General features: G+C 33.8%; 1 protein-coding gene across 6 annotated transcripts; it reads right to left on the bottom strand.

Annotated features, from left to right (window-relative positions):
* Positions 1-10,276: 10,276 nt before the first annotated feature.
* LOC143233556 (electroneutral sodium bicarbonate exchanger 1-like) lies at positions 10,277-117,544 on the bottom strand. 6 transcript variants are annotated; one of them, XM_076469895.1, is made up of 22 exons: positions 117,388-117,544; positions 103,566-103,694; positions 96,575-96,701; positions 87,303-87,463; positions 77,370-77,570; positions 73,589-73,728; positions 70,681-70,926; positions 68,530-68,676; positions 63,533-63,639; positions 62,870-63,044; positions 58,970-59,103; positions 58,273-58,450; positions 50,173-50,466; positions 48,732-48,845; positions 48,167-48,328; positions 46,493-46,671; positions 37,110-37,182; positions 33,940-34,008; positions 32,643-32,819; positions 25,811-25,942; positions 17,590-17,816; positions 10,279-10,733 (listed from the first exon to the last, which is right to left on the bottom strand). In XM_076469895.1, the coding sequence occupies exons 1-22, from the start codon at positions 117,407-117,409 to the stop codon at positions 10,637-10,639; spliced, it is 3,291 nt and encodes a 1,096-aa protein (XP_076326010.1). In that variant the 5' UTR covers positions 117,410-117,544; the 3' UTR covers positions 10,279-10,636. The 6 variants fall into 6 exon arrangements, with proteins under 6 accessions (XP_076326014.1, XP_076326010.1, XP_076326011.1 ...); XM_076469896.1 differs by having other exon boundaries at positions 17,590-17,813; XM_076469899.1 differs by lacking the exon at positions 117,388-117,544 and having other exon boundaries at positions 10,277-10,733; positions 96,570-96,701.
* Positions 117,545-123,994: the final 6,450 nt, after the last annotated feature.

Genomic DNA, 123,994 nt, shown 5'->3' with positions numbered 1-123,994 from the left:
GACAAAATTTTCGTTGAATGGAAAAAATGATTGTTTGGAATTAAGCTCAAAACTATACAATGGGTTATTTGTGCTCTGCTTATCAAGGGTATCGAAACCATGTCACTAGTGGTATGAGTCCTCAGACATATTCCTGTGCTACTGAGGGGCATGGAAGAATGACATACGTGTTGAGCTGCAAGAACAATATTCTTTAATACTACATAAAATACAAAAAAATAAGAAATTTTATAAACCGATCCAGTGTTTTGAAAATTAGACCTTTCTAACCCATGAACGAATAAATAAAGATTTACTTTAGGTTGTATATGTTTATCATTTTTGTCTTAAATCGTTCTTTTGGAGCTAAATGTTTTTCTAACATTTTGAATGTTATAATACCAAAGTGCAGCTAAGTTATTAGTATTACTGACAGCAAAAACCTGTAAAGTAGGGTGTTACATGGACAGCTGCTCTATTTCCAATAGTGAGTCACTGCATCTTCCAGTTAACTATTTATATTATTCAATTGTACCTTACAGTTCAACATACGTGCATGAATGAACACATGAAGCTTTCGTGAAATAACAGATCGTATTAAATGCATTTAACAGAGCATATTGCTGAACTTAACATCAGCCACTGTTATGTGATTGACTGCGTGTTTACTTATGACGCCATACTTTGATTTTTTGCTAGTGGCTAAGGCGTTTAAAAATAAGATTTATTTTAAGGAGTATTCAGTGGTGATGTGATTTACTTAAACTAGTGATACTTAGTGATGTGCATGGATAATTATTTGCCCGCATCTGAAATAATAAATAATACAGTCAACTAGAAGATTCAGATAATTTAAGATTAGACGCATAAAAGTGTGGTATGTGAAGAGTTACAGGTGTTTTTTTTTTCCACTATTCGTTGGTAAAAGAGTAGCCCAAGAGTTGGCGGTGGGTGGTGATGACTAGCTGCCTTCCCTCTAGTCTTATACTGCTAAATTAGGGACGGATAGCACAGATAGCCCTCGAGTAGCTTTGTGCAAAATTCCAAAACAAAACAAAACAAATTTTTCCAGCTAGTTTAACATTCATCAGTACACGTTAACATATTCACTTTTCAGTACACATGAATATTTAATGATCATAATGTTGAATCTGTGGTTTAGATGTTGAGAAGTTAGCATGCTAGCTTCTCATAGTATTGTGCAGATAAACTGTAAGAAAGACTGAGTACCATAAGTATATAATATGTGATTTATTATCACAAAATATGAAATTTACTTATATCCATTTTCTCATATTTAGACAAAAAAAATTCATCACTGACATATATTTTGATAATATAGGACCACTTCTTTTCTAATTGACATCTTACAATTAAAACTAATAAAATACTGAATGAAGAAACAGATTTCTCGAATTTGTAAGAAAAAACATCAGGTTAACGAAAATATGCTTGGGGTCCGAAAGGACCCAAGCGAGTCGAACTACATCAAACTTTGTTTCAGAGATAAATTAGTGCCAAATTTTGGACAACATGTAAGTAAAACTTATTATGAGTGAACATAAAGTGTTTTTCATATCTTTTCCCAGTCATTTTACAAACACTTATCACACCGTACACTACGTATAGAGTAATCAGCGCAGACATGGTTTCCACATGCTCACAGATTTGACGGATTTTCTTGTCCGCGATTCTTTGGCTAAGATAACATTGTTTTTTTTTTCTGCTGCTAGAACACCTTGACAAGTATACTGTCTTGTGTCAAGCAATCCTAGATCTACAAAAGGCACATTTGATGCATTTCTACACTGCACGGGGATTCTGGAAACGTTTCTGAAGTAGGTTGTGTGCATTACTCCACTTCAGGAGAGATCTAAATACGTAATCACTGTTTATCACATCGTGGCACTACAGTTTCTTATCTGGTCTTTCATCTTGCTAATTTGTTAGTGACCATTTTATCGGGTTTGTTTGTTTGTTTGATTTTGAATTTCGCGCAAAGCTACGCGAGGGTTATCTGCGCTAGCCATCCTTAATCTAGTAGTGTAAGACTAGAGAGAAGGAAGCTAGTCATCACCATCCACCGCCAACTCTTGGGCTATTCTTTTACCAACGAATAATAAGATTAACCGTAACATTATAATGCCCCCACGACTGAAAGGGAGAGTATGTTTGGTGTGACGGGGATTCGAACCCACGACCCTCAAATAACGAGTCGAGTGTCTTAACCACCTGACCATTCCGGGACATCTTGTGAGTCAAAACTATGAAATGTCTCAATAATGTAACTACATGGTAGCCATTGCACAACAGTAACTTTTTGAAGTTTGATCCTGGCTTGCGTCTTTCCGTCCATGGTGTTGCATATTTTCTCAATTCTATTAAGTCGGCCAATAGTGACACTTTGTTTAGTAGCTGATAAATGGTGTGAGTTATAATTAAGAATAATAGGTTTAGTATGTGGTTTAGAATTTAGGGAAGAAATAAGTTTGCTGCTTACTATAGTGACTATGGTATCAAGGAAAAGTACTTATATATATATATATACATATGGACGTAATGCGTATAAGTAACTACGAGTGCTATGTCACAGTGTTGATTATAAGGTTTGTTTGTTTGTTTTGGAATTTCGCACAAAGCTACTCGAGGGCTATCTGTGCTAGCCATCCCTAAGTTAGCACTGTAAGACTAGAGGGAAGGCAGCTAGTCATCACCACCCACCGCCGACTATTGGGCTACTCTTTTACCAACGAATAGTGGGATTGACCGCACATTATAACGCCCCCACAGCTGGGAGGGCGAGCATGTTTGGCGCGACGCGGATGCGAACCCGCGACCCTCAGATTACGAGTCGCACGCCTTAACGCGCTTGGCCATGCCGGGCCTGATTATAAAGGAATTCAACTTTTTCCAAAAGAGAAGGAAGCTAATGATTTCATTTATCAAAAATGTCGTTGATACATTACTGGCCAAAATCTTAAGGCCAATGAAAATAAAGAAAAAAATATGCATTTTGCGTTGTTAGACTCAACCACTTATTTGAGTAGAGCTTCGAAAGATGACAATACGAAAAGAGAAAATAAAAAAAACAACAAACTGTTTTAGTATTTAATAGGAAAAATGTGAACTCTATGAAATTAGCCAAAATACTAGGTGGTAAAAAGTTTAAGATCACACTGAAACGAAGCGTTAATCGGTAAACATGTAACGAAATTTAGTCATTTGTGTTGGAGCATTGGCGTTGTCAATATCTCTCACTGACACTTCCTGTGTTACATTGGGTAAAAACATGGCAAAGGCTAAAATGTTGAGAGAGTTTCAACGTGGCAAAATTTTCGAGCTGCAAAAGCAAGGTCTCTCTCAATGTGCTATCGCTGGTGAGTTTGGGCGTAATAAAACTACTGTTGCAAATTTCTTAAAAGACCCTGAGGGGTACGAAACGAGAATTTCAAGTTGTCGGTCCTAGAATATTTCGCCGGCGTTGAGCAGGAGGATTCGATGGATTGTCTGGCAAAACACCAGCCGATCGTCGAATTAAGGCCCTTACTGACGCAGAATGCAGCTCAAGAACAATAAGACGGCATCTACGAGAGAAAGACTTTAAAAACCGTAAACGTTTTCAAAGGCCACGCCTCCTTCCACACCACGAAACAGCTTGGTTAAACTTTGCTGAGAAGCACCAAACATGGGACGTAGAAAAGTGTGCGAAGGTTTTGTTTTCTGATGAGAAAAAATTTAACCTGGATGATCCAGACAGCTTCCAACTTTACTAGCACGATAAGGATATCCCACCGGAAACAATTTCTACACGACACAGTGGAGGAGGTTCCATCATCATCTGGGGTGCTTTTTTCTTCCATGGGAAATGGAGCTTCAAGTTATACAGGGGCGTCAAACAGCAGGTGGCTATATTGGCTTATTGGAGAGATCATCCTTATTGACTGAAGGCCCTCGCTTGTGTCGAAATGACTGAATATTTCAGCAGGACAACGCTGCAATTCACAATGCCCGTAGGACAAAGGACTTTTTCATGGCGAATAACGTGATTCTTTTGGACCATCCAGCGTGTTCGTGCGAATTGAACCCCATTAAAAATGCTTCGGGGTGGATGTCAAGGGTAGTTCATTGAAATGGACGGCAATTCCAAACAGTGCATGAGCTTTGTGAAGCCATCTTCACCACTTGGAATAACATTCCAGTCAGCCTTCTGGAAATGCTTATATCGACCGTGTCAAAGCGAATGTTTGAAGTTATTCGCAATCACGACCGTGCAGCTTACTACTGAGACCTCTTGTTTGGCATTTCCTACCCTCTTTAGGACTTCTTTTTTGTATTGCCATAAACTTCTGACCAGCTAGTATTTAGGCTAGTTTCATAGTGTTCACATTTTTCCTATTAAATGCTAAAAAAGTTTTAATTTTTATTTTCTCTTTTCTTGTTTTCATCTTTCGGAGTTCTACTCAAATAAGTGGTTGAGTCTAACAACGCAAAATGCATATTTTTTCTTTATGTTCATTGGCCTTAAGATTTTGGCCAGCTGTGTATATCTGTACTATTTGGTTGGTTCAAAATTAGTTTCAAAATTCCATTGAGTAAAAACTGACGATTCAAAGAAATGCATAAAAACAGCAATGTTGTTGCTCATAGCGATGCCTTTGTTTTGTTTGTCGAGAGTTGAATCAAATTTGAAGAAGCTGTTGCTGAGAATAAATCTGAGAGAATTTTCAGTGACTTCTGTGGGAATATTAATGGAGTATAACAGTTGGCCGATTTAAGATGTTTCATAACCAAGCTTATACTTAATTCTATAGGGATGGAAATATACATAGAAACGACATCAAGAGTATGGTTTGTTTGTAATTAAGCACAAAGCTACACAATAGTCTATCTGTGCTCTACCCACCATGGGTATTGAAACCTGGATTTCAGCATTTTAAGTCCGTTGACATACCGCTGTGCTCCCAGGAAGGGGCACACCAAGAGTAAAAAAGATAGTGTTCGTCGAATTTATCTATAAATAATCTCTGTATAACCTGTTGCGAAAGTCATTGGTGCTATTAAGGTGTGAAGCAACCAGTCAAGTAACCACCGTACAGACACTAAAGGGGAGTTGTTTATGGAGACTGTTGGTTTTAGGGGTGTATCAGGTTTATGTTTTTCAGGGAATCCATACAGTTCAGGAAGTTTTTAATGAGATGGCCTGAGATTATCAAAAGATCGCATAGGTATAGCGGTATTGCTTTTAAATTGCTTCAGAATATCTTTAGCATTATTTTCCAGTTCTTTCGTAGAGTCTTTCTTAATAGATTCGTAGCTAGACGTATTATTACACGGTAATCATTTTTGTCTATTTTGAGTTTTAATGGCTTGTTTTAATAATTCAAGTGACTTATGTGTATTTTTTAACAATAAGAGGCTGGAAACAAATAATTTGCTTTTTTTTCCTCCCAGTAATTCTTTGTTTCATTGTGGTATTGTTTACTAACCGTAATTGCAAGAAATTTCAAATGCAAGACTTTAGGGTCAAGCTCAAAATTATTGCATTCTTTTATAAACTCAATGTGTAATAAGTTATTTTGAAATTTTACATATGCGTTTTCAGCATTTCTACATAATTATATTGTGTGGATACAATAATGGTTTACTGTGCTTTTGATAGATTGATTGGCAAAGCCAGAGTAATGTAGGGATTTTATTCTCCACGTGAAGTCGAGACAGCTTAGTCTGCTATAGGATCATTAACGGTTGGTTTTGAATTTCGCGCAAAGCTACTCGAGGGCTATCTGCGCTAGTCGTCCCTAATTGAGCAGTGTAAGACTAGAGGGAAGACAGCTAGTCATCACCACCCACCGCCAACTCTTGTGCTACTCTTTTACCAACGAATAGAGGGATTGATCGTAACATTATAACGCCCGCACGGATGAAAGAGAGAGCATGTTTGGTGCGACGAGGATTCGAACCCGCGACCCTCAGATTACGAGTCAAACGCCTTAACACGCTTGGCCATGCCGAGCCCATCATTAACGATATCAAGTGATTTGTTCACTTCTATCACTATCCTGTTTGGTTGTTTTTCCATGTACAGTAGCCAGCCTCAAATAGCTTCTTCTTTTTTCTTTGGCGATATATTTGCCAAATGGACGAGCTAACAATTTTATATTTAAGATTTTTAATAAAAGAAAATTCATATCTTGAAATTTCAATGTCACACTTGCATATGCCTAGCTACATCCTTGATTATCTGACAAAATGATGTGAGCTCATTCACTTGCTTAATGTTAAGATTCTGAACACCATGCGGCTGTAAAAGCCATTTTTGAAATGAATATTAGTGATGATGATTTCACTGATGGCTCTTTGTCTGACGTATCAGAAGCACCAGTAAGATCAACTGCATAAATCAAATGTAGTTTGGTTGACAGTTGTAATAATGGTTATTACTGCACGTATTTATACTTTACCCTTGCTACGAGCCATGCAAAAGTTGCTCCCAACTTTACTGATGAAATTACTGGGTAATAACAAATAGGTGTATTTTTATATTTGAAACGGAAAAAAATACTACACAATGGGTAAAACTAAAGAAGACAGTATGTTCGATATTAAATAATCATCACATTTAATACCAATCTGTATTAATAAATATTTACTTTCTTCGTAACCTTTGTTCGCTTGTCTGTAAACGTCCTGGTGCTTAGTTGTTGGGCCTGGCATGGCCAAGCGCGTATGACGTGCGACTCGTAATCCGAGGGTCGCGGGTTCGCGCCCGCGTCGCGCTAAACATGCTCGCCCTCCCAGCCGTGGGGGGCGTATAATGTGTAGGTAAATCCCACTATTCGTTGGTAAAAGAGTAGCCCAAGAGTTGGCGGTGGGTGGTGATGACTAGCTGCCTTCCCTCTAGTCTTACACTGCTAAATTAGGGACGGCTAGCACAGATAGCCTTCGGGTAGCTTTGTGCGAAATTCCAAAAAACAAACAAACAAGCTTAGTTGTCGCAGAGACTAAAAGTTAACTTTATAAAACAGTAGATTATGATAAAATATACTACCCTAGTAACCTGTTTTTATTACTCATTTTCTTAATAAGAAAACTTATTTTTGGGTCCCAATTTAAGTTTTTAATTGTTAGTTAATTTACATAATCTGTGGGGATGGTCGTGTCTGTCAGGGTTCAAAAGTTCAAGATGTTGTTTCTCACTGAACACACCATATAGGAAATGATAACCCATTCATATTATTGTTGGAAAGAATCTTCTGATTTTATAATGGGGTACATACTAAACTTTTGTTATACACTTTGAACTTTCAATATGAGTGTATATATATTAATTATTATAAGCTGACTCATTCTAGTTTCACAATATTTTAATCACACAAGAATCTGTCAAAGCAAGTTCTTACATATTTCTCTTACTCTTGTTGTATTTGTCGAGTTTTCAAGTGTACAAAGGTTAGTGATTCTAAGATTTGTGACCTGACTATTTTAACAACGTAGATAAATATAACGTTTTAATCTCTTTTATTTTCTTTAGCTTAATTCTTGAACTCAAACAAGATAAATTTCTTCAGGTCATGGAAGGTTTTCATATTTTTGGAAATTAAAGTTGCATAATTTCATTAATTAGGAAGCACTGTCGTGATTCTTATTATGTACTAATTTTTTTGTATATTACTTTTAGCTTGTGACAAATAAACTTACTATGTGAGTTTTCAATATTTTGAGCCTTTTATGTTTAATATAGAAAGTAAATCGAAGGAACCACAAATTGTCTCTCGCCCTTGGTATTCATGATACTTGGTCAATCATCAAGGGTATAATACGTCCTCTCTATAGGAAATTATTACTATAACATAACACATGTTATAGAAAGTAACTGTGATGGTGCAGGGGTACTACATCCTTTGTTGTTGGTGACAGTGACCCTCATTTATGTAAGTGATACCTGCACTGTTTTCTCAGTCTGGGAAAAAATATATATAGAGTTTGTTTGTTTTGAATTTCATACAAATCTAGGCGAGGGCTATTTGCGCTAGCCATCCCTAATTTAGCACTGTAAAACCAAGAGTAAAGGCAGCTAGTCGTCTCAACCTACCACCATCTCTTGGGCTACTCTTTTACCAACGAATAGTGTGATTTAACTTGACATTATAACGCCCCAACTGCTGAAAGGGCGAGCATATTTGGTGTGACAGGAATTCGAATTCGTGACCCTCAGATTACGAGTCAAGCGCCTTAACCACCTGGTCATGCCGGGATGGTAAAGTATTGTAAAAATAGACTGTTTCACAGTGTACCACATTGTGTTCAGTATTTTCGTTGTTTCAGACTCAGTTGAGGTCAAGGTAAATCAGATTTTGCTTCAAAATACACTATCTACAACCACTGTGTTGTTATACAGCTTCTACTCAATACTTGAAGGAAAATGAGAGAAACTGAGGATACCGTAAATGAGGTTCCTAATCACGATTTGTAGGTTATTTATATAACAAGAATTAAAATTATTTAAACTAAGACTCGGGTCTTAAAGCAACTGTTTCTAAAAATGAAAGTTACTAATTAATAAATTGCACACTATTTAGGTAGAATAATGAAAGGCAGTAGTACAACTTATTTTAATCGAACTTATTCTTGCTTGACCATGAAGTTCCATCATTTCTTCTCTATGAGGTGGGTTAATACCATATGGATGAACAATATAAACGTTTTTGCAAATGTAATATTATTAACGTTCCATATTCTTGCTTTGTCTTGAGGGTAAATATAGAATATCTGTTGATACCCATTCACGAATATTTTACATGTTTGGTTATTATTCTCTTTTTTGGCTACATTGCATAAATGTCAGAGCTAGTTCCAGCGCTTTAAAATTATGTTACAGTGAGAAATGAAAGCACTATTCTACACTATTCTTCAGTGGCGATTTGTGCTTTTTTTTGCTTATCGTCAACGTGAATGCATGATAGATATAACAAATGTGATCACACTTAATAAAGTTTCTGTAACACTTTAAACTTTCTTGAAATAATATAGCATTAAAATCAATACATGGAAGTCCGTATCGGATGATCAAAAATTAATTTTTATGAGAGTCAGGTATTTTCATAGCTTGGAAATAACACATTTCCTTTATTTTTAGCACATTTATTTCTGATTGTTCTGTGTGGTCAGATAATTTTTCCTTTGATATGTGCATAACTTAATTTTCTTCATTACATACTGTTGTCATACAGCAAACTGAAGTTTCATATTCTCCAAATAATATCCTTTAGTAGATTCGTAGATGCAGCCCCCAGTGGCACAGCGGTACGTCTGCTGAATTAAAACCGGTTTTCATGGCCTAACGCGTTAAGGCGTGCGCTTCGTAATCTGAGGGTCGCGGAGTCGCGCCAAACATGCTCGCCCTCCCAGCCGTGGGGGGCGTTATAATGTGACGGTCAATCCCACTATTCGTTGGTAAAAGAGTAGCCCAAGAGTTGGCGGTGGGTGGTGATGACTAGCTGCTTTCCCTCTAGTCTTACACTACTAAATTAGGGACGGCTAGCACAGATAGCCCTTGAGTAGCTTTGTGCGAAATTCCAAAACAAACAAACAAACTATCTGTCTGTTTTCCTAGTATGTTCATTAAAATTCAGTACACAATAAGAAGTTTGTTTGTTTGTAGCCGTCCCTAATTTAGCAGTGTAAGACTAGACGGAAGGCAGCTAGTCATCACCACCCACCGCCAACTCTTGGGCTACTTTTTTGCTAACGAATAGTGGGATTGACCGTCACAATATAACGCCTCCACGGCTGAAAGGGCAGTATGTTTGGCGCGAGGGGGATGCAAACCCGCGACCTTCAGATTACGAGTCGCACGCCTTAACACGCTTGGCCATGCCGGGCCATCAATAAGAAGTATATTCTTCGAACATTAAAAGTTTCAGATTATATATAAGACAATAACGGAAAAATTATGATCTGAAAAACAACCAGGTATCACCGGTTTTGACAAAGTACCTGCATACTTAACACTGTAGGGTAAATGGTATACGTAGCAGTGTAGAATAAATACTAAACGTAACAGTGTAGGGTAATTGCTAAAGTAGCAGTGTTGGATAAATACAATACGTAACAGTGTAAGATAAATTATATACGTGACAGTGCAGCATAATTACAATACGTAACACTGTACCTGCAACACAGTAGGGTAAATACTATGTGTAAAAGTGAAGGAAAAATACCATATATAACACTGTAGGGTAAATACTTATAACAGCACAAATGATGAGAGCCATAGACGTCTGTAAAACAAAATATATAATTCTCGAAATTACATCTTGATTACAAAAATATTTCGTTAGTTTATATAAGCAACAAGCATGGAATGCCATGATATATGCAGAATAACGTGTTATTTTCTATCGTGCATAACATAGGTACTCTGAAACTCCATGCCGAAGTCAAACACTAAATACAGTAGTTCTAGTTCGTAATTATTCACATCTGAAAACTTTAGATAATTTATCTGTCTCAGGTGTGAGTGGCAAAAATGATCGAAATGTTTTTAGTCTAAGCTAAATTAGGTAATCAAAGTGGATTTTATTTATTAACATCACCGACACTATTGCGGACAGAAGGATTTTCGTACTTCTTCAACCTTAATTGTTATCTTCCTGTCCTATACTTCGTTGTTTTCTTCTTCCTCTTCCATTGTTGGCAGACGTTTCCGTTCATCGTCACTCAAAGCATCCTTCACCGTACCTCTCGTTTTTGTACTATCACGCAAATAATATAAATTTATGACGAAGAAGAAACTCAATGAAGTAAATATGTATTTTGAACAGGGCTGTTATGGGTATTGAAACTTTAATTAAATTAAACTACGGAACTTAGTCTCGACCTTCCTAGGTCAGCTTCATTTTGTCCTGTACTTTTTAAAAAGTGAAGCTTTAATACCCATAATAACCGTCTTTAAACTAATATAAGTTCACTTTTAATGTGTTACTATTAATATACACTATTTTAAAATGGAACGATATCCAAAGTGAAATAAAAATACGTACTATAGAAAACGTAGTGAAAGGAAATACGCGAGAAAATGAGAGTTCTCAAGGCGCACACGTTGTCTGTCATTCAACTGAATGTGGAGAAAACATCTTTTTTAAATCTTTAAATATGTCTTAGATACGGTTTATAATTTTTATACGGCAAATAAAACTATTAAGTTACTTAGTAGGTAGATATTTAGTTTTTAATGATAAAAATATTTTACTTTCTGGAATTGAAAACACGTGATCCATTTTAAAATTTTAATTAATAATTTTAATATCCAGACAGTTAGTTAACAACATTCATCAACCACTCTTTGTTTCAAACCGATAGATTACAGATAAGACAGCTAGTCAACATTTATCAACCACTCTTTGTTTTAAACTGATAGATTACAGATAAGACAGTGAACAACACTTTGTTTTAAACTAATAGATATCAAATAAGACAGTGAACAACACTTTGTTTTAAACTAATAGATATCAAATAAGACAGTCAACAACACTGTTTTAAACTGATAGATATCAAATAAGAGAGTCAACAACACTTTGTTTTAAACTGATAGATATCAAATAAGAGAGTTAACAACACTTTGTTTTAAACTGATAGATTTCAAATAAGAGAGTCAACAACACTTTGTTTTAAACTGACAGATATCAAATAAGAGAGTCAACAACACTTTGTTTTAAACTGATAGATATCAAATAAGACAGTCAACAACACTTTGTTTTAAACTGATAGATATCAAATAAGACAGTCAACAACACTTTGTTTTAAACTGATAGATATCAAATAAGACAGTCAACAACACTTTGTTTTAAACTGATGAGCTACAGATAAGCCAATTAGTTAACAACATTCATCAAAAATTCTTTGTTTTAAACTGAGAAACGATAGATAGGACAGCAAGTCAACATCACTTACCAAGAACTCTTTGAATTTAACTGAGAGACTACAAATAGAATAAAAAGTTAACAACATTTACCATCAACTCTTTCTTTTAAACTGATAAGACTACAGATAAGACAGCTGTTTAACAACACAGATCAACAACTTTGTTTTATAATGATAGACTACGGATAAAACAGCCAGTAAACAACATTCATCAACACTTCTTTGTTTTAAACTGATACACTACAAATAAGACAATTAGTTAACAACATTTACCACCAACTGTTTGTTTTAAACTGATAGACTACATATAAGAAGCTAGTAAACAATAATGATAAACCACTCTTTGTTTTAAACTGATAGACTACACATAAGACAGCTAGTAAACAATAATGATAAACCACTCTTTGTTTTAAACTGATAGACTACACATAAGACAGCTAGTAAACAACAATGATACTTTGTTTTAAACTCATAGAATACAGATAAGACAGTTAGTAAGCAACATTCATCACACGAAGTGTTTGTTTTAAATTGATACACTACTGATAAGACAGTTAGTGAACAACATTGATCAACAATTATTTGTTTAAGCTGAAAAAATGCAGTTAAGACAGCTAGTTAACATCATTTATTAAGAACTCTTTGTTTTTAACTAGGTTGGTTGGCTGGTAGGTTGATTTAGTGTTTTGTGGCATAAAGCAGCTACGCTATCTGCACAAACATCCGGTAAAAAGTTAAAATTAAAATAAATTTAGTAAAATTCATAAAATGAAATTAAGGTAAAACAAAGTTTAAAAAATAAACATAAAACAGCATAAAAACGATGTTTGCATCTAGTCTACAACGTTAAGAGAAAAACTACAGTAATACAAGTTGTAAAGGTATTTCTGTAACATAATTGTAATTATCATAACTCGCCAGGAAGACTAACATGTATGTATAAAAACCACTGTCAGTCACCTAAAGTTGACCTGGTTTCGAGTTATTTAATGTTACGGCCATTTTCTAATTTTAAATCAAACTAGATGAATTTTGACTCTTAAAAGGAAATCACATTAAAAAAGAACTAATGTATAAATTAAAAAAAAACAACTTAAATGGTATTAAAAATAAAATTCCAACGTGGACAGTGTCACCATCACCAATACACTGGTTAACGTTATGGACAAACCTTAGGACAGAACATGTTTAAAATGGTGCCGTCGTTGAGAGTCGTAATGATGCAAAGAAAGTAAAATGTGGCTTATTGTGACCTGAGTGTTGTGCAGACTACACACTGGTGCATCAGTTCCAGATAAAAGAAAACGATGAGTTAAAAAAACTGTGACCAATGATGCTCGTTTAGTTCCTCTTTCCGATCCTTACGGAAGCAAGACGGCCAAAGTCCAATATAGGGTTTTATTTGGAAAAGCTTGTTTTTGCACTGCTCACTCTAAGTCGACTGCCAGCTGGCACGGAGCCGAGCATTGAATACAGGACCATAGTCTATGTATGGAACATGCTAAGCAGTGACAGTGCCAGAGCAGATAGATTTAGCTGCGGTGTTGGGGAGCTCGTTCCCGCGAATACTAACGTGGCCCAGTATCCAGAAAAACTGGATAGAAGTAGATGTTAAAGAGAAATGGGCCAGTCGGTTTTGAATATCAACGAGAACAGGGTGTGAACCAACGTGAAGCGATTCCAGGGCGAGTACAGAACTAAGCGAGTCAGTATAAATTGTGCAGTTTCACAGAAGCTGTAGAGGGAATTCTGCACGCAACCACCGAACCACAACAAACCATGGCAGAGCTCATACAGTCACATGATTTTAAACCATCTGTATAAATAGGAATAGAAGGATGGTTCGAAAGATGTTCAGCAAATAGCAGACAGTATTTCCAATTGGGAGTGTCTGTTTTTCTCAGATGACTTAAAGATAGGTCACATTTGGGGATTATAAGAAGCCATAGTGAGAAGGGCTGACCAGTGGATACAGCAATATTATCCAAGGACAGACCCAATTGCACCTGGATGCAAAGGCCAAACGAAGCAATAGCAGATCATCTGTTCTGAAGTAGTATGGCCCACTGAGGAAGGAAAACAATCCCAAGTGGGATGCTTTGGTAAGGAACAGTTGTAAATGGCGGAGGTGCAAAGAAGGTTCATGAAACTCTATGTATCAGCTCTGAACTGGGGAAGTGCAGAAAGCCCCAGTGCAGAGGCGATGTCCTTGATGATGAATGGGATTCAGCATCTCTAAGGCTGAAGGTCTGGCAGAGCCATAGACCAGTGATCCATGGCTGAGTTTCGATTGAATAAGAGCACGATATATCTTTAGCCTAGAGCGTCGATCCACTCCCCAAGTGGTGGAAGAGAGAACAAGGAGGATGTTTAGTGCTCTTGTACATTTGACCCATAGCTGCTTGATGTGTGGTATAAAGTTCAGTTTACGGTCAAGGATAAGCCCCAAAAACGTTGTCTCAGGGACCACAGGCAGAACAACTTCACCAATACGGAGTTTAGGATCAGGATGAATACCCCATTGGCGGCAAAAATGCATGCAAACAGTTTTAGAGAGAGAGAAGTTAAAATAGTTTGCTGTGGTCCACTTCCGTAAACGATTGACTTTCACATCTCGTGTCAGTCGTCGACATAGAGCCCGTTTGCAACAGTGAGAGGGAGTTGTTCAGTGATGGCATCAATTTTTATACTGAAAAGTGTGACACTCAAAACACAGCCCTGAGGGACTCCAAGTTCCTGTAGAAAAGAACGGGAAAGTGTCAAACCCATACGAACTTGGAATTTTCTGTCATTAAAATATTTCTAATAAAAATGGGCAAATAACCATGTAACCCATATGTATAGAGGTCTCGCAATATGACATACCTCCATGTAGTATCATAAGCCTTCTCAATGCCAAAGATTATTGATACAAGATGTTTTAATTTGAGAAAAGCTTCTCTGATTGACGTTTCAAGTCAAATTAGGTGGTTCGTTGTCATCGGAACCCACTCTTGGTGGGCGACAGGAGGTTGCTTGATTCAAGGAACCAAACAAGATGAGCATTAACCATCCTCTCTAAGGTCTTACAGAGAGACTCTTCAAAGTAATTGGATGGTAATTTGAAGGAATCTTGGGATCCTTCCCAGGCTTAGAGAAAGGCAGGACAATAGCCTGGCGCCAGGCATCAGGAAAAAATAATCAGAAGAATAGCAAGAAAAGCAGGAGATAGATGCCACAGCATTTCATAGTATACATCATCAGGTCTAACTGATGTACTGCTAGACCGATGAAGGGCCAGTTTGAGTTCCACTAGTGTAAAAAGACGATTATAGACACAGAGACAATCAGCTTGAAAGGAAAGAGGTGATCGCTCTGCCCGAGTCTTGATGGCTAAGAAGGTGGAAGAAGAAGCAAAAGTTCCAGATACCCGCCAAAAGCTTTCACCTAGAGTATCGGCGATGTTCTGGGTATCAGCTACTTTCTGGCCATTAGAGAGCAAGATCAAAAGGGGGAAAGAATTATATTGCCCACTGACCTTTGAAATCTTGTCCCATATGACTTTGGAACTGGTGGTAGAAGATATGCTGGTTGTGAACTTAATCCAAGATTCCTTCTGGCTTTGACGTCTTACCCACTGAGCATGTGCACGGGTTTGTTGGAAAGCGATGCGGTTCGAAAGTGTGGGATATCTATGGAAAGTATCTAAGGCCGATTTTTTAGCCTTCCGTGCCATGTGGCAGGCTGGATTCTACCACGGACAAGGATATAGTGGAATACGTGTTGAGATTTTAGGAATACACTGAACAGCTGCTTGTATAATACAGTGAGTTACTACTGTCACTATGTCTGAGATGAAGTGATGGACAGCAACTTTCGAGCTTCAGGATAAGTAATGTTATGAATCGTTTTCAGACGCTGTATCTGCATCTCTTTTTCTTCCAACCATTTAGGGCGAGAACGAAAGTAAGATGGGTGAGAGCCATAGCAACTGATGCAGTGAGGGTCTATTTCACACTCACAGGCATCGTGGTCCTTGCCACTGCAACGAGCACATGTCAAGGAACCATGATGACGTCTTCGAGTGACCGAACCGCTAACACTGCATACATCAAAGAGGGTTTGGAACGTATAGCCATACTCTGCAATTAAGATAACCTGCCTTAATGGTGGTAGGTAGACGTGGTGATGTAAATGTCAGAATGAGAACATTGGTCAGTATCGTAATTCCATCTTTGCGAGTGGAGATACGCCTCATTGCCGAAACTCCTTGGATGGAGAAACCAGCGAGAATCTCTGACTCAGGGATGTTATTCAAATCCCTCTCAACAATAATTCCTCATGATAGATTCAAAGTAGCATGAGATGTAACTCAATAGGTATATCCTTAATTGCCTTTGAATGCAAGAGAAGTTCACTGTGTTGAGATGTAGATGTTTCCATCAGTATGTCACCAGATCGAAGCTTCTTTACTGACTTTGGAGAGCCAGCAAGTCCCTTCTGAATGAAAATGGAGACAATTGCCTTAAAAGTTTGTCTTAAAGAGAATGTAGGATAAGAAAATGAGGTACAACAGGTGTTACATATGTTGAAGATTGCTGCTCAGAATCTTCAAGACATGGTTGTTTACCTATGGACTGTTTTTCACTATTTATTTTTTTATTTGTAGGATCCATAATACAAAAAAGGGAAATTTCAGCGCCCACTGACCCCACCCACCATGGAACCCTAAAAGGAAATGCACTACAATATCAAACAAGGACACAGAAGAAACGCCAGTGTTTTGTGAGTACTATACCCAAATACCAGCATAAGATAAAACGTCCGCAAGACCTGTTGAAAACATCCAACACTGGTACTTGGTTGACCCTAGCCCAACTGGACCAGCCGATTTACCCGAGGAGGAGCTACCCCAAGGCCACCCGTCTAAAGGAATTCAAGGCCAAAGTGGCGTGTTAGGGTTGGACCCCTCAATCACCAGGATCCTCTCCTCTCCTTCACGGGTCACCAAGCACATCAAACACGTGGGTGGATGTTTAGATCCCAGAGGAGGTAAACTGAAAGAACAGAACCTTCCCTGGGAGGTCCCCTCATCATGTAGAGAAATTCACACCAAGGGGTTTCAACTGAGAGACTACAAATAAGATAAGACGTTTATAACATTCACCTCCAACTCTTTGTTTTAAACTGATAAGACTACAGATAATACAGCTAGTTAACAACACTCATCAACAACTCTTTGTTTTAAACTTATAGACTACAGTTAAGACAGCTAGTTAACAACACTCATCAATAACTCTTTGTTTTAAACTTATTGACTACAGCTAAGACAGCTATTTAACAACACTCATTAACAACTCTGTTTTAATGTGATAGACTACAAACGAGGCAGATATTTAGGAACTATATTCTGTGTTGTAATGAATTTGGGCATGTTGTTCATTAACACTTGAATTTGTTTTATTTGGAATGTTATTTGTTGTAATGAGGTATAAAGAAATTCTCTCTTTTTCATCCCCTAAGATATATTAAAAAGTTAGTTTTGGTATATATGGTTATATATAATGTGTATTTAGATTTAGCATTTGTATTCAGATATAGTACTGCATTTTCAAAGAACAACTCGATCAGTAAAGGAAGTGTAATTATACAACATAGTTGAATGTGGAATGTTATAGTACACAAATACTATCAGCTGGAAAATAATACCTGGTACTTTGCAGTGGCTCCATAGTAGTTGTTTCGCTTTCTTTTCTCTGTTGAATTCTCTGCCAAAGCTCTGTCTTCGGTAACTGTTTAAAATTCTTGATGCTTGGCTTATCGGGATTGCACAGTTCAGTGTCTTCTTTAAACTTGACCAGAGGGACTTTTAATATATTTCCGTTGGCAAGAGGAATAGCAAAATTATTAGTAGAATCCTCTCCCGTCACCACCTTCTTGAAAACAAGCGAAGAGTAGATAAAATATTATTTTCTGTAGAACGATGGGAAATAGAGATACCTGAAAGACTCGTATACTGATAGTCTCTAAAAGAATTTCAGAAAATGTTATAAACGTTGCATGTCACAGTATTACTTCTGTTTACTTTTAGGTATTTAAAAAATAATAACTTTAAATGAAGAGATTAAGAAGTCAGTACAGAAGATCACATAAAAAGATGTGGTTTTAAAACGAGACCCAAAACTCGAGCGCTTTCGAATAATAGTTCACTCTTCTTCAGGATAATAAAGGCAGAGATTCCAACTAGTTCAAATGACTGAGCATAATGATTGTAGACAGAGCTCTTTATCATTTGCGCTACTAGGCCTGACCAATGTTTCTAAGCTGTTTATTATTATATTATTATTATTATAACTATTATTATTTATTACTGCTAGAGATTGCTCATTTATGACTGTGTTTTGTGTATTTAATAAATAAATTAAAAAAAAATTATTTTTCATATTCTGAATTCTTACTCATAAATGTTGTTATCTGCATCGTTTTTTTTTTTGTCTTCGCCTCAGCCTTTTGTTGGTGAGATGCCGATTTTGTATGTCTGGAACAATCGTTTATCCCGCCATGCGCCACAGAAAAATCGATGTGACAAACTGTACAAAACGCATGACTGTCGTTGACTTTTGATGCAATGACCGGATATTTTGCACTATACTCTTTTCTAAATTTTCACAGTTTTAATCCTTTTAGATTTGCCAGACACAAGACAATCTGGTGAACGAGGCCTCTTTTCTTCCACTTGTGAACGATTGCATTGGTGTTTCTATGCCGTTTAGAAAACAAGAAATACCCATCTATGCGAGCGCTGATTGGCTGACAAGCACCGATGACGTAACTATGGATTCCCCCACGTACTCAGTATGGAGAAGCATCGCACTCAAACTATTGGTAGACGTCGGAGATGCAAATATTTTTTATTATTTGAAGCACAAACATGATTATCGCAAGTAGCCATTTGAATTATGTCTTTTATTTATTATTAAAATATATTTATAGCTTACTAGAAATTTTCTTTTCACCCCTTTGAAGCCCTGGGGGAACAATTTATCACTTTATTTTACAGGCCTATATAATATATAATAATTTGGGAGTTGCAACAAGTTGTAATATTTGTCTGTATGAGCGTATAGTCGTAATGTATACACCAAAATCGTAATAGTTGGTATCTCTGATAAAGGTTTATGCTTAATGAGTGTAATGAAATATATAGGCACGGATGCGACGCCACCTAACCTGGATGTTTAGGAGTTACCCTTGCGAACTATACAATTATAACGTAGAGTTGTTGGTGTTTGTGCTAAAGAGGTGTGTACGCACATAAAAGACTTAAGTGTGAAAATAGTTATAAGAAATGATAACCATTCTTCATAAAGATAAAATAAAAATAGGAGCAAAAGGTGGTGAGAAATACATAAAATGATAATTTGAAGTAGTATATAAAAAGTAATAACATTATAGAGAAATTAAAGCATGAATTATAACGTAAAGTAAATTTAATCATGAATTTAGTTTTGAAAAGTTATGTGGAGACATACGAAGGTTAACAATCCCAGGATCTAGAGTGATACCATCTGACGATACAGTATTTAACAGTGCTATCCAGTGAGCTCCTTTAATTTCCCTGTTTCTGTTAGATATAAAATTAGTCTCTATACCTGTCAGTTTGATTGATGTCTTCAAGAGAGTGTCCAGGCATGTTAAAGTGTTTTGATTGTTTATTTGTGGTTATTAAAACGTTCCCCTACAGTTGTTTTGGTTTGTTCTACATATTGGAAGTTGAATTTCCAGCAGTGGATTATGTAAATTACTTTTGTACTAAAGCAGATTATATGTTTAGTGATTTTGAACTGTTTTCAATTATCTTCATCGAAAAATGTATTCGTTTACTTCATGAACTTGTAGGTTTGACATAGCTTGCTGTTGCGAGGATCACTTCCACTTCTTGTTGACTTTAGAGTGTAAAGTTTTATTATGTCTGAAAGAAATGACAGGAACTTCTGTAAAAGTGGAATTTAGTCAATCATTAAGTTGAAGGATGTAAAAGGGTTTCTACAGTATCCGGTGTACGTGTTTTAAATTTTGGGTGAATTATACAAGAATAATTTGTTTTAGGTAATTGTTTTAAGGAATACTTTATGGTGTATTATTAGCTTTGTCAAGTTGTTGAGTGATAGTGTTTTGTTTGTAACCTCTTTTAGTCATAGTCTGTTTCAAAGAGTTAAAGCGACAGTTATAGTTCTCACTGTCAGAGCATATCTTTTTTAAGTGTTTGATTTAATGCGATATTGCGTTTGATGTGTGGAGGGTGACAGCTTTTATTATGTAAGTATTGTGGTTTATTTGTTAGTTTTTGGTACAAATCAGTATTTAGAATCCCCATCTTCTAGTGTTAGGTTTATATCTAAGAAACTTATTTGGGTAGTGGGCAACATTTTTTTTTTCGTTTGGGTAGGAGAATGTTTGTTTGTTTTGGAATTTCGCACAAAGCTACTCGAGGGCTATCTGTGCTAGCCGTCCCTAATTTAGCAGTGTAAGACTAGAGGGAAGGCAGCTAGTCATCACCACCCACCGCCAACTCTTGGGCTACTCTTTTACCAACGAATAGTGGGATTGACCGTAACATTATACACCCCCATGGCTGGGAGGGCGAGCATGTTTAGTGCAACGCGGGCGCGAACCCGCGACCCTCGGATTACGAGTCGCACGCCTTACGCGCTTGGCCATGCCAGGTCAGGGTAGGAGACGAAGGTCTATTACTGTTCTTTTATAGACATGCTACCACCTCCCATGATTCTATTAAAGGACAGTAATAAATCTTCGACCCAAACAAACAAAAAAAAAAAAAAAATGTCGTCAATGTAGCGTCTCCAAAACAATAGTTAGTCTGTTCAATTTTCCAACAGTATCGTCTACAAATCTCCTATACAAATGTTAGCTTAGTTGGTGACATCTTGGTGCCAGTAACTGTGCCTGCCTACTGATTAAGCTAAATGTATAATAACTTGAATGTTGGGTTTGTCTGGTTTTAGCAGAGAATATTCTAGTGCTTTTAGACATTAGTTATGAAGAATTGTTTGTATAGAGAGAAGAAACATCCACAGCACGGAGAATACTGTTTGGAAGAAGTTTTCTGCTCCTGTTAAAGTCAGAGATCATGTTCAGAAAACATGTTGTCTTTAATGCACGATGTCAAACGTGGGGGATACCTCTGATATAAGGATCAACATTAACGAATAAGTTTTCAGTAGTCATACAGCAATTAAAAATAACAATGTCCAGGACTGTCGGGTTTTTGGTAACGTAAAAATGACCTAGAAATTGGCGTTTAGTTGGCTTTTCTGTAAGCTACACAGCATATCTTTGCTCCAAATCTACCTTTTTTAAGTTGTCGTTGTGATTCGTTGATGTAGTTTGACTTAACTTGAATGACAATGGCGCCTCCCTTATCAGATGGTTACAAATTTCATTTTCAGGTTTTAGTGAAATTAAAGCAATACGTTCGTTCAATATGGGAATAATGGTTTCTTTCTTTTTAACTCAAAATTAATGGGTTGAATTACTTCATCTTCAGTAGTAAAACTCTCTAGATGTGTTTCCCTGTTAGCTGGTGGTGAGCAGAAGTAATTTTTCTTTAAACTATGTGTTAAAATTATTTCTTTGAGTGGTGTGATTGTGAAAAAATTCTCGAAGTCTTAATCTGCGTGCAAAATTTTGTAGGTTGGAAATGACTTCAAAGCTGTCTTTATTTTTAGAGATACATGTAGGAGAAAAATTAAGACCTTTACTTAGAAGTTTGCGATGAGTGTCAGTTAGTGTTTTAGAGGACACATAGGCGACAATGGAAGTGTTCTTGGGTTTGGGTCGATCGGATTCAGAAGTGACCAAGTTAGTGGAGTCAGAGGTTTATCTATTTTAGGAGACAGTTCAATGTACGTGTTTACATTGTTGGAGGTATTCATCAGTGTTTTACAGATGGCGTTTGTATAAGTCTCTTTAAAGTTGGAATTTTGTTGTAAACAGACATTACAGTCTGAGTGGGAGAAACCTTTGAGTTTATGTAAAAGATTACAACATTTGCTTTATTATTGTTGTTTTTTGCGTGATTTTCAAAAGCCTCCTTCGTTTTCTTAATAAATGCATCAAGTTTCTGTTGTTCAGTATGACAAATTGTGTTTTTGGAATTTACAGTATCAATGTGGCCCGGCATGGCCAGGTGGTTAAGACACTTGACTCGCGGGTTCGAATCCCTGCTACACCAAACATGCTCGCCGTTTCAGCCGTGGGGGCGTTATAATGTGACAGTCAATCCCACTATTCGTTGGTAAAAAAGTAGCCCAAGAGTTGGCGGTGGGTGGTGATGACTAGTTTCCTTCCTTTTAGTCTTACACTGCTAAATTAGGAAAGGCTAGCGCAGATAGCTCTTGTGTAGCTTTGCGCGAAATTCAAAAACAAACAAACAGTATCAATGTTCTTTTCAAGATTATCAATTGTGAATTGGCAAAAGTCTTCTGTGAGTTTCGTAAGTGTGAACTGCAAACTACTAGAACTATTATGCACTTTTAAATAAGCTAGTAGTGAGGACGTTCAACTTATGTAGAATTTGCGGGTTGGAGGAAAGGTTGAAGGCTATTCTAACTAAAGTTGAGGAACTGTATAAAGAGGAGTAAAAACTGTGGGAAGAAACAGCAGGACTTCAATAGGAGCTTAAGCTTATACACGCAAGGGAGGCATTAGCTAAGATTAACATTGACATTCAGGAAGTTAGAAATGGTAGAATTATGGTTAAAAGTAGTGAATTTAATTGTAAAGACCCTATTAAAAAAGACAATGTGTTTTAAATAACAATGGACAGAACGTATTTTGAATAATGAAGATTTAAATTACGAAGAATACAGTTTGTTTTAAGTAATAAAGAAGATTACGTAATGAAATATCAAACGATATAACGCGTCTTATATAATAAAGAATATAAAGTGTTTTAAATAACAAAACTATAATGTATTTTAAATAAAGACAGATATACGACGTTTTAGTTAACAATAGTAATAAGCTGTTTTACAAAGCAAAGACTATAACGTGTTTATATAACAAAGAACATAGCGTTTTTAACAAAAAGTAGAGAACATTACATAACATTTATTGCTTATAAATATAGAAGATTTTGATATTTGAGAAACCTATAACCCTTCCATTGACATTCATTTGCTATCTTAAACATGTATAGGGAAGGAAGGAGCGTGTGTGATTTATTATAGCAAAGGCACATCAGGCTAACTGCTGAGTCCACCGAGAAGGATCGAGCCCCTGATTTTAGCGTTGTAAATCCGTAGACTTACCGCTGTACTAGCAGGGGACAACTTGCAGCACCCCTAAAATGTTGTAAATAACAAAGAAATTCCAAAGTGTTTAATAACAAAATATGTTATTGTTCTAAATTACACAGGATGTATTGTATTTTATAAGTCAAAGGACAGAATGTGTTGTAATAATCAAAGGACATAACACGTTCTAAATATCAATGGATTTAACATGTTGTACATAACCAAGAACTTAACATGTTTTATAACTAAGGACCTAAAGTGTTCCAGATTACAAAGGATTAGACGTGTTTAAATAACAAAAGACAAACTATTTTATACAAATAAGACTTAGGGTTTCAAATAACAAGGATATGTTTTAAAAATCATAAGACACAACGAATTTTAAATAACAAAGGACATAACGTGTATTAAATAACAAACTATATAATGCGTTTATATATCTCAGAACATAAAGTATTTTAAATGAAAAAAGGAAAAAAACGAGTTTTAAATAACGAAGAATATAACGTGTTTTAAATAAGAAAGGTAATACAATGTTCAAGAAGTAAAAAACATATTCGTGATTTGATTAACAAAGGATGTAAAGTGTCCTAAATTAACAAAGACAAAAAATTCTAGATTGTAAAGGATACAACGTGTTCATATACAAAGGATATAGCGTGTTTTTAATAACAAAGGACATTAGGTCTTTAAACAATAAAAATATAACACATTTTCAGTAACAAAGGATATCATGTGTTTAGATAATAAATGGTGTCAAGTATTTTAAACAATAAACGATACAAAGATTTTAAGTAACAAAGGGAATGTGTTTTAAATTAAAAAAGGTCATATCGTGTGTCAGATAACAAAGGACATAAGGTGTTGTAAATAACAAATGACAATATTTTGAATAGCCAAAGTCATAACTAAAAAGAGATATAAGACGATTTAAATATCAAATGATGTAACATGTTGATATTTAAATCGTCTTATATCTAAGGACGTAAAGTTTTCTAGATTACAATGGATAAAACGTGTTTCAGAACATAAAAGACATAACATTTTTTAAATAATAAAGGATATAACGTATTTTAAGTGACAAGAGATATGTTTTTAGATAACAAGATTGTAACCTGTTTTTAATAACAAAGGACAGGTGTTTTCAACAATAAAGAATATAACGTATTTTAAATAACAAAGGCCATAATGTTTAACAAAAGACAGAGCATTTTAAATAAAAAGGATGTAACACTTTGTAAACAATAAATGATTTAACACTTTTTGAATAACAAAGATTACAAAGAACATAACGTGTTTTAAATAAAAATGAACTAAAGTGTTCAACATTAAAAAAATACATAATGTATTCTAGATTACAAAGGATATAATGTTTTTAAAAATACAAAGGACAAAATCTGTTTATATAACAAGAGATATAATGTGTTTAAATCGCAAGGGGTATAACATGATGGAATAACAAAACAAAATATTTTAAATAACAAGGATATATTGTTTTTATATAGCAAACGACATAATGTCTTAAATAACAAAATATATAACAAGGACCCCATAATATTAAAATAACAAATTACGAAACCTCTTTTTGAATAACACAGGACACAAGATTTCTTAAAATGAAACTGACATGTGTTAGGTAAGAAGATTGTAATGTGTTTTAAACAACGAAAGACATAACGTGTTAGTATTAAAGTGCAGAGTATTTTAAATATCAATGGACATAACACATTTTAAATAACAAAGGATGTGACACGGTGTAACTATGAAAGGATCTAAAATGTTTTGAATTACAAAGGAAGTAAAGCTTTCTAGTTTACAAAAGATAACATGTTTTAAGTATCAAACCACGCAAAGTGTTCTATATTAAAAAGGATATAATGTCTGTGATGACGTGAAACCCACTTGAAGTAAAAATGTATTCTCAAGACGGCTGGCATAGGTATTAACACTTTAATTAAAATAATGTACATGTTTCTAAGACATGTGCCCGGCAACGGTCAGTTGCAAACTGTCTTTGTTAACCTGAAGATGTGCTTTAGTTTAATTAAAGTGGTAATACCCACACCAGCCGTCTTGAAAATACAAGGACAAAATATTTTCTACAGGGTGTTCGGAAAGTCACTGTGCAGTTTTTATCATATTTTATTCAGTCTATTTAAGCCAGCAACTGATAGCGGTGTTTAGAAACAAAATAAGAAGGATCCAAGCCTGTATTGATGCCAACGGGGGTCACTTTCAACATTGTTTATAATTGTCATTCATATTCACCTCCTGTATTCTATACTGAAACATGTCTGTTAATAAATATATAAGTACACAGTGACTTTCCGAACACCCTGTAGATTGCAAAGCTGTGCATGCATTAAAGAGGACACAAGTAACTTGAAATCCTTGTGGCAAGCCTTGATTTTAAAAAAATCAAGTTCTCCATTTGTCAAATTTGTTTGGCTCAGTAAAGTGATATTTTAATTAATGTTTATATTTTTTCCAAGAAACAGTTTCTACAAAATAAAAATGCTTCTTTCAAATACATTAGAATAATAAATGTAATAGATATTTCGAAACCTATTATGCAATCTGAACTTACCATAGATTGTTTAGAAAAACTATACCTTGATTTTTTCCTTCTTTTTTTCCTCTCGTTTCCGCTTGGTGGATTCAGGCATTAAGTCATCTAGAATTTTTAGTTCTCTTTGAGTAAAAACGAAGCCCAAGAGTTTCCGCACACCAATCATCACAACTAGCTGTAACCAAAATTGTAAATGAGAGTTTGAATATATGTGTGTACAAATATATTAATACAACAATCAAAGTAACATGTTCAGTACTTCCAATGTTAGGCCCGGGATGGCCAGGTGGTTAAGGCACTCGACTCGTCATCTGAGGGTCGCACCAAACATGCTCGCTTTTTCATCCGTGGGGCGTTATAATGTTACGATCAATCCCACTATTCGTTGGTAATGGAGTAGCTTAAGATGGGCTGTGGGTGATGATAACTAGCTGCCTTCCCTCTAGTCTTACACTGCTAAACTAGGGACGACTAGCGCAGATAGCCCTCGTGTAGCTTTGAGCGAAATTAAAAAAACAACAACAAAACTTCAAATGTTATTTGCTCTTTTAAGAAATGTGAAAACAAAGATGTTTTATTTTGAATAAATAAGATAATTTCAGAGTTTTAAAAAGAATTTCAGAAGCAAGAGTGCTTATGACATCTATATTAGAATTTCTTACAGCAGATTATAAAGCAGTAATGATATGTAGCTATGAAGAACCCCATTTAAATATCCTAACCAAAACCCCGTGACACGAAAAGTTTTATTCATAAAAATCAAAATTTCCCTTTTGTAAAAATTGCTCTTATTGTATGTTTGAATTAATCAAATTGTTGTTTCTCCACCAAAAATTAGCTCTCCTCTTTATATTTAAGCAACTTTTAGAACTGTTTTGATCTGTATTCCATTAAACTTATAATTATATGCATATCAGGATTCTATACTTTACTCACAATGAATGATTTTGATAAAAAGGTGATCAGCTTGTTGTCCGAAAGGCCATTACTTTCTGCATAACCTGCTTTTTATGCAGGACGTAAATTTTGAAATTACTAGGCAGTCGAGAAATAAATGTCGGAATTCTCACGATGACATTTAGAAGCTGGTTTAATCCGATGTTTGTCGCTTACAAGGAGTCTAAATTGTCTGATGTTCCAACTCTACTCAGAATAACTTTCGCGATCCAAAAAGGTAGCATGTACAAGGAGGACATTCGTCTGATTTTCCTCCACGACTTCAAACTTGGACGAAAAGCTATCGAAATTACACGGAACATCAACCAGAAATTTGGCCATGGATCTGTTACTAAGCGTACAGTTAGTTCACCGTTGGTTCAAAAGGTTTCGACATGAAAATGAAAGTCTTGAAGACCACGAAGGTCGTAGAAGGAAGCTATCCCTAGACGAAAACACATTAACGGAAGCAGTTGACAATGATCCTCGCAAAACAGCACGTGAACTTGTAAAAAAAGCTAGGCACAAGCATGAGCTGACTGAAGATCAACAAAATCGGCATGATGAGACCCGACAAGGTTGACGCTCCAAAAATTGAACGAATTGGAAATCGAGGTTCTGCCTCATTCTTCTTATTTCCAAGACCTTTCTCTACATATTTTCATTTTCAAGCACTTTGACAACTTTTTGAACAATAAACACTTTCTAAACCAGGCAGCTGCAGAATAAACTTTCAGGGAATTCATTGACCATAGAAACTCTGATTTCTACATCAGGGCCATAAACAACGCGTCGTTACACGTTGGCAAAAGTGTGTTGAAGCAAATGGTGCTTATTTTGATTAAAGCATGTTTTACAACACTGGTTTATACTTTTCCAAACTTCGCAATTCAAAAATGACATTTATTTCTGGACAACCTAATGCCTAGAAAATTTCTTTTCAGGGTAAACATGTTATATTTCTCTTCATTTTCTAACTGCATTTTCATGGGCTTTTCTGCTAAAAGCTTGTAGTTTAAAAATGTCTCAGACACTGCCTAAATATATTAATAAATATATATAGAAATGTGAGAAAGTATAACTTTCATGCTACTTCATGATCAATGACACAGCCTATTTAGCTACATCCACCTCCAGTGGCACAGCGGTATGTATGCGGATTCACATCGCTAGAAACCGAGTTTTGATACCTGTAGTGAGCAGAGCACAGATAGCCCATTGTGTAGCTTTGTGCTTAATTCTCAAGTGAACAACAAACAGAATTTAGCAACATCTAATAAATGGATGAACACAAACATTTGAGACGAAGAAAATTGAAGTTTCCAAATAAAAACATAATGACAAAACTAAATCCCCAAAGGAAAACCTAGGACCACTCCTAGTCTCAAAATGTTTCATTCATGTTCAGATTCCAAGCGAGTTATCCAAATGCGGCTAACATAGATAAAAATAATTAAGGTATTATCCACCTATCCTGTCAGTATTACCAATTCACAGCTCTTATTTAAATGAATTGCCTGAAAAAGGTCTTATTAGGGCAAGAATTTTAGAGGAAGTAATTTCAAAATAAGTACGAAACAATTATAACTTCAGCAAAGAAACTCAGTTTGAAAGCGAGAAAATAGTATTCAAAACACAACAACAACATTATTTTGGATAAAACAGGCATCAGCCGTGGAGCATAAAAACTACAAGAAAAAGTGATGTACTAAATGTCAGTTTGAGCTTGGGAACACTTTTATTTATCATATCGTACATTTCAGAAGTTCTCATAAATACTGCTGTCATCAAGGAGTATGTTTACAAAAACTCGTTTCCTGCTCAGTGGACACGACCACCCCTCATGACAATCTATACAAACATATAATTGCTTGCTTGTTTGTTTTAAAAAGTCATTGGGCTATCTGCTGTGCTAATTGCAGGGAATCGAGCCACAATTTTAGAATTGTAATTCAATAAATTTACAACTGCCACACCAGGGAATTGTTTGTGTGTTTTTCTTGTAGCAAAGCTACATCAGGCTATCTGGTGAGTCCACCAAGGGAAATCGAACCCCTAATTTTAGCGGTGTAAATTCGTAAATTTACCGCCTTACTAGCGGGGGACCCACCAGGGAATTAACCATTTGAAAACAATACCATTACTCATCACAACATGCATAATCATATGAAAACAACACCACTACTCATCACAACATACATAACCACAAGAAAACAATACAGTTACTTATCACAACGTACGAAACCACACAAAAACATGACCATTATTCGTCACAACGTGAGAAAACTTCGCTTTGCACAGATAAAAATAACAAAGCTATGATTCTTCTCTGCAAAAAAGAGGACTAAGTTTTAGATAAACTGAATTCTTTACAGTAGATGTGTGTGACTTGCTGGCGATAAATTTTAATAATAAATGGACAGTATACAATCCACTTTTTTAAATAGTCTATTCAAAACAAGTGAAATGTATGTACAAAAAATTCGTTACACCATTCGTTACTATAGTTGTATACAGAGCTTTAAATAATTGTCTCCTTCTCGTCAAAGTTTATTGTAATCTCGTTTTATTTTACGTGTCTCTGGTGTTCATTATAGCTTAACTAAAGTAGTTCAGTCGGTTTTGTGTGGTTCAGTTTGTGCATTAAATGACAAGCTTTGCTGATAGTAGTAATGAAAAATCTAGTTACGATCTCGAAGTGTACGTTACAGTTGCCAAGTGCAACTTCAAAATGGCGAAAGAAGTTCATCTGATTATTGGTGATAAAGTAAAAATCTAATAGTTATATATTAACAGAGTAGCATGTGACCTGGTCGATGTTGAGTGGTAAAACATGATTATCTTCAATGTCTCAAAGCAACTTTATCGTATCAGTTATAAGCTCCTTTGTTATTTAGATTGGTTGCAAGTATAACTGTGTCATTATTTGTTTGATGATGCAGGCTAATATATCAGTGTCGACTATGCTTGTAGTAATACTTCATCAACATAATTAAGTTGCCTCCACAAACCATTATACGCACACACCTAGACAAAAAGCAAAATCAACTAACAAAAGTAAATATATTTCACGAAACCATATACTGTTGCATACCATTTTTCCCGGCATCAGCAGAAAAATAATCAACATTTGGCAAAAACTGACAACAAAATATGAAATTTCAGTTAATACTAAATTTATTCAAAAACCAGGCACAAAACTAAGATCTATACTATGTAAAAACTACACTGACAAACACCACACCAACATTATTTATAAAATACAATGTGATAACTGCCACGACTTCTATATGGAGAAACAAGTAGAAAAAATGGAAACCAGATTCAAAGAACACAAAAGGTCACCTTTACACGTTTTTGAACACTGCAAGTCAAATGAACACAACATAACCATAGAAAACACCCAAATACTAAATCAAGAAACAAACACAAACAAACGCAAAATTAAAGAAGCCTTACTTGTACAACAACTCAAGCCCAAAATAAACCAATACAAAGGAACACCTTTATACCTATATTAATAAATATAATAAAACATCTAAGCACGCCCTCTACATTCCTACACTCAGTTACACAACCTCCTTCAAACATGTAGTCAGCTATCGGTCAGTTACCTCTTTCTTTCTTTGTGAACCTGATGATGACCGAAGAAGGTCGAAACGTTGTTCGCTCCTCTACATAAAAATTTTCTCAACCCAAACCAGCCGTTTTTACATATATCAATTTTTCAGTACTACTTTCAGCAAATCTCGTCATTTAACGCACAAACTGAACCACACAAAACCGACTGAACTACTTCAGTTAAGCTACAATGAACACCAGACACACGTAAAATAAAAACGAGATTACAATAAACTTATAACATATTGACAAGAAAAAAGCCATTTGTCCTTCAAGATTGTTCTTGCACAATGTCCTTGAGAACAAATAAAATTATTGGAGCTCCTGTAAAATGCTGGCTTACATTATGTTGACAGGATTGTTTTTTTCATAAGTCAGCCATCCCGCTAGAAAATAAAACTTTTAACTAAAGCCATAATAGCCCGTCTTTTTCAGATCTTAAAATTTACACATTGTCTTCAGAATATAACACGAAGAAATCAATCAGGATATTTTGCTCTATGGATCCCTTATATTACCTAGCAACCTTCAGCAAGTTCATTTCTTATGCCATTTTCTCAAGAAAAAATATGTTAATAGATATTAAGATATCCCTGCAAGATAACCCTTAAATACCAGGAATCACTCTAGTTGTTTGTTTGTTTGTTTCTTGTATTTCGCGCAAAGCTACTCGAGGGCTATCTGCGTTCGCCGTCCCTAATTTAGCATTGTAAGACAAGAGGGAAGGCAACTAGTCATCACCACCCACAGCCAACTCTTGGGCTACTTTTTTACCAACGAATAGTGGGATTGACCGTCACATTGTAACGCCCCCACGGCTGAAAGGAGGAGCATGTTTGGTGCGACCGGGATTCAAACACGCGACCATCGGATTACGAGTCGAACGCCATAACACGCTTGGCCATGCTGGGCCCATCACTCTAGGTGTTACATGTGAAATCTCAAATGAGTCAATATCCTTTCTTAGGTAAAACCGTACACAGGATTCCGGGAAATATTAATTTCTAATGAGAGCAAACTATATAAATCTGAACTTAAATTATATATCTCTAGTAATGAGTATAATCAATTAAATATGATGCTCAAACTACATTATTTCTAATGATTAACACAACTAGCATGATTTGTTTCATCACTGTTTCATCTTTGCCGTTAATATTATTTTCTTCCTTAAACTCAATAACAGCTCAAGAGTAGACTAGCCTAGGAGGTTTAGAGTGGTTCTAAATTCACATAGCAAGTTGAAAAAACAAAATCATTATTACATCAAAATAATAACCATAAAGTTAAATTAAAAATAACAGAAACATAAATACAAAATATTCTATCCAATACTATGTATTTACTGTTTTTTAAGATTCATAACATAGGCATATCAATATGTATAATTATACACGGACTTTTCTCTAAGTTAAACTTTTTTTTTCTTACTGGAGCTTTCATCGGATAACAATGTAGTGAGTGATAAAAATCTGTTAACTCTGGAAAACTTCTTTAAAATAGGTATCTATGCCACAACCAGAACACTAACTGACACTTGGTATTAAAATTATTATAATAAACTTAGTATTCAAAAAAACTGTTTAATTTCGGAGTCTAACTTCAAGAGATGACCAGTTTAATGTAGACTTTGATCAACATGTGTTATAAGGTTACACTAGCTTAGGAGAAATTCACTTCTCATCAGTAACCCTGAAGAGGAGATAAGTTGGATTTATGTCATAATAAAAAGTGATTAAAATTATTTAAAATGTAGAAAATAAATTGATTTCTTCAATATAATAATCATAAGGAAATTATTAATAGACAACTAAAAATAAATGATTTTTTTTTGAAATAGTAATTTATAAAGTTAAAAGTATAATTTCACATCAAAACTACGAGAAATAATATGTTTCATGTCTTTGATAGGTGGTGCGATGCAATGAGTAATTATTTACCATTATTTTGATTAATATCTACTGGTATTCTACTGTCTCGTGTTTGGATGACAGAAAATATCAAAGGCAGACAAATTAAAGAAAATACTTTGTTTATTATTTTTGCAAGTTTTAGGTTTATTATGTGATCGTTTCCCTGAACGACTAAAGCTATTGCTGATATGTTTATACAACAGTTCTTAATATCTCTGGCGTTCTTTCAACCTTACCTTAACGGGTGTTGTGTTTCCCCAATATATGTTTTATTACATTTACACCTAGTGATATAAATCACGTTCTCAGTGAAAGGACTAGAACTTGGGATTATACTAATGATCTATGCGTTACCATTTTCTGAAAAATAAGTATATCTTTAGTAAATAATGGACCATGTCTTACCATGAGAGGAAAAGCGATAGACGTTGGCTTGTATGATTTAATAACCCATAAAATAATTAGGCAAGCCAACTGGATGAACGTAAATAGGTGAACCCGTAAAGTCTCAACATAGCGGAGAAATATGTAATCTGGTTGATATTTCTGTGGCATGAAGATAATCAACAGCCGATCAAAGAACTGAAATCAGAAAAAGAAAAATGATGGCAACATTGTAAAATTTGGTTTGTTTTGAATTTCTCACAAAGCTACTCGAGGGCTATCACCACCCATCGTCAACTCTTGGGCTACTCTTTAACCGACGAACAGTGGGATTGACCCGTGATGACGAGAAAATTATATATGTAAAAAACGGTTGGCATGGATAGAGAAAGCACTATGTAAAGGAGCGAACAACGTTTCGACCTTCTTCGGTCATCCTCAGATTCGATGACCGAAAAAGGTCAAAACGTTGTTTGCTCCTGTACATTGTGCTTTCTCTATCCGTACCAGCCGTTTTTTACATGTATGGTGGGATTGACCGTTACATTATAACGCCCCCATGGCTGAAAGGGCGAGCATGTTGGGTGTGACGTGGATTCGAACCCACAACCCTCAGATTACGAGTCAACTGCCTTATCCACGTGATCATGCCTGGCCAACATCGTAAAGACCAGGAGCAATTTACTGTTTATTAAACATATTACATAATCCGCTACATGTACACGCATATACATAATTTTGTATCGCACAGTGAGAACTTAAGACTTCGATGATCTTAAGACAGGCGAAAGTTAACAATTGAAATGTCTTTTGAATTGTCCATATTTCTTAAAACTTTATATTTTATGCAACCAGAAATGCAACAGTGCATATTTGTTTCACTATAGAAGTTTAACGCTCCAATGTCTATGTACATATACCTCTAGAAACCGGGTTTCGATACTTGTGGTGGGAAGAGCAAGGATAGCCTTTTCTGTAGCTTTGTGCTTAATAACAAAGAACAACAATAACAGCATTTTAATACATGTACTGTATTATTTGACAGACAAAATAAACCAGAAATCATTAGTATAAACATTAGAGGGAGTAAACTGTGGTTACTGTAGTATTGTTTAAATATGTTCAATATAAAGTTGACTGAATAATAACATGAACCAACAGATGTATACTCACCCGGATTCAATCTATATTCGAATAAATAACGCTACATGAAAATAAATTACCTGAAATCCAATAATTTCAAATTACACAACAGAAAAATTTTAATATCCAAAACTTTACTTTCTAATTTCTAGTATTTTTAGAAAGAAAAAAGTACCTGTAAGCCCTTCAGGGCTGAAACACCCATATATAGGAAGACGCCAAACAGTACAGGCATAGGAATATGCTGCAAATAAATTTTTAATTGGAAATATAAAGTAAAATAGGGACAACAGAAAACTAATTAAGATATCAATCTTAGTTTAATTTCACGTAAATAAGATATTAGGAAAGTTAATTAACATAATAAAGTCATTTTGTGAACAATTAATGTTCTACTCTCTGTCGTGTATTTTTTTCATATCGGAATATATTAGTACCACTATAAATACATTAAATATATTAGTACCTCTACAAATTCATTAAATTGTTTATGATAATAATTAAAAAAATTGAAAGCTCCAGTGGTCAATTTGGTTCGATGTTCAGGTAATAAAGGAAATGAGAAAAGAAAAAATGTAATAAAGATTTACGTCGGTGGTATAATGTTATTTTAATGATTCAAATATAATTTCTTTTGGACAAATTCAAAAGGTGGAACTATCAATTTCCAATTTTAACTCTATTTGAAGAAACATTTTCGAAACTAACCATTATATTAGATGGATACAACATACATAAAAATGTGGCAAGTTTCAAAATAAAGAAATAATTCAAATTAATTAATAAGTGTAAAATAACTTATTTGCTTATGAACAACAACACAAAATGGTTGAAACAATGAGATGTGTCGTCACTTATTTTTCTTAGTATTAAAAAAAAGGAATAAAGAAAAGGTAAAAACGTATTTAAAAAACAAGATAGCATAAGACATTTTCCTATTCTTTACTTGAGTCTATTTTCAACACTCGTAGCAATTTAGTTTATCTTGTTTCACTACAGGTTTTAGGCATATGTGAGCGTGAGCCTTTCTTTTTGTATACACAGTTTGGTTTGTTTTAAATTTCGCGCACAGTTACTCGAGGACTATCTGTGCTAACCGTCCCTAATTTAGTAGTGTAACACTAGAGGGAAGGCAGCTAATCATCACCACCCACCCCCAACTGTTGGGCTACTCTTTTACCAAAGAATAGTTGACCGTAACTTTATAACACCCCCACGGCTGAAGGGATGAACATGTTTGGTGTGACGTGAATTTGAACCCGCGACCCTCGGATTACGAATCGAACACCTTAACCACCTGGCCATGCCAGGCCTATGTACACAGGTTAATAGAAATGCACTGATCTACTCACTTCCACGTAGGTGTAATTTACAAAAAAATGAAAACTTTTTATATATATATACGAAATGAAGACGTAGAATCATCAAAGCTTCATGATAATCAACTTTTAGAACATAAGTGTTTCAAATATCGTTTTAAACTAGTTCGTAATGTAACAGTACTTGATACATTATTCTTCAACAATTCATATAATCAAATTGAGGATATTTTCATGTAATCAAAATTTACCTACGACCTTTTCAGTAGTTTTTAATTCAAACTGCTATTCTCAACTCAGGAGAAGTACCCAAGAAGTGAGACATTTAGGTCAACATATTTTACTTTTGATATTATTTTAACTTCTACAGTGGAATAAAAGTTCTATGTTGTTGTTTTATTTGGAGCAAAATCACATTTTAGCATTGTACTTTGTTTTGCTTGTTTTTGAGTTTTGCGCAAAGCTACACGAGGACTACCTGCGCGAGCCGTCTTTAATTTAACAGTGTAAGACTAGAGGGAAGGCAGTTAGTCATCACCACCCACCACCAACTCTTGGGCTACTCTTTTACCAACGAATAGTGGGATTGACCGTAACTTTATAACGCTCCCACGGCTGAAAGAGCGAGCATGTTTAGTGTGACGGGGATTCGAACCCGCAACCCTCGGATTACGAGTCGAATGCCTTTACCACCTGGCCATGCCGGGCTTTGTAGCGTTCTAAGTCCGTAGAATTACCAGTGGAAAAGTAAGTCTCTATGAAGATGATTATTATACTACATCCTGCCAGGTTCGAATTACTTTCTTGTACAAATGAAAATATAATAAACGTAATATCTCACCCACCTCTTGAAGAAGCAACGGAAAATCAAAAAATAGTTCGTTTTAAAATATATAAAATGTTCAACTCTAATAATTCCACCCAAATTTTATGATACCTCTTTGACTACAAGGGAAATGATTGACTAATAATTAATGTCAAAATAGTTTTTAAAGTCGTTGGAATAAAATTTATGAATGTAAAAACATCCTAGTTTCATTATTAGATTTGATTAAAAATTTAGTAGTTCATTAACTTGTATATAATTATTTTTCTTGGCACCGGTAGTAGCGTAATACTGTCAGATATAAAAGACTGTTTAGTGTAGGTAGTATTATTAATTTATTTATTTTGTGTTTGCAATCCATTGATGGTGAGGCTATGGAGATTTCTAGAAGACATAAGTGAAAGACATATAACTTGTTGCAAACAGGAATGCAGAAACAGAGTAAAAAAGTATAGTCACGTGAAAGAGAGGATCGATCAAAAATAAGTTAGAAAACGTAAAATTATCCATCGTGGGAATGAATGGCTTAACGGTTGATATGTTAGAGTAAGATTAGCAGTTTGAAACAGATAAAGAGAATAATTATTTGTCTTATCAAAGAATGTTCTAAGCTAATTGAACCTGCTTGTATGGACTTTTACAAAAGGCAAACAGTTATTGGAAATATGAAGAGGAGGTGATTATTCGAAGTACGAAGAGCAGACGATTATTAGAAGCTTAGAATACAACTGCAATAACCATGCCACAGCGTAAATGACTGATACATGGATACTACTGCGATAAAAATAGAGAAAATAGTTTGTCTTGTCAACTGAATTATGAAGCAATTGAACCGACCTAAGTGAAAATTTCACAAGAAGAGAATTATATAGTGTTTAAGATACAACTATGATCTCCAAAGTGTAAATAATTTTTGTACATACCTTTGACTTATTTCGAATATATATGTTACTTTAGAAACAAGACAACGCGTGCTGTTCGTTTATTGTTTAATTTATCGCCAACAAGTCACAAACACCTACTGGAAAATAATGCTCAGTCCAACACACCTATAAATTTACATTACTGTATATATATTCCAGAAAATTAGTTTCTGACAAATAGGTACACACAAGAAGTTACGTTCCAAATTAGATCAAAGTTTAAATTACTTTAAATTACTTTTACATCTGTTTACTGGTTTATTAAGCCCACCCTTACCTTTAATACAGTAGTAAAGAAAACAGACATTCCAACCAAAACAAAGATTAGCACGTGGGTAACACGTTGTTCCCTAAGAGATAAGGAGAATACACATATGATTTCAACTAGTTACTCAACATTTTTTCTTGCTCTATTTTTAATAAATATAGTCATACACTGGATAATACCTTGGCAAGAAAAGTAAAATATACAATAACAAAATTAAAGTAAATAAAGATATAAAAATACAGAAGATAATTAAACCTAGTAATCGAAAATAAGTAGCAAATCAGACAGATTTAATATAATACACGATAAATTTAAGACTTTTATATGCGTTTTTCGTTTTGCATTTATATTTCAATTTTCAAAATCAAAAACAGGTGTAAGTGCAAAGTGAAAATACTGCAAAATATCTAAACAATAGACATATATTTATAATTAATTAAAATGATTGAAATTAACCATAAAACCAAAATGAACAATTTATAATATCATAAATTAAAGAATCTTTAAACAGCGTTATAAGAAAGCTAAAACAATAAATGAACTATATTTATTAAAATAATACAAAACGACTGTTCGGAAACAAATAATTTTATTCTTCATATCAAGGCCCAACTGAGGTTAACAAAATGGAAGAAAAATAGTGAATGACCTTTAGTACATTTACTTCTAAACCCTTTTACTGATAGATAAAAACCCCTCCTCTACATAAAGTAACATATTTTTCTTTTATTTTCTACAAGACCGAAAAGGTACAAACTCAACGAATGGCTTTCATAATTTTCCATAACCTTTACTTATATAATTATAAATTTGTTTGTTTGTAGTTAAACACAAATGTACACAATGCGTTGTCTGTGCTGTGCCCCCACATGTATCGAAACTCGATCTTCAGCGTTGTAGCAGATATAAGTATCTTCGATAACAAGTACAGAAGTTTTGACAACATTGAACCACAATCTTAAGTTTTAAGTTTCTTCATACGAAGGTGATTATGTATGGTATAAAATAAAGACTAGATAGCATTATCAAAGTAAAATTTAGTTGTATAAAAGTGTTTCTTTTTCTTGAATCATATATTACATACGTTATCTTTTTCTTGACATATGTTGATCATTGCATTTTAAAATAACCAAACATTTAGTATTTTTACGAAGTAAGTATAAAGTAAAACAAAAGGGCATTCAAGACTCCATTAAAAATCTAATCATAGATATCTGTGACAAATGACTGAAATGGAATATTATATTAAGAAAATTATAAAACATACCTATTAATAAATTTCTTTATCATGGGATCTTCAGGTGGGCCCGGTATTTGAGGGTCGTGAGTTCGAATCCCCCTCCCACCGAAGATGCTCACCCTTTCACCCTTAGGGACGTTATAAAGGGTACGGTTAAATTCAGTATTCGTTGGTAAAGAGTAACCCAAGAGTTGAAGGTAGATGTTAAAGACTAGCTGCCTTCCATATAGTCTTACTGCTAAATTATGGGTTGCTATTGCAAATAGCCTTCATGTAACTTTACGTGAAATTCAAATTGAACTTTTTAGACTTACAAGAATTTTAAAGCATAATTTCATCGAATTTCTAAATTTAGTACGATATCCCAAACTTAGACTTGGTATGTTTTATGTAATCGCCAAAATTCAAAACAGCTGGCAATAGGTTTGGTTTTTGAATTTTGCGCAAAGCAGAAGGCTATCTGGCTACTGGCTTTAGGAATTAATTCCTATATAACGTAGCAACTTTCAATACATATAAAAAACCTCTTCTCCATGTTTTGGATCAGGAAGGGTCAGGTTTTGCGTTGGCCTGTTCATCCCTCTCTGAAATTGTTAGTATGGTTACACTGATATGAATACTAGGTAATGTTCCTTGTTACGTTGTTACATTACTCACTGTATGCTAACTTTTGGTCATTCTCTGCAGTTTTAATTTACATAACGTTTTCGTGCCACGACAATTCATGAGATAATATTAACTCGGATATTTTCACTTTCGTATGTGTTATCACATTATTAGTCCGAAAACAAATTTAGATGATTGATTTGGATTATTCTGAATTTCGCGCAAACCTACACGCAGGCTATCTGTGTTAGTCGTCCATAATATAGTACTGGTAGATTAGAGGGAAGACACTCACCACCTCTTGTTCTGTCCTGTTTTACAATAAATAGTGGTTTTTACTGTCACGTTATAACACCATCACTACTGAAAGGGCGAGCATGTTCGGTAAGTGATATTCGAAACTGAGCGGACTAACCACCACTCCATGTGATTGTATGCTATAGTTATCTATACCTTATACTTAATGTGATCGTATATATCAGTCTTCACCATGGTATTAAAGAGAATGGACTTATCGTTATAAATAAAACAAAACTTTGTTTTTATTAAGACTTTATGGAAAATATTAATATCACAAGAATTAATTTAAAAACAAGATAGAAATCCACACACAAACATCTATAAGCTAATTTCATGATTCCAAAGATGTAGGAAAGAACCAGAGTGATATATCTTTATATCGCCTTCTACCAATTTCTCTCTGATTTAAGTTTGCAAATAAAAAGCTGTTGAGCGCATAGTTTACGCCCTTTTAAACAAATTCTTCACTAAATTTGGGCCCCCCGCTAGTACAGCGGTAGGTCTCCGGATTATAACGCTAAAATCAGGAGTTCGATTCCTCTCGGTGGGCTGAGCAGATAGCCCGATGTGGCTTTGCTATAAGAAAAACACACACTAAATTTGGTGTTTAACTGGTTAAAGTTTCAATGAAGATAAAAAGCTGAACAACTTGAAAGATGCACACATTATAAAAGCCGGCGTATAAAGCAATAAAATAGAATTTATAAAGTTATATTGTGTTTCATCACACTTGATTAAATATTTACCAAATATCTCTTACTGCTAACATTAGGATACATAAAATAACTGGTTCGAGGCTTAATTACTAATTTAGTTCTCTTCTTCCAACAATAAAAGAAATTAATGATGAAGAAGGTCTTTACACCAGAAATATTCTTTCGTTTCTTGTTCAATACATGACTTGTTTTTAATTATTTAATTAATTTTCTATTTTCATTTCCTGTCATACTTTTTATTTACTAATTACTCATACAAATAAATAAGAAGTAGGATTTATGAGGAAATAATAAAATATGAAAAATTGTTTTTTAACAAAAGAATGTTAAAGGCCATTTGATTTAGCTTTTAATGAGATAATTAGCTGAATATAAGTTAAAAATAAAAGTATCTCACCATTTTTAAAAATAAAAAATCTAATAACAAATATTTATAATTATGTAACGATAGATACACATTATTAAAACCAAGTTATTCATTTATTTTAAGAAGGTGCTTATACAAAATTGTGAGGGTATAATATAAATATAATATTTATTTATATGTTAAAAACAGAATTGATCAAGTAGTTTAAAAATACAAGTAAACTTTTGAAAACTACTTTAATAGAGTAATATGTACGTTTTAAAATAGCTTTCTTAATTATATTTTACTAAACCTAGTCGTTTCCCGTTGGACAGCGGCAAGCTAAGGATTTGCAACGCTAAAATCAGGGGATTCGATTCCCCTAGGTGGACACAGCAGATAACTCGATGTGGCTTTGGTAAAGGAAAAACGCACACATACACACTAAACCATTTCTTTTTTTTTTAAACTCAATTCAATGGTTTACAAATCACAAGCAACTTATCACAAAACTAATCCCTAAATCGTTGGTTACATTAATGTTTTATTTGGCACAAAGCGACAAAATGAGCTTTCTTTGCTTTACCCAAAACAGGTTTCAAAACTCAAGATCTGAAAAAAAAACACACCTAAACTCTAATTTGAGGAAAGAAAAACCGAAATACAAATTTTGAAAGATGAATTTGTTTGGAGAATGGAAGTAGGAGAAATAACATTATTATAAATGGCTCAGAAGAGGAGTAACTCAATGAAAATTAGACCATTTTGTTAAAATAAGGCTTGGAGTAGAAGTATTAAAAGGTAAAAGGATCACAGATAGAAAAATAAAGGTACGAGGGAAAAACAGGTCATTGAAACTTCAGAATGAGAGAGAAAAATAAGACGTGCTGAAATAGACGGGAAAATTTAAACGATAAAGTATTTACTTTGACAAAACTTATGCAGATTAAACAAGGAAAATGCAAAATGTGGTAAACTGTATTTCAACTTTGAAAAAATAAAAAATGATTAAAAAGAGATTAATTGGAATTGGCAAACAAAGAGGACTGAGAAGAGTAGTTTTTCTTTTTAAAGGAAAGGGAGGACAATTAATGAAGGCGGAGAAAGTAAATACAAAGGAAGACCAAAGTATAATATTCTCTTCAAAAAAAGAAACGCAAAAGGCAAAATTTGAGACAAATTGTTAACAAGTTTATTCCGGGTAGTTCTGTATGACGTGTGTGAAACTTTGCACATTCACTGCTGAGCATCCAAAGTCTGCAAAGGCGAAGTCTACGCTCACTAGTTGAAGTTTAACGTCACTCAACGTCAATAACGAGTATGCCCCCCGTGTGCATCAATAACTGCTTGACATCTCCTGCCCATGGAAGCAATGAGATGACGAATCACATCCTGTGGAATGGCTGTCCACTCAGCCTGCAAAGCTGCTACAAGCTGAGGTATCTGCGGTTGAGGTTGTCGCCGTCGCAGACGTCGGTCCAACTCGTCCCAAAGATGTTCGATGGGGTTTAAATCTGGTGATCTGGAGGGCCAGGAAAGAACGTCGATGTTGTGGTGTCTCAAGAAGACAGTGGTGAGTCCGGCTGTGTGAGGACGGGCGTTGTCATGTTGAAAAACGTCGTTGACGTTCACCATGATGGGTTGCACATGGGGCCTAAGAATCTTGTCGACGTATCGTTGAGCCGTAAGATTCCCTCGAATGTGCAAAAGGTCTGTTCTGGCATTGTAGGCGATGGCAGCCCATATCATGACGCTGCCACCACCAAATCTGTCAACATCCTGCACACAGTTTGCTGCAAAACGTTCGCCTCGGCGACGGTAAACACGGGTCCTTCCATCCTGCCTACGAAGCATAAAACGTGATTCATCGCTAAACCAAACATGCCTCCATCGTCGATGAGGCCATACCCGATGTGCTCGAGTCCACTGCAGCCGTGCTTGACGATGTTGCTGGGTGAGGATGACGCCTCTGACTGGACGTCGAGGTCGGATTCCTGCATCTCGTAGATGGTTGCGTACGGTCTGATCGGTAATCCTACGCAGCCCTGGTGTGGTTGAAGCAGTAGACGTCGCATTGGTGGTCCTATCCCGAAGGTGACGTAACCGGATGTAGCGATTTTGTGCGGGCGTGGTCACACGAGGTCTGCCAGATCGTGGACGGTCACGAGTTGATCCATGTTGTTGGTGACGATTACATAGCCTTTTGATGGTGCTTTGGTGGACATTCACAGCTCTGGCAACATCTGATCGAGATTCGCCTGCTTCCAAACGACCAATGGCGTTGTTGCGTTGTGCTTCAGTCAGTCTTGGCGTAACTGTATTGCGTGTCTGTGGCTTAACACTGAGCTATGGAAACCGAGAACCCGTTACTTTTATAGGGATTTTACACATGTTGCACTTGCAGAACATGCAGATCTCTCAAACAAATTTATTGGACACGAATGCGTTTTGGCGAAAAATCCGATGTTTTCCTCCGTTTTCAAAGTGCACAACTTTTATTGTCATTTTGGTCTGACAATCAGTGCCTTAACACGTGTAACATCACATACTCTGAGCTTGTAACGTTATTACATATACTTCTCTTTAAAATAAAAAATATCCCTTTTGCGTTTCTTGTTTTGAAGAGTATATATGCGAACTTATGAGAAATAAAAATGTTTAAACTGGTAACAAATGATAGGTGGAACTATTGAATGGTACAAAAAGTGAATTAAGATAAAGTCTGATTATGATATTTTAATCGATGGGACAAATGAAGTGATTTAGAGGTTTGAATTAAGAGAAAAAGTTAGTTCAGACCATCAACCAAATTGAAACTTAAGGTATAGGAAGATTATAAAGAAGAATAGTGAGAAGCTTTGAAACAACTATTTGTGGGATAATAGATTTATTTATGTACAACGTTTCGTCTTTAACAGTGAAAGAGTAAACATTTAAGGTACAAATATATTCATACTAAAAATAGTCTAACCTAATAATTGGGGTAACGATATTAGTGCTCTCTGGTTGTGAATGTAATTAACTAATACAAATATAATGGCGCTCCTGATGATTTATTAATCTCAGCTGTCAGTTCTCTTATTCTTACTGCTTTAAGACATTTTCCTTTGTTTGGGTTTCTCTTTATATTCAATACCTTACATTTTTAGAATTTTATTTCTTGTTATTTTTCAGTCTTATGTTCATTTATGTTTCACTCTACGTTTTACATGTGTGTGCTTTTTTTTTTCTTATGGCAAGGCCACATCGGGCTGTCTGCTGACTCCGCCGAGGACGTTTTTCATATTCCTTGCATATATTAGTGATTTTTCCCATACGTTTCTCTTATATAGAAATTTTTACAGTCAAAACATTCTATTGTTATTTTCTTATTTTTAATTATCATATAATTTTGGTGGAAAACTTTTAATATTAGTTACTGTGGTTATGATTTCATTTTTTTACCTTAACTTTTTGCTCAAGTTGTACCATAATCTCATTAATTTTTCACTAATAACAAATAAAAATGATATTGATCCATAAACATGCATATTCTCTTGTGTGTTTTTGTGAGGTATGTTGTTGTTCTTGTATGTGTAAATGTTTTCTGTTTCTTTACTACGTCATCAGTTATACTTAGGGTCCTCATTTTTTAGTTTGGAATATTCTCTGATGTATTTAATCTCGTTTTTCACGTTCTCATTGGTTCAAATTGGTATCATACATTCTGGTAGTGTTTCACTTTTTAATTTTTTTTAACTTGTCGAGAAACCATTTTACAAAAGTTCCATCGTGAAGGTTTTTTGTCGAATTTTCAAACTAAATGTTTCTTTTTTCTTTGTGTTCACGTTTAGGAATTTTATACAAAAAATATTTTCCTGTTGTGAATTCTATTGCTTGTTAATGTATTAAAAATTTACACCATAATGAACATATAGCCAGGAGAAGAGTGTTGGAAATATTGCTGTATTATTAGTACTTGCCTCTATGGTGATGAGGAAGAAAGTTCATAACAATGGAGATTTAATGGACTTCTAATTCTTAGACCTTCTATTTGTACATTGAAGTTTTTTTTAAACATAAGACAGTTGATAATTTAATTCCTAATTCTAATAGCTGCTTCATATCTTTCAAATGTATTCGTATATTTTGTTTTAATCGTTACTTATTTGCTATTAAAATGGTTTTCAAAACACCAGTATTTTTGTGTACATCGACTCTATACCGAAGCTATAAATACTACTACTAAGATTTCCTTTTTTCAACCTGTTTGTTACATTGTAAAAGCTGTGTATGACAGTTTTCTCAATTTATGTATGTGTGTCGTTTTGAGATACAAGATGGCCATTTACATAATCCATAAGCAAAGCAATTATACGTTGATAGGATTAATCTTAGTCAAAAATGTTCTTTGTGAAACTTTGGTGTTCCAAATAACTGTGGTATTTTCGCGTTTGTATTTCTTAAAAGTGAATAAAGATTAGTGTTTATCAAATTTTATTTCTTTCAAACATTCGTTTAGTTACCCTGTTGCACATGTTGGTGACATATACTGGATTTATGAGAGAAGGAGAAATATGCTTTTTAACAAATTAACGAGCAACGTAAAAACGTAAAATCCATAACACAAAGAAACATGTTTGTTTTGTTTTGAATTTCGAGCAAAGCTACTCGAGGGCTATCTGCACTAGCCGTCCCTAACTTAGCAGTGTAAGGCTAGAGGGAAGGCAGCTAGTCATCACCACCCACTGCCAACTCTTGAGCTGCTCTTAACGTGGGATTGACCGTCACATTATAACGCTTCTGCGGTTGAAAGGACGAGCATGTTTGGCGTGGCGGTGTTCTAACCTGTGACCCTCGGATTACGAGTCGAGTGTCTTATCCACCTGGCCATGCTGGGCCACAAAGGAACATTAAAAGAATGTATAAAACCAGTATTGAGACTACGAACCAATTAAAACGTGAAAAACGAAATTCAAAACACATTTCAAAATGAAATATGAGTACCCTTTAACTATAATTGATGATGCAGTCAAGAAAACAACAGTACGCCATTTCTCTTGCTTTGGATCACATAGAAGCTGTGCAGTAAATGAGCTGTACTATTTATACGGATTCACTTAGTTCTCTACTGGCCCTGGAATCGCTTCACGCTAGTTCTCATTTTGTTCTTGTCGATATTTAATACCAATTGGCCTGTTTATCTTTATCATCTATTTCTATTCAGTTCTTCTGGATACCGGGCCACGTATTCTCGGGAAAGAGCTCGCTGACACTACAGCTAAATCTGTTTGCACTAGTGATATCACGACCGTGCCTGTCCCATACATGGACTACGGTCTTGTATTGAAAGCTTGGCTCCGCGCTAGCTGGAAGCCCTCTTGGAGTGCGCTACATGATAACAAAAAACAAATAAGAAATAAAAGAGTATGTAAAAATAGGAACAACTGAAAAGTCGAAAACCAGGAGAATTCTGTACAAGGAATCTTGTTCTTCTACCAAGTTATCAATATTAACTTTTTTTGGTTACAAGTAGATCAGAGGTGTGTTTTGTGAGGAAGAAATGTTAACACTGACCAGTAATTTCAACGTAAACGAGAGAAGCAAGACTTTCGAGGCTGTAAGACATTATTTACTTGGCCTGCTGAAAGAAAACCACATTGTATATGATTGCCATCTCTAAGCCCCTCAATGGCACAGCAGTATGTTTGTGAAGTTACAACACTAGAACCTAGGTTTCGATACTTATGGTGGGCAGAGTGATAGCCATTTGTGTAGATTTGTGCTTAATTACAATCAAATAAAAATATCTATGTCTATAATGATTTTATTGCTGGTTATTATAACAATTATGTTCCTTAGGACAAGTTTTACTCGTTTTAATCCACTAGTGTATGGTAACTAAACTTGTAAAAAGTGCTAATAGAAAGAACAGACCACATGTAACTAGTTCTTAGAAGCGGAAAAGTGTAGTAAGTAAGTGAAAAATATAGAATTGAATTTGAGAATTAGAAATAACATATTATTTTCATTACATATTAAATTTTTATTAAATCTCTGTGTAAAATATTTAGCATATTAGATTCTCTATCATCTAACTTATTAATTGATGTAATATAAGTACGTTACAAGACATTTTTATTTACTAGAAAATAAAATATTTTAAACCAAAAATGATTTATCAATTTTTTTTCCAACACCTTACCTAACTCCTAGGAACTGAGGTTTTTCGCCTGGAGCAGCAGTTTCTGATTCCATCTTCAAAGAGTTGACATGAGTCATGGCTAACACAGTAGCCGCTACAAACCACGGCAGACCAAATACAGAACAAAGTGCAATGTTGATGGCAACAATGAGTAAATCCAGGTGGTAGCCACACCCTTTCTTGTATTATTATAAATAATTCAAAAAATCAAATTACGCTTTTGAAGTGAACAATGAAATGCTTAAACCTAACATTAAAAAACCAATATAAAACATATAGTTAGCACAACAAATTTATTAGCTGTAGATAAAGTTTTATATAGTTTATTTTTTTTTTAATTTTGCGCAAATCTACACGTAGGCTATCTGCGCTAGTTGTTCCTAATTTAGCGGTGTAAGACTAGAGGGAAGGTAGCTAGTCGTTCACCACCCACCGCTAGCTCTTGGGGTATTCTTTTACCAACGAATAGTGGAATCGACCGTCACATAATAATGCCCTCATGACTGAAAGAGTGAGCATGTTTGGTGTGACAAAGATTCGAACCCTTTACCCTCAGATTACGAGATGAGCGCCTTAACCACCTGGTCATGACGGGCCCTGTATATTTTGTACAAATGTTACAAAATAAAAATAACTTCTGATCTCATTACAAATAAACAATATTAATTTCATTTTTTTCTTCCTACTGAATTTGTTTGAGTCAATTAAATTACACGCTCGTTAAAAAGCAGAATTATTTTATCTAGATCGCACAGTTTATTTGCGGAATAAATGCTGTTTGATACATACGTTTTTCTTCCGTAATTTAAACTATTCCCAGGAACTTAAAACTTTCGCTGCTGGGTTTTCTACTTCACCTTCACATTTTACGACTTTGAAACATTCACTCTTGAGTACTCCATTAATAAATGCTGGTATTTATACCTAAGTGTACTGGATACACTAGCCTTAAAATATTGTTTTATAATGTAAACAGTCAACAAGTTGTCGATATCACTAGAATATTAAATATTTATTCACTCTATTTCTTAATTTAAATAATATTAAAAAATTAAAAAAAAAATATATGCGTAAGTAATACACAGAATTCATTTAGCATGTTCTTACCATACATGGAATGAAAATGAAAAAAATAATTAATACGCATTTAATTTAAGAGACTCCTTCAACGATATTTGCTAACACTAAGAAAGAAGGAATAATATGATTGTCTAATACATTAATGTAGTTAACATATGAACATCGACTAGTGACCCGATCAACGATTTACTTTTTTTTTTTAATTTCGTGCAAAGCTACACGAGGGCTATCTTCGCTAGCTGTCCCTAATTTAGCAGTGTAAGACTAGAGGGAAGACAGCTAGTCATCACCACCCACCGCCAACTCTTGGGCTACTCTTTTACCATCAAATAGTGGGATTGTTCGTCACATTATAACGCCCCTAGGACTGAAAGGGAAAGCATGTTTGGTGCGACCACGATTAGAACCTTAGACCCTCAGATTACGAGTCAAAGGTTTAAACTACCTGGCCATGTTAGGCCCCCTGTTCAGACTCATTACATCTTTTATCACATGAGCGAAATAAAATTAATTTTGAGAAATATTTGAGTGAAATAAATAGAGAAAAACAAAGACAATCTTTTTTCTATATTCTTGACAACCAATAACACTTACTCTCAGTTTGTTCTCCTTCCGGTTGACAATCACTGCCGTAATTTGTTGATCCATAAAAACAAGGATAGTGGCAAGGAGAGCTGGCAAAACTGCAGCGAGAGACGTCCACCAGGGATTTTTACCGAACCATGGTATCAACCATCCTCGGCCTTCCCAAGTAGGCTAAATATGTTATTTTTTTATATGAGCATACAAAGGCATAAAACGTAACTAAAGTACGATAATATTACATTGCAATAAACAAGTACTGTCCGATGGTACTAAATTTAACTTTTTATTTTGAGTAACTTAATATCAAGAGCTAACTCGTGAAATCTTTTTTTTTTTTTTTTACAATAAAAGGATAAATTTATATGAAATTAAAGGCTAATTTAAAGTATTTAATAAATATAGCACCATGCGCTTTTCGTTATTCTTCCAACTTAAGTCTTTATTATTTTTTCTCAAAATGTAACATTGAAATTAAACTATAATAAAAAGAATACAGTATCCAGCAAGCTAATTTCTTTTCTTAAAGGCCAACTAGATCATCTTCAATGCAGCCATAATAGAACGTAAGACTGACCTGTAATCTGGAAGGAACGTCTAGTTTTGGAGTTTTCAATCCAACGAACATGTCTATTACTGTCATAATTAAAATAGCCAGAACGATAGAAAAATCACTGATGATCATTCGGACCTGTAATGATATACAGCTACTGAAATATTTTGATTTCAAGGTTCTGAGTACATATACATTTATTGTCGGGTATTATCAACAATAATTTATCTATTAAAAGAAAAGACAAATGATCAAAACAGGAAAAGTTGGTTATTTTATGATCTCAGAAATGCGATGAGAGGAGAGATGAAAACGAATCTGAACCAACTCGATTATTCCTGTTTCTTACTGACATTTTCTAGTCAATGCGATACAAATTAGTTTAGTTTATAGTTATGAACTAAAAATGTTATCAAAAAGAAAAAATGCAACTTATAAATACGGCAGCTGTTCGAAAATTTTTACTTCAGACATACAGTACATTACACGGGTAAATAAAACATTTTTGCTGAATGGTCTCGGTATAAGGAATAATCCATTTTAACTATTCCAGTAAACGCAGTCACAGAATATTTAGATATGAAATAGGGTGAGAAGAAGCGGATTTCGGGTCAATAATATTGTTTATATACGTATTAAAGACCTTGAGAAAACAATTAATTTCCTAATTTACATATACGCGTATATCCAAAGTTATTTTATTTTTAAATCGATAACTAAATTTACAGAATACAGGTGAAATGAGGTCTGTAAAATAAATGAAAATCGGCAGTTTGGGGGTGAAAATAAATTTGAAAGGACATGAACCATCTCGAGATACGTATTGATGGTTTGAATTTCGCGCAAAGCTATACGAGGGCTATCTGCGCTAGCCGTCCCTAATTTAGCAGTGTAAGACTAGTAGAAAGGCTGTTAGTAATCACTACCAACCAACCAACGAATAGTGGGATTGGCCGACATATTATAACGCCCCCACGGTTGAAAGGGTGAGCATTTTTGGTGCGACGGGGATTCGAATCCGCGACCCTCAGATTACAAGTCGAACACCTTAACCCACCTGGCAATTCCAGGCCGTATAAAGTTAAAATAGTTGTTGAAGAAGGAGCTGGCTGATGTTACATATTTAGAAAATGCCCACGCTATATATTTACCGAGGTTGTAGTTAAATGATTCATAGATCGACATTATGGGTCGTAGTGAACAACCAGGTTTGTCAGGTTTGGGAGTGCCGTATAGTTGTGGTGTGCGTGAGTCGGTCTTTCGTAGGTAAGAAAAAATATTTTCTGAGACTGTGTTGTTTTTTCATTTATAGTAGTATTTTGTTTAATTGATTTTCATGTGTTTGGATTTTTGTTTCGTCTACTACGTATTTAATTACACTTTGGTTAGTAATTATAAGATGATTTTTGTAAGGTAGTTTACGTCGACCGTAATTACTATTCAATAAAAATCATAATGTACTTACTTTCGTCTGAAAGAATGAAGTAGACTTGAAGGTCTTCAGAAATACGGCCAGACAGAATGTCCCGAAGAATAAGATGATGGAAAATAAGAAGACATCAGGCACATAGACAGGAGGGGAACAGCCCGCGCCTTCCATGGTTCCATTAACCTTAGCACACTCAAGTCGTGATAATTCTGTCCAATTGAGATGGATGAACTGGATGCTAGTGTTCTCATTAGGAGTACAGTAGCACTCAGAGTTTTTCATAAAGTTAGAATTAGTGTCGATGGGAAAGTCATGATTGATATGCAGAACCTAGTAGATACAAAAAAGTAGTGAACAACCAGGTTTGTCAGGTTTGGGAGTGCCGTATAGTTGTGGTGTGCGTGAGTCGGTCTTTCGTAGGTAATTTATGGTTAATTTCGTAATTTTTTTCACATTTAAGTATTTGCTTAATATTTAAGCATATATACTAAGGTAATAAATTATCTGTAAACCATAACTTGTCTTTAAGCATTAAGAACTACCGTGTTCTATTCTGTATATAAGAACATATTATTTATGGAATATTGGTACTCAACAGTCAAACCATCTTCTCACAACTGTCTGAATGTGATACAGATATGGGATGTTGTGGGCTTGAGCACCCACATCTCGTTCCCATGATTTCTAATTGCTATTATTATTATTTATGAAATTCTTTATGTGAGACTGGCAAACTAAGGTTAAGATGATTATACTATGTAACACAAATTTTGTTCCTGGATAGTATGTGTTATTTCTTAATTGCTTATGTTGTAAAACTACAGAAAATGGTCATTATTCCCTTCAAACTTTGCTTTTGTGCCTTGGATAATGAAATTTAGAATTTAACCTATTTTCTATGTTAAAAGGTGAAAATTTGCACATTTTCATTTTCATGAGGTCTGAAAGAACAACATATGAATCAAGATTTACATGTATTTATACTAAAGTTATACAAAAATGTTTAGAAGTGAGAAGTATTTCGAGATTTACGACTATAATGTAAATCACTTTCACGTATCAGCCACCAAATATAGTCTCCCATCATGTTTTCGTCATACACTTCTTGGCAGCAACGTTCAAAGTCCAATATATCTTGGTGGAAGCGCTCGCTTTGCTCCTCTGAGTATGCTCCCATGTTCTCCTTGAATTTATCAAGATGAGCGTCAAGGCGATGGACTTTTAGGCTGCTTTCTCTCTGACGGAGTGAGTACAGGGAGCTCAGGGCAGTGTGGCGCTGCGGCGATGGATGATAGCAGATGCATTGTTGCCAGCCTGGCGTTTGGAAGGGTTCGCTATGCATAAGTAGCAATTGCTTGAGTGGTCAGTGGGTTCATGCCAAATTCTTGGAATAGCAAGTACCATCCTGCAAAAGAGCAAAATAAAATTATGATGATGAAGAATAAATTTATTTAATTCACAACTAATGTGTAAGAGGTTCATGCAAAATATTTTATATGTGATATTTTTCTATATTATTGAAAATTAAAAAAAAAAAAAAATAAAAGATACTCAAATTTTAAAAGGTATAATTTAAATTTAAATTTGTATAATATAAAATCTTACTTTTCAAGCAAGCTAAAATTGTCCATCTTACCTTTTAGAGTTATTTTGCAGTGCTCGTAGGTAAAATGAAGTGGCCCAGAGTTTGTTTTGATCACCGACAGGCATGCCGAAATATGCTTTGTAGGCTTCACACATTTTATCAGATGCTGTCACAGAGTACTTTTTCACTCTTGTCTTGATAAATTGGCCACATACATAGCAGAACGCACGCGTCTGGAGAATGCTTGCAGCTCCTTGATGTCATCTCTGATAAAATCAGATAGGTCTGTGTGTTCACTTAGGCAGCTAGAACTAAACTGAAGTGGTGAGTGGTGAGTCTATATATATATTACTATGGAAAGTTCTAAAAAATTCTAAAAGGTTCTTAAATTCTCGTAAGTTCTACAACATTCTAGAAAGTTCTTGAAAATTCTTGTAAGTTCGAGAAAATTCCCTATTAGCTACTCAGCACTGAATGTACCTGGAATGTTCTGGAAAATGGGTAAATTTGAAAATTTCATTACCCAGGTCACAAAAGCAAAGTTTGAAGAAAAAAATGGGTCTTTTCCATTAACCTTAGGCATAAGCAATTGGGAAATAACACTTTCTGCCCAGGAATAAGAAAAAGTAAAAATTCTGTTACATGGTGTAGAAGTGTAGATGGTGTGGTTTATCCCCACGGCACTGTGGGTCATATTTTCTCAGACACCTCCAAAACAAGGGTACATTTTATATCCCACATTATAGCCTGTCCCCTGGGGATCCTTTTAATTTGTGCCGTCGATTCTTTTTTGTTTATTATAAAATAAAGGCATGTTATTTATATATACATATATGAATTTTCAGTTGTAAACTGTATTAATTATAAAACATCATATGCTGTATGTAATAAATACTTGGTAGAGAACCAAAAATTTATATTAATAATAAACTTCGTAACCTGTTCCAATTTAAACGTTGTTTAGCCAGCACACAAACACATATGCACACCTTATCAAAACAAATTCGATATTGATACACAAAATGTGGTGTATTTTTAGACAGGAGTTGTTGCAGAAATAACATTCTATACATTAGGCTTTACATATTTTACCTAATTTTTGGCCAAACGCGGCTCATTATAATGTGTCTTCTTTGTAACTATATGAAAGTTAATGAATACTTGATGTGAATGCGTATATTTGTAAATAACTAAAATGTGTTTATTGTTTATATGGTTGCATAGAAATAAATGTTTCTCTTTCCAGACAATACTGTAACAGATTTACTGTTATACATTTATTTTAATATCTGCGTTTGTTTCAGTTTGATGCATTCGATGTATGATGTTGGATGTGTATTGTGCTAACATCGCTTGTTTTCTAAGTCTGTAGAAGATTTTCGAGAGTAAGAATCAACAATATATATTTTACAAAAATATTAGCATGTCTTCGAATACTGTTGGACATTCGAGAATCTCGCCTAATGAACATATAGACGTCAAGAGACAGCAAAATAATATTGTTTGTTTGCTACGGTCAGTATTATATAACCCTCTGAAGCTATAATTGTGATAAACGCTTATCAATCGGATCACTACAGATATTTGACCAGGAACGTTTATAGATTTAAAACATTACAAACCGTTTAACTTCAGTGAATTAACTTCTGACGTTAGTATTTGCACGAGAATATTACATATTGTCGTCGGTGAAAAGCTTTCGTGTGCTTGAAGCTAGCTAACCGTGAAAAGAAGTGTTCTTTAGTTTCAACATAGAAGCAATTCACTCTCTGTGAACATCGATAAAATATTAAATTCCATACCAGACAGAAGTCTCAGTATAGTTTGTAAAACTCTTATATATAAACCAATATGTGTAATAACTATTTGTAATAACTGTTATTATAGCCTCAACCACATATTTGAGTAGAGTTTCGAAAGATGAAAATAAGAAAAGGGAAAATAAAAATAAAAAACTTTTTTAGCATTTAATAAAGAAAATGTGAATAATATAAAATTAGTTTAAATACTAGCTGGTCAAAGGTTTAAGACCATTCCAAAAAAAAGTCCTAAACAGGGTAGGAAATGCCCAACAAGAGGTCTCAGTAGTGAGTTGCACGGCCGTCATTGTGAATAACTTCAAACATTCGCTTTGGCATGGTCAATATAAGCGTTTGCAGAAGGTTGGCTGGAATGTTATTTCAAGTGGTGAAGATGGCTTCACGAAGATCATGCACTGTTTGGAATTAACGTCCATTTCTATAGACTTCCCTTGCCATCAACCCCGAACATTTTCAATGGGGTTCAGTTCGAGCGAACACGCTGGATGGTCCAAAAGAATCACGTTATTCGCCATAAAAAAGTCCTTTGACCTAAGGGCATTGTGGATTGCAGCGTTGTCCTGCTGAAAGATCCAATCATTTCCACACAAGCGAGGGCCTTCAGTCAATAAGGATGCTCTCTCCAACATGCCAATATAACCAGCTGCTGTTTGACGCTCCTGTATAACTTGAAGTTCCATTGTTCCATGGAAGGAGAAATCACCCCAGATCATGATGGAACCTCCTCCACTGTATCGTGTAGAAAATGTCTCAGGTGGGATATCCTTATCTTGCCAGTAACGTTGGAAGCTATCTGGACCATCTAGGTCAAATATTTTCTCATCAGAGAACAAAACTTTTGCACACTTTTTTATGTCAGATGTTTGGTGCTTCTCAGCAAAGTTTAACCAAGCTGTTTCGTGGTGTGGAAGGAGGCGTGGCCTTTGAAGACGTTTACGGTTTTTAAAGCCTTTCTCTCGTAGATGCCGTCTTATTGTTCTTGAGCTGCATTCTGCGTCCGTAAGGGACTTAATCTGCTTCGACGATCGGCTGGTGTCTTGCCGGACAACCCGTCGAAACCTCCTGCTCAACGCCGGCAAAATATTCTAGGACCGACCACTTGAAATTCCCGTTTCGTACCCCTTAGGGTCTTTTAAGAAATTTGCAACAGCAGTTTTACTACACCCAATCTCACCAGCGATGGCACGTTATGAGAGACCTTGCTTTTGCAGCTCAACAATTCTGCCACGTTCAAACTCTGTCAAATTTCATGTTTTCATCCAATGTAACACAGGAATTGTCAGTGGGAGATGTTGACAACGCTAATGCTTGAACACAAATGACTAAATTTCGTTACGTGTTTACCAATTAACGCTTTGTTTCAGTATGGTCTTAAACTTTTGACCAGCTTGTATTTAGGCTAATTTCATAGTGTTCACATTTTCCCTATTAAATGCTAAAATTTTTTCCCCTTTTCTTATTGTCATCTTTCGAAGCTCTACTCAAATCAGTGGTTGAGTCTAACAACGCAAAATACATATTTTTTCTTTATTTTCATTGGCCTTAAGAATTTGGCCAGCAGTGTATCTTATAATGTTATTTTATAAATTTTGTAAAGTTATTTCATATACCTTGTAATTTTATTTTACATATCTTGTAATGTTGTTTTCTTTTTAACATTATCCATTTTTTGTATTATAGTTTTCACTAATATTCACAGTTTCTCTGTATTCCACAGTTTTTAAATTAGACTATAAAGTTCGAGTGATTACTAGCTGAAGATTTATATTTCTACTTTATCTTATCATAATCAACAAATTCCGATTATGGAAGATGTTCTCGTCATTAACTGAGCATTACATTTCTTACGTTGGGAAGTAAGAACATGCAGTAAGAAATATGTGGCTCGATAGTTCGAAAATTATCAAGTATTCTTTTGTAGATAATCAATATAACTCTGAACGTGTAAGAAATATCAACGACTTAAAGCCTGTCCACACTGGGTTTTATTTTTCGTATTCAGTACGGTACGGTTCGTTTTGAGAATACTGTGAATAATAATGTATGATTATCAAATGAACTGAGTCCACCAGAAAATCTTATGCTACTCCTTTGGTAAAAGAACTGATTATTTTTTCTTGAAAAACTTTAGAGTGAGCAGTAGAAAGTCTCGGAGAGAACTGACAACACAATGAAGGGAAGTACGATAACGAATTGGAGTTATCTCAGAATGTTTGTACACAAGACAAGTGACAATAACTAACATATTAATAACAGAACTAGTTAAACTAACGTTGACTGAAAAGAGTACAATGAAAGTTATTACAATAATTATTTGTAAGTAATAAACTAACGATGGTGCTCAATATTAAAAGTTATACACTGATCTGAACACGTTTTCAAAGCGCATAAACCTTACTCCTGAAGTACAAAAACAAAACTAACCAATATTTTATTACAATTTACAGCTTTTACATTAAGTAAGAACAGTTTTAGAGCCGGTTCGACGTTCCCATTATCAAGTATTTGATAAGGATTGCACCAGTGATTAAAGCGTTGTACCCGGTCAATAACTAATCTTACTTACAGTAAATTGTAATAAAATATACCCTATCGGTACATAAACTCGAAGCGAAACTATTAAAACTAACTAATGCTATTGTTAACTGCAAGTCACCAAATCTCAATTCACGTTAACAAAATAACATTTACACAGTACTGTATTTTTTGTACCGATAAATTTAGCAATATTTCAAAGTCAAAATTACATATGACGGTTTTACGCAGTTTAAACGTATTTTCATATAGAATTATCAATCCTATTGTCAACACTAGCTTCTGATCAATACAAAGCTATGCATTAGAATGTAAATTTGTAGACTGTACTTTTGTAAGCACCGTCGTGGGTCCAACTGAACATAGCAGGCTTTAAATTATTACTATTATAAACATTATTATTGAAACGTTAACTTGAAGGTGACCTAAGAAGGTCGAAACGTTGTTCTGTACTTTAATTAAAATTTAATACTCATACCAACCGTCTTTAGAATACATTTTTACTTCACGTGGGTTCTCTTCATCTTGAATAATTACTATTGTTTACACCGTCTTTTGACCAAGTGAGGAATGAACTAGTCAGTATTATTGTCAGGACTGTCGTGAGGTTAAATTAGAACTGAACTAGTTTAAAGGTTTTCTGAGATTACTGTTGTTAACATTGTCTTTAGACAACTAAGCACAGAGCTAGAATACAAGTTTTAATTAGTGGAGTTGCTAGGGTCATTGTTAGATCAACTGATCACTACTCAAGTCAATCAGTCCTATTGTCAGTACCAGTTTCAGATAAATGCTGAGCACTACACTGAAATGCAGGTTTTTCAAAGTGTAGTGCTGCAAAAATTATCGTTAGATCGACCGAGCAACGTACAAGAATGCACTTTTTCTGTCAGTTTTATTAACCGCATCGCCATTAAACCAACTGATTATGAATTAATAAATATTTTAAATTAGAATTTTCGTCAGGGCCATCTTCAGACCATCTACGCACCGCAGTAGGTTGCGGATTTTCAGTGTGTTTTATGGTTAGGAACTTAGCATTTCATTAAAATGTAGATTTTCATTCAGTCGTATTGTCAGAACAGTCATATGATGAAATTAGCTCTGCAATATAAAGCAGATTTATAATTAATTATATTGCAACGTCATATCAATTGAACACCTTACTAGAATGCAGATTTCAAATTAGCTCTGTCGTTTAGACCGTGTTTAGGCCAAATGAGCACTGTACTAAAATTTAGTTAATACAAAACTTTCAGTTCAAAATATGATATGATATATAGATTTTTTTACTCAGAAAACTAAGAAATTTTATATCTATAAACAGTTAGTGTAAGAACAGTACTATTTCATTTAGCCTTTGTGTATTTTTATTTATTTACTCAACGAAATTTGAACATACAATTACTCGTTTTTAATATGCATCAGTATCTAGTATTGTAGGTTAGCCTAAATTTACTATATATTAGATTTAAATGTTCATAAAGCTTAGTAAAGGTGTGAAAATATCATTAGAATAAATGAAAGATCTGCCAGAGCACCGCTAGTACAGTGGTAAGTCTGCGATTTACCACGCTAAAACCAAGCGCTTAATTCCCATCGGTAGGCTCTGGAGATAGCCCGATGTCTTTTTACTATGAGAAAAACACACACAATCTCCGGTAAATTATGCTTTTTCGCAATAGATGAATATTTGAAAGTGAAAACAACTAGCATTTTTTAACACTTTCAAGAATTTTTCTAATTTATATACACTGTACTAGGTTTGTCGGAGTGTGTTATTAGGTAGTTGCATATAGAAGACTTTTATCTTTATCCTTTTTTTTTCTCGTGTGCGTCTCACATCCCATTATTTTGGTGGTATTCTAATTTATTGTCTGATTGTATTCCGAACTTCGGAGAAAAATTTAAGGTAAATTCGATTTTACAACATACGAATAAAGTAATGCAATACGAGTAAGGAACAAGATTAGGAATGTAGTTTTAAAAATATAATAGGCCTAACATAATGTCCTACGACAACATAGATAACTGTATTGTGCTTCGCCGGCTTCTAGAAGGCGTCTACACCATAACAATTATTATTTGCATTTTTCTTTTTTTATAAATTATCCTGAAAAACATCCCTACCTTTCTCTGTAACTTTATATAAAGTTTCTAGCCTTTTCTATAGCTTTATAAAAAAAATTCTCTGACCTTTTCTATAGCTTTGTAAATGAAAATAAGCGATATAAGTGTGGCAAAGTTTTCCTCTGTGAAACGAGTGATATAGCAGACCAAGGCACTAGCATCTAGTGCAACCATCACCACCAATATAAGAGCTGTCCACATTCCAATCCACAGTCTAAAAGGCAAATAATCTAATCCATGATCTCTGAAAAGAAAAATATTTATTGTGAAATTCTAAAAATAAAAATATTTACTTTAATCACATATAACTTTCTTTATTTTCGCTCCGAAACTAGTCTAAGAAGTAATACTTAAAAATGCTTTAACAAGAAAAGTTAAAGACTTGAAGTCTCGATCAAATAATTTTCAGCAGGGATTTAAAGTTAAAATGTCTGTCTGGTTGCATATTCTATCAGATACTGAAAACAATTTTATTTTCTCAGCTTATAATTTCCATATTTCAATGGTTAAATTTTATATTGCTGCTTGAGTATTTAAAATATATTGGTTTAAAAAGATTGTACTTGTCTAAATATCTAAACACCGTAAATACAAAATAATACCAAAGAATAAATTTAAATTTCAACGAAGAATACTTATGATTATCATTATTTCGAGATGATACAAACATAAATACTGAGATTCTAAGTTAGAATATAAGCTTAAAATACAAAATAATACACAATTAGAATAGTACAGTGCCATTAATCAAATCAATCCTAACCTGCAAAATCCAAATAATATTGTTTCGAACACCAACACCGGGCCAGTACTGCCAAGAATAGTCAGTGGTTGGCCACTAAATAATCCATAAATAACACCACACACAAATCCGGCCAGCAGACTTTCTATAGCGCCCTGGAATTATTTCAACAATAATCTTTAGGGGCTCTGAAATGTTCAAGTAACTTTAAAAAGTTACAGTGAAGATAAAAAGATATTTTATGAAGTTTTGTAACATGATAAAATAAAAGACAGTATAAATTGTAATGGATTACAAGGGGAAACATTACAGAATTTATATAAAATGGCCTGTAATAGTTAGCATCTATAATTTTTAAATATTTGGGGACTATTTCAAGTAAGTTCTGAAAATATACGTTTTTGAAAAATACGTGGTTGTCAGTGATCTAAAAAGGGAAAAATAATTCAAAAGAATTAGAAAAACAATTTATCAGACGTACGAAAACATTGGTATTTATTCATTATGTTTGCAGCAAGACACAGCATATTTCTTATCGTCTTTGCAGAATGTTTGTTACAAAAAACAACAACAAATAAACAGTGAGATTGGCCATCACATAATAACGTCCTTCACGGTTTAAAGGACAAAAAAAAAATCGGAGAAAGGTTTTATTCCCGCCACATGTAGATTGCGAATCAAACTAACTAACTAGTCGATGATCGAGGTATCCAATGGACCTGTCTTTCCGTAAAAGCATATCATCCTTGTTATAGCCCCTAACAGTCATTACCAAGAATGAGAAATAGAAGCAATCTCAACACAGGCCCCTGAGGCATACCACATATAACATTAGTTCAGTTCGTCTGAACTCTTATTATAACTCCTTGTATTCCCCTTCAACCTTGAATCTCTATAACCAACAACCCCTTACTCCAAACGAAGTAATATTTTTCGCCAATCTTTAATGTGCCATGTTGTCTAAAGCCTTTTGAAAATACAAGAGAACCAAGTCCATTCATTTATCAACATTCACATAAGTAACAGTCTTTAAAAAATTAATAGATTAGAGGAGCATGTTATTCCCCTTGCAAAGCCGTATTAGCTGCCTCACATTTTTTTTGACCAAATCAAAAGATAATAAAAGATAATTCTGACAAACTCTATGATTCTCTCCTTTAACAAAGCAAGACTAACTGTATTGTGATTTGGAAGGCAATATTTATATTTGAATTGCTTAGCTACCCTCTAACTTATGTGGCACATGCTTGCTGTCCAATTATTTATAAATAACAAAAGCAAGTGGCTCAGAAATATGATTCCTAACTGCTTTTAAAATTTAGGAGAAAATATTATCAGGTATATAGCTTCGTGGCCCACCCTGGCCAGGTGGTAAGTTTTGGTCAGAACGTTGTGGTATAAAAACATAACAAAAGAAAACGTGGCTTAAGGTTAAAAACTTAGAATAGAAGCTAAAGATTGAAGAATACTTTAGTATTTTTTATTTTCTTGTGATATCACAAATTAAATTATTTTAAGCGACTTGTTCAGCAATATCTTCTTTCAATGTATAACACACTGAAACTTCGTCTCAGTATTATCGATATTAAGTAATATGACTGGACACGGGAAAAGAATGATGTAAATGCCAAGCTCGGTCACAAGAACATAATGATTGACTGGATTGTCTTCTTGGAATAGCCCTTTTTCATCAGTTCTCAAAAGTCTTGTGAGAACCACACCAAACGAGCAAACATGCAGAGAACTGAGTACCTTCTATTAAAATAATTTGGTTATATAAATAAACACGTCACATGACAACCAAAACAGAAATAAGGAACTACAATTTTGACAATGTTTTTCGTTTTCTGTTAGTGTGAGTGACAGAACTTTTTCTCTATAGCCTCTGGAAATGGCAGTTAAAACGACTGGAACGACATTATAATCGTTCAAAATATAGTTTTGATACTAAATGTACTTCCGCAGGGTCTCCGAAAATGTTTTGTTTGAAAAGTAAATAAAACAAAATTAAGAGAAACAAATATATATTTTTTATGTCATGTGTTGTAGCCTACAGAGTGCGTAATTCTTCTCATGATTCATGGCTTGCTTACGTCTTACTGGCATTATGACAGTACAAATTAGAATGTTAAATGTCCCTTATATGCCATCATTTTCGTGTTTACTGAGTGACAGACAACGCATTATTGTATAGCAATGCGAGTGGTTAAAACAAGTGACCCTTCCATGTAATCTTCCGCTCCCTTTCGGGGAAATAGTGTACTCTATCTTCTTTAGCTACTAATGTTGTATGAGCTAGATGGTTTTGTCTACTACTTACCAAAGCATTCATAAGAAATAGAACCGATGAATTACACCACAACTTACTTTTTCGTAAACTTTGTACCGCTAACAAATTAAACTTTCATTAATATATTTTTTCACCGTGTAGTATTGAAAACACTGCAGCGAAAACTAAACAATAGCTTTCACTAGATAGGAGTATTTTTATTTCTAAACTGACTGAAGAAACATTGGTACAGCAACGACAGAAATGGCGGGTATTCATTTTTATTATTACTATTAATCAGTATTTTAGTACTGCTAAGAAATCACTTATATTCGTAAAGAAACGCTTCTCACGAAATTAAAGATAATAGAACACACGGGTCTATCTCAACTACAAGCCTCGTATATTTCTAGTTTGAAATACTGACTACAAGGCGCTGGGGTTGTTGATATCACGTTTGTTGTTGTGAGGAATAAAGCTACGCAACAGGTCACTCACTTGCGCTCTTACTCATAATGTCTCGGACTTGCCGCTGAGTTCTTGGGGAACTGCTTGAAAGGTAATATAAATAACACTAATATTTCTTGTATTCTCTGTATATAACAAAAAGAGTCATTAAATTTTATGCCTAAAAGTAATAACATTATTTATAAGATAGACACAAATTTATGTATACTTTTTAAATCGGTTTTTGGCTAAAGTATTTATTTATTCTTTAAAATTATACTCATTCGTGTTTAAGGGTGGTACAAACCCCCATACTGGGGCCTACACGCAATGCTTTTCGAACATCACATTCATTTATAATGTTATACAATAAAAATGAGCAATCTCTAAAAAAAAAAAAAAAAGACCAATATTTATTCTAGAGCAAATATTACTGAAATATATTAATAAACGAGTGGTGAAATTATAATATGGATATAATTTCATATTTTGTTATAAGCATAAATTGACCGTATTATTAATAAGATTATCATAACTAGCTGGAATTATTCCAAAATGATTACTAGATTTAGGTTGTATGATACTAAAACTATGAAATAGAGAAAAACTAAACAGCTCGCTTTTAAATGAGTTTATGAATTAAGTTTTTATATTTTCAAAATCTGCATGGACACATTTTCTTAAAGCACGTTATAACTTTAATACTACAATACCCGAAATTAGTAACTGTTTTGGGATAGCTGTACGCTTGTTTATCTAATATTGATAAACGTAACGCTGATACCTGATTTATAAAAACCAAATTAAATTAATATTTTACGTTATTTACTATTGAATCTAAAAATTGGTTGTCCCAAAATAAAAGAAAGCTGTTTTCTGTGAGATTGTTCATTTTCTATTGAAACAGCTTGACAAAAGAACAAGGTATTCAAAAAACACATGGTGGGCAGATATAAGATGTAAACAAACCTGGTAACTATACTCATGAATGAAACTTTCCTGAGTTATTTATCTTGAGAAACGTTTGTTATTCTTTAAGTTTATAATTATTTTTTTAAAAATTCAGTAACTTTCACATCTAAATAGAAAACACCATGTTCTGCATTCTGTAACGAAAAGAACGTATCGTATTTCCTATAACATAATTTAAACACATTAAAAAACTATCATGAAGTCATGACATAATAAAACCTCGTGCATCTCACCAGTCGGAATTGTGTTGCGTCTCCTAAAAGTCCTCCGAATGTAATTATTGGTGTAAGGCAGGCAAAATAAAGGAAAACTACTGAAGCTACACTTTGTATAGCAAAACCATCCTTGAAGTCGCTGAGGTACCAGGTTTTCTTTCGTTTGAAGTCATTTGCCAGTCCCCCAAACAACCTGCAATAAAAACAGGTACATTTTACCATGAAAATGAATAAATTATAAATAAACGAGAAAAGCAACAGATGAACTTAGACTATAACAAATTGGTCAATCTTCTTTACCTGAGTATGGAACACTTTGTATTTCACATTAAGTATATATTTTAAATCGTAGAACAAATATGTTGCTTTAAGCTGCTTTCAACAACAAATATTTTTGTAATTGTTTTACTGAAATAAATTTTTAAATGATCTGGCGTATGATGTTCCCGGTGTATAATGTATCTGGACAATATTCCGTCGAAAATTAAAGTTAGCAGCTTCGCTCTTATCTAACATGTTCAGCTATAGATAGAAGCTTATTAGCATCGGTCTTTTATCACATACTGGGTAGGAAAAACACAGTTCTAGTTTTTAATCATGCTACCTGACAGCCTAATACACGTTATTAGTAATAATATTTAAAAATACTACGCAGTAAGTTATAAGTGTTTTCGCATTTACTTTCCTGTCCTTTTCAGGCCATTAGCTTCTCTTATCTTCTCTTCTTCTTCTTCTTCGAGTTCTAGGTCGATTTCTCTGTCTTGGTCTACGGACTTTCTTCTAGCCTCCTATATAAAATATATATTTTTCACAGAGAAAAAAACGCATTGTGAAAAACTGAGACACCTTTTGCACCAGAATTATTTCTTACTACGTTCTTTGAAAATTCTTATGATTGCCGGATGAACGATTTGCTGGGATATCAAAAGTTTTTCTAGAATGTAGAAATTATTCAAACATACCAAACTATATAAATACATACATAATAAAATCGTGTTATTCAATTTTTTATTTATCATAAACGTAATGTTTGATTCTATATGTACGATGTTTTTAACTGTTATTACTCACCAAATTTGGGAGTTACTTCTAACAGGTGTGGAACCCTGGTGTGAAAGCCAACTGCCACTTAATAATCGGGCGTTAAGTGTTATTCATAGTTGAATTGTAATATTTACCACACTGCAATTTTAGTATTGAACATACTCAGTATCAGAAGTTCTTTTAACTTAAATAAATGGTAATCTAGTTAGACAGTTTCTACCCATTGCCAGTTTTTTCACGTGATACTTATTTTTTACCAAAAATAAAAAACTAGTTTTTCTAACACAAAGTATACTTCAGTATAGTATATATATCTTTATCCATAGTTAGTGGCCTGGTTAGGGCATTCGGCTAGCAAGCTGAGGGTCGTGGGTTCTAAACATGCCAACGAACATTGAGTTGTTGGGGCGAGATAGTCACTTCCACTGTTGGTTGATAAAGAGATACTGGTTGGTGATGCTGACTAGCCGCCTTCCCTGTAGTTTTTTTTTTTTTTTGAATTTCGCGCAAAGCTACACAAAGGCTATCTGCGATGTCCGTCCCTAATTTAGTAGTGTAAGACTAGAGGGAAGCCAGCTAATCATCACCACCCACCTCCAACTCTTGGGCTACTCTTTTACCAACGAACAGTGAGATTGACCATCACTTATACCGTCCTCACTGTTGAAAAGTCGAGCATGTTTGGTGTGACGGGGATTCGAACCCGCGTCCCTCAGATTGATAGTTGAACGCTCTAACCACCTGGCCATGCCAAGCCTCTAGTTTCTCATTTCAAAATTGGGAATGGTTAGAACAAATAGCCATCGAGTATTTTTACATAAAAATTTAAGAAATCAATAAACAATCATAGTTATTAATACTTTATAATAATTATGCTTACAAGTATGAACATTTATAGCTATTAATGCTTTACAAATATTGCACTAAAACTTAAAGGGTCAAATACAAATATGGCATGAAAATCCACATCTCAGAACAACTCTAAGAGTCATTAGTTACATATCTATTGGATATGTTTTACTACATGACAAATAACGAAAGAAAGCTCCACTTCACTTTCGCATTTTAATGCATGACGTTTTGTTTAACGTTTACCTTGTGGTTATTTTCATTGCTACCTGCTGGTTGTTGCTGCTGTTGTACAAAACTATACAATGAACTATCTGTGTTATGTTTTCTGGATTTCTGTGTGTATCACAGTCTGTTTTTAGTGTTATTAGTTCTCTGGCTAACTATTGAATCGTCTGCAGGCTGGCTCACTAGTGGTGACTAAAGGGTTTCATAAAATACAAACTGTTAGAATTGTTCATATACTAAAAACCAACAACAAAGACTAGTTTCTAGGTCTTTATTTTTTGATTTTCATCTACATTGTGTATTGCATTATAAAATGTTTAGCAATTAAATTAGTACATGGGTACTCTGTATTGAAACATTAATAATTATATTTATTTAAGCACGTGTGACAAATTCAGGTTTCGGTTTCTTGGATCTCAACCGCTGAAAGTCTCATTCTAATTTGTTAATACATACAGGTTGCTCAGAATCTTCTAGTGAATATATACAGAAGAAATAGTCTGATCTTTGGTTAGTGGAAAGGAAATTCAATACCATAACCAAATGCAGACTTCCATCGTCCTCGAAACAGAAAGTGTTTGGTTATTCTTTTCATCTGCATTTCACAGAGAATGAGGCCATTTAGACCACTACGATACAAATGCATAAGGAAATCTTTCATTTCTTGGAGAAGGCAAGAATCGTCATATAATACAAGAGTCACGCATCACCAACAAGATCAAAGACTTGCGTTAAAATTACAAGACCTCAAGAAGAATGCATTGAGAAGGTCGGAGATGCAACAGGAGGAACAGGTGACATCTTTGTCAACACCTTCAATGTCATATGCGACATGGCATATGCTTTGATCGTAATAGAAATGGCTGAAAACGAGGTGTTTCTGTTGGCTCAGACAGATAAAAGGAGAGCATGAGTCTGGTTGACAACAATCTGCCAAAGCAAGAAAGATGATGTCAACAAAGAAAATTTACAGAGTGAGTTCAAAAAAAGAAAACTTTGAAGTTGTGTGATCACTGACAGGGTCAAATAACCTATCAAGAACCTAGAGCCACCAGTGGTGATTATTAAGTCACTTCATTTGCTACTCCATCACCTCGCAAAAAGAAAAAGGGCAAGATGCGGCAAATGTACCAACGTCATCAGTCCTGAATTGGTTTCTGCATCTCATCAAGAGAAAATCAATGGCACAAATGTTATCCTTTTACAACAGGCAACTGTTGTTAATTTAACCAAATTTCATCACGAATATTCTGCCTAACGAATATGAAATAAGGCACAAATGCCGCTATATCCTGAAAAACACAGCACAACTTCTGCGTTACAATATCATGGAAAAATGTTCTTAATAAGTAATCAATCAGAGAAGACATCAGAACCTAATTAACTCTAAACATTTCACCACAGAGAGTTGCTAAACCTTGCTTTTTTTTTCTGGGATAAGAACCTGCAAAAAGTCTCCATATCATGCCTTGTGGGATAGTAAGATGCTGCTAGCAGTCCTGGCATCGAATTACAATGTGGACATACTTGCAGTTCTCGTGTCAAGCTCATGGGTGTCGTGAATTTTTCTAATAGGATTGGAAAGGTACAAGTTGCTGAATTGTACAAGGTGATTGAGGAAAGGAACCTGAAGGAATGAATGTAGTTCAGATATTCAGGTCTGGAGCAAGGTTTTAAAAAAGGTTTTCTAAATTTGGCTTGCAGTTACTACATCTATAAACTCATAGTCATGCTGGTGTTCAACATACTGACAGAACTGTCCATTGGAGCGAGCATTAAGCTCTTTCATAAATTGTCTGTTTAGATATAACATCAACTTTCTTCACAATACATTGTTAATAACTCGATGATGACTGAAGAAGGTCGAAACTTAGTTCGCTCCTCTACTAGTGCTTTCTCTACCCATACCAGCCGTTTTTAAAAATATAAAGGGTGTATGAGAGTAGAACCAAAGAAGTGCCCATTACTTTGAAATTGAAGCCAAGGAAGGATAACCTGGTTAATTTTAACTAGTATCAGCTGCCTGATTTTCTCCACTGGGATGACTACAGACAGTTGGTAAATTTTTTTTTGCCCTCTCTGGGAGAGAATTTTCCAGCATGTCTTCGCACCATTTTTCCTGGTGAATGGCTAAGCTGATATATTGTCTCAATATATATTTTTTTTGTATAAATTCCACCTTTTCACTCGTGAGTTCTTGGATCTTCGTGAACTTCATATTTTCATGACCTGGCTATATTTGAAGACATGACAACCTACTAGTGTCCCACATCAACCCAACAGAGTAATTTAACGCTGTTAAAGAAGTTTGTAGCACACAAGAAAACAAATGAATCCATCGCCAAGGGAGCAGTTAAAAATTTCTCCTACCATCTCTGATACTTTAACAGAATACTTATTAGATGGCATATTTTTATTCTAAGCTCACTGCAGATAAGAAATTGGTAATGGTAACAGCTCAGGAATAAGAACAAGAAATCATTCTTAGCGCATTCAACTTGAAAGGTTTGTGACAAAAGAGCAAATATCCAACACCATATCAGTTAACGCCAAGAAGTTCATTGTTGCTCTAAATATCTCTCAGGATGTTTTTCAAGCACGATCCCAGCATATGGGAGAACATTGGCAATTCTATTAAGGTTCGAAGTAAAATGAATGTGAATGATAGAGCTAAAGGCGGTACTGCATTGCTTCAGTCAAACAACAATGCTCTAAGTAGCCGAAAGGAACAAAAGCAGTAACTTCTAAACTAAGTGGAAGAGCATCATCAAAAATATCTGAAATCAAAGAATTTTACTATTGTCAAAGGACGTTCTAAAAAAGTGACAATATGTTAATCCTTCTGTGTTATATGTATTGTTGTTAATTTTTAACACCTTTCAGGAGCCAATTAATATTGAGAAATTGTCTTTAAATTTCAATGATTTAGAGTCACAGGTAAATAAATAAAACGAGTAAGTAGAATTTGATTATATAGTTTAACAAACAGATTTTAAGTTATACATATAAAAAAGCAAAGAATATTTCGCTAGTAAATATTATGTTTTACCAATTTGCAATTTTATCCTGTATATGTTTATTTAAAAGATAATTTTAATTTGAACAAAAATATACATTTATAATTTATCATCTTTTAGTCATTTTTCAAGATCACATACGAAAATTTAAAAAAATTAGAAAAATAATGATTCAAAGAATTAATATATTTTATAGTTTTTATAAGATACTTTTAAAGCTTTTCCAGACAAAGGATATAAAACCTACACAGTTAAAACAACAGCTAGATTTATTTAAACACTAAAACTTTCTAGTTTAGATAATGCTTGCTGCATGCTTTACTCCATATTAGAAATAATCTAATTAAAATAAAGCAACTAAATGTACATCTGCTAATACTAGTAACTTAATTTTTACAGCGCTTTTTAAACAGATATTCTCCCACTAAATAATTTAATAGTTGACAAAAACCTTTAAACTTCGTAACAAATATTGAATCAAATTTTGTTAGTAAATACTTAATTACTTCCCTGTTCTCTACCAATTTGCTATTTCATTACCTGTGTTGGCACATTTAATGGTGGTTCAATTCTTATGTTTGGATCCCAGCCACCAGGCGGCAGCACTGTTACATCATCAAGGAACTCGTCGATACCTGCCAATAAATCTTCACGATTTTTTGCTTTGTACGCAACACCATGAAATACCTTCACACGATAAAAAATTAGATAAATTTAGTTAGTGTAAAATAGTTGTTAATAGACATTTTAATCAATCTACAAACTTTTATATTAAGTCTATTTTCAATTATTAAGTAAATTCAGTGTTTTCTAACAACAGTTGTTTAAATTATATTTTACCTAACGCTCAATAGTTGGGCGGGTTATTTTTATTATTTGGTAACAAACAATCCAAAAAATAATTCAATTAATGGAAGGAGAGATTTCCTGTCTACAAGTAGTTTAGAATATCGTTCAAAATAAAACAAACTCAACAATCAATCAAAAACATGATTTCTCATACTTTGAAAAAAATTCTAATTAGTAAGCTTATTATCCTCTGCTGGTACAGCGGTAAGTCTGCGGATTTACAACGCTAAAATCAGGGATCCGATTTCCCTCGATGGACTCAGCAGATAGCACGATGTGCCTTTGACATAAGAAAAATAAGGCCTGACATGGCCGAGCGCGTAAGGCGTGCGACTCGTAATCCGAGGGTCGCGGGTTCGCGCCCGCGTCGCGCTAAACATGCTCGCCCTCCCAGCCGTGGGGGTGTATAATGTTACGGTCAATCCCACTATTCGTTGGTAAAAGAGTAGCCCAAGAGTTGGCGGTGGGTGGTAATGACTAGCTGCCTTCCCTCTAGTCTTACACTGCTAAATTAGGGACGGCTAGCACAGATAGCCCTCGAGTAGCTTTGTGCGAAATTCCAAAACAAACAAAAACATAAGAAAAATACATACTAAGCTCATCACATGAGATTAAAATTTTCTCTCGCGAAACTTAGGATTAAGATGTAATAAATAATGCCTAGCAGAGTATTTTGGGTTTGTTTGTTATTAAGCATAAAGCTACCCAAGATGCCTACTAAGAGTACTGAAATCCGGTTTTTAGTGGTTTGAATTATCAGATTTACCGCTGAGCAAAAGTGGAACCTACAAAAATATACCGAATTTCGTGAATAATTGTTACGTCTCTAAATATCCTCTTACTTTACAAATATTGTTTAATCCATAATTTTAGTACTGTAACGTATTTTTCTGCTGGTTATAATGATGATTTAATAATCGAGAAATTTCCAAAATATGTAGAACAAGGATTAGTTATAAATATAATGAGGCCAGCTAATTAGAAAACGCAGTCATAAAATACTCGGTAATTATTTTTTCGGTAGTAGTCTGAGTGAAATATTTGTATAATTATAATACATAAAATAACACTATAATTCGAGCGCTTTTGAAAAGTAGGTTTTTCTTTTTCAGATGCAAACTGGGAATGTTATACTCCATGTTTGCCCACAAGGAAGAAATATTCACCATTCGAAAGCTCTAATGTTATAGGATTGTTATCGTTTTATATTAAGACTTTTTGAAACTACGAGTTTTTGACATTATGAAGGTACTAATATCAGTGTAAAATTTTCGCTTGTATTCAGTCACTCGATCGATTGATTGTGATATTGTACAAGTAAGTTTATATTAGTACTATTAGCGAAGCAATTCTTTAAGAACATAATTGTAAACTTAGGCCTGCGAGTACAAATGTGTATAAGTGATACTGATACTGGCCAATGTTAAGGAAGAAATAAACAAATGTGTTATCGTTGTGTGGACTGGACTCAATATCACCTGATAATTTGAAAGATCCACCAAGAGAGGCACATTATTACAAGTATATATTGATTATATTCTCTATTATGTGATTAACAATATTAAATTCAATGTGCGTATGTTAAATGCCATAACAATTAAGAATGCATAAAAAATATTCAAAAGCACAATAACAGCAACTCTTACATTAAGAAAATTCTGATTTTAACCATAACATTAGATAACACATATTCAATAAAAGTTTATGTGGTTCAAAACGTTTTAATCATAAAATTATTAGTATTTTCCCACTGCAATAGTTCTTGTTGTTATATTTCTGAATCAATTAATTGGCAGCTTTCTTACCAAAGATTAAATATATAATATATAAATTTCGACGTACCTCATCGGACAACAATATTGCCATGGCACGCCCAATCTCATGGTAACACCAAAGATTCCCTTTAGGCCCAAGCATCACAAAAAGAAAGCGCGTTGGCATTGGAACCTCAGTGAGATCACCTAGGTCAGTAGCATTCTGAAGACGAACAAAGGCCATAAATGCTTCTTCTAGAAAATCAACCTCGCCAATTAGAATGTTAGAAGCCTCTGAACCAGGAGGAATTTTCTTCATAAATCCCTGGTTCACCTGTACATAGCAGATTAAACACAGTATAGAAGGTGACAAAATTGTACACTACAAAATGTAGAAAGAAAGATTTATTTTCTGTTGTGATGTCGCTATATTCGTTGAAATGGAAAAATAAATATGTTAAAAGCAGGGGCGTAGATTTTTTACACCCCATGGGGGGGATGATTTTGCAATCACTTATGTGGACTGTTCAATTTGCAAATTGGTAATCTCTGATTATGTGAACCTGAAAGCTGTAAATATGCAGTCACATAGTAATCTTATTGCCACGATACTTTGATGTATACTTCGGTTTACTGACTGATACTTACGAAGTTACGAACTATAACTTAGATCGAAAAGCTTTGAAGCACGCCTATATTAAAGATGCACATTTCGGCTACTGAAAAAGCCTACATCTAGGCTAATTATGTAATTCGATTGGTAAAAACACGAGAATCACAAGAACAAACACACAATTTGTAGGCCTGTGATGAAATAAAACAATTTAACAGACCAAACTGTAGGAGGGATGATTGTATGAACCATACCCCTACCTAAAATGAAGTGGGGTTATATACCCTTCACCCCTTCCCCAGGATCTACGCCCCTGGGCTTGAAAGTTACGTTGTATATTATCCTTCACACCAAGAAACAATGATTGATAAATATTATTAACATTTTTAAGCAGAGGAATTTTCACCAAATATCTTACAAGAAACTTTTCATTACATTTCAGAATATGTTTCACAATAAATATATGGTATTTAATGGTGCTGCAATATTTTAGAAAACTATTGAACAGCTGGATTTTATTTTAACTATGTAATGTGTAAATTCCAATTCGATGGTATTGTATGAAATTACACAGACAAGGAAGCTCGGAAATGCAGAAAGTCCAGAGAATGAAACTGTTTGTTACTGGTACATTTGTTCATTGTTCGCATTAATGTGAGATAAAATGCATAAATTTTTATCATAAGAAAAGGAAATGGACATGGATATCGTCAAAATGTTATTTGAAAAGGTAAAATAGTTTGTTTAAAAACATGCTAGGAAGTTTTGTCCTTGTCACTGATAATTGTTATACATGACCAGTTGGTGTAACATCCGGAGAACAACTGTATAGCTGTAAATGATAATTGTTATATAAGACTGATTGGTGTATCATCTGGCGTACAGCTGTGTATCTGTTACTGATGATTGTTATATAAGACTGGTTGGTTATCATTCGGAATGCAACTGTGTCCACGTCACTAATGTTACTGTTATAAGATATTCTTTACTATAACACATGGGTATGGTAGTATGTGAAGTATATTGGAATAATAAGAGTTAGATTATACTACACAGCTGAAGGAGTGAAAGATATAACTGACAGAGCAAATGATATACTATAGGTTGCTAGTGGTGATACAGTGTTTGTAGTGCACAAGGGACTACTGGTGTACAGAGTTGTAGATCAGAGTAGTATGAGGCATTAGAAAAGGCATTCAAAGAAAAGAGTCACAATAACCCAATTCTGTCAGGAATAGAGCCAAGACTTAGTAGAGAGAATAAAGTTATAAGTAGGTCACAATCTTTAATACAATGGTTTGGTTAACATGTAAGGAAGAGTAGGATGGATAGTTGGATTTATGTTATCATTTCAATGAGAAAATGGGAGGAGAGTTTTAGAATAGACGATTTACATTTAAAAAGGAGAATGGCTGGCTTTTTTAATGGAAGTTAACTCAACTCTAAACACAACTTTAAAGTAGGATTGTAGAGTGAAGAGGGCCAGAATAATAAATAAAATATAAGACTTAAAGACAGGTACACTGTATGATAAATAACGTATGATTTTACAGAATTGATCGGAAAAGTTGGAATACAGTTGTGTCCTCGATACTGATGATTGTTATGTATGACCAGTAGATGTAACATTTTGAAAGAAAGTGTTTCCACCTTATTAATGATTGTCACATACGACATAAAAATATAACTATCGAAATACAGCTGTGTTCACTTTAGTGATACCTCTTATATACGATTAGTAGATGTAAATGATAGAGTGCAATTGCGATAAAGCTACTGGAGATTGTCGTATACGACAGAAAGATGCTAGTATTGAGTCACAGTTGTATTCATGTTTTGGTGACTGTTCTATATGACTGTTATATGTAATTTTGGAACACTATGATGACCAGGTTAATAATGAATGCTAAATACGACTAGTGAATGTAACTGCTGGAATGAAATTGTCTTCACATTATTGTTGACTGTTATGTAGGACTAAAAGACGTAACTGTCTAAATACAGTTGTGTCTATATATTGCTAATGAATGTTATATATGAGTACTAAGTGTTTGTGTTGGAATACTATTGTGTCACGTCACTTATGAGGAAACTTAACTGGTAGAATACAGTTGTATTTACGTCACTTATGAATGTTAATACGAATAGTAAATGTTTGTATTGGAATACAGCTAGAGCCACATTTTTTATGAATGTTATATACGATTATTAGATGCAACGTTTGGAACATAGTTGTGTCCACATAAGCTACTGTGCTCCACATAAGTTATAAGCTGTTTATTTCAAAGGTGTCAATAACATTGTGTCCACTTCTAGAAATATGACTCCAGGTATCTAGATAATATATCACCAATTCTATTCTAGTATTACAAGTATTACATACCTTATGCTGCAAGTCGCTGGAGCTAGTGTTCGCTGTTCGAGTGTCTGTAAGAGTAGAACCTGCATGAGCTAGGCAAGGGTGTGGAGCATAAACGTGGAGGGAAGCTTCGCTTGGACTTTGTTGTATAGTTCGTTCATCTGCTGTATAATTGCCGAGATTGAAAATAAATGTTAATGAACAGTTCTCATTCAAAAAAGAGTAAAACTTATTGGCATATGCATATTTTAATTATTTTCTATTTTCTGGGGATTTAACTGACTTCAACAGTACCGTAGTTTGGAGTAAGGGTAAACATAAAGTTCACCTTATTTGTCAAGTCTTGAGTAAAGCAATACTAGTCACCGCATCGTCTTTATTGCTTTACTTGGGAACCACTCAAATGGCAGAATTAGGCTTAGCGTTTAAAATAATTAATATTATTTTGCAACTTCAATTCGAGATAGATTACTTAATAATATCGCTTTTAATTGTTTTGGTTCAAAGCACAATGCCTATAGTGGGAGGATTCAACATGATGTACGAATTATTCTTTAGTGAGTTTCAGTTATAGGTTTTACTCTGTTAAAGAATAATCACTTTTCAAGAAAAGTTAATATGTAAATTACAAACCAATTTCGTCAACGTTCGATGGGCGTCTCGGACGATTGTACAAACTATTTGGAAATGTTTTAAGAGTACAAACAATAAATTTAGTAAATAAAAGACGTACATCTCATTTTTAAACATTGTTTTATCGCTATTGTTGAAAAACGTTCCTTACGCGTCTTCAAGGAATTTTATCTACATTGATTTATTATTATTATTTTCTATTACGAAGAATAGAAGGTTTGAAGTTGTTGCAGTGGAATTGTCAATAACTGAAGCACCACTGTGAACAGGAGTTAGATTTATATGGAAATTATCTTGTTTTATCACTTTTGTATAGAAAGTTGGAAGAATTTTAGTTTATAATATTTAAAACATTTACCCTAAAAATATAGATTTGTAAGTAAAAATATACTAACGTTACGGCAAAATCACTCATGATATCAGTCATACAGGATAGATGGAAGGGTATATAAAATACACAAAACCTGATTAACTCAATTTTATATTAAACTAAATCTGGTAAGTTTTGCTCTCTAGTGTTATAAATCGCAGTTACTATGTCATTAAAATTTGTATCTTATTTCGAATAACATTGTACGATACCTGATGTTACATGAATGTTAAAATCAAAATAGTTTACTTACGAATACTTAAACATAAGCATAAAATATGATAATTATTTTATTTATTAGTTTCATTTCAGTGAAAGTTCTTACATTTTATATTTTAAGTATGTAGGTTTTTAATTAGTAAAAATAAGCTGAATTATTTTCAGTCTACTTTCTTATTTCGTTTACTTATATGGTCTGATTATAACCTAAATAGACTGGTCAGTTTCACATAAGCAGAAAACTAGAACTTCCTCAAATTTTAAATAAGTCATTTATTTTATGGATGAATTACTGTTCTTCTATTTTCGAAACAACGAAAAACTGGTATTTCTTACACTAAGTATGCTTTTCTAAAGCGACATAGAAGCTCCTTTTCATCTGCTATACACATTTGTATTCTGATTTCTTACGTATTTAATCTTACATTTATGTACAAAATAGTACAGTGTTTGCATTCCTTCAGTAGGCTTTGAATGAATGTTGTTTTTATAAACATTCCCAATAAACTGGAATAATTTATGACAAATTAAAATAGGAGCTCCATAAAAATAAAAACAAGAGAACAATGTGTTCTACAAAATGGTGTTGTAACTACCGTTTAAATTTTACGTTGATAAAATAATCATGATCAACATGGACGCAAACAAATTGATCTTCAAAATTAAAACTGTATAAATTACAACATTCACCGTCGCCACTTATAAAAATTTAAATAAAATACGTTGAATATGAATTAAACAACGACATCTCGACCATGGACAGCACCATACCATGAAATGTACTTTGTTCAAATAATATACTTTAAAACTTTGCTCTTCCTTTTCGACTATAAATGCTGGATCTTTTATTAAGAAAATTTGTAGAACAACTCATTTATTTGTAAATGTAAAATAGATTCATAGTGTGTTTTGTGTCAAGTGACAAATGATTTAACAGACTGATAGTGTGCGTTTTGTACAAACTGATTCAACCGATTGATAATATTTGTTTTATGTTAAGTGATTCTACAGATTCACAGTGTTTGTGTCAAGTATTTCAAAACATTAATAATGTTTGTTTTGGATCAAGTTATTCAACAGATTGACAGTGTGTGTTTTGTCTCAAGTGATTAAACAAACTGATAGATAGTGTTTTTTGTTCAAGTGGTTCAACAGACAGAGAGTGTATTTTGTGATTGAACAGGTTGGTAGTGTTTATGTCAAGTAATTCAACAGATCGATAGATAGTGTTTGTTTTGCGTCAAGTGTTTCAACGGATTGACAATGTTTGTTTTGTCAAGAGATTCAGTTTGTCTGTGTTTTGCAACAAGTGGCTTAACATAATGATACTGTATATTTTTTCAAGTTATTGCTTGGAACATTTAAAGGTGTAGTTATATCAGTTTTATTCTTTTAGGCAATGGATGAAAAGTGGATTGTGTCATAATACCAAAGAAAAACAGAGAAGTATTAATGTCAGTGACTGTTTCTTTATTTAACTGTTCAAAGATATGATTTATTAGTCGATGGCATTCCACAGATATTAAATCAAAAACGGCTACCAACTGTTTGTAGCTGGTTAAGGGGAACATGCTTTGACTTCTTTGTAAAGAGCAGCTAACATTTGACTGAGTTTCATTTGACTAATAATTTCAACTGTGGTCAGGTGGTGACTATTTTCAGTTGTATCATGCTAAATAAGTTACAAATACATATATAAGGCAGCTGACAATTAGTCTGAAAAATCACATATTTGACAGGGAAAGAATAATATCAGAGTTTCCGTAGTTTGTTTGTCATTGAGCAAAGTGTGGACAAAAGTGTTTCTCAAAGTTTGTGTTGTGGAAGAAAAATTGAGAAAATAGAAAAGTGACCATATGAGATGTTTGAAACTGCTCTTATTATTTCGATAGTGCAAGCTGCTGGAGGTGGTTGTATGGTAAAAGTTTAGATTTTTTTGTTGCTTATAAAATTCAATTTTATCTGAAACATTCCAGGAGGATTTTCTGTTTTAATGTTAGTTTGTTGCCTTTGATAGACAAAGCCATTGCTTTTTTAAAACGAACTGTGACGCAAGAATTCAAAGCGCTGATTTTGGTTTCTGATCGTATAATAATGTCTTTTGTAACAACCCTTCCTACTGTGCAAAACGCTTTAAACTACACTAGGACCATGTATATGGAATATTGAACGAACAAACTGTTTAATAAGTATCTTCAAACAAATGACAAAGAACCGTATACCACACTTAATTAAAACATTGGTTACTTTATCATACAATGGGATATTGTGTCTTTTTACCTTTCTTTTAATAAGTTCTTTTCAACTGATTAAGATATATAAGTTATATTGGAAAGTTGGAAGTAAACATGTTGTTGAAATGTGTGCCCAGATGCCACTGCTGCTTTGATTTTAAACGATGATTAAGAATCCAAACTTTTAGTTCTTTAATTCAACTAGATAAAACATTCTGAGTTTAGACTTTGAGATTCCATATAGATATTACTTTATGATCACAAGAAGCTACCTACATAAATGAGAACTAAATATTTGGCTGAGAAGAATCTCCAAGGATCAAATGAATGATAAAATATAAATACTTACTGTTTAATTCGTAGACGTTTTTACTAGACAATCGCCCAGTATCTGTGAGTGACTGTATAAGAGGCAACCTAGAACCTCTGATATCAGTTGAGTGACGACGTTCATATTGATGTCGGTGACGATGAAGAATCGCTTTTTTCACATCATCTAGCAGCTCTACTCTAAGCTGACTTGTATTAACCAAAGATTCTACAACAATATCTGCGAAAATGTATAAGAATAAAACATGTTTATTGATGATAATTTCAATAATTATATTTCAGAGTCCTCTTGTATGTAATATTATATTAGTGTGTTGAATGGTATAGTCTTTGCGTTCATTTCATAGTTTTTAGTCGCTTTTTAAATAAAAAAAATTGTAATTAATTTGTAATTAATTAATTAAGTTTGCCAGAAAGAATATAGACAAAGACCAGGACTTCCGGAATAATGTTCTTTGGACAGATGAGTCCAAAATTGAATTATTTGGACACCAGAACACAGGACATGTTTGGCGTAAACCAAACACAGCATTCCAGAAAAAGAACCTCATACCAACTGTGAAGCATGGAGGTGGAAGTGTCATGGTTTGAGTCTGATTTGCTGCAGCAGGACCTGGATAGCTCAGAATCATAGAATCCACCATGAATTTTACTGTGTATCAGAGGGTGTTTGAGGATCATGTGAGACCATCTGTACGAAAATAAAAGCTGAAGCGGAACTGGACCTTGCAACACGACAATGACCCAAAACATAACATTAAATCCACCAAGAACTGGCTGAAAACTAAGAAATGGAGAGTCCTGGAATGGCCGAGTCAAAGCCCAGATCTTAATCCCATTGAGATGCTGTGGGGTGACTTGAAACGGGCTGTACATGCAAGAAACCTCTCATAGCTGAAAGCATTCTGCATTGAGGAGTGGGGCAAAGTTTCTTAAGACCGATGTCAGAGACTGGTAGATGGCTACAAGAAGTGTCTCACTACAGTTATTTCAGCGAAAGGAGTAACACTAGCTATTAGGGGGTAGGGTGTCCTAACTTTTTCCTCAGTTAGAATATGCATTTCTGTATAATTACGTTTACAGAAGATCTTAAAGTCTTTTCTTCAGTTTTGATTGTTTAGTTTTATTCCTATAATCTCTCAGTATTGTTAAAATTGAGATTAAATATCTATATATCCAAAAATGTTACAAAAATACACAAGCTTTCATAGGGTGTCCTAACTTTTTCACATGACTGTATGCGCTAGCCGTCCTAAATTTATCAGTGCAAGACTAGAGGAAGACAGCTTGTCATCACCATCTTATTCCTCACTATGTACTTTATGTCAAACTTTATCGTTGAAGAAAATACCTTATTCTTCATAATGTACTTTATATCAAATTGTGTCCTCGAAGAATATCATACTATTCCTCACAACGTACTTCATGTCAAACCGTCCTTGAGGAACAGAACCTCATTCCTCACAACGTAGCTTATATTAAACTTTGTCTTCTCGGAATAAAACCTTATTCCTCACAAAGTATTTTATGTCAAACTTTGTCCTCAAGGAATAGAACCTTATTCTTCACAAATCCTTTCAGATACTTAGAAATGCTCCATTATAAAGAACTGGAGAAACATTTACAACTAAAATAAGCTCCACTTTATCAAGCTGGGGTTTTCTGTTTTCTTTTTTATCCCTTAAGTTGTGAATACATTTAAAATCCTGCTTTCTGTTACACTTAAACGAATTCGTATAATAATGTAGCAAAACTCTCAAACAAAAGCAGTAATTTAAAGTGAGTAAAGATAAAAGTATAAGTTGTTGAATATTTTCAAGTTTTGTTGCATTGAAAGGTAATCAGTATATGTTTAGTCACAATCATTGTCATAGTAAATTATCCAACTGATTAACTAAGTCTATCATTTTGTTACTGATTATTTTTACAATTATCAGATGCTACTATTAAACTGTTTATATCTTATGTTTCGCTCTTTATGTGCTTTCATCTTGAGAAAAGCCCAATTAAAACTATTTTTGGGAAGGGGACAGAATTTTACCGTGGAAATTTTTCTTACAAAATCAGATGTGCTACGTACTCGTGTAGATCCACGACCGTCACTGTTTGAATCAGATAATATAAAATAAACGGTTTCAAAAGGGACAGGTAGGTTTTGCTGCGTTCTATGATTGGTTGACAAAATGAATTGTTAGTTAGGTAGACATAAAAGGCTTCTTGTATTCATCTTTCTCAAATGCGGTTTATATTACATTATTTTTTATTATTCAGTTTTATACTATGGTCTTCTCTTTTGGTACGTTTAGCATTACAATGTTTTGCATTTTCAACATTACAACGTCTTGCATGTTCAGCATTTACAAAGTATTGTATTTTCTGCATTACAATGTCTTGTATGCTTATTATGTTTCTGAACTTTGTCTTTCATTGGTAATTGTTTTTCGACGTACTGAAGTCCACACTCATCAAATACGTCGTAACTGGTGTTTTTCTTTCCTCAAGGGCTTTAGGTGATTACATGCGTACTAATTCTGATATGTATTCTGAATACTGTTCCGACTTCATGCAACTAGCATGTCTCCTACATGTGTTTATGATTAGACTTTATGATAGAGAAATATGGTTGTGTGTCTAATATTTTTCGTGTTTATTTTCTCCTTTATAAAGTGCGCAAGGCATCAGTTTTCAACGAAAACTTTAGTGATTTGATTTTCTTCCTTTTTATTAATATCTTCTGAAATACAAGTCTGGAAACTAACTGAAGCCACCGTAGGGCGAACTAAAAAGTAGTAGCTAAAAATCACTTACGAGTCTCTTGTGCGCTACGTAGACCAGCAATGACAAGTTTAATCATTGTTACATAAACATTGCCTTGTATGATTCTCAACTCAGCTGATCAAAACGAAGAAGATAAGTTGTTTTACTACGTGGCAGCTGTGATAATTGGGTGCGACTCCTATAGTGACTTTCTTTAATTTTTTGCCAGACCAATTGGTTTAGATTTCTCTGACTTGTGTTCTAAATATATGCAGATATAAAATGAAATAAAACAAGCTAAGTGAGAGGTAATTAGACAGAGCTAGACTGAGTGATTTTTAGTTTAGCGATGACGGGTGATGTATAAAACGAGTTTGACAGTGGTATTGAAATTCTTGATGACGAGAAACTCACATGAAATAAAAATGTATCTCAGTTTGGTTTTACTTTCGCGCAAAGCTACATAAGGGCTATCTGTGTTAGTCGTCCCTAATTTAGCAGTGTAAAACTAAAGGGAAGGCAGCTAGTCATTACCACCCACCGCCAACTCTTGGGCTACTCTTTTACCAACGAAGAGTGGGAGTGACCGTCACTTATAACGCCACCACGGCCGAAAGGGCGAGCATGTTCGGTGTGAGGGGATTCGAACCCGCGTACCCTCAGATAACGAGTCGACTGCCTCAACCACCTGGCTATGCCGGGCCACGTATCTAAAAACACCTGGCATGGATATTAACTCTTTTATAATATTATAACAACAGGAATAAAGAAGAATAAGGATCCCTGTCAAAGGATATTCTAAATTATGATAACCAACAGTATAACAATTTTTGTATCTACGTTTGACTTGTTTTGAATATATTATTTTTAAAAGGTGGATTTTGTGCTGTTAGTTTATTGTTGAAATTTATTGCCAACAAGTTAGAGACACCTATGTAAAAAAATACTATAGCTCCAATTTGAACATCTTTATGTGTTTCGTTTTTTAATTTCACGCAAAGTTACATATAGGCTATTGCGCTAGCCGTCACTAATTTAGCAGCCTCAAGTTATCTTCTGTTGTTTCTTTTCACTAATTGCTCTAAACGTTATTATGTTATTTTATTATAAAGAGCACAACCGTTAGACAATAAAAATAAAGAAGCATGCGAATTGATAATACAGTGATATATGACACAAATCTGAGATTATTAATTTGTTTTTCATTCTAGGAAGATGAAGAGCGCTCAATACTTCTATCGGTGTTGATGGAAGGTAAAATATTCAGACTTCAAAGTCAATATATTTGTAAACGATGAAAATATTCTGAGAGAAAGCACAGTGTTATTTGATGTCGTCATACATGCCAGTGAAGATTCTACTGAATTTAATGAAACTGAAGTATTCATAAGTGAGTTAAATTATTCTTAGAATGTGAAGCAACTGACATATTTGAGGCATCCATTAGTTGACATATTTATATCGTGTATACTGAAGTATTTCATGAGCATGCAGTTTTACAAGCATTTGTCAAATATATCTTTTTTTAGAAAAAGTTACAACTAGAAAACGTGTTAAATGACTGGCATGAGACATCTGTAGGGCATAGCTTTTAGTTACTTCAAACTGTACAATATTTGCATCAAGCAAAATCATATGGGTATTAGATATTCACATTTTCATGTTCAAAACTTAAGAGGTTGACATTTTTACAGATAACAGCGTGATTTCAGTTACTTTTATAAGAAACGATCTTTACAATTTAATCCCTTCTTTCCCTTTGTACACTGGTTATATTTTATTAAAAAATATATTAAATGACAAAAATCTCTGAGTATATAAGAAGCAGCTCTTGCTACTATTTGATCTGTCGTTTAAAATAGCCAAACTGGAAGCAAGGAAGAGTGTTGGTGAATTATGTTTCTCACGAAGCCTCATAAAACAGGACATCCATTGGTGCATAAGAGATATTTTTCAGGCAATGTGGCTTTTAAACTGACTTTAGACCTTTATGTCTGAATTTATTTTTAATGTAAACTGTAGTGGTAAATATTGACGTCACAACATACAATCTGCTAGTTGAACTTTGACATATAAAGCCAAATAATGAAACTTTTTGTTATCTCATTTTTCAATATGAATTTCAGAACCATTTATACGCTTGCCTGATCTTCACCTTTTCTGATATAATAAAAGACTAACAGCATTCGAAAACCTTGATGATTTTAAGGTAAAATCTAAATTACTGAAGGCTGTGTGAATGATTTAAGTTTGAATATTGTTTGAAGAGGAGGTAGTGAAAGAATATCTCTGACATTCAGACTTTTTTGGAGGCTGCCAAAGATATGCGGTCATAAATGTTAGCATAATCAAATCATCAACCATGATCTGAACCAGCCAGGATAAGCGTTCTGGCCATTAACAGGCCAAGACGGCTTGCACAACAGGCAATGCAACTATAATTGATGGTCCTTTCCAGATGGGGAAACATCGGTGTACAGTGAAGTTTCTTGTCTCAGCTTACAAGAAGATAGACAGTTATCATAATAAAAAATTCATAATGACATCTTTACTCACCTCCAGTATAACTATCAGAAAGCTTTCCTCGGGTTCAAAAGCCAAGCCTTCAAGCAAACCCAATGGAAGATCCGTCAGTGGTCGAGTTAGTGAGTCTAACATTTCTGATGCTAGGGTGACAAGACTTGATATAGTGTACGACCTTCATTCAACAGACAAATGTGAATCCATTATGCCACATAAAGAAATTTGTTTCCATATAAATGTCTTGTTCCGACAACAGTGGATGTAAACTATATTTTGTGACATTGTTGACGCCATCTTACTCGAAGCTTCTTAGTTTTTCTCGTTATGTGAATATTGTTGTCACTAGAGGGTTAGTTATTATTAGATTTCTCTGTTTTGTGTTCTAAATATATGCAGATATAAAATGAAAGAAAACAATATAAGTGAGAGATAATTAGACAGATCTAGACCGAGTGATTTTTTTCGTTTAGTGATGACGGGTGATTTCTAAAATGAGTTTGACAATGGTATTGTGACAACAGGAATAAAGAAGAATAAGGTTCTCTGTCAAAAGATATTCTAAATTATGATAACCAATAACGTAACAATTTTTTATATGTACGTTTGACTTGTTTTGAATATGTTCTTTCAATAAAATGGATTGTGTGCTGTTGGTTTATCGTTGAAATTTATCGCCAACAAGTCAGAGACACTTAGTGTAAACAATTTTAAATCTCCAATATGAACAGGTATAACTAGTACAAACCTGTCCAAAAACTGATCTTTTTTTGGTAGATATAAAATATGTGAAAAACGCCAAATAAGGTGAAATTACACTTACAATAAACACCATTTCACGATAACTTTATACTGGCTATTGTTTTCACGTGACTTGCTTACTTTGATATCAAAATAATTCAACTGTAAAGCATTCAGTTCTTTGTGCTTTAGAAGACAAAACATATTTTTGTTTATCATGTCTTAAACTCAATGTGTTAAACCTGTTTGCTATACAAAGAGTTTTCATAGTTTTAAAACAAAGTCAGTATATTATGTTTACCATAATCTAAAACCTCACAGAAATCTTACGTGCAAATTTTATACAAATCTGCATAGCTTAAAACAATTAATTTATATCTCTATAATACTGTAAACATGAATTAATGTCTACAGGATTAATCTGCCATATAGTAAGCTTCTTAAGATAACAAAGTTTTGCGTTTACTATTTTTGTTTAATATTTGTTTTATATTTGTATGCCATATAATATTTCTTCTAAAGATGATTGTGTTTTATCATTTTGTAAAACTTAATACAGTAATCTTCATTAAGTGTATTTTTCTTTTCGTCTCGCTATTCTGTAAAGTATGTCGACTTGTATGTATTTAAGCACAAAGCTGCACAACGGTCTATCATTCTGTAAAACTTTTGTAAATGCTTTAGCTATGGAAAATGAACTTTTTCGTTTAGGTTTTTAATATCAAAAAAATTATTTCCATATATTGAACATTAACTAGTATCTAATGGATAAATGGATATTCTATGTATGCATAAGTGTATTTTTGACTTATACTTAAGTATTTTGGTATTTTATTAACGATTTTTTAAATTTTTAATTGTAAAATAATTAAGCTTGTTTCCGTGATAAATAATTGTATTTGCTTGATTGTTTTGTGTGAATAACAGAAATAGTCTGAAAATACAAAAAAGGAAATGTGGTATAATGAAACGTATTTATTTTCATAAAAGGTGAACATTTTTTGTTCAGGAAAAGCTACTAAACGTTTTTACATATACACACATGCTTGTCTCACATGTGAAGACCAAGTAATGCAGATGTAGCTAGATTTTGAATGTGCGACTTTATATTTGAACTAGACACATTTTCAAAGTTCATTATTGTTTTGGTATTCCCGAACTCTCCCTCAGAAGGTGTCATTGCAAAACGTTTTAGTTTTGTCTTAATATGTTTCTAATAACATTTTCATGTAGAGGTCTAGGAATATTTGGATGTTATGATATTTCACTATTTGATTTCTAAGTACGGAATAAATAAAATGTTATTGTTTAAATTGCTAATTTATATCCAATGTCTTACTTCAATTCATTCAAGTAAAAGTTAGAATCTAAGAATTAGTTCTGCAGCGCATATTCTACTAAATTCTAGTAAACTGAGTACTTCTCCAACTTCCAAAAAACTTGTGTATATAATAATTCCATACTACCACTGCTCTGAATATTTTAAGATAGTGAATCTTGAATTAGTTATGATTGCCAACTTAAACAGGAAAAACAATTTTCTTATAGCCAATTTAGACCACCATGAACTAAGTGTGACTTGGGAAATGTACAGACTTAATGATAAGTTTTTGGTGGTCGTTGATGTTGTCAAAGTTATGTTTAGTCTTAGAGTGTCTGACAGTTTGAGCAAAGCCACCATTCTGGCTTGTAACAAATATAGAGACATATCACCACTTTACTATCTGTGAATATTCTACCTACGGATCTGTTGTTGCAGTTATCAGCTAAAATTGTCTGTGAAACAAGTAATTGGTGACTTCGCAGCAAAACCATCCAACAAAGACCTTCCGGAACCCAGAAACGGTGGACGATATGAATTCATACAAGGAAATGAGTCACAACATGTTCAAGTGCACAAGTATCTCCTGTATTATTAGACTGAGCCATTCTCGGGTTACTGCTACTGTCTGCTGCAGTTACACAACTGATAACGAAAGGTCACTATTGCCTGCTAAAACATGATCTACAATTGCTCATACATTCATATTTATGGGTGAAAATTTATTACTTTTGCTATGTTGTAATTACAGATATATTACTATTCATGTTCCACGTGAAAGGGTTATTATCACAGAGAATGAAGCAGAAGGAACTGAAGCTGGTTGTATAATTACAATTGATTCAGCTGTTCAATGTCTAAGAGCAAACCCACAGCAAATAATGCCTTTCATGTCACTGATAAAAGACGTTTCAGAAGTCTTGACATGATAAAGTGGCAATAACTCAGCAGAATGCTTGTAGATTTTTTTCTTGTGATTGTAGGATTAAAGTAGAACAAGCGTTATTCTTCTTTATATAAACACAAGAAAGGTATTTTCTCGAATAAAAACTACATATTGTCCTTTGGAACATCGAGGATGGAATAAATACACCTTCAAACAGTATTTTTGCATCTCCAATAATGATAGGAATGAAGAATAAGGGGAATCCCAAGATATGTGTATTCTAAGGGTGCGTAAATATTATAACGTTACTGGTGCCTCCTTCTGTTACTGCCATTTATCTCAACACTATGGACTTTACAATCAAGCTCGTGACGGGTTGAACTGAATGATGAAGAAAAACTTAAATTGTTTTTATTTATTGAAACAAACTGCATAAAATTTCATGCTATGCCATTGCGTCTAAAGAGGTTAATGTGCTTACACCGAGAGGACTGAAATTAGATATTCTTACCCAGTAGATACATTCTGGTATCTGAACAAACATTTCAGACTGACAATGATGTTTCAGTGAATGAAGAAAAGGGTTCGAAATCAAAGATCATGCCTATGCGTATACATGTTAAGGTTTCAATCAATACTGTAATAAAGGACAGTGTTCACAGATTGTTAAAAAAATGCAGTGGTTTAGAGACTAGCTCAGATCTTTAACAAAAAAATGTTTTCCAGGTGTTTAAATGTGTGTGATATTTATTATTAGATTTTAAAACTCATACAAGTTAGCTACATCACAGATTGCTCTGACTTTTGTGTGAACTAAAGAATGTAACCAAGAATTTTATTTGCTGAAATATATTTTAGTTGAGGCTTCAGTGTTAGTTTAACAGGGGTAAGAATTTACTGTGGTATTGTCAAAATATCTAAAACTCTACTTTTACGTGCCTGTGGTTATAATTTTGAAAATAAATACTTGAGAGAAATATGTAGAAAAATATATTGTAGTCAAGCATGATTTCATCGCTTTGTTAGACCTAATTGTTTCTTCCTTAAGCAAAAACTGTGTTTTCAATTGAAAGTAATCTGGCTATGCAACTGTTTGTTAATCAACAATTAGTTAATCAACAATTTTGATAATTTTACGCAATGTCTCCATAACTTGCTTCATGGTTTAGATGTTCAGTCTTTTTTGTAATTTTTTCTTTAATATCACTAAAGATTTTTATTGTTCTTCAGATATGTAAATATCACAGTGTTATTTAAAATATTCTTGATATTAACCATCTAAAATATCTAAAGTGTAGTATATTCCCTAATTTTACATGTTTTTCAAATGTTAGTACTCTTATTCAAACTAATTTCAAGGGATTGGTAACTAGAAAAAAATTACATTGTTAATTCAGAATACTTAATGTTTGTGTTTAGCATTCTCTTGAACAAAAACAGAAAATTCTAGTTTTCAAAATTCTTAATCTTTCACAAAGTTTGCTGTTAGCTGTAAGAGAATGGGAAACGCAATTCTCATAAAAATATTTTCTTTCACTTTTAACAAGAATTTTATTAGTTGGCAATAGAATTTAGGATTAAAATGTGAAAACGTAGAAGCGTCAGAGAACAATTTTATAAATTAAGGTGTATGATGTTTCATTTATTTTCTTTAAAGCAAAGAACCTTAAGAAAAACATTATAGCTACATAGGTTCGTCTGATTCAGATTTAGTTACACAAGCTCACCTACAATCTTATTCAGGCTAACAGCTTCCACGTCCAGCAAAATAGATCCGTTTAGAATGTAGTTTCGAAGTTCAAGGAGGAAATGTAACGAAATAGTTGCCACATGAGGTTTAGACCATCTGTTTCCACCTTCTTCAACGTCCTCTTCAAATTTTACCCACCTGAGGTAAAAAATAACAGTATTTAAATATTATTTTATTAAAGTAATGAGTAAATTTATAAAATACTCTGGTTTCGTAGAAATATCTGTCGTGAATGATCTAATACTATATAACACACAAAATGATCACAGGATAGCTAAATTACGTAACATTACATCTATTACTTGGCAAAATCACCAATATAAAATTACATCGATCATTCCTATCAGTTTACCATTGCTCAAAGTATGCCGCTGTTGATTCGTCACGTGATTTGAAATGCAAATTATTAGCCAGTCAGTTTATGATATGTGATTTCAAAAAACTGTTTTAATTGTCATTTGTCAATACAGTCCTATCGATGGTGCCTCACGTGACCTAATAGGAGTATGCTGGCCTGAGGATCAAAATGTCCGAGAATGAATCCATGATATGCATTAAATGGTGCTTTTTTTTAGGGGGGAGGGTTGAGGTGCTACTGTATGAGAAGTCATACATATTAGAAATAATAACTTGATCAAATGGAATAGCCTGCACACTCAGTGGAGATAAATCTAGCTAAGAATATATAGAGACTGTTTATATCACATCAAATGTTTGAAGATGCTGAATTTACCCTAAAATTAGCTAGTTATAAAGAGTTATCAGAACCTTGATGTTGAATTTACCCTGAAATTAGCTATTTATAAAGAGTTTTTAGGAACTTTATCAACACCCTGACCTCAAGATTTGTAACACTGACGCCAGTATTACATGTTGAAAAAATTCGATGGAATCTAAAAGATGTTAACATAGCTCTGTTTAATGTGACCTTACAAGCTAAAGCAGATTGGCCAGTCATTTGAATTTCAGATCATATAGCAGGTTATCACATACCTGATTATATTGGCATAAAAATTTACCAAATGGGCGAGTTGGTTGAATTACATTAATTGAAAAGTGGTTTTGAGACATATCGGCGTTTTTTCATACAATTTTCAAATATTCTTAAAACATACAGTATTGACTGTGTTTAAAATAAGTGAAATGATTCTTTTTCTCTAAGGTGTGTGTTACAAACAATATTCTATGGGTTTTTTTCAACAGGCTAGAGATTGTTTTAGGTTATTATTGTCGTGTTGACAAGTGTTTATTTAAGGGTTACTGCTTGTAGTGATATTCTAAGCGTTCTATGGTACTTTCCATTTAGTTAAGTAGCTCAGTTGACAGAATCGGCAATAGATAGCTACAATTTCTGCTGCTTAATGTTGGATAATTTGATGAGGCTGTGAATTTTGTCTAGAATTAAGGAACCGTTTGCACTCGATCTTTCTAAGCCTACTTTTAACGAAAACATGTTTTCATGCGCTGTATTTTTTCTTAGTCATGTCTTTCGCAAACCTTGTTATACATCCTTACGCTTATGAATAGGAGAGATTTTTCTCTGTCATCAAACCGAAGTTTAATAGAATTTCTTTTCAAGTTTAGTTTCATCTGGATGGCTCACCAATAAGCTAAAGACTTATAATACCAGAGCTCGTGGTTTATTTGTTTGTTTTTAAGCACAAAACTAAGCAGCGAAATATTTGTTCTGTGCCTATGGCAGGTATAGAATCCCAGTTTTTATCGTTAAAAGCCTTCAGATTACTACTCATTTAATGCGGGGAAGTAGGTGGTTAAATCATTAATGTTAACATTAAGAGCAGGTTACATGTATTCTTCTCAATCTTAATCGTGGTAGTAAAATCGATGTTTCTTGTTTGGTTTTTGCCAGATTTTGTATGGAGACCGGGATTTGTACAGTAAATATCTTTACAAATAAACAGACAGCACACAATCGTCTTGTTTTGAAGTAATATCTATTCAAAACAGTTGGAACGTCTGTACAAAAATTTGTTACACTATTGTTTACCACAGTTGAATCTACAGCTTTAAATAATTATATTTTACGTCAAAAGTCCACACAGTCTAGTTCAATTACCTTAGAACACCTTTTGACAAGATAAATTATTTGTATCTTTGTTGTTACGATATAAACTGTGAAACTTTCACTTTAGAAATCGTCTGATGTGACTAAACTGACAATCACGAAGTTTAATTTTATTTTTTTCACTTTTACTTTCACTAACTTCCTTCCTCTCTGTATCTGCAAGTATTTACAACACCCGATAGAATAACCTGGAAATCTCTATCTAGTAGCAACAATATTTATTACACATCACGAGAAAAACCTAAAAGTTTCGTGTAGGATGACATCAACAAGATTATAAAAGCCTTGTAATAAATGTTAAACTGCATATGAAACATTTCACTCGACTCGTACAGAGTTATGTAACGAACTTGCTTTTAAAAGAATTAACTTCAACAGTCTTGTTATTAAAACTAAATAATCATTAAATATTAGGTAATAACTTAAATTAAATATTCTGATATATCCAAGAGATTTCATAGACCAGCTACTGAAATTAATTTTCTACAGGCCATGAACTTATACTGGACCTAATTTAAACAGCTAAGGTTACAACAACAAAATTTGACTTTTACAGATGCCTCTTCTCCATGCTCCTAAGGTTCTGGTCACATAGGTCAGTCCTTAAAACTAAAGAAACTGATTTTTAATATTGTAGATGTCGTTTCTTTCTCTATTGAAATAGTATTTTAATGATGAATTATAGTTATACCACTTTTAATCTGGCTGTTTTTCTCTCAGTAACTTAGTTGTTTCTGGAGCAATTTAATGTGTGAAAAGGAATAAATACAAAATAAAATAAGTCAAGCCTAGGAACCGAAGACGTTTACGCAAAATTCTTTACAGCAAAAACGAGTGGCATCCATCTTTCTTTTAGTTACATTTTAAGTCTTCCAAAATACAATGACTCATGAGTATTTCTACATTTACCACAAGTAACAAGGAAAACGAACGCCTATAAATACATGTTTACTATCGTACAACACCCATGATAATATCCCAGTGTAGTATAGGACTGTGCTTTTTGTTACGTACCGCTTATTTAACATATTTTTATTTTTAAATATTGTGATTTTTATCGTTTTCAATATGGATGCGATGGGGCGTCCAAACAAGATATTCAATTTCACCTTTTACAGCACTAATTGGTTGGTATCTGTGTTATCTTAAAGAAAGATAGTTTGTAACAATTTCGGAGAGACACAGTTGTTTTTTTCTTTGGACCAATAAGTAGAGATTGCCACGCTCTTAAGGAACACTGAATATAGAAGCCCTTTGCTGAACGTGGAGTGGTGTACAAGCCTGGCTCCCTTTAACATTAGTGATTTTAAACACACACAAAACACTTCACAGAATGAAGACAACGTTCATCAGAATATTAGTTTAGAAAAACTACAGTAAATAGATAAAAAGAAAATTTTATGACACTGTAATATCTGAAAATACGAAATAATAAAATGAGTGCTATCGAAAGAACATTTGACAATGCTTCAATTTAACATCTTTTTCTGGACCTTGTTCCCAATAAATATCATTTAACCGAAACGTTAACAAAATTTTCTTAATATCTTTATCATTTTGAACTTTTAGGAGAAACTAAGGCACAGGTTTTTTATTGACGTTTCAAACATATATCTCAAAACGTATAGTTTGAGAAGAATATTATATCAGAAGATATTTAAACTTGAAATGTTAAAAAGTTCAAAATTGAATTTTTTAACAGGGTGAATAGCCCTGATATAGATACGTGGATACTGGAGTTTTACTGTTATTTATATCTTTACTGCATAGGTTGTTTTATAACATTCTCACTTCCATATACAAATTCTAAAGTAAGACGTTACACAACGCATGAAAATAAAGTCGATATTCTTGGACAAAAAACTACATCATAGCTTAGGGAGGTAAAAAAAAAGATTATTAAAACTCACTAACTAACTTATTTTCCAAGGCTACTTTGTGTCTATAAAATCACTTATCTTGCTAAGTTACTTTAGGTCTGTCTATAATATTACTTATTTTGTTAAGTTACTTTACTTGCTACGGGCAAACGATGCGACAGTGTTATGGAATATTTGGCATATTTCCTTGAAACTTAAATAATGTAAAGGTGAGTTGAAGCTTGAGAAACTACAATATGTTATTTGTTTGTTTTTCATAGTGAATAACGAAGTTACTATAAAATTAATCTTAAATTTGTAAGAATTTGCAAACACTGTAAAGTAAGCAAAAAGGACAACGATTACTCAAACATGTTTAATAAGAGAAACATTACCAAAAACAACAGAGAAAGAGTTATAATTGGAAAACAAAGGATGATCTTCAAGGTTTCCCCAGTAACTGTTTTTTGTTTTTTGAATTTCGCACAAAGCTACTCGAGGGCTATCTGTGCTAGCCGTCCCTAATTTAGTAGTGTAAGACTAGAGGGAAGGCAGCTAGTCATCACCACCCACCGCCAACTCTTGGGCTACTCTTTTACCAACGAATAGTGGGATTGACCGTCACAATATAACGCCCCCACGGCTGAAAGGGCGAGCATGTTTGGCGCGACAGAGATGCGAATCCGCAACCTTCAAATTACGAATCGCACGCCTTAACACGCTTGGCCATGTCGGGCCTCCTCAGTAGCTCAGCAGTAGATCTGGGGGTTTATAACCGAAGAAACTGGCAACTGTTAACCCTTGGTTTGTATAGTATAGATAGTCCATTGTACGACTGTGTTAAAAGCAGAACTAAAACCAAAGACAGTAGTACAAACTAAAAGCAGAAAAAAAGGTATATTTTATTTGAGTGGACTGGCTAAATGGCCAAAAATCAACGCAGCTGCAAGTATTTTTACTTTGCTTAAGACAACAAGTTAAAGAACAAGTTATTACAATAATATTCAGTGCCAAGACAGTGGTTTCTGTATTCTGTCACACCAGCTGTGAGTGCTACAAGGTTTTCAGTGCAGCTGAATTTTAACAATCTTCAAATTAATCAAAAACCAGAAAAAAATTTAAGCACTTTCAGGTGATCATAATAAACTAACTTGTCAATTTGAGGCATTTAATGGGTTTAAAAGAAAAAGAATATTGACTGTAAATAAGTTAAACAATCAATACAGAAATTTCTACCTTTTTAAAAACACTGGTATGATGATTAGAACACTCAGTTAATAATTCATGGAATTCAAAATATTACTCTTCATAGAAGTCATCAGAAGCTCTTCACATCAGGAAATGAAAATGTCCTAAAATTAGTTGAAATATTTGGCTATGCTCGATCACATGTGTCATCAAATAAGTAAAATATATATATAGCGCTCTATGATTCAGCATTAAATAACCCACATTATTTTACTCTTTGAACTTTTGTCAAATAACACACTTTCTTTTATTCGCAATTCTTATTAACTGTTGGCCTAAGACACGGTTTTAAATACTCCTATTTAAAAGTTCATTATATTTGTTCAGTACATGTTTATTAATGCTTGAGGATGACATGGATCTTATATTTACAGGTTGTTGTGCGCAAACTGTAAACCACATTGTGGTAGAACCAACATAACGTACAGAACATTCACAATGTTTTTACTACTTGAAGAAATATCGCAGTGTGCATACAGGCTTAGAAACACATTTCAACACCACTTGAGTTTAACATAACTTATTTTCTGATTAGAATAACCTTTTTACTTTCATTCTTTAAATAACTTCGAACTAGTTAATTTATAACGTTTATTGTAAAGGAATGTTTTGTGACAATCTATATCGTTTACTATAAGGGAATCCTTTGCAAAAAATATAACGTTTATTCTAAAGTAACGTTTGTTCTGTTTTTTTAATTTTACGCAAATTATACGAGTACTATCTGTAATAACAGTTCATAATTTAGTGGTGTAAGACTAGAGGGAAGGCAACTAGTTATCACCTCCCACCGCCAACTCTTGAGCTACTATGTTATCAACGAATAGTGGAAATGGCCATCAAATTACAATGCCCCCACGGCTGAAAGAATGAGCATTATTGGTGTAGTGAAGAAATGTTTAGTAGAAACATTATAATGTTTATCGTAAAGAAATTTTTAGTAAAACTTTATAACGTTTACTGTAAAATAATGCTTAGTAAAAAAAATTATAATGTTCATTGTAAAGGAATGTTTAGTAAAAATATAACGGTTATTATAAAGGAATGTTTATTAAACATTTCTGAGGTTGGATTTCAGTTTGTTTTTTGGTTTTTTTTACACTTTCCTCAGAGTATGCGTTACAACGTTTTTCTTTCATTTAAATTGGGATTGTTTTTGCATTAGTGTATTTTTTACCTTGTGTTTTAGTAGATTTAGGATCACTTCTCCATCATTGTTATCATATTGTATTGTACTTTTTATATTGCGTAATTAAATATTTGTTAATTTTGTTTGTACGTGAGTCCAGCCTTTTTTACTTTTGAGATATGACAAGGTTGTAACAGAATGTAATGCATGTTAACACTTGATAACATGAACCTTCTGTTGTTAGCGGGCCTAACTCTTTACTCTGAGGTTAATCCATGCAATATCACACGATGCAGATTACAGTCGTGATTAATTTTATTGTTATAATGTCTCTTACAACCTCGCGAGTAAATAATGTAAAATAGTCATTTTGAAATATTTTAAATATCACACAATTGAAATTAAACTTCCTTCAACATTGCAGGACTAATGAGGTCATTCACAACACTGATGGAAATTGCTGTAAATCTTGGAAAGAACAGCATAATTACTCTAACAAACAAAAAAAAACACACAAAAAAAAGTTTTACGCCAAAATTTTAATGGACTGATCCGTGATCCAGAAAAAGTTCCGATCATTGAATTGGTGGAAGAAAGTTTCAGCGACTATAAAACACAGATTTTAATAACTTTATGTACTGCATTGATGTTTTGTAATGAGCTTGAATATCCTGTTGAAACATTTCATGGATCAGCAAATTACGTTATCAAGTAGAGAGATTAGATGTGACAATGCGCACTGTGATATACTGCAGGCGCACTTGTGATGAGTAACTGAAATAACTACTAAAATATATCATAAAGATGATATGCGTCGTACTTTCCCAATATATATATGTTACATTTAAAATTCTGCTGACTTAACATGACTGTTGTTTATGCAGATTTAAGCTTTCACAAACTCAGTTTGAGTTCAAGCATGACATAAGTTAAATACAAAAGTTGGAAGAAATTTCATTCGAATATGAAACTGTACTTAAAACAAAGAGTGTGAAACTGTATTTGAAACAAGGAGTGTGACACCATACTCGAAACAATGAGTGTGAAACTGTACACGAAACAAGGAGTGCGAAACTGTACTTGAAACAAGGGGTGTGACACCATACTCGAAACAAGGAAGTACGAAACTGTACACCAAACAAGGGGTGTGACACCATACTCGAAACAAGAAGTGTGAAACTGTACTTGAAACAATGAGTGTAAAACTGCAATTGGAACAAGAGGTGTGTGACATTGTGCTTGAAACAAGAAGTGTGAAACTGCACACGAAATAAGAAGTGCGAAACATACTTGAAACTAGGGGTGTGACACACACTCGAAACAAGGAGTGTGAAACTGTACTTGTTAGTTTTGTTTTTTGTTTTTGAATTTCGCGCAAAGCTACACAAGGGCTATCTGCGCTACCCATCTCTAATTTAGCAATGTAAGACTAGAGGAAAGGCAGCTAGTCATCAATACCCACCGCCAACTCTTGGACTACTATTTTACCAACGAATAGTGAGATTGACTGTCACTTTATAACGCTCCCACGGTTGAAAGGGCGAGCATGTTTGGTGCTACGGGGATTCGAACCCGCGACCCTCAAATAAGGAGTTGAGTGCCTTAACCACTTTGTTACGCCAGGCCAGTTCTACTTGAAACAAAGAGTGTGAAACTGAACTTGAAATAAGGGGTGTGTGACACTGTGCTTGAAACATGGAGTGCGAAACAGTACTTGAAACAAAGAGTGCGAAATTGTTCTCGAAACAAGAAGTGTGAAACTGTACTTAAAACAAAGAGTGTGAAACTGTACTTAAAACAAAGAGTGTGAAACTGTACTTAAAACAAAGAGTGTGAAACTGTACTTAAAACAAAGAGTGTGAAACTGTACTTAAAACAAAGAGTGTGAAACTGTATTTGAAACAAGGAGTGTGACACCATACTCGAAACAATGAGTGTAAACTGTACACGAAACAAGGAGTGCGAAACTGTACTTGAAACAAGGGGTGTGACACCATACTCGAAACAAGGAAGTTCGAAACTGTACACCAAACAAGGGGTGTGACACCATACTCGAAACAAGAAGTGTGAAACTGTACTTGAAACAAAGAGTGTAAAACTGCAATTGGAACAAGAGGTGTGTGACACTGTGCTTGAGACAAGAAGTGTGAAACTGCACACGAAATAAGGAGTGCGAAACTGTACTTGAAACAAGAGGCGTGAAACTGTATTTGAAACAAGGGGTGTGTGACACTGTGATTGTAACAAGTAGTGTGAAACAAGGGAAGCATGTGACACTATACTTGAAACAAGGAAAGTTAAATTGTACTTGAAACAAGAAGAGATTTTCTGAAGGAAAGCATAAAAAATGTGAAATTTCAAAAGCTGTAAAATTTTGAAAGCAAAATTGCAATAAGAAAATAGATTAAAAATTGACCAGTTATCTAACAATCAATTAAAAATATTGACAGTGATCTTTTACTACTGCTTTTGATTTTTCAACATCATACAGGGGAGTCCCTAACAAGGTTTCATTACTACAGAATGTGGTTTTCAAGAACCGGATCACCTAACAACTTGTTCATACTCGTAAAAGAGGATGATACGAAAACTCCCATCGTTGTATGTCAAGAACTCCTTCAGTCAGTAACAAAATGTTCAAAACTTGTACTTATATCCTATTGATTGAGACTGGCATACTGAAGTAATTAGGGTTAATATACAACAATGCCTTTCGGAGGAGCTAACACAAGCAGCCGCTCATAGGACGACGTTTCTGCTAGTAGCTTATAATTGCTTATTAATTTTAAAAACCAATGAAGTTCACTTTAACAAATATAGATTTACAGCAAACATCAATCATATTAAATACATTTGAAGGCTTTGCATAAAACGTATAATAAAATATTTAATGCGTCAAAAAAGATAGATAGCATTATTTACCACACCTTGCAGCCTCGCGCCATTCAAAGTCTTCGCCTTCTTGATGTAGCTCCACCAACTCACTAAAAAGTGGATGGGTCTCATGATCATCTTCTGCTTCTCCGACTGTGAAACGAACTCCCTCTGACGGCACTTAACAACAAAGATTTCATTTTTAATAGCTGAACTTAAAATATAAATTAAGTAAATTTAAATATAATCTTAAAATGAATTAGCACATGCCTAACAAAAATGATGATTCTGTTTATCTTTATTCGACATTTTAGACAAATTCCTTTCGTCAATGGTATATACAGTATTATAACTTTGAAAGTTACACTAAGGAAAAACCGTTTATGAGTTAAAATATCTATATGTTCTAATTAAGACACGTCTAACGTGGAATACGTTTACAAAAAGTTTCGACTCCCACTGGATCAGCGGCGAGTTTAAGGATTTATAACGTTAAAATCCGAAGTTCTATTTCCCGTGATGGACAAAACGCAGGCAGCCTGTTAACTTCAATTGAAGCAACTAAACTTATATTTTGGAAAATAGCAGTTATCACTGTTTGTTTTGAATTTCGCACAAAGCTACACGAGGGCTATCTGCGCTAGCCCCCTAATTTAGCAGTGTAAGATTAGAGGTAAGGCAGCTAGTCATCATCACCCACCACCTTGATTCGTAGAAGTTGAAACTGTAAGTAGGCCTGATGTTAGTGTTTTTGTAGAGTACTGTGATGTTTAGTGAAATGTGAATACTAATGTCAAGAAATGAGATGCTTGTATCAGGGTTTGGTAAGTGTACGGGTGAAGTTGTTGGATAAAGTTTATGCATTGCTCTACTTGAAATATGTTATATGTAACGAATACAATAATCAGAGTTAATGTCACTATAAGTCATATAAAGGCATTCCTCAAGCTAGCCAGTAAACAAACAAGCGTGTGAAGAAAATATTTTCGTAGCCATTAAAACACCGGTGACTTGTTGAAACAGGTGGACATTGAATTCAAATACGCTTAATAACAACTAGTTTAAGGATGGTAATGATGGTACAATATTCAGTGTTTAAATGATGTATGAGAACTTGCGCGATGTTGCTGTGGACTAGCATAGTATACAGTGATCATATATCCAAGGTAAACACGTAAGTTAAAGTTTTGTGTGTTAAAATCTATAAATCGGTCCAGAATATATATGGTTCATTTAATATAGGAATGAACATAAATGATGTGGGATAGTAGCGTATAATCTCGATATTTAGAGGTTTGTTTTGTGGTGTTATTGCAAGCCAAAACAAAATAACTTTGTGAATCTTAGGCAATAAGTAAAACATTTCTGTTCTAGGATTTTTTAGAATTAGTTTTTTTGGCATTACGGAAGGAGGTAATTCAGTTTTAAATGCTCTGATGAGTTGGATGAATGTGTTTCTGGTATTCGGGTCTTTATCGAGTGTATTGTAGAAGCTGTAGTTGTCCACTTATTTATTGTCTTCTTCTATGCAAAGATCTCGTTGCTACACGACTACAGTGGTGTTTTTGTCGGTTGTTTTTAAACAGTATATGTATATGTATAATCTTTCGGTGAAAATAAGGAATTTCTTTCTTCATGTTATGTCAGGAAGTTTTTATTTATTTCGATTTAGTGCATTATTTTCAGTTTAACAAAGGTTATAAATGTATCAAGAGTAGATAGTTCCTCTCAGTGTCCATTCATGCATTTTAGGCTACGATAACTTACAAATCAATATGTAGAAGCAATTTTGAAATATATGATTGGTTGTTCCGCTCCTGACGTGGTAGGTGTTATATACATACTAGTTTTAAAAACTGAATTGTGATTTAAAGATAAAGCATCTTAAAAATCCCTTTATTCAGCTTTAAGAGTACATCGATTAGTTTGAACACGACAAGGTATGAAGTTTAGCCTTAAAGAATTCAAGTACATTTCATTTACCATCGTTCAAGAAAAAATTTAACTTAGTTTCATGAAAACTTGTTTTGGGAGTTCTAGCGAAGATAATACCGAGTTAATAGTGTTTTGTAAGTTTTAGGTTGTTCAAGATTTTACGTATTCTCTTTTGATAATGTATTTTCATTTTTTATTGAAATTTTGAAACATGTTATTTCGGAAAATCCTGAATTTGTTAAACTTTTTTTTTATTTTGGATAGTTGTCATAAGGAATGATATTATGCGATTTAGTTTTCAAAGTTCTGATCCTGCAGGCAAGAAGACTTGTTGAAAACCATAAGATATGGTTTTCAATTGTGACAGAAAGAGTATTTGACTACCTTGGATAAAAGAAAGACTCAATTTGAATAAAAAATTATTCGCTACAAAAAAGCCTGTGGGACGACGAGCATGTGTTTTTTTAATGTAGCTGTGGGACTAAACGTGATGGATGATATAAGTAAATAGTAATAGAGCAAAATCAAAACAAATTCTTAATTCTGTCTTGCAATTCTTTGTCATCTCCTTTTTCTCCTACGATAAAGAAAACAGAGATCTCCTAAACCGTCTTAATACACAAAAACCTGTAACCTACATCTTCGCTACGGATAAACAACCATTGTCCACAGTTGTTCCTCACCTACCAAATACTTAAATACTTTCTAAACAAATGACATTTAATTTCCTACCATCTAAAGTGGATACAAGTGTGTTTTGCTGTTTTCATCTATACAGTGTCAAATCTATGACACGAGTGTTTCTTGATATTTGCACTATACAATTATCAAATCTCTGATTAGGGAGAGAACCCCAAATTTATCCAAAAACCAGGTACAAAACTAAAGTCCATACTATGTAAAAACTACACTGACAAATACCACACCAACATAATTTATAAAATACAATGCAACAACTGCTACGACTTCTACATTGGAGAAACAAGCAGAAAAATGAAAACTAGATTCAAAGAACACAAAAGAACACCTTCACACGTTTTTGAACACTGCAAATCAAATAAACACAACATAATTATTGAAAACACCCAGATATTAAATAGGGAAACAATATAAACAAATACAAAATCAAATAAGCCCTACTTATACAGCAACTGAAACCAAAATTAAACCAATTTTTTTCTTTTACAAAGGAACATCTTTATACCTATACTAATTAAAAACCTAACATCCACCTGCAACGTCCCGGTACAATCCGGTACCCGTTTATACTCTCGTCCCTAAGACATGTGTCCGTGAACTGTCACATTCAAACTCTCTCTTTCTCGACCTGGTGATGATCTAGGAAGGTCGAAACGTTGTTCTATCTTTACCAATAAAAGTGTTAATACCCATACCAGCCGTTCTGAGATACAAGTATTTCTTATTATTTTCACCTATATGCTACCACATCTTTGATACCATTTTTTTTTAATATTTTCACCTACACACTACTGAATCTCTGATACAAATGTTGTTTTGCTGTTTTCACCTATACACTTACGAAATGTTTTATACATGTGTTTTTTGTTAAGCACAAAGCTCTAAAATTGGCTAGCTTTGCTGCGCTCATCATTGACATCAAAACTCGGTTTTTAGAGTTACGTATCGCTGTTTCCCTTGGGTGCCTAACAGATTTCTAATCTCTTGAAATCAATAGCCATGTATATATCAGATAAGTTACTTAAAATCACCGTACACTAACAAATCCTGATAGTCGCGCTTAATTAGATTACCATTCTTAAAGAAGAAATCACAAGACTAAGACGTTTGCGCTTTCTAAAAGTGATTAAAATAACAGGGTCTTTCGATCAGTATAAATTACCCCGCTGATATTGTCAGAAAAGCATAAAAGCGCTTACACACTGTGTCACATGCAGACTCAATCTATCTCACAGACGAAAGTCAAAACAAACAGAATACTCATTTTATTAATATACCATCTTCTAAAGAAGTTAATAATAACTTTGATATTATTTTATTTCGATTTATTCAAGACTAACCCCAGTACTGCTGATACATTTACTCCACCTTCATTAACTCCTTATAGATCTAACTCAAACCTTCAGTGCAACTTAGCACGCTCGGAGCTACAAGGTAGCAATTTGTTTGCTGCCGGAACTCACCACTGTAATAAATAAATATAATAAATAATGTATTATACCTGTCTGTACCATACAAAGAATATTATAATAATTAGCCCTGGTTTCACGTTCAATACTAGAAGGTATTACACCTGAAGTCAGAAGGTGTCATTTACTGTATCCAATACAGCAGGTTTTACCAACTATGTATCGGAGAAAATCTGCAGGCTCCGTGAACGATTTCGAGAACACCTTGAATTTATACACGACAATACTTCTGACGGTACTCTAATCCTTTTGACAATAATAGCATCTCTGCTATGCTATTCTTCATCATCAGAAACGTACCATTTATCAAGTTAATATCAAAACCACTTAAATTCTGCATCGTCTTTTATGTCAATACCAAAACTTTTTAAAGTAATTAACCAAAATGTACTTACAAATATATTTTAACTAAGTATTTGTTCAATTAAACGTTTCTCTTGATATTTTTACTTGCTAATGGTAGTAAACACGTAATGTAAGTCTTTATTTTTAATATTATCTTGGTGAATAGAATGATTTCACTTGATTATTTTTATTAATTACTTCTTGTATTGATATTTATTTATTTATGTTAATAATCACCATTTTTCCCAGACTTATTTTTAGTTGCTCTAACTAAAATTTTCTATTTTCTTGCGAATTTCAGAATCGTTTACATGAAAAACCGAACAGTATTTTATCTGTACTGTCTGGTAAGAGGCAACTGATTAAAACAATGAATAGAATTGTTTCTTTGATCTAACGCAAATCCACATTGGGCCATTTGCTGTTCCTACTGTGGGGAACTTCGATTCCGAATTTTAGCGCTGTACGTCCACAAACTCACCATTCACCAACTGAGGGATTCTGATAAAATAAAACAGAATGAAGTTTCCATTTCAACATTTGTTAATCTATCCTTTCTACTGGTGTTTTGCCGAAGAAAAGAAAGGTGGATACTACTTGTTTCATTGACATTCTCTGTATTATTTACAGGTTTACATGTACGAATACAGGTTAAAGAATTTGTCTTGTAAGGTGGCAGAATGATGCAGGTATTATTTGTAATTAGTTGTCTGATAACGTTCCACGTCTGTTACTTAAAATATTTCGTTAATTAAACCCTGAAGACTGTGAGATGATTAATCACATTTATAATTTCACAACTCATCCAAGATGAAGCAACTTGTTCCAATGAAGATGGCGAATCATTGATTATCGAAGTTACAACACGTATGAAAAGAGGATTTTATATCAAAATACTGATACGGAAGATAGCATATTGATCCATACTCGTGAAAAAATTAAATACAACTTAGACGTGTTACAAATGTTTCGTACTTATAAATATATGTCACTTTTTTGGTATGAAGCAGTATTATTAACGTGTTTAAACTCAACATAATCATGCTTTGAGGACCATTTATTTGCTACCTGAAAAAAAATGTGTATTGTTTTATCCTAAAGAATTAACTCTTTCCATTTTTTCCCTAGGGATTATATTTAAAAAGTAGAAAGTTACAGGAGAGTTGAAAATAAATCTAAAGGATAAATATGTTAAAAAGTCTAATAGACAGTTGTAAACTAACAATATTTTGCGAGGTGCTATTTCTTGTAAACAATAAACAAATATTTCATTAATAAGGTATGTGATACTGTTTGCATAAATAATATAAGATCATTGGTATAAAATAATGTCTCCAAGTAAGTTTACGAACTTACAACGCTAAGCTAAACTCCAGGGATTGATTTCTCGTTGTAGACAGCAAGTAACCAGATAACCCGATGTAGCTTTCTCGAAAACTGACAAACAACAACCGCAATACAATATGTTTGGCGAATCAATGGAATATACCTCAGTAGCAGCTCTTAATTATTTTGAGTCACAACTTTCAGTTTCTTTTATATTAATGATTTGAAGGCTGTACTGTCTTTTCTATGGGTTCTATTCATCTCCTTATTGTTCGAAAAATTCAAAAGATGTTGTAGAGAATTTCAGGGAAACTTACGAAATACGTAACAGAAAGATGGAGAAGTGAGAAACTGGTGGCACTTACCAGAAACTGATACCATAAAAAATATTGCACGTTCCTCAGTTTTGCAAAGAACTCTTCATAAAGCTTTAAACACTTGGAGCCCTCTCCCACGTCTCAACAGAAGAACTACACCAAATTTAATGGTTTAGAAATTACGCACTTAAAATTATAATATTATTATTACAGATCTAAGGTTCGAACCTACCTATTAAGATTTACAAAAGGCAGTACTTTTTGTGTAAAGTTTGTTTCTGATATAAATAAAAGGAAAAATAATTATACGTTTAAATAAGTAATCTGTAGCTTTACCTACAAAGTTTTTGATGAATTATATATATAAAATTTACTAGATTTCATTTGTTTATTTGCAATTATCCTCAGAGCTAAGCAACGGGCTATCTGTTGTGTGCCCACTACAGGTATAGAAACCCAGGATTTAGAGTTATTAATCCACAAATTCACAGTTGTGTCAGTTGGGTGCCATTAAGTTAGGTACTAAAAACAGAAATAAAAAAGAAGAACAGTTTAGATTTTTCAAATCTTAACGTTAACATAAATAATTTTAATAAAAGACAATAAAGAATAAACTAACACATTTAAATAAAAATTATGTAACTTTGAAACTAGACTAACAAGGAAAATAATGGCACGAGGCATGAAATGATTTGCTAATATTAAGTGTCTTTGATTTTAGAATGTAGAGTTTAAGCACGTGAAAACAAGTCTTGGGAAAATAAAAGACTCAAAGAAGGTGTAATATACCTGTTGATGTGGAAAAATGTTTGGGATTTGAAGGCCATAAATATCAATGGTGGACATGTTGAGGCAAAACATGTGAAACTTATAAATTACCTTTGACGAGGATAGTAAATACCGATCATATAACGTACATTTTAACATTTCGAAATGACTTGGTAGACTCCTACCTGGATGGCATATATTATCAGCGTCACCTCTAGCGCCATCTTCTCCATGGTTGTTCTCATCCTTTGAGTTATGCTGGTGATGGTCTTTTCGACAATAGTTTGGAATGTTTCCTGTACGAGGTCTACTACCTACAAATTAAATAATAAAGTTGAAACGAAATAATTAGAATAATACAAATTTAAAAATGTAATATTATGACAGTTCAATGAATAATTGATATATATATATTTAAATTTGCTTTAAGGTTATCTAAAATTTCACTTTCATCGGGATTTTAATTGAAACGAAACGTTTTTTTACTTTAATACGAGTTTTGTTTCAAAACTTTAAAGCTATAAAATACCTTTTTTTAGTTATACATTAGAATAAACCATAGCTCTTATACGTACACAGCTTGATGCCATAAACGTTAACACATCGCCGAGAATTTCTTTCTTGCTAAACGTTCAGTTCTAAAATTTGGATCTTCAAAGTGTTTGCTACACTGTACATGTGTTCCAGATTTTGAAAGTATTTCAGAAGTATAAAACAACTAATTAAAGGAAATCTAACATAATATTTTTCCTGATAATCCAGCAGTTTTAATAGTTACGTACAGATAAGTGTTAAATTAAACCATAAGAGGATAATACTGGAATGTAACAAAAATACCAAAGTGAACTTTCTTCACTGAAATCTCTCTATCTAATTTTTTTTTAATCTTTTGAAAAATGTATTATGGCCATTCAAACACTTATGAATTAAAACCAAAATTTAACCGATGTGATAGTTGGCATTTGGGGAAAAGTTCCTCACACACATAGTGATTTAAATAAAACACTGTATTTTCATGATTTATTCTATCTGTAAATCTCTTTTCATTAAGACAGTTCGTAGATAACTCACTCCAAGGATGGTAATTCGGTAACCTCAAAAGTTGCTAATAAAATCAGTAAACCTAAAACACTTAATTATTTGTTAATAAATTATGCTTTCGATAGCATCAATGTTACATAGCAAAAATCCCTACAGGATTTTGTCACAATCTTCTTTTCGGCTCCGTACATAAAAAAATAATTATATGATAAATAAGGAATTGTTTGCTGTCAATAATAACTGAAAACAAACATAACTAGATGGTTTTTGAAAACAAAACGATGAATCTATACGCCAATATAAAAAGTTAATACTCCAAAGTTTACAGACAAAACATTATATGGAGGATAGATTTAAAATAATTACAGGAAAGGTAGAATTCTTCCTGATTTGTAACGTTTACTTTTTCTCAAGGAAAATTATAGAATAAATCTTACGCTCTCTTTGTCACATTTCAAATAATACTTCACAGAGTTATGAATTCACGATTTCCTTCTATTAGAGACTTATACTGCTAAAAACCGGGTTTCGATACTCATAGTGGGCATAGCACAGATAGTCCTTTGTACATAACAAAACAAGCAAACAAACAAACACTTCTCTATTAGATAACATTCAACACTATCCCCCAGTTTCGTGAATTTAATATTCAGCGATATATACATCACGAAACATTTGTTAGTTTAGAACAACAATTTATTTTTGTTCTTTACCTAAAGATAAGTTTTACATACCGGTGCAAATTGGCCAAATAATAAATTTTGTCCCGAACAGTATAATTAATTATAATCTCATAGTCCTTTGAGTTATTGGTTCATGATCCATGTCAAGTAGGATTTTACAGCTGGAGATGTACATACTTGTGAGATAAGGAAACCTGGTACGTATGGATATAATACGATTAGAAACATGTTTTAAAATCGTCGAGGGTCAAGAAACAGACAATACAACTTTTCTCTTCGTTCTCTTCTCGGTGGACTCAGCAGATGGCCCGGTGTGGCTTTGTTATAAAAAACACACAAACACACACTCGGTCTCTTTTTTAAAAACCAACTGTCCAAATTTTCCAGAGTCAGGCAGAGGTAGAAAAAACATATTTTAATTTGTGTTCTCATTTTGTGGTTAATTCTCTAATAAAAATTTATTCTAAGTTGTTTTTTAATTGAAAGTTCAGATTAATAACTTACAATGCTATAAAGATATGAAAATTAATAATAAGTACTTTCCATTTTCAACCTTAGCAGTAACCCTAAATTATAGCTGCTGACATGAGGGTGTGCAGTCTTTCATCTGAAGCTTCCACATGTATGACAACACTTTACCAAGGAACACGACTGACTGTTACACTTACAGCATCCCTACAGCTAGTCTTTAAGACACGCCTTGTACAATAAACTATATATGTTATTGCATTACATTGTGTGTTCAATACATAATGATATTACATGTATATATAAAAGTTTACAAGAAAACGTTTTAAGGAAAGATCTTTAGGATACTTAGGTCTGATGAAAGTTTTTTTTTTAATTATAACTTCATGTGATTGAATAATGGAAATGAATTAAATGTGGCAAAAGAAGGTTAAGAAGATATATCAGAATTACAATACTTCTAGCATGCACGACAATGCTGTACTCCCTCTGAACTATGTTATAAGTTAAGAACCAAATTTTCAACTTATTTAGATACGAACTTATCATATATGTGTGCTTTCATTAATTTTAATATATCGAGCTGATCCAAAGTGCAGTTTTGTCTACTTTAATCATTAGTCGAGTGTTGACAGGAATCACCTCTGAAATTTATTTGAATGAAACTAACGTTTCATACAAGTGCACTAAGAATGGTCACAGAGGAAAATGGTACTAACGATCACTCAGAGGAAAATGGTACTAACTATCACGTTGTGGAAGAAAGCAGTGTGTTCTTAAGCCTAACACTACTTTCTTTTATAACCTTCCAATGTGCAGCTTGTTTAAACCTGCGTTAAGAATTTCTATCCTGATAAGCTTATCACAATCGAGTGCAGGTTATTTTGAGAAACATAATCATTCTTGTGAAAGCGTAGTAGTGTTGCATAAAACATTAACTTACAGAGGCATGCTTTCATACAAAAGCAAGTAGAACCAAAGAAAAGTAATTTGAATTCTTGTGTTTGTTTGTTTCTTCTACATCAAGTTTTTAAAGTAGTTTTCACATTTTATTAGACCTGAAATACTGTAGCAAAATATCAGCGTCTCGGATTCCTGGAATTCATGAAAGTTATTTCAATATAAATTGGTTTTAGAAGATGGGTGTTTTCTTATAGCAAAGCCACATTAAGCTATTTCTTGTGTCTACCAAAGGTAATTCAATTCTGATTTTAGCGTTGCAAATCTGTAGACTTATCGCCGTCCTAACGAGATAATTTTAGAAGATATAAGATGTATAAAAACTTATAAATATTATTAGTAAGCAAAGAAAATGTTTTGTTTCGTTTTTCACTGAATTAAATTCATGGTTAGTAAAACACAACACGGGTATTTGAAAATATTTACTTTCAGGCGACGAAAGAAACTGGCACAGGTACAGAATAAAAAATGTTTACACATATTGTTGATATATATTTTCACAGCATATGGACTGGTTGGCTTCTCATTTTATTATCATTTTTATGTGGCTAATGAAAGTGGATGAGGATCTACCTTATCCCACAATAGGTACACAGGACCTAGTTTGGTATCATACAACCATTCTGATTAAATATAAGTAATGTAACGCCTAGCTCGTATTAACATCTAGAAACCGTCTGCACTGCCCTTTCATTTGAATATAGTCCATAGCCCAACTGAGAGACGGTAAAGAAACCTAAAAACAAGATATAAGGTCTCTTCAATGGATATTAATATGTAACCTTAACCAGAGGCGTTGGTGCAAACAAGTTCACATGTATATATTTATATATACATTATGTTTACGAGGAAGAAATAACTGAGACAGCATACCTGCATTAAAAACTTTAATAAATTCTCAAATATACCAGAATAAATGTTCTATTCTAGATGCAAAACAATAAAATTTAACAATTTCCATCTACTATTCTGAATAGAAACCAAATATTTTAGTGAAAAAGTAGGTTGAAATTATAGGGCTTTGCTCAAACATCAAGACATTTGTATGTTTTGATTTTGGTTAATGAAAATATTACTTCTTAAAGAAAACTGAAGTGGAAACCGTTAATTATCTTACAAATATGTTATTTTATGTTCTGCTCCTTTTTAATTAAATAAATTCTACCTTTCACTTTATCTGTAATATCGCATTGAGAAGCATTACAGTCTACTTAGGAATCATTTTCTTACAAGCAAATCTTTTATATAAGTGCCATCCAAAACTATCATTGCTTTGCGTGAGTTGCAAGAGATTGGAACTTATCTATAATACGATTTTCAAGGCTTGTCATATACTGGTGGTATTTTGAATAGATATTTCAAAAACACCATATTTCTGACACCAACTGTGTTATTCTTGTATATGGTGATCTGAGTTACCACTAAAAAACAACTGAAAGCGAGCAGGAACAATTTAACTGTTTGCTGTAAAGTTATAAATGCTCTGTCCATTGTGGGTATCGCAACTCGACTTTTAGCGTTATAAGTCCTCACACATACCGCTAAGCCATTGAAAATATTGAACGATTTACTACAGATCAGGTACATAATACAACTGAAGAGTCCATCACAACTTATGATTGGATAATTATGTCATAGAATGGACATCCGTGTAGTGAAATAACGAAAAATATGCTGGATCTAAGACATACTAATTTCAAAGACAACTAACTATCACATAATGGACAAGAAAATGACTACCCAAAACAACTAAATAAAATCCACACCCTTATGAAACTGCCGGATGAACTCTAGGAACGAATAATTTTCGTCGGTGTTACTTGCAAATACTATGAATAAAAACAATTTAAATGTTTTGCAAAAAAATGTGTTTCCGTGTTTTAAGGTATACAGTATTACAGAATTGTAAATAAGAAATAAAATTGTACGTTTAACAAATATTTAATTTATTTGTGAAGTTCCTTTCTTCACAAAAATATGACTCTCAAGGAAGAAAAAGATGATAGAAGATAAATTTCATTGAATTCTCAGCTCATCAGAGATGCTTGAAAGAGCGAAGAAAATGAGTAAAGGAGGTCTAATATAGCAGTGGAATGGAAATCTAAGCAGTTTATTCTGGTTTATATATATATATATAGTAACTGCTAACAAATTTTAGTAATCTTTTCGTTACTGAGATTCACATTTTATTGGGAACAAATAATTTAATGTGTGTGTGTTTTCTTGTAACAAAGTCACATCGGGCTACCTGCTGAACACACTTAGGGGGAATCGAACCCCTGATTTTAGCGTTGTAAATCCGTAGACCTACTGCTGTACCAGCGGAGGACAAATAATTTAATAGTTAAACAACTAATTTAACTGTTTAATAGTTAAACAACTATTCAGAAGGCTGAATAATAATCGATAATGCATAGCGACTCTATGCCACTTATTATTCCGACTTTTAAAGTACTTTCTGTTTTTAGTGGTGACTATAACACTGCTCCCCATTAGCACAGCGGTATATTTGCAGACTCCCACCGCTAAAAACTGGGTTTCGATACTCGTGGCGGGTAGAGTACAACTAGCTCATTGTGTAGCTTTGTGCTTAATTCTAAACAAACTGCTCCTCAGTGCCTCAGCGGTATGTCTGCGGACTTACAACGCTAAAATCCGGGTTTCGATACCCCTGGTGGACAGAGCACAGATAGTCCATTTTGTAGCTTTATGCTTAATTCAAACCAACAACAACAACATCTAAACAAACTAACTAATAAAAATACCATACATCGGGCTATCTGGTGAACTTACCGAGGGAAATTAAACCCATGATTTTAGTGTTGTAAATGCGTAGACATAACGCTGTACTAGCGGGAGGCTTCTATTCGCGTTTTGAGTCATCGTCATGTAAAAATTACAATAAAGAAGGCAGTTGAATGCCAAAAGAAGTTCAGATTGTTGATGGTGAGAACATGCTGTAGATGGTGCTAACTTAGTTTTGTTTTTGAGAAAAAGTGCACAAGATATTAATATATGTAAAGAAGGGTATTTATTTATACTGATTTACCGTTTGCCTTTGATGACTTTATTAATAGTGATTCGGGTACTTTTCTTCTGTTGATATCTTTATTTCTCTGATGATCTCGCCATTGTCTTCATTGAAGAAAAGTTAATCATATAAATTGTTTTCAGATACACTAAATACTATTTCCAAAATACAATTCAAGGTTTCTAATTTCTTTTGCATGAAACTTTCAGATTTCCAATTAAGTTATTCTGAGTTTAATGTTTTCTGTGGGCTTTAGTTTCGAATTCTGAATGTTTTTCTCACGATATTGCGTTTAGAAAGTTTATGGAGAAATTTACTCTGTTTATCATTGTGAAATAAATGTTAGGATGTAAGTCACTGATGTCTTTGAGAATGTTTTCTTCGTCAAAGTTAGCGCTGCAGGAACATTCGTCGACATCTTAATCAATATAAGGATCATGAGATGATTGTGTTCAAGGGCTGTTTAATAAAATAAACATTTCAAACAGTAACTCTACCACACTTGATAGTGTACCACCCATACAAACACCGTCGATTTTATAATAGATGATGTAGTTGAATTTAAAACCTAACATTATGGTCATGTTAAACATGATTTAAAAATTTGATATGAATGTGAAACTTTTACCCATCAGATTTCTTACAATTAGTTTAATAGCAAGTTTATGGGCTCCTTCTCTTGAAATTTGAGTATTTTGTCTTAACCTATCAAAACGTGCAATTTGGTGTGTTGGATCTAATTTAGTTAAGAAGTCAATAAAATGTGGGTTTTTTTGATGGTGTTATCTGAGTTGTTGTATGCTGGAATAAGCAGAATCAGATATTTACCAGAGTTATAAAAGAAAAATAGGTTAACATAAGGAAACACATTTCATAGGTGTTTTATAAATTTTCTGCAGTCCGTAGAGTTGAGGAATTGTGCCAATAGTAATCAGTTTCTGAGCTCCGCCGTAATGTAGTCATGTTTTATATGTACAAGCTTGTTGATTTTTTTCATATAGACTGTTGAAGTTTTTATTCATTTTTGAGTATGGATTGAGATAATTTAATTCTTCATTTCTTGAAGGATTTTTCAAAACATTTTTGACTACATCCGTTTAGTTATCTGTTGAACCTTAAATGGGGATTGCTATTATCTTGGGTGTCTAAGTCACGAGACCTAATCATGTCGGCGCACTGTGTTTGCATCTCTCGGCTCTCTCCATGTCAATATTTTCAAACATAATTCCTCGGACGCTTGTGGGTGTTGTGCTGAACCTTCCTCATCTTTCTTCGTTGTCTCTCCGGCCGGTAGGAACTCTTCTCAGCTTTTCCCGACGACCCTCAATTAAGTTCAACAAACTATCAACTTCTAGGTCATTAGTGACCATCGCGTTAGATGAATAACTTACATGCCACTCCTGTCCATATAACTCACTCGTAATCAGTTAACTAATTTATTCTTGCCTTGTATAGGGTGAAAAAAACAGTAGTTTCTGACTGCCCCTGGTTATTTTTCGTTCGACTTTTGAAGAACGAAAGAATAATTTAACAAATATACCTACCAAGGTCTGTCTGTCTGTCTTGGGTGTCTGAATTTGTTTGCTTATATAATTGGATTTGTTCTGCATTGGAAATTTGTGGGTTGTTTTGAATTTTGTTCACCATGAAAATTAAATTTACGTTTAGTTCTTCAAACCTATTTGTATGTCATTGTAGGTAGCCTACATGGCGAGTTTTAAGACATGCAATTTGATATTCATTCGGTGACGTGCCAGATAAGTTGAAGACGTTAAGTTTTGCGAAGTTCAGTTAAGAATTTGTTTCTTCATTATTTTTTAATTTTTTTAAATTCTTGTTTAATTTATTTGAGTTTTTAGAGTTGTTTGTAACCTAGTTGTTGATTATTTTACATTAAAAAACGAAATAGTTTGCTAAATAAAATCCTTCTAGATTAACTCGTGTGATTTCTCTGTTGTTTTGACTAGTATCACTTTTAAGGATGTTGACATCAAACTGTCTCGTCGGATTATTTTCGAAATGACAAGCCCGACTGTTTTTAAGAATATTTTATAAGTTATATAAAGTCTTTTCTCCTTTTTCATACTAATAGGGGATTTCGTGGAGGTGTGGCATTGTAGATTTAGGGTTAGGTCTTACGAGAAGTAGACGTAACGTTATCACTGGCCTGATACGAGTCTCGGCCGTGGAGGCAGAAATAGAGCAACAAGAAATACAATTAAAGGGCACAATTCCTCGTTTATTTTGCAAAGAAAAATAAAAGAAATTATTACTAGAAACAATGTAGAAATAATCCGAAGAGAGCCAAACACCAACAGAAAAAAAAAAAAAAAAACAAGCGTTACTGATAAAGAGATTAAATTTAATGCTAACTAAATATCCAGGAATCCCCCTTATCGATATTAATACTTTCTCCATCTGCTTTTAGTGAAAAAAGTAGTTTATTGAAATCTACAAACGTTTCCTTCCTTTGTTTGGCCTTTCTTAATGTAACTATCACATGGGTTGGAGCGCTGTAGTTATTAAAAAGCGAGATTTGCTTAGTGTAAAAGCTGCTGTTATTCAACTTTTTAAAAGCTGATCATTCAATTTAGTAATTTCACTAAACATAGTATTTATTATGCCCAGATGAGTGCATTAATCTTCAAGGGCAAAATTGCCCAATTCCATTATAAATTGTAGAAAATAAGCATATAATTGTTACCCTAAATGTTTAAAACAAAAGCTAAAATTCAATCAGTAAGAAGTTGTATTTATCTAATTTTATGTATTAAAAATTTCATATTTTCATCTTCGCTGTTTTCAACACACACAAATGAATTTGTTTGTTTGTTTTGGAATTTCACACAAAGCTACTCGAGGGCTATCTGTGCTAGTCGTCCCTAATTTAGCAGTGTAAGACTAGAGGGAAGGCAGCTGGTCATCACCACCCACCGCCAACTCTTGGGCTACTCTTTTACCAACGAATAGTGGGATTGACCGTCACATTATACACCCCCAAGGCTGGGAGGGCGAGCATGTTTAGCGCGACGCGGGCGCGAACCCACGACCCTCAGATTACGAGTCGCACGCCTTACGCGCTTGGCCATGCCAGGCCAACACGCAAATGAAATAGTTGGTTTGTAAATTTTCTGAATTTTTTTTAGTATACTAGGGCTCTCGTTGCCTCCTTGGAAAAAAGTCATAAAACTGAATAAAACAGCACTAATTTGATCTTGTAACATGAATACAAGTGTACTTTCTTCATTTTAGCCAACTTTTTTTCATGCTGTAATGTAATTACCACTATCTGAGTTTTGAGATGTAGACTACTGATCTAAACAGGTGGTGGAAGCTCTTTGCTGTTTTCGAACGTATAAACCAAAATGGCTTCTAGTTCAATTAATTAGTTATAGACCACCAGGTGATACTGATGAAATTAATGAAAAAAGTTTACAATATGATTAAGATTTTAGCTGATAATGAAGTTATAATTATAGGTAATTATAATTTCAAAAATATCGATTGGGAAATGCTAGAGTCAAGCTGTGAGGGAGAATCTTTTTTGGAAACTCTTCAGGATGGATTTCTTCACAAATTAGTCAAGAAACTTAATAGAAACAATACTAGTTTAGATTTATTGTTAATTTCAAATACCGTAATGACAGAGAGAGTGGAAATTGGGGGGGAATATTTGGGGTCAAGTGATCATTGTACTATTAGTTCAGTGTTTCGCTGCATAAGGAGATAAGCAATAATAATTATTTTTGAATAATAATTTTTACAGTTTGTTTACGAATTTCGAAAACAAAAAATTAAAGAGATGCGACAAGAATTATCTGAACTGGGCAGCTCAATTATTTGGAGACATTGATCACGTGAAAAATGCTTAAAGATACATTTTTAAATATTTATGAAAGAAAATGATGGCGACAAATAAAAAGTCTGCCTGACTTACAGTGAGTTTAATAAATAAAATTAAAGCATCACAAATTTATTGGTTTGTTTTGAATTTCCCACGAAGCTACACGAAAGCTATCTGTGCTAGTCGTCCCTAATTTAGCAGTGTAAGACTATAGGGAAGGCAGTTAATCACCAACAACTGCCAATTCTTGGGCTACTCGTTTACTAGCAAATAGTGGGATTGGCCGTACATAATAACGCAACCACGGCTAAAAAGACGAACATGATTGGTGTGACGGAGATTTAAAACCGCGCCCTTCAGACTGAGAGTTGAGCGCCTGACCATCTGGCCATGCCGGGAACAATGGATTTAAGAAATATAACCTGATTAGTATGACAGGAGATTTAGAAAATTATAGTTATAGGAGATCAAGAAAATTAGTCAAACAAAAAATTAAGACGTGAAAAAGTTTGTATGAAAAAATAGTTGACCATGTAAAAAATTAACAGCAAGGATTTCTTTAAATACAATAAGGGCAAGCAAAATGTTAGGATAGAAGTAAGGCCTTTTAAAATGGATAAAGGAAGGCTCGTATATGATGATTAAGAGACTGCTGAGTTAGTAAATTCTGCTTTTTCTTCAGTTTTACTAATAAATATTTAAACAATACATTTCATCTTGAACAGTTGCTAGATGGAAACAATATTGAACAAGATAATCTCATTAATTTTGAGCTTGTTCAGAAAAGGTTTGTTAAGTTCATACATTATAAAGCTCTTGAGGCAGATTTTTTTTTCAAGAGTTTTAAAGGAGGTTAAGAATAGGATTTGTGAGCCACCTGCTGTAAGTCTTTCAGTAAGTCTCTGATTTGTTAATTGGTGTGAAATGCCAACGCTCTGAGCTAAGTATAGCTAAGCTTTAGGCAGTGCCAACCATTTCAGTATTGCGGCTAGAATATCAGCTGTCGTGTTTTAAAAATACCCATTGTTTTTCTTAAAAGGGCAGTGCCAGAGTTTAGTGGAACAGTCAAGGAAATGTGTGAGTCGCACCATCCTACACTAGATTCGAATGATCATAAGCAAACATCAACACATGTTGATTTGGGAGTAGTTTCAATGGATATTGTAAAGGATTTGCTGTTGTACGCTTATTTTAATAATACCTCCTCTTGCTTTTGTATAGTTTTTTTATATTATTATTGACTGTATATTTCGCAAGTCCCGTCTGTTCTCGGAATTTGTAGAAAATTCTTGAAAGTAAGAATCAACAATATTTGTTTTACAAAAACGCGCTAGAACATTGTTGAAATTTCTACAAACCCACGTGATTCGTATAAAAAGCGACTAGCCGAAAGAGAGAGTAAGATTATAATTCCTCAGCTACTGTTAGTGTGCTATAGACCTCGGAAGCTATAATTGTGATTAACGCTTGTTAATCGGAAAACGACAGAATTTGATCAGGAACTTTTATAGATTTCGAACATTACAAATCGTTCAACTTCAGTGAATTACTTCGGACGTTATTACTTTTACGAGTCAGTTTGTGAGGGTGTGAGATCAAACAAAAACCAAGCTAGCAACTGAGGTGTAACAATATCAAATCAGAATCAATGTGCTTTTCGTGGACCTGGATCGTCGGTAAAGTATTCAATTCTATACCGGATATAAGAATCAGTATTGTCTATAAGTCTGTATAACCATCATTTGTAGTAACTATTTCTAATAACCGGTATTATAAATTGTATTGCTTTTATGTTTGTATATTAAAATATATGTGTGTTGAAAAAAGGAAATTGTGTGTATAAATCTTCTTGGCAAATAACATTTTATACATATTAGCATGTAATTAAATCTAAATTTAAAGTTTAAATTTCCCGTTTTTTGAAATAGTAATACGTAACATACGAAACATACTAAATCAGAGAATCGTCCGAAATAAATTATGACACCTGACAATTATTTTCAGTATCTTAGGTTATAAGAACTACTTCATTTATTAAAGGGTTTTTTCTCACGTCTATCGGAATAACACTTTTACTAACAAAGCAGAAAATAACGCTTCAACATTCCTAGGTCATCTTCAGGTTAAATGACCTAGGAAGGTCGAAACGTTGTTCTCTGCTTTATTAGTAAATGTTTTAATTCCCATATTAGTCGTTGTGAGATACATATTTATTTCAAGTGGGTTTCTCGTAATTAAGAAGAAATTATATTCCCATGCTTTTAGCCAATTGTATTAATAATTTTCGTTTAGTGTACAATAACACTTTTTCTTAAGATTTTAGGCTGTTAGTCCGATCTCAGGGTTATTCTAGTAGAACCAAACCTCGTAGAATATGTTATTAGCAGTTACTGGCATGTTGCATTGTCGTGTAAAAATACGCACCTAATAGCAACGGTTATTATTTTCCATAAATATGAATATCTTTAAATAGATACATTTATTAATATACTTCTCAAAAGATTGATAGATTAACACGTTTTGTAACAAAAATGGCTGAATACAAACATTGCAAAACAGCAGTAACAACAAGTACATACCAAGAATGTTTCTACTTTTGTGGTGCTGAAAATTTATCAGCGTTTAAGTGAAAGCTTTATCATCCTCTAACACACCAAACACATGCATCCACTTGGTTAACGAATTTAATAATGTCTTTATTTGTTGCACTTTAACTTGAGAGGGAGTATTTTCTTATTCATACTAATTTCGCAGGTGAAGTTAATGTTTTTGCTTGCCTTATTTTTTTTTCTTGATTTATAACTCATAGTATTGATTTCCAGTTTTAAAATTTATTTTTATGTATAATTATAAGAAATCGCACATATGAATCTTAAATGTTTATTAGGGGTTTTATGGTTTGTTTGTATTGTTTTGAATTTCGCGCAAAGCTACTCGAGGGCTAGCTGTCCCTAATTTAACACTGTAAGACTAGAGAAAAGGCAGCTAGTCATCATCACCCATCGCCAACTCTGGGGCTACTCTTTTACCAACAAATAGTGGGATTGACCGTCACATTATAACGCCCCACGGCTGAAAGGGCAAGCATGTTTGGTGCGACGGGGATGCGAACCCGCGACCTTCAGATTACGAGTCGCACGCCTTAACACGCTTGGCCATGCCGGGCCTAGGGTTTATGCATTTTATTATAAATATGTATTACACATTAACGAAATACAACATACTCTTCAGCGTATTATTGCAAACAGTTATAGCACCTATACATGTATTAGCATACAACATGTATTTTGGATTGTTTTTAATAATCACCTGTCTACAGTTACAAGAGTTGCATTTTAACGAACAGTTACTTTCGTTCATAAACATGAGATATGACATTTTATAATTTTATTAAGACTACCACAAAGTCCTGAATAGGTATTTGATAAATTGTATTTTAAGCACATTAATTGCATTGTTTTCTAATTCTACGCGCTTTTCTGTAGTTTTTAAAACATTTTATTGCCCTCACTGAGAAAAGATATTTGTTTGGTTCTATTAATCAGAACTTGTCCGAAACAAGATTTACAAAGTGGACACACCTTTTGTTACGCCAGTGTTTATACTTATAATGATAATCTAAATTTAAGCAAGAATTAATTACAGTGCGTCAGATGTTTTATGTATATCGACTACTGTGTAGTAAAGTGAGTAAAGGAATAAAGGCGAATCATGAATAAATATTCATCATTATTTGCTGAAACTTATTTAAACCTGAACAATAAGGGTTAATTTAAATCCTTAAAGTTGTCTACTTAATGGCTTTTCTATATCAACGTCACTTAAGCTTCTAGATCATTTTCAAGTTTAATGTTTAATTATTTAATATCAATGCCATCATAGCTGTGTAATTTAAAATTTTCTTCGTGGCTATATATTTATTAAGCAAGATGTCAAATTAAACAAGATACTGATTTAAATTGAAGTGAACGTTTACTCACGGAACCACCTGAAGTTTTTCATCTTACAAGGAAGTCTTCACCTTCAATGTAATTCACAGATGCTGAGAGCAGGAAAAAGCTTTGAACTTCACACCTAAACTGTAAAGTTTGAATTACAGAAGTGACTTTTAGTTAAATAAAGCTAGTTATTTCAGTAGCTAGTTTACTGAAGCACGTGATCTTATACACATAAGTATTATATTTTTACAAAGTCATTATATAACTAGTTACGTAGATCTGCAACGTCATAGGTGTCGAGTGTTTTATGAAAGCAGGTAAATATTGATGTACAGTAAATACATAGTTTAGAAACTTTTGTATCAGCTACAAAAGCAAATGAAAACAAACTGATGTACCATAAGCATAATATAATTAAATTCTGTTATTACACTAATAACAATAATTTATGCAAGTCAATATGGAAATATTAAAATATCATTGTTAATGCAAAAAACGTTAAACAATAGCCATATTTTTCCACTTTTTTCTTATACAATTTTGGAAACATCAAATCCTTGTATAAACGCCCCCACGGATGAAAGGGCGAGCATGTTTGGCGCGACGGGGATGCGAACCCACGACCCTCAAATTACGAGTCGCACGCCTTAACACGCTTGGCAATACCAGACCGATATTTTGGTGAAAATTTGAAATGTGAAACAACAAAACAACCTTTGTCTTCCTTAAGTTGAGATGCAAAGAACAAAATCAATTATATGCGCACATTCATTTTTATCCATACCTCCCATGGAATGAGTTACATTATTTTTCAGAGTTACGCCATACTTACTTTAATGATAAATTTCATTACCCTAATTTTTCACAATAGATACTGTTTTTTTGTTTGTTTTTTGCAGTCTGCTTCACTGGAAAAAGCATTCGTTCAAAAGACTATGTTTAAGAATAAATGGTTATATTACATTATATATAGTGTGTGTTTTTCTTATAGCAAAGCCATATCGGGCTCTCTGCTGAGTCCATGGAGAGAAAATCGAACCGCTGAGTTCAGTGTTCTAAATCCCTAAACTTACCGCTGTACCAGCGGGGGATCTATGAAAGACACTTTGTCCATATACTTGAAATAAATACAAGTTAGTCGCAAAATGACACAGGTGATGGAATAAGTGCAAATACAGAACACCAATAGTAACATAAATTCATAGATACTAACATTCGACAGTGAATACAGGTAGTTATATTAACAGTTTGAATACATTGTAGCTGCCAGGAAAACTGAATGAATATAAAACACTATTGATAAGATAAAGATGTAGGTACTAACTGTCGACAGTGTATAAAGGTAGTGATATTGATAAACATTGTTAAATTGTGCTTAGGAAAATCAAATCTTTATTTCATCATATAATATGTTATGGCTTTTTTTTTTGCAGACAAGACTTGTTATATTAGTAAACATGAGAATACTGCAACTCTAAATCTTGTCTTAGTGAAGTTATTCTCTGTTAGATACATCTCCAGATGGAGAACCTTTTGATTATCTTTCGTGCTGCTGCTTGGGATACATGGATGGCTTCTGCCGCTGATCTTTGTGTTCTTGAATTTTCACCTTTTATGAGACATTTCAGTTTGCTCTTAGTGGAGAACGACTTGTTACAGGTCTCTTTACGAATGGCCCTGGTACTCCAAGTTGATCTATATTCCCTTATCTTACAACACCATTAAGTGCAAGGGATGTCCTACTTTGGATATTCTAAGTACTTGATCTAAAGACATCTTTATGATCAGGATATTTGGATATATTTTTTGTTGTAAAGAGTTGTAATATCCCTTCCTCAAAACGGTTAATTTTCGATGATATCACATTTCCTGCGGAAATCCAAGTAATACCAGAATGTAGTCTGATGCATACTATTCTATCTCGACCTTATATTGATTGTGGTTGTCACATAAATTGCTAATTTGCATACTCAAAATTTATTTGGCAAAACGTAATTAATCCTGCATTTCTTGCAAGTTTTATTCAACTCTTTAATTATGCTTTAGGCCATATCGATAATTCAAACAATATTTCGGACAACAAGCAATAAAAAACTACAACTTTTAAAAACCAGGGAAATAAATGTATAGTAGAAACTACAATATGGGAAAGACAAAATCTACGATTCACTCATCTGCAACCACTTGTAGGAAGGTAACTGGTAGTTACTACAATTGTACAACTAAAAATGATAGGTAAAACTTATAACCCCAAATTGTTACCATGGTACTAGAATTATACGACTACTTAACTCTAAACTAATTAGTTACTGCTATTGTATTCTTACTATACTCTAATTGATGACTTGTTTTATCCTACATTTTAGCTGTAACTCTAGTGTCATCTTTTGGAAAGTGATGAGAAGGACTCGTGGTGGTAACGGTCAATTTTTATTATTGGATTTCCTTAGTAGAGAGTATGGTATGCCGTCTACTCATCTACGGTCTTACACATTCGATCGATTAAGTCGTTTGAATGGTTTCAAGAGGGTTATTTGGATTTTGATAATTTGTAAATTAGGTTGACAGGGCTTATTATCAGTAAGTTCGATGTAGAAAGCTTCTTTTATCTTTGATTTTCTCTAGTTTGTTTCTTATCCTGTTATTTTAATACTGTTACATAATATGTTGTATGGTCATCTACTCTGGTATCACATACTATTGTAGAGTTATCATTGTCACAGAGAAAGATAAAAAAGAAGCCTTCTATATACACGTAACTGATGATACATAAATTATACAGACGCAAATATGCACTACATGGCCAAAAGAATATATGGACACCCGACCATCACACCCATATGTGCTTGTTGAACATCTCATTAATATAGAGTTGGTCCCCCTTTGCTCTTGTAATAGCCTCCACTTTTCTGGGAAGGCTTTTTACTAGATTTTGGAACACGGCTGCGGGGATTCGCTCCTATTCAACCACAAGAGCATTAGTGAGGTCGGGCGAGAAGGCCTGGCTCGTAGTTGGCGTTCCAATTCATTTAAAAGGTGTTCGATGAGGTTGAGGTCAGGGCTCTGTGCAGGCCAGTCAAGTTTTTTCACATAATTTTGGCAAACCATGTCTTTATGTACCCCGTTTTGTGCACGGGAGCACTGTCATTTTGAAACAAAAAATGACCTTCCCCAAACTATTCTCACAAAGTTGGAAGCACGAAATTCTTTAGAATGTCATGATATGCTGTAGTATTAAGATTTCCCTTCACTGGAACTAAAGAGCTTGGCTCAAACCATGAAAAACAGCCCCAGACCATTAGTCCTCCTCCACAAATTTATTTCACAGTTGGCACTATGGATTCATGTAGGTTGCGTTCTCCTGGCATCCGCCCAACTCAGGTTCATCCGTCAGATTGCCAGATAGTGAATCGTGATTCATCATTCCAGAGAACGTGTTTTCACTGCTACAGAGTCCAATGGTGGTGTGCTTTAACCAACTCCAGCCGACGCTTGGGGTTGCGCATAATGATCTTAGACTTTTGTGCGACTGCTCGGCCATGAAAACCCATTTCATGAAGCTCCCGACGAACAGTTCTTGTGCTGACGTTGCTTCTATAGGCAGTTTGGAACTCGGTAGTAAGTGTTGCAACTGTGAACAGACGATTTTTACGCGCTTCAGCACTCCGCGGTCCCTATCTGTGAGTTTTCTTGATCTATCGCTTCATGGCTGAGCTGTTGTTGCTTCTAGACGTTTTCATTTCACAATAACAGCACTTGCAGTTGACCGGGGCAGCTCTAGCAGACCAAAAATTTGACGAACTAACTTGTTGGAAAGATAGCATCCCATGACAGTGCCATGTTGAAAATCACTGAACACTTCAGTACGACCCATTCCACTGCCAATGTTTGTTTATGGAGATTGCAAGGCTATATGCTTGATTTTATGTACCTGTTAGAAATGGTCTTAAATAGCCGAACCCATTAATTAGAAGGGGTGTCCACATACTTTTGTCCATGTAGTTTATATATATATATATATATATATATTTAAAAAAACCTCATAGAAGTTGCAAGACAAAGTTAAAGAAACAAAATAACAGTGGAGACAATGATGATAAAATTTAGGAGAATAATTTCATACAACGTTTCGGACTTAAAACCTTCTTCAAGTGATAGAATTCATAGTACATGCTATCAGCCTAGCCTAGACATTTGTTATTTTTGTTTTATGTTATTCCACTTTTCTACCTATTTTCGTTCAGTAGATTAAAATCCTTTACAGCGATTTTATTCTATTTAAATACTAATAGTTACCTTTTTCACAGTTTCGAGGTTAATTCTGTGGTTTGACAAGACTATCCTTTTTCCTTACTCTCTAGCATTGATGCTAATATAATAATGTTGGTTTACCAATTCCAGGTAGTTATAACACTTACTTGAAACGTTTCATATCTTCTAAGGACATATGTTTTGTAAATGTCACTATACTCTGTAGTCATGAATTAATCATTAGTTTGGTAGGTCTTATGAAGCCAAAGGTAGTTTTTAAAAGCCTTTGGCTTGGTCATTGGTGTAATAATTAGTATTTAGGTACCTGGTTTAATCTCATGGACACTGTAAGTCAAAACACAAGATTAAAAATTGTACAACAGCTTTAAAGTGTTTCACGAGTGTTAAAGACAGTTCATATCTTTGTTAGAACCAGGGTCTATAATGACTAAGTGTATTTTGAAATTTCGGAAAGATATTCAACATGCAATACTGTTATGTTCAAATAAATTGGTCGAAAATTTGAATACCCGTGTTCCAGTCTTGGTTAGGTAAGCAATGCACTTGTACTTCAAGCACTCGAAAAATGAGGGCCCTTGACAGACTGACCTTTGTCACAAAAAAAGGAGTTTCGTTTCGCCCATAAAAGTACTTCTTTAATCATTTAACTTACTCAGTCTGTTGGTCAAGATCATATACTATTAACCGACACCGTAGTTTGAATTAAAAAAAAACTCTTAGAAAGAATAGTCCTATTTTATACTGCAATTATTCATAACATTACACATAGCTTTCACTGTATTTGATTTAAGACAACATTTTAGCCAAAGGTGTAAAAGTTTGGGCATTTGATAGGTATGTGGTAAAATGAAATTGTCAGAATTCCCATATTGTTGGTCACCTCTTTCATAGAAACAACTACTGAGTTTTAAGTATTGCAAAAAATTTTTTCACTTTTTTCTTATACAATTTTGGCATCAAATTCTTGTTTAAAACTTTGTTAATAACATTAGAAGACGTATCTATCTTCATTAGAACGGTTTGTCGTAGTTTTAGCCATGTAGGTGGAGCATTTTTGCATGAAGAATGATGAATATTTATTTTTCAGTATATTTTTTGTTTCATATAGCATAAAAGCCCGACATTGCCAGGTGGGTTAAGGCGTTAAACACGTAATCTGAAGGTCGTAGGTTCGAATCCTCGTCGCACCAAACATGCTCGTCTTTTCAGCCGTGGGGACGTTATAAAGTTGGTAAAAGAGAAGTCCAAGAGTTGGCGGTGGGTGATGATGACTAGCTGCTTTCCCTCTAGTCTTAAACTGCTAAATTAGGGACGGCTAGCGCAGATAGTCCTCGTGTAGCTTTGCGCGAAATTCAAAAAACAAACATACAGCGTTATCGTTTATTTTTCCATAAATATATCTAATATTTCAGCAGTGTAGTACTGAACGTTCAAGAATTTTCTATGATAATATCAAAGTAATGTAAGCTTACATTAATGAATAAACTTATTTTAGGACGATTTATTGATATTAAGTGGAAGAGTACACAGTAACCCCCCAGAAAAGAGCAAGGAAGTATACGATGAATATTCATAGTATACATTGATGAATTATGACAATAAAAAGGGTTTGGCAACACAAAATTTGTTTCACATCTATAAATTCAAATTATAAATACAGTGAAGGAAGTTGAAGTATAAGACACGTTTAAACATAGAAACTCAAAATAGATAAAAAAAATTGTCACACAATGAGTTGAATGTTGGTATTTGTTTACTTAGCATGAAAGTATAGAATGTGTATCACCTACAGAGGTAAAAAAGGATAGACTAAAGAGAAATATTTCTCTGAGAAACATAGCATTTCATAACTAATACCTGTAGAATCCGAAAAGTCCATTACTATGAAGCAATTCATTAAATGTTGTGAATATATGAAAGATCTGCAAAAATAATAAGTTGTCTATAACAACCATCATCAATCTAACTTACCCAGCGAACACCATATGTAAGAATGGTCAACTCATCGACAAAACCTATGACTGTTTTCTATAAATACTCAAATCTTAACTTACCAGAGTATTTACCTACAACAAAGGCAGAGAGGACAAAAAGTGACCCCATCCTGCACCACTAAAAGCAAAAGTGTTTACTTGATGTTGTCCTCATTTTGTAAAAGAAGATTAATTATGTCGTATCTTGTTCTGCTAAATTTGTGATGTAAATAGTTCAAAGAAAAATCAAAACACTTTGTCATTCGTGATACTTGAAAAATAAATAATCATAGATGAAGATAAATTGCCATCTAATAAATTTGATAATTTGGGTGTTTTGATAAACTGCCTATTCCTTAAAAATAAACGTGTGCTTTTTAACTCAGATGCAACTTAATTTTGCC

The sequence above is a fragment of the Tachypleus tridentatus genome, chromosome 12, assembly GCF_004210375.1.
Source record: "Tachypleus tridentatus isolate NWPU-2018 chromosome 12, ASM421037v1, whole genome shotgun sequence".
Lineage (NCBI taxonomy): Eukaryota > Metazoa > Arthropoda > Merostomata > Xiphosura > Limulidae > Tachypleus > Tachypleus tridentatus.
Note: the sequence above shows the minus strand (reverse complement) of the source record. Positions and strands in the feature narration are given on the sequence as shown.

Excerpts from the sequence above, each read along its gene's own strand:
- LOC143233556 (XM_076469895.1), bottom strand. The coding sequence starts at position 117,409 with ATGAAAAACTTCAGGTGGTTCC. Across the intron at positions 63,640-68,529 it reads CATTAAATGTGCCAACACAG|GAGGCTAGAAGAAAGTCCGT; the intron begins GTAATGAAATAG and ends TATTTTATATAG. Across the intron at positions 32,820-33,939 it reads CAGCCCTGAAGGGCTTACAG|TTCTTTGATCGGCTGTTGAT; the intron begins GTACTTTTTTCT and ends TTCTGATTTCAG.